This window comes from Amia ocellicauda, chromosome 8 (genome assembly GCF_036373705.1).
Source record: "Amia ocellicauda isolate fAmiCal2 chromosome 8, fAmiCal2.hap1, whole genome shotgun sequence".
Classification (NCBI taxonomy): domain Eukaryota; kingdom Metazoa; phylum Chordata; class Actinopteri; order Amiiformes; family Amiidae; genus Amia; species Amia ocellicauda.
Window position 1 is genome coordinate 45,302,074 of NC_089857.1, and position 144,179 is coordinate 45,446,252.

The 144,179-nt window shown below is 44.8% G+C and overlaps 3 protein-coding genes and 1 long non-coding RNA gene across 17 annotated transcripts; 3 read left to right on the top strand and 1 right to left on the bottom strand.

Annotated features, from left to right (window-relative positions):
- Nucleotides 1–2,503: 2,503 nt before the first annotated feature.
- On the top strand, nt 2,504–37,631 carry tnpo1 (transportin 1). Of its 3 annotated transcripts, XM_066711655.1 has the most exons (25): nt 2,504–2,607; nt 2,776–2,889; nt 5,124–5,199; nt 8,843–8,992; nt 10,480–10,586; nt 17,741–17,874; nt 18,203–18,284; nt 18,756–18,878; nt 20,197–20,315; nt 20,995–21,055; nt 21,438–21,606; nt 21,858–22,010; nt 22,301–22,526; nt 25,944–26,115; nt 26,422–26,508; nt 26,799–26,906; nt 27,008–27,166; nt 27,401–27,488; nt 27,625–27,723; nt 28,657–28,752; nt 30,924–30,999; nt 32,441–32,540; nt 32,646–32,720; nt 32,912–33,046; nt 33,994–37,631. In XM_066711655.1, the coding sequence occupies exons 2-24, from the start codon at nt 2,785–2,787 to the stop codon at nt 33,017–33,019; spliced, it is 2,673 nt and encodes an 890-aa protein (XP_066567752.1). In that variant the 5' UTR covers nt 2,504–2,607; nt 2,776–2,784; the 3' UTR covers nt 33,020–33,046; nt 33,994–37,631. The 3 variants fall into 3 exon arrangements, 2 of the variants coding, with proteins under 2 accessions (XP_066567752.1, XP_066567753.1); XR_010817632.1 differs by lacking the exons at nt 30,924–30,999; nt 33,994–37,631 and having other exon boundaries at nt 32,912–32,976; XM_066711656.1 differs by lacking the exons at nt 32,441–32,540; nt 32,646–32,720; nt 32,912–33,046; nt 33,994–37,631 and having other exon boundaries at nt 29,602–30,999.
- Nucleotides 37,632–43,968: 6,337 nt separating this feature from the next.
- On the top strand, nt 43,969–94,341 carry fcho2 (FCH and mu domain containing endocytic adaptor 2). Of its 12 annotated transcripts, none has more exons than XM_066711657.1 (29): nt 43,974–44,151; nt 57,232–57,323; nt 60,096–60,170; nt 60,280–60,421; nt 61,316–61,468; nt 61,851–61,955; nt 63,510–63,608; nt 67,000–67,096; nt 71,481–71,525; nt 72,296–72,365; nt 73,004–73,028; nt 73,383–73,439; nt 74,199–74,256; nt 74,499–74,674; nt 77,682–77,693; nt 78,322–78,346; nt 78,761–78,817; nt 81,153–81,195; nt 81,439–81,527; nt 83,287–83,334; nt 85,270–85,385; nt 85,539–85,665; nt 87,629–87,740; nt 88,383–88,538; nt 88,943–89,075; nt 89,369–89,568; nt 89,734–89,798; nt 90,701–90,865; nt 91,006–94,341. In XM_066711657.1, the coding sequence occupies exons 1-29, from the start codon at nt 44,119–44,121 to the stop codon at nt 91,026–91,028; spliced, it is 2,598 nt and encodes an 865-aa protein (XP_066567754.1). In that variant the 5' UTR covers nt 43,974–44,118; the 3' UTR covers nt 91,029–94,341. The 12 variants fall into 12 exon arrangements, with proteins under 12 accessions (XP_066567766.1, XP_066567754.1, XP_066567755.1 ...); XM_066711658.1 differs by having other exon boundaries at nt 81,442–81,527; XM_066711661.1 differs by lacking the exon at nt 83,287–83,334.
- A 12,951-nt stretch (nt 94,342–107,292) lies between these two features.
- Nucleotides 107,293–109,047, top strand: tmem174 (transmembrane protein 174). Its single transcript, XM_066711670.1, has 2 exons — nt 107,293–108,082; nt 108,657–109,047. The coding sequence occupies exons 1-2, from the start codon at nt 107,427–107,429 to the stop codon at nt 108,772–108,774; spliced, it is 774 nt and encodes a 257-aa protein (XP_066567767.1). The 5' UTR covers nt 107,293–107,426; the 3' UTR covers nt 108,775–109,047.
- A 3,943-nt stretch (nt 109,048–112,990) lies between these two features.
- On the bottom strand, nt 112,991–127,595 carry LOC136755268 (uncharacterized). The gene is made up of 4 exons (XR_010817659.1): nt 127,514–127,595; nt 120,601–120,785; nt 115,728–115,764; nt 112,991–113,770 (listed from the first exon to the last, which is right to left on the bottom strand). It is a non-coding gene; the product is annotated as an uncharacterized LOC136755268 (long non-coding RNA).
- Nucleotides 127,596–144,179: the final 16,584 nt, after the last annotated feature.

Genomic DNA, 144,179 nt, shown 5'->3' on the forward strand with positions numbered 1-144,179 from the left:
TCAGTTTGGAATTGGTTTGAATCTTGCATTATAGGGGCTGTTTACATTACTGTGACTTTATGGTGCAATCCCTTTTAAACCGAGTTTAACATGTCCCTGCCCTAGATGGTTAACTGAAAGGTCGTTGTGAAAGTGCTCCTGGAGCCGAAGTCTCCGTGTTCCTGACGAGACGCTGTCAACAAGTTACCACTTGTTCATGCCTGGAGCAAAGCTTTCCATGTGCTACACTTGAATTACACACAGTAATTCAGCTCAATATCCACTTGTACATGATGATTACCAGGCAGCTTCTCGGGATAATGCAATTATAGATCTGTGTATTATGAAATATTACATGAGCTTCTTCGCCCAACGTGACAGATATTGAATGCAAGAGTCTGAAAATAAGATTAAGGAAATGTAATTTAAATAAAGATAATGAGAAACAGTCCTCTGTTGTATTACATGCCTCTCCCTCTTCAGGCTGTGTGAATTGCTCCTCTATTAAAGTGTTGGTATTTAGAGAAACATACAGTTAGTGTTTAGATCCATTACAGTCATCTCCACGCTTTCTGCACAATGGCACTGTGCGGCTCAGCCACCTGCTACAGCCAAAGAGTTTCCTGGTCTCAGGTCTGGATCAGTGCTCACTGGGTTTCTCCTGTTCTCCTATTCTCACGTTCTCCAATTCTCCTATTCTCCTGGATGAACTAGGTATAACAGAACTGCTGAAATTAACATTTTCTTTCTTCTATCTCTACCAGGTATAGCTTCAGATCCCAACCAAGGCTAGAACATGCAACTCTTTAGTTTCCCCTCATAACTCCTGCCTTACAGCTCAATCAGCTGTCACTTCTGGAACCTGGTGCCGGTCGGGTTGGACTCACCGGGACTCTGCACTGGATGGGACGGTTACTGAAAATTAATTAATTATCATCATAATAATACTTGCATGTACTGACTTACTTCCATCATGTTACTGCTATCACTACACCTGCTGACCTACTTACTTTTACACAATATTACTGATGCGAACTAATCCTAACAAACACTCTTCTACAGCTGCTACTGCAAACTACAATGACAATAATACACAACCAGAAATGTGTCATGCAAGAAGAGCTGATACATGCACACAAATATGTTCAGATGCTTTACGTTCCTGCCTTCGCTCCGGTTCTGATGTCGTGTGTGAGGTTTGGTGTTCGACACCCTCAGACTGAAGGTTCCCTCAAGGGGAGACCAAGGGAAGCTGTATTGGTCCTGTATTATTGGTCCTGTATTATTGGTCCTGTATAATTGGTTCTGTTTAATTGGTTCTGTTTAATTGGTCACAGGCTTCGGTGTGAAACAGCAGCTGGTATTCTACCTCTCCTTTCTTTCACCCGCAGTTCTTTAGTGTTGCTTGTCTTTCATGTTTTTCAATAAATAAATGAATAAATAAGCACCACTTTTTCTGCCTTCTATGATTTATCTATTTATGTTTTAATTTGACCTAGTGGCAGGTGAATGTTCCCAGGCAGGAATTCACAGATGATACGTTACTAAAAACAATTCAAGCAAATTGTGTAAATTCTTTCAGCTTTACTTCCTTTACCTGTGATTGAACTGTGCAGGATTTAAGAGCAGCCCTGTGAACCAGTGTGTCTGTTTGCTGTGGGAGCAACTGGATCTTTCACTGAAGCACCTTGATTAGGTTCCTAATTCCCATAAGCTTCTTAAAACAGCCTGAGCCCTGATGGACGGATTGATTGAACGGCCACACGGCGTAGTGGGCCTAAGCGCCAGTTCCAACATTTCCACTGATTTTGCTTGCACTTGTACTGAGAAGGTGTTGAATATGTCAGACCTTGGGAGACTAAAGTGCCTCTCCCTGTCCTTTGACATACTGTGTGTCTGCTCAGAGTCTGAGCCCTCGTTTAATACCAGGGACGCAGCATACTTGGGGGAGGCTGAGAATAAACTGTAGTCCTTCTCCAGCAGAGCCATGTTTTATCGTCATATAATGTCCTTCTGTCGTGGCAATAAAACACCAGTTCATCTCTAAACACAGAACAGGTGTCAGTATTGTATCTTTATTTTAGACGATGTCTATAACTGGCACCTTATTATTCCTTCTATAAAGCCAACCTCAACTGTGACCTCGACTGCACTTGCACTGTATGTACATTTCTTCTGATGTTGTTTATATTGCTGTAAATTTATTCATGTTTGGTTTTCTGTAGAATGCCAAGGACAATCTCTTCTCGGGAATAGCTCGGTTTAACCATGAGATTGAGGAGAAGTAATATTTCAATTCAGCATCCGTCCAAATTAATGTGATCAAGTGATGACCAAGTGGCCTTACATCTTTCACAATGATGGTGGAAGTATACAGCTCTGTAGACCCATCACAACATGCACATCCACACATTGTGTCACTGAAACAAACCATTGCACCCTCAGCCGTGCTGACTGTGTCCAGACCCGTCTGAGGCGCGAAGCGACCGGACGCGCACTAGGACCCGGCCCCGGCCCCGGCTGGCTGCGGGCGTGTGACGCGGCGTGACGCGGGAGCAGATCTGCGTGTAGCGGCGCTGGAGGCCCGGAGCTGCAGGCCGGAATCTCAGCGGAGCAAACTCAGCCCAGGTCGGTGTCTCTCCCGCAGCCTCCCGCACCTCAGAGCCGCCCGTCCCGCCCGGCCCGGCGCGGTGAAGGTCAAGGCCGCTATAAACCCGCAGCCCCCTCTGTGCGGAGCTGCGTGTCTGTGTGCAGCGGGCGGTATTTATATTGCTTTCTGTGCGCCTCTCGTTGCAGAAAACCAAGATGGAGTACGAGTGGAAACCCGACGAGCAGGGGCTCCAGCAGATCCTGCAGCTGCTCAAGGAGTCGCAGTCCCCGGACACGACCACGCAGAGATCCGTCCAGCAAGTATCCTTGTGAGCGGGGCGGCCGGCGGCGTGCGCAGCCGGGCTGGAGATATCTCATCCGCCGTGTCGTTGTCGCGCAGCCCTGTGGACCCGGTTCTGTGTGGACCCGGACCGGCGGGTCGGGCCGCGCTCGTAGCCATGTTTAGAGCTGCAGAAGCCGAGCGGCCGGGAGGCGTTTTGTCCCCTTTCTTCCGACTTGGAGGGAACCGAGCCCGTGCCTTCATGGCCGATCCGGAGCCCGTGTGACTGAGCTCCGCAGCGCGCCGGGGAAATCAGTGCGGATAGCGGGGGTCTGGGCTGAGCTTCAGCGTTGTAACGCGGTTAATAATAGTCGGTGATGGGAATGAACCCGCGGCAGTGTGCCCGGATGCCACACAAAGGGGTGAAGCTCGGGATCATCCCGTTGCTGTAGGGACTGTCGCTAAACCGGAACACCGGTCTGGACCGCCTCATTGTGCCGGGAGCTGGCGCTCAGAACCGGCGGCAGGCACGCTGTTGTCCCGGGGCAGACCGGGCGAAACGCACAGATTGCAAACCGCCGTCTTTCCCGACCGATACAATGTGTCAGTGCGAACTGACGTCACTGACCGCTGTGCTGTTGCAACATTGTGATTGCGGATGACAGATCAATGTGGCGGAGATTATTATCATATCATATCATTTCACGTGTTTTGTCTCCGAGACAAGTAGGCAGGACCGGGCCTGCCTCGGCGTGTGGACTGTGAGACACCGCCGCTCCAGCGCAGGCCGGGCCGCTTGGGCTGTAATCAGCCTGGGAACCATTTCCCTCTCCTGCAAACCGTGAATCCCGCCTCTCATCTTGCACTGATCCCATCGCACGGCAGCGTCTGACACCAGCCTGCTCAATAAATCATCATTATCTGCTCCAGGCTGTGGGTTAGCGCTTTAATCGGTAATATTTATATGATTTAGACAGCGCAAGTGGCCGCTAGTGATTGGCTTATAGGCTATACATATATGTATATATACACTTAGGATGAATAATTGATTTAATTGATATAATTAAATAGTCTAGAAGTCAATACATGTGCTTTGCTTGCCTCCAGACTCAACAATATATTTTAATTATTCAGAATTTTAATTTGTACACTGCAGTCAAATCTGCTCTTTGTTAGATATATAAATCATGCACATCCATGTGAAATGTATGTTTATGACTGCAATATAATAATCCAACTCTTGTATGCTTCTGTTGAAATACATATTTTGTCCCCTTTTGACAGCACTCTTGTCTAATGGGAAACAAATTGCTGTTATTTACAGCAGGTTCATTCTCTGCGAGACCCAATTTAAACTGTCAGATTCGTCTCCACCCCCAAGATATGTCTCTGTGTTTTTAATCATAAATATTGCATTACTATGTATATTCATGTGCTCTATACTTTCATATCAATTGTATCATATTTTTAATTTTATATTTTCAAAAATCACCCTGACTTTGTTACCACAAGTCTTTTTGCTGTGAGCCCGAATGCGGTCTCGACCCCAGGGTTGACAACCACTGGTTTAGTCTGGCCTAGTGGGGAAAGTTCAGATGGTGTTTTTGAGTTCTTGTTCCTAGTTCAGATCATAATAGATATGATATACTTTTTACACAGGCCCTGCTCAATTAAACTTTCCGTCTTTAATGTGTTTGTCACAGAATGACATGTGAGCAAGTCTGTGGGTTAGACCTGATTGTATTTGTGTTTTTATGCAGAAATAGAAAAAACAGTTTATTGCTTTCTGAATATATTGGTAGAAATGACATTACTCTGAGGTAATCAAGGAGCTTTATTCTGGTTCTTTTGTATCTTGCAGGGTCTCAGGTAAACTCGTTAAGTTGTGACTCAGTTACTGGTACAGATTTATTCTTATTCAGGTTTTTGTTTAGTAGTATAGGTTATAAAACTGTTGCGCTCACTAGGTGAAAATGACTCTGAAGTGAAACCAGTGTTGCTTTGTGGTTCGTGGTGTTCGATGGCATCTCTGAAGATATAATTGTCTTCTCTGCAAACGCATCTCAACAGATGATCTGATAGTGAAGGTATCCAGCCGATGTCCTGGCGTTTCTCACGTCCAGCTGGAAGTTGAGTGCGTGGGAAACGAGGAGCTGGAGATCCTTTCATCTGCGGCGCCGCTCAGAGTAACGTGATCCCCTCTGGCTTTCCTTCGTGTTGTGTGCTGTGAATTTAAGGCGATCTGCTGGTTGGGTCTCCTTAACTTTTCTTTCAGAAACTTGAGCAACTGAATCATTATCCTGACTTCAACAACTACTTGATTTTCGTCCTCACCAAGTTGAAATCGGAAGGTAAGATCTTGCCACCTCCTCTCGTGTGCGTCTGGGTGTCTGTGATCATGCTGTAAAGTACGACCATAAATATCCTGAGTGTTTATTTTGAGTGATTTCTGTGTTCTTGACAGTTAGACACTAGTCTTGTCTCAACCATGGAAGCCCTTATTGTGTAGCCGTGACAAAACCCTACCCCCTGCAACAATTTAAGGGACGTGTGGCTGGGCCTCCGTGCACAGGCGTTTGCAGCTGCAGACGTGCTGTGGAGGCCGGGATCAGCTCTGGATTAATGCCTCTGATGCCTGAAAAGAGAGTTTTACCTCCGTCAACAAAACCCAGATGAAAGACTTGCACTTGGAAACAAAACCGAAAGCAGCGCTATTCACCAGCCAGGGCTGGACTAATGCGTGCAGCAGCGCTGTGTTTTACACCCCTGGTTTAGTAAACTGTTTTGTGTGCTCGTTCTGACAAAGGAGCGAGTGGGAATTGCTTTGTTGCAACAAAAATGACAGGTCAAAGTGTAACCAGTGCAGCCTTTATTGTGTATACTTACGGTTTTCATTTTCGAATACTCTTATTTTTTAATATTTAAAGGTAATTCAGTGGTAAGTATCACAAGTACCTTAGACCCGTCTGTCTGCTGGTGTCTTACTACTGTGCCGCTGAGATGTGACATGACTGTGAGGTTATTGTTAGACTGTATTAACCACTAATATAACAGGAAATCATAAAGCGGTTCTTAATACCTCCTTCTTAATCTAACTATACCTGTGCAATGTTAATTTAATCTGTACCTTGCTTCCTGGAAATAGAAATGGCAAAACCGCTTCTAACCGTCTCACCCCATCGTTTTAAAGTACTTATTTGTAGTGGTATTATTTGTTAACTGCTTTCTTTCTGTTTAAAAGCCTTGCGTGAAGAGAAGCCAAATTATTCCTCACAGTGCATTATTGCCTGGAACGATATAATTCTCTTAATACCTGTGAGAAACACTCCCGACTGTTTTAGTTTTTTCTTAAACGTTTTGAACCCGTTTTCTCTCCAGAGGTGGAGAAGTTTGCACTTCAAAGGAAACCATCCAGGGTCAGCGAGAAGCCAGAGAATGAGAAATGAGAAACAAAGCTGCTTTGGCTTTTTTTCCTCCGTTATTATAGTGGTGTTTGCCTGATCGCATCTTCAGATCAGACAGTCAGCTCTGTGTTCAGTGACCGTCTGTCAGCAGTGTGTACTTATAACTTCTGATCCGTTTCATGAAACCAGCAATCGCACTGGGTGTCTACATTGTGTCTTGAGTGCATTGAAGCGTCAGGGCAGGGCTTTTGAATCCCCCTCTCTCACGGCCGCTGGGCGTCGTGCTCTGACAGCCGTGATTATGCAGCGGCTGCCTGTTGGCACCCTGTGCCCGTGAGGTGCGTCGCTCCATGGAGACGGGTAGCGCTGTGGAAGAGGTGTGCAGAGTGAGTGGTCAGCCCTCCCGTCCCCTGGCACTGACCTGGGCCCCCCGTGCCTCCTGGCCAATGCAGCACGGGTCCTGTGTTTAGTTTCCATGTTCTCTTGCGGATGCTCCAATCTGCCCGACCATTTCATTGCCCAGTCAAAGGGCTGAACCACAGCTCATCTGTTCAGCCAGGTGGTCGACCCTGCGTGTCCTTGTGCGTAAAGTCCAGAATCTGAGACCGGAGAGACTTTCTGCTCTAGGGAGTGGACCTCTCCCTCTGCAGGCCAGGGTTAGACTGCTCTTGCCAAGCAGCTTCAAACCTCTGGATTCGACAGCCTGCCGTCGGGTGCCGAGTTTGTGTTTTTAGTTTTGTTCTTCTTGCAGCGAGTGAAATCTTTTGATGAGGCTGGAGAAACACTTAGACGCTGGATTGATTCTGTGTTTTAGAAGAGAGCAGTCAATTATTCTCAGAGGTTTCTTTCTGCCCTTCTCATACAGTTCTCAGTTTTTTCTCTTTTGATTAGGTTGTAGAAGCAGCCTCATTATCATTCAGACGGCACAGCAACAGATTTAGGCGCAATCCTGGCTCGGGTTTTCACAGCGATGTTTGATTTTTCGTGGTGGATCGGTTCCTGCTGGCAGAGATGGAGATCTGCTCCATCCCTCTGACTCTGATATGTCACATCAGTGTCAATAAATACAAGCTGCTCCTTGTAAGTGGCAGCTTCTTTCTGGACTGTTTACTTTTGCTGACCTGTTCAGCATTTCTTATATGAAAGAAAGAAAAGAAAATCAAATGACTGTATTAGGGGAACCCCCTTGCCTCAGAGATTTGATATGACGAAGCTATATGAGGGACCTGTAGCAGAGATGACTTGTGCTGCAGTGCTTTGTGATGTTTGAGTTGCATTGGTTGTCATATTATATCAGTTCCACTGCCCTCAAATGGTGAAATTGCATTTAGTCAACATAAACTAACATCTACCTGAATTGAGGGGTTTAGATCAGTCAGGTGTTTTTAATGCGTTGAGCATTGAACCCATCCCATAATAACTGAATTGAATTTTTTATTGATTTGTGTTCCTGCACTTTTGTAATGCTTGTGTAAACTGTAAGGTCCCCTGGATGAGGGCGTCTGCCAGTAAATAAATAATAACGAGCTCCTATAAAATATTGCAGGAATGTGCAAAACAAGGTAGTGCGATCGATTCCTTAAACTGGCAACACAGGCCGTTAAATCCAGCAGATGCAGAAGAGAAAGCTAGACTGTAGCGATGAGTGGGAATATCTGTGTCACTGGAAACATGCAGAATAAAGAGATTGATTCGGCACTGATACCATTACAGTATTTAGTCCATCGTGCTATTCCATCTGGAAGACTGGGCAGAATTTAATCTGTTTTTTAATTTAATTAATTATGTTCCAAAAGGACTGTGACCTGAGCTGCACTTCCAGGAAATGCACGTCTGCGTTTTTAATTTTGAATTGTGTTTGCAAAGCAAGTTGCCGGGGCCTGATGTCGCTACCTGTCTGACGCTCAGTAAACGACTTGATCATTATTGTGGATGTGATCAAGAATAGGTGGATTAGTAGATTAGTCTGTTTTTGAATGTTCCCAATTGTCTCTTCAGCCACATCGCTGGGGAGTTTGTTCAGATTGTGACGCCTCTCTGTGTGAAGAAGTGTCTCCTGTTTTCTGTCTTGAATGCCTTGAAGCCCAATTTCCATTTGTGTCCCCGGGTCCGTGTGTCCCTGCTGATCTGGAAAAGCTCCTCTGGTTTGATGTGGTCGATGCCCTTCATGATTTTGAAGACTTGGATCAAGTCCCCACGTAGTCTCCTCTGTTCCAGGGTGAAAAGGTTCAGGTCCTCAGTCTCTCAGTAGGACATTCCCTTCAGACCTGGAATAAGTCTGGTTGCTCTCCTCTGAACTGCCTCTAGAGCAGCGATATCTTTCTTGAAGTGTGGAGCCCAGAACTGTCCACAGTATCCAGATGAGCTCTAACTAGTGCATTGTACAGTCTGAACATCACTGCCCTTGTTCTCAATTCTACACTTTTGACAATATACCCTAACATCCTGTTTGCACACACACACTCTGACATAATCACACAACACTGATTGCAGCAGCCAGGCTCGTAATACAACGGCCGCCCTGCCGCCCCTCCTCCTGTCCCGTCCTGCCGTGTCCTGACACCGTGTCCTCCTGTCCTTGTGTTCACAGATGAGCCCACACGCTCCCTCAGCGGCCTGATACTCAAGAACAACGTCAAGGCCCACTTCCACAACTTCCCCAACGGCGTGTCGGACTTCATCAAGAATGAATGTCTGCAGAACATCGGTGACGCCTCCCCGCTGATCCGGGCCACTGTGGGTGAGTCTGGACGGGATTTCTGGTCATGAGCCGCTGTCAGAAACTGCATCTCTGGTTTTAAAGGGATTTTAGCCACGGGTCTAATATTGCTCAGCTGCTGCTCTGCTCAGGTTTCTGTAAAGCTCTGAGATCAGTATTCTGGCATCTCATTAACTGCCGGATTTGTGGTAACTGGTCATCAGCGCCGGTCCCTCAGTCTGACAATAAATCTACCGTGTAATTCTGGAACGGATTTCTAATGTCTAAAGTAATGCTTACTGTTCTGAGGCTAGTTTTACAGCTGCCTTTGATCCGCGCTTTAAAATAACCTCCATCGTCGGGGCTTCACGGCCTCTGTGAATTTAAGGCCGAGGCGCGCCGACATCTTGAAGATTTCTGCCACACCATAGCCAGGAATCTTCCCGAAGTCCATGTCTCTCAATGTGAATAAAAGAGCAGTGTCGTAGTCTGCGCCTCCCAGCCCTGAATTATTAAAGCGCAGCGGCAGCTGTGATTATAGCAGGTAGAGAGAGGCGGCTGCTTCGCTCCAGTGTTGTGAAATGTGAAAAGCGTGGAAACGGGGGCTTGTTTCTCGTGTGCAGATCCGTCCCAGGCTCGGTCTCTGTCAGGTCCGTTTCCTTTTTAATAGTTTACTGTACAATACGATGACAATAGCTTGATTGTTTCCAGCTTCAGCTCTGTGGGTTAAATAGGTTGACAGTCTTCACAGGAACAGCTCTGGCAGACTGTGACTAATGTGTCAACCCGCCCTTCTGCATTTTGTTTCACCACATGGTCAGACTTATAGATACAGAAGATAAGTACAGGCTACAGGCGTGCTCCAACAGTTACACATGATAAATACAGGCTACAGGCATGTTCCCACTTATTACGACAGACTTCTGGTCTATGACCTGTCGTAGTTCATGTCTATGTCAGGTCGGTTTTGAACGCAGGTCGGAGTTTTATTATTGTCGTCGTAAGTCATGCTACATGTTACAAGTTAAAACCATAAGTTGGCCTATATTTAAATGAATATACTGTACAGTACATAAAAAGAGCGTAAACACAGGGTAATGCACAGGAATGAATTTTAAACCCATAAAATTCAAACAAGGAATTATCAAGGCAAAATCTCACACCGGCATCTCTACCTGATGCACATACAGCGACAGTTGCCCATATTTATACGTCAGGCAGAGATAAGAGGTTAAATCCTGTATCTGATGCTGCTTGCACTCGTGACAGGGCATTGTTGGAGAAAAGCTTTGAAACTAAGTGGAGGAGTAACGACAGAAATGACAGAATCCGTGTCAGTCGAAATTGACGACTGAGCCCATAAGCCTCAGTATTTCTGTCGAGATTGTCGTGAGTTGGACGCCGCCTGCATTGCGCCTTTCGACTTCATCCGAGTGTTGACTTGAATTGCTGAGCTTTTCCTGAATTATAGGAAAACAAAGCCTTTATTGCTATTAAAAGCTATATTTGACTTGCTCTCCTCCTTAAAGGCATTTTGATCACGACCATCGCCTCCAAGGGGGAACTACAGAACTGGCCTGAGCTCCTGCCCAAACTGTGTGGCCTCCTGGACTCTGAGGACTACAACACCTGCGAGGTAAATAATAGTCAAGGAGATGTATTTGAACATAAGCATTGTGTATATATGATTAAACACCCCTGTTGGCTCCGTACCCTGGTTTTGATTCGGTTCCTGGAATTTCAGTATCGGGTCGACTGGCCGAAGCCTGAGATTGGGTTTCTGGTTTCTGTGAATCCTCTTCCCTGGGCCTGGGCGGCGCTGTCTGAGAGCAGACCGGTGTGGTTCTGGATCTTGGTCACCCTGAGTGTCTCGGATGCGGGCGAAGTGTCTGGATCTTTTCTCTAATGTCGTGATGAGAGAATCAGATTGGTGCGGTACTGACGGCTCCTCCAGTTTGGTGTGGACAGTGAGCCAGACAGCTCCTGATGTTTAAACCCAACTCGGCTTCTAGATTTCAGAATTGGCGACGAGACATTGATTTACACGGAGCTGCACTGTAAACAGCAGCAACAATCATAACGAACAGCTGCATAGACTCGGTTTGCTTCAGTCTTCAGCGCAATCATATCCCGCTATCCCATTAATCCCGATTTGTCACGAATGGCCGGTGGCCCGCAGGCTGGTGACTGCCCCAGGACTTGTACCGGATTTGCCCTTTGCATTGCACAAGAAATACGTCTGTCAAATGAATCATGATATGATCTGATATTCTGTGCTTCCTCTTTGGTTTAACATTATCATGTGGTTTTCTGCTTAATGCCATGCCATCTTTCACACCTGTGCAAACTGTCACACTTTGGGTCACCCAAAGCCTGTGAAAAAAATATTCTTCTTCAGCCAGAAGAGTCCTGTTGTTCTGGTCTGTGCTGACCTGCTGCGCCCTCTGCTGTTTTCAGTTTGTGGCCACTTGAGTCTCGCCTCGTTGCCTTCAGAAGCAGCTTGACCATTGAGCAGAGGTTTCTAATAGAGGAAGCATGTCGCCACCTGGGAGATGCACAAGAACCTTCGTGTGGATTGAGTTTAATAATCGCATTGTGCTGTGGTGTGGCCGGAGGTGAGCTAAGATGGACTTCTGCTAAAAACATAGCTTCTCGTTTTATTAACCGAAATATAACGTGTTTTTGTTTTTTTCCTCCTGAAGTTTTTGCTTTAGTGTTTATCTAATGCCCTGTGACTTATCTCTGATCTGCTTTAGCGGCTGATTTTTAAAACCTACCAGCTGGCTGGCTGTGACCGTTGCTCAGTGAACGTACAGCATGAGAACATAAGACAGTTGATAAGTGAGAGGAGCCCATCCACCCCATCGTGCTCGTTTGGTGTCCATTAATTAAGTGATCAAGGATCCTATCCAGTCTGTTTTTGAATGTTCCCAAATTGTCTCTTCAGCCACATCGCTGGGGAGTTTGTTCAGATTGAGACGCCTCTCTGTGTGAAGAAGTGTCTCCTGTTTTCTGTCTTGAATGCCTTGAAGCCCAATTTCCATTTGTGTCCCCGGGTGCGTGTGTCCCTGCTGATCTGGAAAAGCTCCTCTGGTTTGATGTGGTCGATGCCTTTCATGATTATGAAGACTTGGATCAAGTCCCCACGTAGTCTCCTCTGTTCCAGGGTGAAAAGGTTCAGGTCCTCAGTCTCTCAGTAGGACATTCCCTTCAGACCTGGAATAAGTTTGGTTGCTCTCCTCTGAACTGCCTCTAGAGCAGAAAGATATCGCTGCTCTAGAGGCAGTTCAGAGGAGAGCAACCAGACTTATTCCAGGTCTGAAGGGAATGTCAAGTGGGTTAGTTTCTCTCTCATCACGCAGAGCCACTTCCTCGTCCGTTGGCCTCCTCTCTGCCCTGTCTGAACACAGATATCGTTGTCCTCCTGCCTGCATCTCAGAAGGGTTTAATAGTCTGTACTTAATTGTCCTGGCAGTTAAAAGATAAGATGTTTGCTGTGGGAGTCTGACGATTTGTCATGTACTGGTCCTAAAGGCTGTGAGATTAAGGTCACTGTGTAGGAACAGTTGCAGCTGGGCGCTGGATTGGGATCTCCAGTGAGTGTCAACGGGCCACATTGGTCAGTCATCTCAGTGTTTGTGTGAAGGTCAGTAATGCCGGGTTCAGTGCTAATCTGGCCTGCAGGCTCACAGGCAGGTTCTGGGTGTTGAGTTCTTCAGTTAGGAGGCTGGGCTGTGAATGTTGGCGGGGTGGCGCTTTTATCATGTAGCGCTTTTCCACCGACAAAGAGCCGGTGCTGGAGCCGAAGCCGCTGCTCGGCCTGGGATCCAGATGATGTTTTTGGGAACCGGCCCGCTTTTCCACCGGTTTTGGAACCGAGCGCTGACGTCACTGGGGTGGGCGTTCCCAAGCGCGGAGTAAGAGAAACACAGAATAATAATCAGCACCGAGGACTGCGACTTCAAACCCTGTTATACATCCCAATCAAACTCAATATAGCGTCACACAGAATAATAATCAGCACCGAGGACTGCGACTTCAAACCCTGTTATACATCCCAATCAAACAAAAAAGTAAAACAAAAAACGCGAGATCACACATGTAGCAGAAACGGAAATACAACTATACGAATATGTTAAGATAACTCAGCCTTTTATTTGTATTGATTTGTATTGATGCATTAAGGGATTTACACCGATTCGCTTTCAGACACTTTTACTGTATTGAATAAAATACAAATTAGAGTTAACATGCATTCGTCACCGCGCACACAGTTCACATTTTCATTCATTTTGTGGCGTATTTTTACTTTTATTCTTATTTAAAACACAATGACTATAGGCTATCCTATTGATTATGGATGCGGCTGTTTTGGGGGTGTTTGGGGCGCAGTCCTGGGCAGATCAATGATCTCAGGTGATGTTAATGGTTTGATGGGAAATTGTGCTGATTGATGAAGTCTGGGATGATGGTCCAAATCACTGTTACATTGTCCCTGTTGCCAGACACGCAGCGATGCTCTTATGTGTTGAAAGTCGCACTGGATAAGAGCGTCCGCTAACAAATACATAATAATAATAATAATAATAATAATAATAATACATTTTCAGCCCTGCTGGCATGTGATCGCTCTCAAAGCGCATCACTAACAGCTCTCACTGTGTATTTGATCTTCTCTTACTGTACAATATGTATGGTTTGTGTAATTCGCCCTGTGCTAAGAAAATGAATTTATTCACATTATAAATCATGCGCAAACCAACCCGGGACACGTGACTCGTAGCGGCGCTTCATTACAAACAGCGCTTCTGTTCCATCTGTCTCGCATTAACTCTCATCGTCATAATCTCGCGGTAACACGGCTGTCCTGACACGGAAGTTGCGCTCAGTCGTCTCTCATCGCTGCCATTTGACAACAACTAACTAGTCATTGACCTGTGAGACACATAGTTACTGTAGTGTCTCTGACAGACCGCTGTTCGCTGCTGATTTAGCTGATTTTTTATCAAAACTCTCCTCACTGCTCGCGTCTCTGCCGGCATTTTAAACATGGCAGCTGAACTCCAGCCAATCACTTTTTGTGCAGACGTCTTTACCCCGCCCCCGGCCCTGACGTCACTGGTTCTTCGGTTCCAGAACAGCAAGTTTTTGGTGCCAGAAAAAGCGGCTCCGCGCCGGAACGGAACCAGTTCTTTTGCGGTGGAAAAGCAAAAAATGGTTCCAAATTAGGCACCGGCTCCTTGCCGTTGGTAAAGCGCTAATGTGGCCCCGTCAGAGCTGGACAAGGACCGGCTCTGAGCCACACAATGTGATCTCACATCTTCATGGGCTGGGCTGCTTCCTGCTCTGGGCTTTGTGCCGTGCCAGCGCTTCTGTAATTGAATGTTTACAGAGAGAAACTGTAGCCATTAACTCGCAGGATCACCTGTTGTGCTAATGCTTGATATTATTGTGTAGCTGTGTTGTTTTCCAGACGTCATTTGCCACGGCTGCTGGTACTTATTTCACAGAGTTGTGGTGCATTTGCATTATTGTCGGTGGGTGAAGAGATTGGACGATCTAAAAACAATGATCTGAGAGAGTGCTGTGAATCTGTACCAGAGTGATATCAACATATTTTCATGTGGTTTTGTTTTTCATCATAAGTTGTAATTGATGCTAAAAGTTATTGCAATGTACGAAGGAGGTTTGCAGTCTTCCTTCTCCATGTCCTGATGCCCTTGTTTGAGTTGAGTTGAGCTGAGTTTCATGTCCTGAAGTTCAGTCTGACCTGAGCGGACTTTGCTGTCCCCGATCCCCTCTGCAGAGACGGGATTGATTGATCGATATGCAGGCTAGCTTACGGACACTCCTTCCCCAAAACTTAAGGTTGACTGCCCTACTTATATTATCTTACTGAGGAAGATATTTAAAATAAAAAATAATAAGGAAATGCAACTGAATCTTTTGAGTTCCTTTTAATGTCAATATGAGGATGTTTTAATTGATTTTTGCTTTTGAAAGAAAGTCGTTCTGATATTCATCCATTCATTCATTCATTCATCCATCCATCCATTCGATGTTGAAATAATTCTTGGAAGCAGACACGTGTCGGAAGTTTTGTACCACAGATACTCTGCTGTTTGTGGAAAAGTGAAATAGTTATTATTGAGTTTATTTCATATATCCATTAAAACAAGCTTTGTCTAAGAAAAGGGTTCATTTCAAGTCTCATTACAGGGAAAATTGCCATAAAAACTCTTTAAAACCCTCTGCCTGATTCCTAGTACAGCTGAATTGGTAGAGACATGCAGTGTGGTTTTATTGGAAATGGACGTTTACACGGGAATGTTTCTTCTTTTCTCTGCGAGGGAAGAATGCAAGTCATTGTTTTGCTTTACTGAAATAAATAAATAATGTCCTGAACAACAGCTGAAACGTTTGTTGCTGAATGGAATCTGATGGCTTGCTTCGGGCTTTCTTCTGCTCTTCAGATATTCACTCGATGCGCTGTAGGCCTAATTGTTAATACCAGTAGAGATTGCGCTCCGTTCTGGCAGGAGAGCTCGTTTGCATTTCCTTTGTCGTGCCTTGTCTCTGTTGTCGCTCGGTGCCCGTCTCAGTACAAAAGGAAATGTGGTTCACAGGCCACTGTGGTAGGAGAGATCAGTGGAGCCCGCGCTGCGCAATTAGACCAGATCGCTTGTGTGGGTCGTTTGTTTGAACCTCCTTCTGTTGGAATCGCTGGTTTGGTAGGAAACTGTAAACCGAAATGTTTCCTTTAGCGAGAACACAAACCCTGGAATGAATAAACACAGTTCATTTGAAATAAAGTGGAACAAACCCCGATGACCGCCGTGAACCCACAGTGAAGCGTGACTGATAACGTGAAGGATGACCAGAGCACGGCGGTCAAGGTGTTGCCGTACAGCTGCCACCGGACGGAGAAAGCGCTTCTCCTCCTCCCCTCGTCTCCTGCTCTCCACTGCAGAGTTGATCACTGGGAGCGGCCCGTCCTGCTGTAAATGAGCCGCTTTTAGTTTATGCTGCTGCATCAATAATTAACGCAGGGATGATTGCACACATTTCCTGCAATAAAATGGGGGGTGGTCTGAACCTGTGGACTGTCTTCAATTCCTGTGCAGCGCTGTGATTACATCAGCTGTCGTTGTGGGGGGGTAGACTCTGTGCCAGACATAAAGGCCGTGGACCCGGAGGAGGAAGTGACTGTGGTGAAGCTGTGTGGGGGGGGACTGGCTGGCAGGAGGGAGTGTCGGGTCAGAACAGTTGTCGGTTGTTGCTGGTGCTGCAGTATTATTATTACTATAATCTATCAATCAATACACAATACTATATTTAAACATGATCTCTCTCCTCTACACCAGTGGGGTGAGGTACTGAGGAAGAGCAGCTCAGTTTCAGCCAAACCTGTCAGCTGATTCAAAATGGCCTCCATTGACGGCAGAGTCTCAAGCGCCGCAGTTGTGTGTTTCCTGCTCAGAGGTCTGCTTTCCTCTCGAGGGGCAGCTGTCTTTACACGATGAAATTCTCGCATTGATGCCCGATTCGTGTGGCCAAGATCTCGGGTCAGAGGAAAGGCTGAGCCCCACAGCAGGTTAACGGTTTGGTCCTATCGATCGTATAGCAGAACCGTAGCAGAAACACACGGTACGAAGCTCAAGGGTTATAGTATTTTGCTCTGAAGTCATGGTTGTCAGCAGTGATCTCTCTGTGTGTTTGCTGCGTTTGCTGTGTGCCTTGCTGGATCTGGAGGAGGATGGCTGTGCTGGCGCTTTGTACAGTACCGGCCCCCCACGGCTATTAAAAGACCGGAGCAGGTGGCGCTCAACATTTATAGCTGCTTCGCTATTGCTTTATTTAGGCTGAGGAGAGATGCAGATGTGTAATGCTGAGGATTTAAGGTAGTTTGAAACCCTTTGTGTTCTTCTGTCCATCACCACAAACTCCCTCTGAGCCGGAGTTCGTCTCCTATACGTGCTCTCACCCCCGACCCCCGAGCGGCAGGCGTGACGAGTCCAGACACGGCCCAGGTCGCGGCTCTGAGCTCCATTATTTAGTACTGCCTGTCTTGTCTGCTCACATTGAAACGCTGTACAGCTTTTAGAGGTTTCATATCTATATTTCATATATAGTTATTTCATTACTGATGGGGAGGGGGGGTGCATTTCAGATCCAGTAATTATTTAAACGAGCTACATGCATTCCCTGAGTTACAGGCGACTTTTAATTTAAAGATAACAAATAACACGCCTGTAAACCAGATGCACCACAGACTGAGCAGGCTGCCATCTATGTAGCTGATGTTGCACCGGAGCGATCTGCCTGTTAAAGGCCTCTCGGGGCCTGTGTGCTGGTGCGGGGGTGCTCCTGGGCAGTGTGCAATGTGGGGTTACTCTCCTGGTGCGTGGTTGCCCCCGGGGCGTCCCTTTGATTGTGGGGTTGTTCCCTGGCCATGCCTGGGAGTGTGGGGTTGCTCTTGGGGCGTAAAGAAAATTGTTGACTGGCAGAATTTATTTTATTAGTACAAGTTGTACAGTTTTCTGGTCATGAGTTAATGTCAGGTTACAGTTTGATGTGCTTCCTGCAATGTTCTCTCTTTTTGATTGTTTGAAATTAAGTGTTGGTGCAGTAATCCATGGTTATTGTTCATGCGGAGGTCCTGCTGGGCCGGATCTGTCCAGCTGGGTTCCCAGGCTGGGCTGGGCCTGGTGTGAGGCTCGGTCAGCTGTGCAGGGGGAGACGGGCCGAGGACAGTCCAGAGAGTCACCGCTGTCCCGTGTCTGTTTGCAGGGGGCGTTCGGAGCTCTGCAGAAGATCTGCGAGGATTCGGCCGAGATCCTGGACAGCGACATCCTCGACCGGCCGCTCAACATCATGATCCCCAAGTTCCTGCAGTTCTTTAAACACAGCAGTCCGAAAATAAGGTAACTCCTCACTGATCCGCTTAGAGTGTGCGTGTGTGCGTGTGTGTGGTGAATGTTAGTTCCATGTGCTGCTGAGTGTGCCGTGAATGGTAGCTCTGTGTGTGATTGCGAGTGCTGTGAATGGTAGCTCTATGCTACTACAGGAAAGCCATGCTTTGGTCTGAAAATGGGCTGAAAATCAACACATTTGTTTTGGAAGCTGGCAAAGCACAATATTAAATCTATTCAATGCAATGACAGTGATTGATGGCAACAACTTTTTAAACGCATCGTAGGTATTGTGTGTATTTTGTTTTGAAGTTTTAATCAAGTGTTTTTTGTGCTTCAGGTCCCATGCTGTTGCGTGTGTCAACCAGTTCATCATCAGCAGAACTCAAGCCCTCATGCTGCACATCGATTCCTTCATCGAGGTGAGTTATTGATCGATCCCGGCACAGTGATCGCCTTTGTGTGGGAAACGCACGTCTCTGTTTGCAGGAGCTCCATCGTTCAAACTGACACTGAGGAGTAAAGTAAGAAACTGAATGTGGAAGTGGAAGTGTCGACACACTAGAGCCGTGTAGCGTTGCAATGAGTCTAAATTAGGTTGACAGATGTTATCTGTCTAAGTGTGTGTGTGTATATTCTATAGTTATGTATGTATGAACATATATTGTGTGTGTGCATGTGTGTGTAAAATATATACACACACGTATGTGTATGTATACACATATGTACTGATAGAATGCTACACTCCGCACCGTCCGTAGATGTGTGCAGTGCGTGTGCTGGACAGATCGCTGCGTGTTTAGATGCATGTTCACACTGCTGTTATGGAGCTGCTACATGTTCACGCCTCGGGGGGCCGCGGGACGCTGAGCTGTGTTGTGTTGCTGCTGCAGAACCTGTTTGCGCTGGCCGGGGACGAGGAGCCGGAAGTCCGCAAGAACGTGTGCCGCGCGCTGGTCATGCTGCTGGAGGTGCGCATGGACCGGCTGCTGCCCCAGATGCACAACATCATCGAGGTACGTGTTCAATCCCCTCCCCCGGTGGTCCGGTCCTGCCCGGTCCGCTGAGCTCTGTGTCGCCCTGAGATCCACAGGGCGGGTTCAAGTTGTGTTTGTGTTCCAGAAAGGCAGACAAACCATACACAGGCTTATTTATTGTACGAGACAGCTGCCTGGGGGAAATGTGCCGTGAAGCGAGAGGGTTGCATGGTACACAATCCGGCCCCTGGGGTCGATTCATCCAGAGACTTGTTTACCCCCCTCTGGCCCTGTCTGGTTCAGTTGGCATGTGTGGGGGGGTGACTCATGCCAGAAGACAAGACCCTCTCACTGCATGTTTGTTTACAATGTGCTTTATAGAGGTGAAGCATCTTTGTTTCAGTTCCCCTCCATGTTTTTCCTCTGCCTAGTCGAGCCAGTGAAGATGAAATTAAATCAGAGATGTAGCTGTTCTTCTCCCCCTAGTGGAGGAAGTGTAGACTGCGTTCTTCACATAGTGGCCTCTGTTTCACCCCCGAGTGTGATATCACTGTGCTTCAGTGAGCTCAGTGGAGGACCTGCTAGGCCTGGAGAAGATAATTGTATGTACAGGTACAGGAAGTTCTAGGTTTTTCTGACCCTCAAGAGCAGATGGGTCCACAGAAATTACAATGTTCTGGCTTATTAGAAAGCCCCAGTCCGAGCAATGAGACGGATCTGTTTTGCAAGCAAACAACACTGTTGTTGAACTGAGTTAATACATACCCAGAGTGTGTGAGATGGAGATGCAGTCGTGGGATGGAGATGCAGTGCTGCGTTACCGAGAGGCTGCCTCGTGCTTCAGTATCGCTGTAAACTGTGTTAATAATTAATAACAATAATGAATGCACTTTCCATCTGGATGTCTTTGGAAATGAAGATAATGGAATTCTAATGAAATCACTTCCTCTTAAGAGCGTGTCTGCAATCCGCCAAGCAGCGATGGATATTGGGGCTGGGGGGGTGACAGGCTCTGTATGACCCCGAGGCCCTCATCAGTGGGGAGCTGTGAGCGTCTCTTGGGGGTCATGCTGAGGTCAGTGTGTGTTTGTTGTGACCCTCCGTCACTGAGGCACAGATTCCTTCTAAAGGCTGTAGCTGTCTTGTCCGGCCAGTTCAGCTCGACTCCATCCGTTGCTGCTGTGAAACTTCAACTAATGCATGTCAAGAGGACCCTTATATATATATATATATATATATATATATATATATATATATATATATATATATATATATATATATATATATATATATATATACACACTCACACACCACCCTCCTCTCTCCCTGTGCTCGTCTCATCCCGTGTGCCACGCAGTACATGCTGCAGCGGACCCAGGACCCTGACGAGAACGTGGCCCTGGAGGCCTGCGAGTTCTGGCTGACTCTGGCTGAGCAGCCGGTGTGTAAAGACGTGCTTTGTGGACACCTGTCCAAGTGAGTTCGCCGCCTTTCGCCTGGACACACGCCACACGGACACACGCCACACGGACACACGCCACACGCCACACGGACACACGCCACACACACACACACACACACACACACACACACACACACACACGGACACACACACGGACACGTGCCACACACGGACACACACACACACACACAAACACACGCGCGCATTCATATCTCTGTCGTGATCTCGGGGTGTATTTGAGACTTCTTCTCTCTTCCCTGAAGGGGCCACAACCCCATGTTCATTGCACCCCCAGCTCCTGCCAGAGGCGATAACCCAAGGGGCTGCTGGAGAGGCAGAGTTGGGAGAGAGGGAGGGATAGTGCTGCATGGAGGGAGGGTGCTCTGTGAGGATCACTCCGGGTGGCAGTTTATCTAATTTGACAACATGTCATTAGGTTAGACGATGAACCCTTAAAATCATCCCTTTAATTGCGATTCTGATTTTCTTTTTACCCCCCACGGCCGAACAACAGCGTTGTTTTATGAGCAGAACTGATATCCTGGGCACTCGCGTGCTCTGCCCGATCGATTGTCACACTGCTTGCGTTACATTTGTAATAAACTTCAGATTTGTCCCCAGGTGTTGTTTTTAATTGTCATTTTGGATCATGTGACAATCCCATCACCGGTGATTTTTCTCTTTGCCTTTCAGGCTGATTCCCGTCCTGGTGAATGGAATGAAATACTCGGAAATTGACATTATCCTCCTGAAGGTGAGCCCAACCAGTTGTTCTTTAATCAGTCGGTGTGGCTGTGTCTATCCTTTGTGATAAACGGTGTCTTATAGAGACAGTGTGGACAGTGAAGGACAGTCGCATCCTCTCTGCGGAGACAGCGGTGCAGGAGTCTGGGCTGTGAGGACAGTCTGGAGGAAAAGGAGGCCGAATCCCCAGGCGCTCCTGCTCTTCAGAAGATATTCTTTTCCACACAGGAACAGCTGTGCAGATTAAAGCTGTGGAGCAGAGCCGTGTCCTGTGTCCCTCTCACGCGGGGCCCAGTGGCCCTCTCCCTCCCCCCTCTCTCTCTCTCTCTCTCTCTCTCTCTCTCTCTCTCTCTCACTGCTGACTGGCACCGTTGTGCTCCCTCCGTCCACAGGGGGACGTGGAGGAGGACGAGGCCGTGCCGGACAGCGAGCAGGACATCCGACCGCGTTTCCACCGCTCTCGCACCGTGGCGCAGCAGCACGAGGCGGATGGCGCCGGGGAGGAGGAGGATGACGATGACCTGGACGACGACGATGACACCATCTCGGACTGGAACCTGCGTGAGTCCCTCCCCCCAGTCACTGTGGTGAAGCGCGGGGCTGCCATCCCCTGGAGACAGCGGGCGAATCTCTCCCCGTCTCTGAGCATCATCTGTGTGAGCCTGTAGACCCGAACATAGTCCCCAGTGACAGCCCAGCCATGGGAGATGAGCAGGAACCAGTCTGAAGCAGAACGGTTGATTAGTCTCCTCTCTCTGTCTCTGTCCCCTCTCTCCCTCTCACCCTGTCTCACTCCCTCTCACCCTCTCCAGGGAAGTGCTCAGCCGCGGCGCTGGACGTCCTGGCCAACGTGTTCAGGGACGACCTGCTCCTGCACATCCTGCCGCTGCTGAAAGAGCTGCTGTTCCACCCGGAGTGGGTCATCAAGGAGTCGGGCATCCTGGTGCTCGGGGCGATCGCTGAAGGCAGGTGGCGGGGCAGAGCGGGGGCGGCTCTAGTCAGGGGGAATCGGCCGATAGTGGGCGGCACCGTCCGCAGGGGCAACTGGGTTTTAGAGTGAGAGGCCATTGAGGGGCAGCGTCCTCTCGCTGGAGCGGGTGTGAGCAAAACCTAATAAACAGAACCTCATTCCTGCAGTCATCGTGGTTTTAGATGGTGCCGGTGTCCTGACACTGATCCCACGTGTGTAAGTGCAGGAGTGTCCGGCCACATTCCTCTCCTGCCCTCTGACTTCTGACCCTGGCTGCCGTTGCAGGCTGTATGCAGGGCATGATCCCCTACCTGCCCGAGCTCATCCCGCACCTGGTCCAGTGTCTGTCGGACAAGAAGGCCCTGGTGCGCTCCATCACCTGCTGGACGCTGAGCCGCTACGCCCACTGGGTGGTCAGCCAGCCGCCCGACACCTACCTGAAGCCCCTGATGACGGAGCTGCTGAAGCGCATCCTGGACGGCAACAAGCGCGTGCAAGAGGCCGCCTGCAGGTACGCTTCATCAGCGCACACGTGTCATCAAGTACCCGCAGCCGCCAGTGTCTCTTGTGTGTTGTGTGCGGCAGCAGGTCCGGTGCATCACACACTGAACAACACGCACTATTACAACCAGCTCTGCACAACTCTGTTTGTTTGGGGATTTTACTACATCTTGCTTATTAACAGCAAGTAGCCTATAATGTTTTTTTTTTACCTGAAATGTCATGCTGTGTGGTCATGTTCCGTCTGTAATCAGTGTGCCGTCTGCGTAAAACAATATTGAAGGAAAGAAAGCAATACAGGTGTTTTATCTCTCATACTATTGATTCAGGCAGTGACAACACGCGTCTCTATAAATGTGCTTTTACAAAAACTTGTTTTCAGAAGTAGTTATTCAATGCTTTTGTGTGTTGGGGCTGCACAGCATAAATTGCTCTCAATCTTCATTATTAAAGAGTTCACTTACAGTTCATACAGTGTGATCTGCTACTGCATGTAGATGTGACTAAACTTAATTATGGTTTGCTTTAAGAACATAAGACGGTGTCGAATCGAGAGGAGCCCATTCGCCCCATCGTGCTCGTTTGGTGTCCATTAATAACTAAGTGATCAAGGATCCTATCCAGTCTGCTTTTGAATGTTCCCAAATTGTCTCTTCAGCCACATCGCTGGGGAGTTTGTTCAGATTGTGACGCCTCTCTGTGTGAAGAAGTGTCTCCTGTTTTCTGTCTTGAATGCCTTGAAGCCCAATTTCCATTTGTGTCCCCGGGTGCGTGTGTCCCTGCTGATCTGGAAAAGCTCCTCTGGTTTGATGTGGTCGATGCCCTTCATGATTTTGAAGACTTGGATCAAGTCCCCACGTAGTCTCCTCTGTTCCAGGGTGAAAAGGTTCAGGTCCTCAGTCTCTCAGTAGGACATTCCCTTCAGACCTGGAATAAGTCTGGTTGCTCTCCTCTGAACTGCCTCTAGAGCAGCGATATCTTTCTTGAAGTGTGGAGCCCAGAACTGTCCACAGTATCCAGATGAGCTCTAACTAGCGCATTGTACAGTCTGAACATCACTGCCCTTGTTCTCAATTCTACACTTTTGACAATATACCCTAGCATTGTGTTTGCCTTTTTTATTGCTTCCCCACATTGTTTGGATGGAGAAAGTGAGGAGTCCACATAGACTCCTAAGTCTTTCTCATGTGTTACTTCATCTAGTTCTGTTCCTCCCATAGTGTAATTATAGTGGACATTTTTATTACCTGCATGTATTACCTTGCACTTTTCCACATTGATGCAAGTGGACCTCTTAAGATGCTCCTCTATTTTCTGTCTAATAATTTATTCCAACATTTTACAAGTAATCGGTCTGGTCCTCTTCAAAACCAAAAATAGTGTGTTGAGTGAGGATGCAGAGCAGAATATTCACAATATCAGATATTTGATTGAGACAGAAGATCGGCTGGCAGGAGAGGAGAGTAGAGAGGGCCCGTTCAGGGAAGACTAATGTCCAAAGAGAGACCGAGTCTCCCTGACGCAGCTGCAGTGTCGGCGGCAGCACCGGTGAGGCTCAGACCGGTAGGAGGTGGAGTTCAGAGTCATTACTGGTGAGGTGGGAATAAAAAGCTCAATTGCAATAATATTGATTACCTGATTGATCCCACAGCTTGTACAATATATTCTGCTCATTTTTAAGGATTTTTCAATTAGAAATAGACAAGTTTGATCATGCCGTAAGATTGACTCCAGAACAAAGCGACAGTAACTGGTATCAGAAACACAAAACACACAGCAGATCAATAATATCGAGTGTGTGTAGAGCAGTACATTAAAGTACACTTACATTTAGAAGTTTAGAATATGAAGTTAAAGGCATGAAATACTGCTAAGACTGTGCCCCCCAAAACATTCAGCCCCTGCTCAGTGTTTATTTGTGGTAGTTTTTGCATAATTTTTGTGGCCCCTCAGTAGCTGGGCAGCTCTGCTCCTCCTGGACTCTTCTGTGAGAAGGAGCTGGTGTCCCCTGCTGTCCACTGGGGGGCAGCATCTCTACACCAGGCTGCCCGTGCGTTTCATGTGCTGAGAGGAACACGCTCTGATCCCCCTGTGCGTTTAAACACACGACGGCAGCGCCCGGCTCCCCCATTCCTGTAGTGTGGGCCGGTCCCGTCGCAGAGCGGCCCCCTGTGTCAACCCTGCACAGCTGTGGTGCCCAGTCCGCTCTCGCTCGGGCCCCCCCCCCCCGCCCAGTCCGCTCTCGCTTGGGCCCCCCGTACCCAGTCCGCTCTCGCTGGCGCTGTGCTCTCGTGGGAAGCATTTGTGGCGACGCACGGGAGCATATTTCTCGGGTTCTGTTGCTCACGATGGTTGAAAGAGCTCTTAATGCCCATTATAGTTGCCAAGGTAAGCCAACAAGCATCAGTTTGTATGTGCAACAACATATGAAAGCACTTAGGAAGAGATGAAATCTGTGGAAGCTCGCCGAGCCGTGAGAGTTTAATGTACTCCTGATGTCTGGGCTGTGGGAGCTCCTGTCGGGACGATTCCCGTCTGGCCCGTCGCCCCCATCAGCGTTCAGACGCCGTGCTTGGTCAGGGCCGCGTGTTGTGGAGCCGCGTAGAACATAAATGTTACTTCTATCAATTTGAAATGGTGTCGTTTTATTTACATTTTGAATCGGTCTCTCCGTGTCATCACTGGCTGCGGTGTTGTGTTCCCGTCCCACTCCAGCTGGGTCGCACTGGTGCTGTCTCACTGCCAGCTGTGTCCTCTCCCAGCCCAGGAGAGACACTGCTGTGTTGTGTTGTGGAGGGGGTGTTGAGCTTCCCACGTAGGCATGATTCTGAGCTCACAATCCACATCCACACAGACATGCCAGGATGAGGGACTGTGTCCTTCCCTACGGGCCTCGCCTGTCCATGCAGTCGTAAAATGAACTGTAAAATGGCTCAGGCCTGGGACCAAACATTCACTGAGAGATGGGTCTGCGTGTGTGTGAGAGAGAGAGAGAGTGAGAGTGTGTCTGTGTCTGTGTCTGTGTGTGTGTGTGTGTGTGTGTGTGTGTGTGAGTGAGTGTGTCTGTGTGTGCACATGCAATGCCTTTTCACGGTCAGGCACGTGAGTGCAGTGAGTTGCTGCAGGGATAAATCAGAGCGCAGCTTTTCTCACACACAGGATTCAGTTTAAAACACCTTCAGTTTCTGGTACAGTTTGCCGGTTTTCAAGAAGCTAAACGTTAAGAGATCCTCCACACAGCAGACCAGCAGCTGGACTGCAGAGCCATGTGTCACACAGCTGAAGAGGTTCGATGTACCCAGAATCAGCAGCTCCTTGTGCTCATCCCCAGCACAGCGCTCTGTGCCGCCTCTGTGTCCCAGTGTGTCTTTGTCCAGCTGTGCCGTGTGCGTGTTGGTCACTGTATTAATGTCTCCCCCACCCACAGTGCGTTTGCCACGCTGGAGGAGGAAGCCTGCACCGAGCTGGTGCCCTACCTGGCCTACATCCTGGACACGCTGGTGTTCGCCTTCAGCAAGTACCAGCACAAGAACCTGCTGATCCTGTACGACGCCATCGGCACGCTGGCCGACTCGGTGGGACACCACCTCAACAAACCCGTGAGTCTCACTCTGTGCCGAGTGTGTCGTATATGCTGTAGTGAACACACTGAGTACAATGTACTGTCCACGAGTCTATCATACACACTGTGCTGAGTGTGTCGTATACGCTGTACTGTGCACACTGAAGAAACTACGCTATATCCTCTGTCCTGAATGCAGGACAGACGCTGGTCTGGACACATCGCACTGCACTGGACGGCTCTCTGTGAGCCGATGGGTTTCTGCTGGTGATCAAACGGAGACCCGTTCTTGCTCCAGATGTGCTGTGTGTATAAGAACTGTTGATGGTCTCTTCCTCTGCAGGAGTACATCCAGATGTTGATGCCCCCCCTCATTCAGAAGTGGAACCAGCTGAAGGATGAAGACAAGGACCTGTTCCCATTGCTGGAGGTACATTGCTGCTGGGGGGGTCCGGGTCCGGGTCGTGTCAGGATCGGGAGCAGACCGACTTTAGATCAGATGAGCGAGCAGAGACAGGATGGCCGCAAAAACCATCATCATCATCATCAATCGATTTGGTCTGAATTCTAGTGAGCCAAAGTATAGAGGCATCGATCTGACGTCTCATGTGACCCGTGCTGTGTTGTGTGTGTCCGGGGGGTTGTTAGTGCCCGGGGCGTGGTTGTGAGCATGCCCAGTCCGTGGGTTCTTGACTGGGGGTCCTGTCCTTGTTCCCGCAGTGCCTGTCCTCCGTGGCCACCGCCCTGCAGTCGGGCTTCCTGCCGTACTGTGAGCCGGTGTACCAGCGCTGTGTCAACCTGGTGCAGAAGACGCTGGCGCAGGCCATGGTGAGCGCCTGGTTCTCTCTCTCGCATCCATTGGGCACCACCTTGTGAACCTGTGTGAGAATGAAGTGTCTGTCCCTGAATGAACGCCTCTCTGTCTGCAGCTGCACAACGCCCAGCCGGACCAGTACGAGGCTCCGGACAAGGACTTCATGATCGTGGCGCTGGACCTGCTGAGCGGGTTGGCAGAGGGGCTGGGGGGCAACATCGAGCAGCTGGTGGCCCGCAGCAACATCCTCACGCTGATGTACCAGTGCATGCAGGTACGGCACGGTCTGCACCCCGTCCGCAGTCTGAAGCAGGGAGGCTGCGGTCTGGTCCGGCACAACTAGGTTAACCCTCTGAGTCACTGGGACTGAACACAGCGCTGGGAAACAGTGCTCAGTTGAGTGTTGAGCGGTGCCGCCGGTGTCCGCCCTCTGAGTGTGCCACCCCATCGCACGGCTCCACGGTACCGCTCATGTCACCTGACCGTCCTCCTGTCCGCTTTCTTTCAGGACAAGATGCCCGAGGTCCGGCAGAGTTCATTCGCCTTGCTGGGCGACTTAACCAAGGCTTGCTTCCAGCACGTGAAGCCTTGCATCGGTACGTACCGTCCTGCTCCCGGGGTCAGGCCGACACGCGTGTTTGGTCAAGCGTGTTCAATCGATCCCGAGACTTGGGCTGTCGACGCTGGTGAGATGCAGCCGTGCTCAGTTTCTGTGTCTCTTCTGCTCCACAGCGGATTTCATGCCAATTCTGGGCACAAACCTCAACCCTGAGTTGATTTCCGTGTGCAACAATGCGACATGGGCCATAGGAGAGATCTCTATTCAGATGGGTATGTACTCGTCGCAGGGAACCCACGGGCCCGGACAGAACCGCGCAGCCGAGCACAGAGATTCCTAATTTATTGTAAACCATTCCCTATTGTGTTTAATGTAGTCTATCCCTAGATATTTGCCTCTTTGTGCTTTGTGTATGTGTGTGTGTGTGTGTGTGTATTTCATTTTTTTCCTGATGCCCCAGTGTGTGTTTCTGCCGTGAGCAGAGCAGCTAGGTTTGGGATAATTGCTTCTGGATGCCATCGTCTTGACAGCTGCTAGTTCTAATTTGCGACAGTGAAAACTTGTTGGCACAATAGCCGTCTTGCGTAACGAGCCCGTGTGGAGATGAGGGGCGGGGGGGGAGGGGCTGTGCCACGTGCGTTTCCACCCACAGAAACACAGCTGAGACACTGGAGAGTCGAACCCTCACACTTTCTCAGAATTGTTCCGGTGGATCTTCCGGTGAAGTCGTGAATGATTTACAGCGTTGTTAGGAGATGCCCTTCCTGTAGCCCTCCCTGTGTGGGATGCCTCTGCCAATGCATTTGTCTCCTGTCCTGACAGAAATGAATTTCACACCCTGTTTCTCAGACAATATTCACTAAAACCCTGGCCCTGCGGTTTGAGGGCTGTGTGTCTTGAGGTCGTTGTAGATTGGGAGTCAGGAGTGTGTTCATATTGTCTAACTGTGTCCCAATTGAAGGAATCGCAATGATTTGATCTGAGACTCCCCTTTTCTGTTTCTCTGGAGATGTGTGACTCCCGAGTGTCCCCACGCAGCGCGTTTATTCTCCCCGTGTTTCTGTGGGCCGGTGCTGTTTGGTGAGGGCGGGCTGGGCGTGTTCACCCTCTGCTCGTCCTCACCGCACCGCCGGCGTTGCTGTGGGCCGGGGCTGTCCCCTGAGGGCCGACCGCTGCCGTTTCAGAGCTGTCTTCTCTCCCGCCAGGAGCTGAAATGCAGCCCTACATTCCCATGGTGCTGCACCAGCTGGTGGAGATCATTAACCGGCCCAACACCCCCAAGACGTTGTTGGAGAACACAGGTACCACAGCTGCGCGTGGCGAGCTGGGAGCGCTGAGGGATGTGTTTGTGTTAGCGCCACAGCGGGGGCTGAGCTCAACCTTGATTGCTTTCTAATTAATTTAAACCTCCCCAGCTACACTTACAAGCTTCAGGGCCTGATTGATTTGCTGGCCCAGTGCCGCTGCGTTGCAGTCGGCCGCCGTTCAGAGGGCCGGGCATGAACCACAAGCCCCTGCTTTAAGTCGAGGTCTTATTTTCTTCAAAAAGACAACAAACCCAAACGTGCATGCGTATATATTATGACTGAAGCTTGTAATTGTGCATCGCTGGTATTTACTAAACACTCTTCTGTAAATCAGGACTGTGTGCTGCTTGATTGACTTACTGATTGAATCTTTAATTGTGAAAGACAGCAGCCTCTCCCTGTCAATGTACATGTTGACTTCATATTCTAAACCTTAACATGTTAATTACACTTTCTATTGCCTTGTAATAAGTGCAGAACAAACGAGCTCAGTCTGAGGAGCAGATGAACCCTTTGAACAGATGCTTAACTGGCATCGATCTCCAGTCACTCTGCTGTAAAGAGCAGTGTTTATCCTCAACCTTTAACCTTTGGGTTCCCAAGAAATGGCAGTCAGTAACGGTCTGCCCTGATTTAAAACAAAGGAAATGCCAATACCTAGCCGGCTGTCTGCACGCTCAGTAAGGGCGGCTCTAGTCTGACTGTTAGGGTGATGGTAGGGCATCTAGGTGTGTTCTTGTTTGTTTCTTTCTTGTTTGTTTTATTTACTGTTTAAATGTGAATGCATATCTGCCAATAGATGTTGAATGTTATTTAGTTAAGGATGGCAAATGTTTAATGCAGGATATCTGATCCGGGGGCACCGTTCTCTGGCGTCTGCACCGTCGTGTGTTGGCGGGTCATCCCGAGAGCATAATCGACACCGACACAGAGACGGACGCTTCCCAGGAGGACTGGGGATCGGCCAGAATTGAGGCAGGAGGAGCGTTTAGCTTCACAGATGTATCTATTTAAAGGTCTAAATGCTCTCCTTTAGTTTAAAAAAAGTCTTAACAGACCAAAAAACACACCAATGCCATTACTGATCGTTCCTGTTCTGATTGGTACACAACGTGTTCTTCCACACTGTAGAGCTTGTCTGAAATGCGCAGATACGGCACTGCTGTGCCGAGTGGTGAGTCGAGCTCTGCAGTGTGAAATGGAAGGACACACATTGGGAAACCGAGATGAGTCATATTTTTGTTGGCAAGACTTTAAAACATGGTCGTCTTCCACGTCTTCCCGATCGTCTGGGATCAAATCGCCAGAACTGCACAATCTCCCGCTTTCCATCGTCAAATCTCTCGATTCCCGCCAGCCATTCACAGAGCGACACACTGACAGCGTTTCAGACCCGCAGTGTGAGACGAACGCAGCCCCGGGGATCAGCGTATCCTGCAATGAACCCGATTCTAATGAGCTTCATCTGCTTTCTGCATGTGTCATTGGACTGTTCATAAATGCCTGTTTTAATGAGAATGTTGCATAGTTTGTGTCTCTTAATTAGGTCTCCCTCTGCTTCATTTGAATCTGCTGGATTTTAGTGTCCTCCATGTAGTTGGCTTGGAGTAATCCTTAAACCATTTTTTTCTTATGAAAGATTAACCTTTTTGTGAGTTTAAGGGAGAAAACTGAGAGTGCAACGACATCTCTGTTCAGAGTCAATTCGGCCATCAGAATCGCGCTTAAAAATCCACAAATGAAGGAAGACATGTTCTGCTTCCAGACATAACCCAGAGAAACTGCTCCTGCAACACCAAATCATCCCAGTTAGCTTCAGTAGGGTGCAGGTAACATTGACTAAACTACAGAAACCACAATTCTATACTGAAGCTGGGCCTGTAAAATCTCTGAAGTAGCTAACGACCTGCCTTCCAATTAAAGCCTCCGTGTTGCATTTCAAGCATTCTCCCTCAAACGCCCTGTTTGTGTTAGAGTGCCATATCTATGCCCTTAGCCGGGGCAGTAATGATCAGCGCTAGTGAATTCTTATGTTTATTATCATACACAGATTCTGTTGATTTCTGTTTCTGAGTTATTTGTTGTTTTTTTCTTTATTTTTCCCCTCATTTGCTCATGTCTTGGTTGGCGTTTGGTGGTGTATAACCGTGATTGCGTTACCTTAGCAATAACAATTGGTCGTCTTGGTTACGTTTGTCCTCAAGAGGTGGCTCCCATGCTACAGCAGTTTATAAGACCCTGGTGTGTATTATTCAATCTTTTATTTAATTCATTCCTCTCCGCTCTCTCTCTCTCCTCTCTCTCCTCTCTCTCCTCTCTCTCCTCTCTCTCCTCTCTCTCTCCTCTCTCTCCTCTCTCTCTCCTCTCTCTCCTCTCTCTCCTCTCTCACTCTTACTCTTGAAAGCTACTTTAAGTTTATTGAGAGTAACAGTCCTTAATCATTGTCAACCATGTGACTAATCTTGTCCTCCCTAGGTCTGTGATTTTCCTCAGTTAGAACCTTCATCTATATATTGATTTTTGTTTATTTTGTTTTCAAAATTTATTTTCTGTCGTCTTTATTGTTGCTAACAACTAATTAATGCATGGGATAAGATTGTCACATGCTTGCTGGTTCGAAGACAGTCTTGTTACTCTGCCCAGAGAGCATTATCAGTCCTCCACAGTTCTGTCCCTGATGCATGTCTGTCTACGAATGTCCGGCCCGCACTTCTCTAGTCTCTGAAGTAAGTGGTGTACAGACGGTGCTGCAGTAATGTCTTGTTTCCAATGAAGACTTAACGAGCTAAGGCTACTTTTTGATCAGTAGAGACATGATTGGACACTATAAAAGCTCCACCTCAAGAGACATTACAGACTTAATGCCTTCTCTCTACTGTGCATGTCTACAACATGTTGTCTGGTGGGTTTTGCCTATGTTGTCCACCAGAGTTAATGCTTTCCCCCCCCAACATGCAAGTAGTTGTGATGCTGTGAAGCTTTTGAACGGTACGCAGCTACTCCAGTCCCAGTTAGTCTCCTTCCCAACCTGACGCATTCAGGACACACCTGTAATTGGCCTGGGTCACATTACCAGATTGCAAATCGACCAAGAATGAGCACGATGTGTGTGATAAAGAGGCAGCTTGTTAATCTGGGCTGTGTTAACGAGCACTAGGAGCTCCTGCTGTAAACCGACTTGAGCTCCAGTCCTCGTTCAGTGACGGTGGCTTTATGGACATCTGGCACCGATATGAGACGCAGCCGTCTCCACAGTGCGGCCACAGCCCGCGTCTAACTGAGCCTCACATGCTTGTGTCCCAGTTCTCAAGGTTTAGGTGTTGATTTGTTTACTGCAGAGACAAAAATAAAAAATCATTTCATATTAAGTTTAAATGTATTTTTTACATGTATTCAATCAACATTTGCACATCTAGTGTAATTTAGCCTCAGGGTCTTTAGATCTTTTATTCTGATATAAATGTAGACTTCAGCAGCTGCCGTAGGAACTATTTTTTTCACGAGAGAGAGAATCTTAAAATGCAGGAAGAGCCTCCACGATGTCTCGCCCTGTGACTCTTTTAAAAGCATCGATAGCCCCCTTTAGTGTCCGTCTCTGCCTGTTGTCTGTTCATGTGGTCAGTGAGGAGAGGCCGTCTGAGGCCCTTTCCCATCTTAAACGCCTTGGTTCTCCGACTCCCAGGTGCACCTCCCTGCGCAATATCAGGGACAACGAGGAGAAGGACTCGGCGTTTCGGGGAATCTGCACTATGATCAGCGTCAACCCCGGAGGCGTCGTGCAGGTGATGGCAAATATGAGTTCAAAGCACTTTAAAGACTGGCGTTGCAGGATACGGACGAGTGTATCCTCTCAGGAATCACGCAATCTGATCTTTTCTGTCTTTCAGGACTTTATATTCTTCTGTGACGCAGTCGCCTCCTGGGTCAGTCCCAAGGACGACCTCAGAGACATGTTCTGCAAGGTAAGGAGATTCTGTCATGGCGTCATTTGAGTTACATGTCCTCTGTACTTCACTGTCCCCCACTTCCTTATTTGGAAGTCTGTGCTCAGACAGGTGTGTTGTCCATGTCAGGGGTTAGTTGCCCCGAGTCTGTCTCTGCTCGGCGAGTCTCTGTGTTTGTGTAAATCCCCAACCTGTGTGTGACCTTTCAGATCCTCCACGGGTTTAAGAACCAGGTGGGCGACGAGAACTGGAGGCGCTTCTCGGACCAGTTCCCTCTGCCCCTCAAGGAGCGGCTTGCGGCCTATTACGGAGTGTAACTGTCTCCTCGTGGGCCTGTCATTGGGGTAAGTGTCCTCTCCATCCTCTCGCTCGTCCAGAGCTGTGTGAAGCATGTCTCTGTTCACACGCTTAGAGAGTTTTCCCATAACCCTTCCTGCCGTGTTTCGATTGGCTGTAAATCAGCTGTGACGCTGCTGTGGAAGTGTGAGTCCAGATGGCATCCCGTCTTGCGGTTTATGTTTGTGTTGGCAGTACAGCCCTGGCTCTGCTGCTGTACACACACCAGCCTGGACCTCCAGATCTTAAGCACAGTAGGCTTCAGTAGATGCTAAATCCAGTTCCTCTGTGCGTGTTTGTCGTGCCGGGCGAGGAGGGAACTGGAGCAGTGTCTGATATTAAGAACATAAGAAAGTGTCCAAGCGAAAGGAGCCCATTGGCCCCATCGTGCTCGTTTGGTTTCCATTAATAACTAAGTGATCAAGGATCCTATCCAGTCTGTTTTTGAAGTCTGGTTGCTCTTCTCTGAACTGCCTCTAGAGCAGCGATATCTTTCTTGAAGTGTGGAGCCCAGAACTGTCCACAGTATCCAGATGAGCTCTAACTAGTGCATTGTACAGTCTGAACATCACTGGCCTTGTTCTCAATTCTACACTTTTGACAATATACCCTAACATTGTGTTTGCCTTTTTTATTGCTTCCCCACATTGCTTGGATGGAGAAAGTGAGGAGTCCACATAGACTCCTAGGTCTTTCTCATGCGTTACTTCATCTAGTTCTATTCCTCCCATAGTGTAATTATAGTGGACATTTTTGTTACCCACATGTAATACCTTGCACTTGTCTGCCAGGTGTCGGCCCACAAACTGAATATTATCCAAGCCCCGAGTGTTTTCTGTACGCGTCTCTGGTCTCAGCAGCTCTGAGGGACCTGGTCGGCTGTGACGAGACGCTGCGCTGGGCTTGGGGGTGCCCTGCTCACTGCCCGCTGACCCCCATGTTTGTGCTTTTGCAGGTCTTTCACTGCGGGAGACATCGGGGAGCCTCTGTACCCAGGGACAATGTGACCCTTACTGGGGGGGAAGGGAAGGCCAGCGGGGGGAGCAGCACCACACGGGACCCCCCGGGGCGGGGTGGGAGGGGGGCGTCTGCCGGCGCTCTGTTCTGCGGGGCCACGGGGACACCCAGAGCATCCGAGGGAGGAAATCTTAATCTTTTCACAACTCAATCAGAAACGAAGACGTCAACTAAGAGATTTCACGTCCGACTCCAGAGCACATTAGTACCAACGGAAATAGACAAACAAACCTCGGGGAAATAAAATTCTAATGATGATGATCATGTTTTTGTAGTAAATAACTGGCTTTAAACCACAGGGTTGAGTGCGAGATTCAGACGATTTGGCACCAAGTGGGAGTGAGAGATGGATTTATTGAACCAGTATTGGCTGATCTTAACGAGTCTAAGGCGGGGGGGGGATTGTAGACTTTTGCATGAAATGAAGATGGCGCCGCGAAGCTGCCCCGGCGTCTCGGCTGTGCTTGTGATGCGTGTCGTCCGCGGACACGGCTAGTCAATCAGTAACGGTAGACGGAGACGATAACTGCTAGCGTTCATGTATTCCAGACCCACAGCCTTGTGGAAGTAGTCGATCTCTCTGCCGCTGCATATCATGGACACCCGTCCGCGCCGCTCGGCTCAGGACGCCCACGATCTCGGGGTTCGAGAGAACGAGGGCAACGCCTTCGGCTTCATTTGGCGAGCCTGTGTGTGTTTTTGTTTTTTAAAGACCAAGACTTCTTTCAACGTGTGCAGTTTTAAAGCTACAAACATGCATCTGATTTTTGTCGTCACTGGAAGTAGCTTTAAGGGGAAAGTCGCATGCTTCGGAGGGGGGGTGCTCGGCATTGACCGTCGCGTGTTGCCGGTTTTGTGTTTCAGTTGAATGAGGCATAGCCCTGTATAAGTATCTTTATTTTAATCTACAACTTTACTTTGCAATAGAAGTTTACTCTCTGCTAAGGATAGGTTTAAGTCCATTAGTTATGATAAGGCCTTGAAATATCTGTAGGACTCTTAGGATTAAGGTGATCGTCGTGTGTAACCTGCACATTTCGGGAGGCCGATGTTCCTGTGCAAACTTTGCTTCTGTGCTGTTGATGTGATGTGCTTTCTGCATGGACATATACTAGTGACTTGACCAGATCTTCTGAGACTCTACGAGCCGCGTGGTTAGGGACTCTGTCCAGGGCTGTCCTCGGTGTCTGACCGTCCGGGATCACGGGGCTGTCCGCCGTCCTCGGGGGGGGGGGAATCCCCGCCTGGCTCTGTTTGTCCTTCTGTTCTGAAAAGCATGATCTCGGTGGTCGGCAGTGGTCCGTCTCGTCCTGGATGTCGAGAGCAGGTCCTCTGACGCCGCTCTGCGCATGTTGGTGGCCCTTCGCAGCCCGTCTGAGGAACAGGTGGCGTGTGGAGGATGACAAACGGTGTGATCCTGAAACCTGCTTCATACGTGTTTTTAATTTGGCTCTGTGTTGGTCCTTCAGCTCTTTCGGTCCATGTTGTCAGAATAAACCCTTGTTTCTTTAACCCTTGCCCTCCCCTTAATGTGTATTTTGTTGCATTGTTTGATACTGTGAATCTGGGACTGGCAGTCTGGCCCTTCGTGATCTACTTTAGGTTTGACTGTATCCCATGATGGAGGTGGGGGGGGCTAGAGAATACAGACGCAGAATGCTCTGCTGGCCAGAGCTCGGCCTTCAATACTGCCCCCCCATCTTAACACCATTACACACACTTCCGTATATCTACACACACACACACGCACGTGTGCGTCTGAAGCCATAGCCGCTGTTTGTAACCGATGAGCCGGTCCTCTGTGCTCCCTGGACCCCCACCTCTCGGAAGACCCTTGCATGTTCCTGTAGTGTGTGTGTGTGTGTGTGTGTGTGGGGGGGGTGTTGATGTACTCGACTGCACTGATTTAACCCTGCGCATGGCAAAGCGTGATTTTAGATTGATTTGAGCTTTTAATGATTTTAAACCTTTGGATGCATGAGCGCCTGTAGGTTCTCCACAGACCTTGTTCCTTCACAGCTGACGAGGCTTTACACCTTCGCCTGCTGCCGCCGCTGCGACTCGGTGTTAAACCCATTAGAGACTAGCACTGGTGCGTCTCTCGCTGCTGCTGGCTGATTCATCGCCTTGGCTCGGAGGACGATTCTTAAAGGGTTCGGCTCCTCAGCTCACCTGCTCTGCTCTGCGCTGTGTGAGCCGGACCTCATTCTCAAGTGCTTATCTGACAGACGCTCGCATCCAGACGTGTGTCTGAATAGTCCGAGGTCTGGGTAGACTAGATTCAGCATCCTTCAAAGTCTGTCTTCTGTATTTGCAAAGCGGTTGTGACTCAGACAGCCGGACAGCGTATCAGGCTGTTCGTACTCTGGTAGTTCAATAATGAATGCTCTACTAATAGTTTTTCCCCAGATATATACATGTGTTCTTTAATTACCTCCCTACACTCATATGACATCATGGGATACACGAAGCGCCAGTGTCCGTGCTCCCCTCGTGTTTGTGTCTGACGTCGTGATGCTCGGTCTTGTCACATTCCAGCTTCGTTGGGCATGCTAAGGCACGGCTTGCTTTATCTGCGCTGTACATGCCGAATCAAACGCTGTCCGTGTGCCGTTGTACAGAAATGGCCGCTGCTACGTGATGTAGTTTTCTACTTGAATATTTTTATGTTGTAGAAACCTCAGGAGGTCAGTGTTTACTGTTTTATATGCCTTTTCCTTTTGAGCTTCCCTTTCGAAGGAGTCTAACTGTGGACACAAAAGCAGCTCCTTTTCAACCCTGCGTGCGACGTTCACAGGTGTCATTTCGGATCCCCTCCCAGACGTCTCACAAACCGATTCGTTTACGACCGCAATTGGGATTCGGGACCCATCGTATCCGACGCAGTGCTTTCACACCCTCCGCGTCAACCCGAACACAGTCCGCTGAGCACAGGGTGGCACTTGGCGTGGGCCTGGCAGACAGGGCGGTCTGTGTTCGCTGCCAGTTGTGAAATTGACCAGTTTGTCAGCTGGAGGGAAGATTACAGCGGAGACTCATTCTGCTGCTTCAATTAGAGCGCTAAGGATGAGATCTTGCATAATTGATCGGTGCGGGCAGGTAATTGCTGGTTTGGAGGAAATATTAAATAATAAAGCACCTTACACATTGAATTGAATGATTAACAAGAGCTGGGGTTGAAGAGGAGTTCGCCTTTAAAATAAAAAAGCTTTAGGAAACTTGGCCAAGTTTCTGAGAACGAGAAACCAACTACTGTAACGTTAGAACATCTCCTTCAGACCCATCGTCCAGCCAAGCTCTCTTAGCCGTGTATACTTGACTGATCTTTCTGGAAGTCTGCCTTCACACTTACGCTAACATGAGAGACCTTCATTTTGAATAGAAATATGGTTTTAATTTTTGATAAGCTGCTGAATTTTAAAGAATTTTTTGGGGCCACCAAATATTTTGGATCATGCAAAGAATATATATTGTACTGTAGTAATTTTGTAATGACATTTGTATGATGTAGTGATAGATGTGAGTGTTAATCACTGCTTGGATCTGTACATTGTTCAAAATAAATTGTTTACATAACCCCGTGTGAGCGTTCCCTCTGTTCCGCCCGGTGGGCCGTCGCCGGGGGTTTCTGGACTGGAGGGCCTTCTATGACTCACTGCTGGACACCGTGGTCCCTGGAAACAGTGAGAGCGTGAGGAGGTCCTGGCACCGACACGCACGCCACACACCGCCATGTCAAAAAACTACAGAATGGGAAGTTAAACATAGGCTTGGGTTTAGGGGGGATGTCAGTTCAGTGCAGCGACAGGGCAGTGAGTCAGGGCGGCCCCTGCTCTTTGAGAGGAATGCCCTGGGATTATTAAGGACCACAGGGAGTCCGGTCCTCTGAGTGTCCCCATCTCTGTACTGGGAGGGAGGGTGAGCTCCCCCTACTGGTCAAGACAACCTCTTCCAGCAGCAACATTAGCTTTTCCCCGGTCTCACATCCCATCCCAGTCCCGGCCTGGTCAAGATCTGCGGAGCTGCAGTGGAAACAGTGTTGAACTGCGGGATGCTGTGGCTGATATTGACTGATATATTAATTTCCAAATAGGTTTCTAGTTCTAGAACCGCTTGGTCACCAGTGTCCAGCCACGCCTCTGGACATAGTCGCACCCCGGGCAAGTGTCCTAATCTCCACTGTAATACCAGGAACTTCACAGTTACACTCATCACAGCGAGATGCACGTCTACTACTAGAAATCAGTTTTCAATGTTTTAATTGTAGTAATTACGTCTCTTCAGTGCGTCTCCAGATTCCCATGTCCCTTCAGTGTGTCTCCTGATTCCCACGTCTCTTCAGTGTGTCTCCAGATTCCCATGTCTCTTCAGTGCGTCTCCAGATTCTCACGTCGCTTCACTGCGTGTCCAGATTCCCACGTCTCTTCAGTGTGTCTCCAGATTCCCACGTCTCTTCAGTGCGTCTCCAGATTCCCATGTCGCTTCACTGCGTGTCCAGATTCCCATGTCTCTTCAGTGTGTCTCCAGATTCCCATGTCCCTTCAGTGTGTCTCCAGATTCCCATGTCTCTTCAGGGTCTCCAGATTCCCATGTCTCTTCAGTGTCTCCAGATTCTCACGTCGCTTCACTGCGTGTCCAGATTCCCACGTCTCTTCAGTGTGTCTCCAGATTCCCACGTCTCTTCAGTGCGTCTCCAGATTCCCATGTCGCTTCACTGCGTGTCCAGATTCCCATGTCCCCTCAGTGCGTCTCCAGATTCCCATGTCTCTTCAGTGTGTCTCCAGATTCCCATGTCTCTTCAGGGTCTCCAGATTCCCATGTCTCTTCAGTGTCTCCAGATTCCCACGTCTCTTCACTGCGTGTCCAGATTCCCACGTCTCTTCAGTGTGTCTCCAGATTCCCATGTCCCTTCAGTGTGTCTCCAGATTCCCACGTTGCTTCCCTGCTGTCCGTACAGTCAGGTGACTGAGGACCAACCCTGCCTTGATGAACCGCGGTGACCGGAAGACCACGTGCTTGTGCCGTGGCATGGGAGCAGGTGAGTGTCACTGTCAGGGTTGTATACCAGTGATGAGTGACTGACGCCCCGGACACACAACTGTGTGTGATCATACCTCGCAGAGCTGGGTTCGGGTCTCGCACAGCAATGCCAGTCTCTACTGTCGCTCACACTGGGTCTGCAGTTTACGAACCCCGGCAGGGTCTTACAGCGAGGCGTCAGTCAGTGAGGTTGGAGAAGAGCGATGGCTGGGCCGGTGGGGATGATCTGCTGGCCGATGTCCAGGACGCCCCTCTGGTCTCAGCCTGAAGTCCTACTTCTTCAGTCTTTTATTCCCTCCAGTCTTTACTCGCTGCTTGCTCCAATGTTGCACATAACCTGGGCTTTGTTCCTCACACCTGACACACAGCAATAACTCTTCTGTTTCCTGCGCATAGATGGCCACAGAGGCCCCCCAATGGGCAGTGAGGCACCGATGAGACGCCTCTCCCCTCAGGGCGCACGAGAACCCCACACATGGCAGACAGACCGTCCCAGAGGACGTCTACACACAGCAGCATCATAGAAGACCTCTCTGACCGCACTGCCTGGCGGGGGTCGACCATTAAGCCTCGGACCCCAAGATTTCTCCCAAAACCGCCTGTCACTCTGTGGGATTCATGTCATGGTTTATTATTTTACTAATGTATTAATTTTGTTTTAGTAAGTGTCTGTTCTTATTATGTGCAGCGCTCTGTGGGAACCTTGCTGAGGAAGGTATAAAAATAAAGATTGAGTGACGCGTCAGTGAGGACAGCGGTGAACGTGTGACAGCTTTCCATTCCTGTAAATACAAAGAAACAGCAGCAGCAGCTCCATCTTCCCATTGAGCTCCTGAGTGTCTGCTGCAGTGCTGATTTGTGTGTTTAAACCAGTGTTAGCGCTACAGGCTGAGGGGACACGGGTGGGGCTTCCTCCCCATTGTGTTTCTGACGCCAAGCAAGTCTGGCCGAGTCCGAGACCGCCTGACCCGCTGAGCTCGACTGGGCGACTCGTGTGGCTCTCTGGCTGCAGGGGGTGACAGAGAGACGAACACGTTCCCCGGCAGGGACGGAGAGCTCTGAGCTCAGACGTGCACTTTACTGTCTCTGCCCACTGTGTTCAGTAGCTGAAGACGTGCCCGAGCACTGGGGTGCATTGTGGAAGAACAGGCTTTGAGCTGGGGACTGACCGCATTGAGGCTGGCATGGACACATCTGCACAGGACTGGGGGCGTGAGATGCGGCTCTGTTAGGACGGATTTCACATTCCTGATGTGCCGTCTTTCCTGTTCTTCAGGCGAGACGGAGCTGCTGAATTCCATACCTGTCGCATCTCGAGAGCGTCTAATGAAGAGAATCTAGTGCTGTGTGAAGACGATTTGTTTGTGATGATTAATATATACTTTTTAAATTCCCATGCAGTGAGTCATTTGAGCTGACACTCCTGAAGCCTGGATTAGATGAAAACGTTGAGCCAGCCGCCAATCACAGAGTACAAACTCGTCAGGAGTTTCATAACGAACACACTACCTGTCAATACATCTCAGTTCTGAAAATGCATCACTTACACACATTTATCATTTAATGAACCCGGTGTATGATTTTTTCCCCAATGAAGGGTGTGAAGTGAAGGGTGTGAAGTTTGACGGATGATTCCATGGACAGTGAGACATCCATCCTAAAATTACAAACTGCGTCACAGCTGGCTATTTTGGTGTCATGATCCATTAAAATTTAAACCATACTTTGCATGTGACTTTACTTTTCTATATCATTATTCAATGTGTAATATTGATTATAGTAGGTCAGTATCAATAATATTGTGTAGGTTAGTCTAAGCAGTTGTAGTATTTAGGTTTGGAGTAATTTGCAGTATCAGTGATATAATGTGAAATAATGTAATAATGAAATAAAGTGATAAAAGCCCAGAAAGGTAATAATCTGAGACTGGGGCCCTACAGGCATCCCGTGACGTGTGTTTGTGTGTATCTATGTGTCTCTGCTCTCCGGCCTCGAGCTCGTTGTGTTATAGTGTTTATAGGACACTTTGCTGTCGCTCACTGATTACAGTTATGCCAGTGATATGATGAACTCGCTCCTGTGCTCTTACAACCCTGCGCTGCGCTGCCCAGGGTCTGTGTGCGGCTCAGACAGGCAGCCAGTGAGTCTGTGCGTCAGTCGGCCGCGGCTCTGCCAGTGGCATCATCTGACACGTGCAATGTGCTATGAATCAATCATTTTGGATGGTATCCTGCAAATAAAACGAAAACAGAAGCAATCAACCCACTGAGAATGATTCATAATAATAATGATGAATAATAGGAGTGTTTATTGATATTAGTAGTAGTCGTTGTCATCGTAGAAGTAGTACTGAACAATAATAAAATGAAAAAAGTATTTACAGAATAAATCATCAGGATAATTATAGAGAATGGACAAAGGTATGTAGTTTCATAATGCAAAATCTGTGACAGGAGGGAGAACAAAATACTACTACCACTACTACTACTACTACTACCACCATCACTCCTACTACCACCACTACTACTACTACCTAGACTATATCAGGGTCCTTTAGGGGGCAGCAGTCAGTCTCCCTCTGCGTCAGGTCGGTGCAGCTGGGAGTCTCTGATCCGCAGTCTGCGCAGTTAATGACTCAGCAGTATAAACTATAGGAGACTCTGCGCAGCTACTGACCCAGCAGTATAAACTATAGGAGACTCTGCACAGTTACTGACCCAGCAGTATAAACTATAGGAGACTCTGCGCAGTTACTCCACAGAGCAGTATAAACTATAGGAGACTCTGCGCAGTTACTCTACAGAGCAGTATAAACTATAGGAGACTCTGCGCAGTTACTCCACAGAGCAGTATAAACTATAGGAGACTCTGCGCAGTTACTTCACAGAGCAGTATAAACTATAGGAGACTCTGCGCAGTTACTGACCCAGCAGTATAAACTATAGGAGACTCTGCGCAGTTACTGACCCAGCAGTATAAACTCTAGGAGACTGCGCAGTTACTCCACAGAGCAGTATAAACTATAGGAGACTCTGTGCAGTTACTCCACAGAGCAGTATAAACTATAGGAGACTCTGCGCAGTTACTCCACAGAGCAGTATAAACTATAGGAGACTCTGTGCAGTTACTCCACAGAGCAGTATAAACTATAGGAGACTCTGCGCAGTTACTCCACAGAGCAGTATAAACTATAGGAGACTCTGCGCAGTTACTCCACAGAGCAGTATAAACTCTAGGAGACCCTGCGCAGTTACTGACCCAGCAGTATAAACTATAGGAGACTCTCCGCAGTTACTCCACAGAGCAGTATAAACTATAGGAGACTCTGCGCAGTTACTGACCCAGCAGTATAAACTATAGGAGACTCTGCGCAGTTACTGACCCAACAGTATAAACTATAGGAGACTCTGCGCAGTTACTCCACAGAGCAGTATAAACTATAGGAGACTCTGCGCAGTTACTGACCCAGCAGTATAAACTATAGGAGACTCTGTGCAGTTACTCCACAGAGCAGTATAAACTATAGGAGACTCTGCGCAGTTACTGACCCAGCAGTATAAACTATAGGAGACTCTGCGCAGTTACTCCACAGAGCAGTATAAACTATAGGAGACTCTGTGCAGTTACTCCACAGAGCAGTATAAACTATAGGAGACTCTGCGCAGTTACTGACCCAGCAGTATAAACTATAGGAGACTCTGCGCAGTTACTGACCCAGCAGTATAAACTATAGGAGACTCTGTGCAGTTACTCCACAGAGCAGTATAAACTATAGGAGACTCTGCGCAGTTACTCCACAGAGCAGTATAAACTCTAGGAGACTCTGCGCAGTTACTTCACAGAGCAGTATAAACTATAGGAGACTGCGCAGTTACTGACCCAGCAGTATAAACTATAGGAGACTCTGTGCAGTTACTCCACAGAGCAGTATAAACTATAGGAGACTCTGCGCAGTTACTCCACTGAGCAGTATAAACTATAGGAGACTCTGCGCAGTTACTTCACAGAGCAGTATAAACTATAGGAGACTGCGCAGTTACTGACCCAGCAGTATAAACTATAGGAGACTCTGCGCAGTTACTCCACAGAGCAGTATAAACTATAGGAGACTCTGCGCAGTTACTGACCCAGCAGTATAAACTATAGGAGACTCTGCGCAGTTACTGACCCAGCAGTATAAACTATAGGAGACTCTGCGCAGTTACTCCACAGAGCAGTATAAACTATAGGAGACTCTGCGCAGTTACTCCACAGAGCAGTATAAACTATAGGAGACTCTGCGCAATTACTCCACAGAGCAGTATAAACTATAGGAGACTCTGCGCAGTTACTCCACAGAGCAGTATAAACTATAGGAGACTCTGCGCAGTTACTCCACAGAGCAGTATAAACTATAGGAGACTCTGCGCAGTTACTCCACAGAGCAGTATAAACTATAGGAGACTCTGCGCAGTTACTGACCCAGCAGTATAAACTATAGGAGACTCTGCGCAGTTACTCCACAGAGCAGTATAAACTATAGGAGACTCTGCGCAGTTACTCCACAGAGCAGTATAAACTATAGGAGACTCTGCGCAGTTACTCCACAGGGCAGTATAAACTATAGGAGACTCTGCGCAGTTACTCCACAGAGCAGTATAAACTATAGGAGACTCTGCGCAGTTACTCCACAGGGCAGTATAAACTATAGGAGACTCTGCGCAGTTACTCCACAGAGCAGTATAAACTATAGGAGACTCTGCGCAGTTACTCCACAGGGCAGTATAAACGCTACAGGCGAGTCTGCGCAGTTACCGAACCGGCCCGCTGTGGCGCTGTTTCCCGGCTCCAGGGCCTCACAGCGGCGGGGCAGCCGGGCTCGTCTCCAGTGGAGCAGGAGGTGGAGTCAAGGTGGGGAGGGAGAGAGCGGCTGTGAAAGAGAGAGAGAGAGAGAGAGAAAGAAAGGAGACGCACAACAGAAACGGGAGCGACGGGCTGACACAGCACACACGCACAGACGCTCCCATCGTGCCGGAGGACGAGGATGACCATGGCCCTCTTCCAGGACAGTTTCTGGGTACGTGTCTGTCCGGTTCTTATTCGTGCAGGACGGCAAGTTTCGCTTTAACCCCCCCCCCCCCCCCCCAATCAGCTGCTCTGACAGTCGCTTCACGGACTCTGTTAATGCGCGTCTGATTGCGGAGGTGCGCTTTAAAACCTCGGTTGGCCAGTGAAGGGGGCACCCGGCAGCTCAGCGCAGCCCTCCGCGGCTCCTGCTACTTTTTTTCTCGGGAAAACCGCTACGCAACGCCGAGGATTGGGCCTCGGAAAGCGCCATGTAACGCTGTGTGCTAGAGACCCGCCCCTTCTGCCCGTTGATTGGCTGTCAGGCCATGTCTTGGAATGTTTATTTCGCATCCCTGACGCCCATTGGCCCGTTGCGCTGTCACTCGCTCTGTTGTGGACGTCAATTTCTTCCGTAATGAAGTTAGAATGAGAGCCCATGGATGTATAAAGTTTAGTGAAAGATTTGAGCACTTTGAGCCACACTGCGCTGCTGCATTCACAGTGTCCTCCTCACTGTGATTGTCTCGCCGTGTGCGGATTATGACTGAGTTTTCTGGAAAGTCCCGGTCGGTGACGGTCCAGACGTGGCTCGGTGCTGTAGGGCCACCCTGAGCAGGCGCTGCAGTGCTGGCAGTCACGGGCGTAACGGGGCGCCTGTGAAAACGCACCCGTGGATCTCAGGGGCTGTCAGTCCGCACTGTTGTGTTGTGAGCCCGGGGTGTCGTTGCTTTCTGCCACAGAGCACCTGCTGTTCATGGGGAAATCCCACTTTGGTTTGGGGTCTTCATTGAGAGCCAGGCAGGGCTGTGTTTACACAAGGGTGTCCTGTGAGTAATAAAAATGCAGCCCGACAGCTCTAGGTATGTGCTTGCAACACGTCACTTAGTTTTAATGAAACTATAAGTGTAGGGTGTGGAGCACAATACTGCCGGGATGGAGCACAATAGCTTTGTTATTCAGATACTGGTCTCGCTGTATCATTAATGACGCGCTGAACGTGTCAGAGTTGGTCAGCGGGTGACAGAGATTGTGAATTCAACACAGAGGGTCTGCAGGGGAGGGCAGCCCCCACAGCTACAGGCTGATACTGAAAACAGGTGCTGAGATTAAACTGTGTGCATCGCCACACTCTTCCGCTGTACATGACATTCTCCTAAAGATAAATCTGCTGTATGACCAGCGCCCAGAGACTGACTGCCGCAGCGCTGGAGAGACTGGTACGATGGAGGGCATTGATCATGGCTCGTGGCCCTGGTGTGATCCCAGAGGGCTGTGCAGCATATCCAGGAGAGAGAGCTTGTTTGCAAACTTGATTTGCATCCTCGCTGCACCTTCCACAGCTGAGTGCCGTCCCCAGGGAAGAGCGGCGGTGAATCCCATAGGCATCGGTCAGCTCCATGGTTGACAGCGTGCGTCTGTGCTGCTTGGCTAGTGCTGGGACTCCTGCTGATCCCCGTCTGTGTGAGCAGCTCTCTGTGCGTTGGGGGAGCTGGGCACCAGTTCTGTTGCGTGGCGGAGAGTGCTTGTGGTTGTGGACGCTTTCTTGTTTCATTGTCGAAGTGTTGAGATCAGGTCAATGCCTGCGGAGGCCTGTGCTCCACTCCTGTCTGGTTTTAGATTGCAGAAACCCACACTCATGTGTAAGGTGATCAGCAAAAAAGGAAGCAGCCAACAGTGAAAACTTCCCACTAATTTCACTCCATTGATACTGTCACTGCAAACAAACATGCTCTGTAACCAGCACAGCTGTAGTGATTCATGGTTTGTTTCTGGTGATCGGTCATCCCTCGCCAGGCAAGCTGGTCCTCTCGAGGTGTAATTGCTCACACTTTCACTACACTGAAATAAATCTGATTTGTTTCTCGGGTGTCTTTCTTCTGTTTAGTGACGCATAATCTGGGATTTACACATTTCACCTTTACATACAGTTTCAATTTAGTTTTTTGGCCAACTTTCTGCAGGGCCTTAATAAATACTGAATTAGGCTTCAGGCTACATTTGTTTACTTAATTTTCATTACTGACGACTTGTTCTGCTCTCTGTAGCTGTTTGTTTCTGTGATATTTCAATAACACCAAGCACTGATAATGATATTGCAGGTGACAGACGCTGTGGGATTGCTAATTAATATAATCAATTAAGTGAAGCATCTGTGATCAAACACCAGACTGTGTTTAACAGGCACGCTTTAGAAGTTATAAATAAAGCATCCTTTCTGGCGTGCTGTCCTGGCAGTTGTCCCTTCAGAGCTGTAATATGGCTGTCGTGATGCATCATGTCGAACTGATGCTCTTTCATGACGTTACTGAATTGCTGCACAGGCAGGTTGTATGTAATTTATTGTGAGTCAGCACTTATAGAATGAGCACTATTGTGTTACAGGTATTAGAAATGTGGTGGAAGCCCTACTGTCTAGCTTTTATCATTTGATAATCAGTACTTCAGCATAGTATTCCAGTGCTTGTGCTTATATGTGTATTTTGTATTAAAGAGGGCATTGCTGATATTTTGTTAACACAGAGAAACACCTGACAGAGTGGGTGTTGTGAGTCTCTGTGAATGGCTGGTGTCTGTGTGCCCAGGAGGGAGCGCCACTCCGACCCGTCAGTGCTGTCCGGTATGCAGGGTCCAGTGCCGGGATCTGTGGCACACGCACACGTCAAGCGCACAGCAGACACGTGCCAAGCAGTGTGCACGAGGCTCAGGACACACAGGAGACACTGACAGCTCTTCTCTTCTCAACCGACCAACGGCAACAAAAACAGAAGTAAAACAAGAAATAGGAGATAAAGAGTTATCACTATCTTGCATATTTACGGCCAACACTCTAGTTTTCTGCTCCAGGAGCTGAGGAGCACGCCTTGCTTCCTGCTTTGCTCACAAGTTTGTCTTGAAAAAACCTGCTGCTGTTCTTGAGTTTAATGTACAGTAACCCTGCAGTCATTTAAAGTCATTTTATTGCTGCTGACTTCAAAATAAAAATCGATTTCCAGTTTCCACCATTAGAGATTCATTTTATTAGCAGACCTGTTACCCAGTCTTCTACAGGGTGTGATCAATGAGCCCTCCCGTCTCTAATACTGCAACACTTCAGTAAACTTTACTGCAGTGCGAGAGCGCAGGCGGGGGTATTTCGCTGGTGACCAGGGGTGCAATAAAAAGCAGTTTGAATCATCTGGGGCCATCCAAGCAGTGGCGTTTCTGTGCTATTGACCGGATCTGCACAGACAGACACAAGTGGTCCTGATTGGCTCTTCTGCTTCTTCAGTACAGTTTTCACCAGGATGGCACCTGGGTCAGGCTGCTCAGCACGGCCTTGTGCTAGGCTGTGCAGGGCACTGTGCTTTGCTCTGGGCTGTGCGGGGCACCGTGCTTTGCTCTGGGCTGTGCGGGGCACCGTGTTGTGCTCTGGGCTGTGCGGCGCACTGGGTTGTTCAGTCCTGAAGCGCTCGCTCGGTTGTGCTGAGCTCAGCATGTTGTGCAGGAGGTTTCTGTGAGTCAGTCTTGTTCTTTCCTGTTCTAGTTTTTTAATTCAAGCATGTTATTAATAATATGCAGCGATTTGTGGTTTCATCTGCGGCGCTGAAAGTTTCCTTTACTTGCCCTGTTGTTTTAAACAACATATCAGACATGTTCAGTGTATTATTAACATGCCAGATATTATTATTGCACTTCACATAGTCTATGATTATACATCAGTTGTGTTGTGCAAATTGCAGTCCTCCTGTGTTGTGTGTTGTGTCTGAGAACTGAAGCGTCTGTGTGTTGCTCCGTTTACAGGGCCGGCATGTCGTTTCTGCAAGTGAACAGAACTCAATCTGAACCAAACGCCACAATGTCTCACTTGCGGTTTTATGACTTATTTGAACTGGAAATGTTGCTTTTGTTAACTTACTAAGTGCAGTTTTTGAATGTTAGATTATGGTCAGGGACCTAGTTAGGGGGACAGGGTGTTTCACTTCTCACGATCTCTTTGGTTATTTCCAGGATCTAAAAATAAATGTTTGCTGCAAGAAGCAGATAATGTCACTGAAAGATCTGTCACAGTTTTGTACTTTGGCTGCCATTGTCTTTTGCAGCTCCGTGTTGCGGCCCTTGGTTCAGGTGCCGTGTCTCTGCAGCCGGATCAGGGCAGCGCTGGGCAGCAACTCTGCTCCTCTGTTTGCACCCTAAACACTTAGAGACGAAGGCAGCATTAATTGAGAGGTCATGTTGTGCCAGAGAGTAGAGGCCAGTTTCCACTGTACTGCAGGCTAATTGTGTGTCACTGTCTTCACAGCCCAGCGTGATCAGTACTTCAGAGCAGTGATGATCTGAAGTTATTTTCTGCTGAAAGACACCTGTGGTTGTCTGGAGTCCATTTTTCCATGTGCTTTAGTAGACTGCAGACTGTTAGACCAGAACAGAAAAGGTCAAGGGACGTACGTCAGCTTGCTACACACTGCTGATATCGAAAACAGGAAATGTTGTGAAAGCAGTTTAACGCAGCTGTGAGGCAGAGTGTCACGATCGCATTTTCATATAACGCAAACTGAACACATTGAGCTTATGTGTTGCAGGGTTACTTTCAATCAATTAATTGGTATTTGATTTGGTGCTGAGCAGATCCCCACACCACTGTATTGAGGCAGAGAGCTTTAAACACGGGGGCTGAGGCCTGCGGGAGATGAACCCCCAGAGCCGGAGAGAAAGTCTTACCCAGCAGAGCTGTGTGGTAAAATCACACCAGCAGTGCCCGTACCTCCCCACACCCTCCTCATCGACGCCCGTGTGATCGGGTTGAGTCGGGTTCAATTCTGTATCAATCGTACAGATAAAACATCTATAGCAGGAAGTTGCTGCTCTTCATTCCTTGAATTGTTCGCATTCCCCCCCTAATAATAACGTTGCTGTTTCCCTTTCATAACATGCTTGTCTTTGAAGTGACCGATGGAGGTTGCAGGTCCTTTTCATGTTTGAAGCTCAAGGGGGGGGGTACAATTCTTAAACAAATGAATTTGCAGAAAACGTTTTTAGAAATCACTGTAGCGCAGAGCTGTGTTTTTGTCTTGCTGGCAATGGGAAACCGCAGTTCCTATCATGTGATCATAATCGCAATTCCTTTGTGTGAGAAATGCTTCCTGATTTGAAATATTTATAAAATGTAGATAAAAAACCAAAACATGTTTAGTGTACGAACAGGCTACACATATGCGCAGTTGAATATACTCCTGTGATCCTTTCCCCTTCTACCAGTGAGACACTTTGGGATTCATGTGTTCATAAATGAGTTTTTTCATTGTTCCCTCTATATTTGTTCCCCTCTGAGATGGATATTTTCTTAAGCTTTCACCTTAACACAGACCCTGGAAAATCATCATGGCCTTGATTAAATTAGTGTGCCCGTGCTAGTGTACCCTGCTGGGCCAGTGAGCGCTGAGTAAACAGACACTGAGTATAATTAGGTGGAAAGTGTCAGTAAACAATGAAAGCCGCGCTCAAGCCAGCCAGCTGGGAGGACATGCGAGTCAACTCATCCCAGTCCAGTGTATTTGTGTGTTGTGCTAGTGCTGGATCATGCTCTGGGAAGCAATGCAAGTTAGTCATCTTGTAATTTAGTCTTTCATTCTCCTGTAAGATTGCACTTATATAAGGTTTTGTCATACTACTTGCCTTGCGTTACTAGCACTTGTATTGTTTATTTTGATTGCCCCGATGCTCCTCTCCCTCAGCTCTTGACTGTGACCTAACATCTTGTCTGCACTCATCAGCTTTTACAATCTAGGATGTAAGATCCAATATATTGTTTACTGTGTCATACACTTGTGTAAATTTAAATTTGTAAAATATATTATGCCTGAACTGCACTGTAGTATTGCACTCTGTATTGCGCTTATATAGTCGCCCTGGACAAGGACATCTGCTAAGAAATAATAATATTATTATTATTATTATTATTATTATTATTATTAATAATAATAATGTAAAGACAACAAAGACATTGCAGTTACTTTGTTTAGCTTTTCTCCCTTGCCGTTTTCTTCCTCCCCAATTTGTATTCCTCAGCCCTGCCTTCTCTGGCTTCCTGCTGTATCAGCTCTTTACTGGAGAAGCCCTCACACAGATATCCCTCTATTCTCACTTGACCTCCTCAGGGCTGAGCTGAGAGTCTTGTTTTAATTATGCATTTGTTTGATTGATTTGTGTAAAAACTGAAATGCATTTGGTAGAAAATCAGACCTCAGTTGCATCCCCTTGAAACACATCTGCTTCAAACTACAATAACCGGTGTAGTTATGAGCCGTGAGACTCCTGTATGAGCTCATCATGCAGAGAAACCGTAAATAAACAAACACACTGCTGTTGTTTCATCCCTGAACTTGTGTCCCTTAAAATAACATCTAACCTAAAAATGCTGAAATAACCTACCAGTGGAGTGTGGGGGTTCGTTAAAGTGTAGCCTTGAGACACAGAAACTGGAGATTGATCTGAGATGCATTTCAGGGACTCGAGTCGGGCTTGTGTTGGGGCAGGACAGTGATGTCTATGGAGTGGAGTGATCTCAGCGAGGGACTGATCTTCACATGCTGCTCCGGGGCCTGTGCCTCTCACAGGAAACATGGCTGCCCTGCCACAGGGAAAGCACGGGGCAGATCTCGTCTTCATGTGTGTTTAAAGGGCAGGATGTGAAACCCAAGCCCACAACTTAAAGCAAGCCAATGCTAGAGAGAGCAGCTCCAGGATTCAGATTCCCACAGTCCTGATCTCTGCACTGGTGTGCTGTTGCAGGTGTCAGATGCCATCTGTTTTGACTGGTCTTCAGACTGGTGCTCTTATTTTCATTAGCTCTGTCTTGCCCAGACACATCCTTATTCAGAGCAGTCTCTGTTTGGGTTTTGTGTACAAGAGGGATCACACACATTTTCCCAAAACAACAGTTCCTGAGAGAGCCGACAGCGAGGCGGTGAAACTCGCAGGGCGGCGTTACTGTGAGGAGAAGAGCCGCACGATGCCTTTTTGTGTTTAAAAAGCCTGAAGGGGCGACGCAGGCAAGAGACGTGGCTGTGTTTGCCAATGCATGTTTGCAGCCGGATTGTCCTGCTAGGGAAGCTCTTTGGTCACCGGCGCTGTGACATCTGACCTAGTTTGGTGCCTGCGACGGGCCACGTGACTTTCTGATTCACTTTCGATAATGATTAAACCTTTCAGACAGCGGTGAAACCCAGATTCCTGTTATATTCGTAACTAGCATGGGAAAGCAGCAATTCTACACTCAGATCACTTCTCTGAGCCACTGCGTTTGTGAACATGCTTTCGCTGTGCTGACAGAATCCATTCCTTGTCTTTGTCGCTGTGCCGTCTTTGTTCTGTCAGAGGGATTGTTTTAGACTGACTCTCACTGCTGTTTCAGTAAATCTGTTTACAATGAGCTCAGATATTATAAAACAGAAAAGCAGCACTAACGTGTCATTAGAGCTCTTTTCTTTTTAAACCGGAGATATTCGTCATTTCTATGATGGCATATTTTCTTTTAAATAGCGCCAAACAAATTGCGCTGCTTCTTCAGATTAGCACACATTGCTATCAGCCTAAAATTTAAAGAAACGCTTGTTTTAAATTCTCCCATCTGTGCTTTACTTTACTTTCAGTAATCTGCTTGAGTGCTTCTAACATGAAGCTTGATTTGGTGTGCATGCCTGTAAAAAGACCCTGTCCTGGACATGGCAGACCCCCATCGGCACGTCTGTGGGAGAGCTGGATGCAATCCTGTTATTCTTGGTGTGAAAGAGAAACTGCCTAAATATGCAGTTGGGTTAAGTGTGTTGGAAAGGTCAGTTTGATTTCCTGATCACACTTCCCGTCACAGCCTTATCTGTAGAAACAGCTCGGACATCCCCGGCAGCGCTTGGCACCCACAGTGTGTATATTAATGACAGCATGTGTGTCAGCAGCAGAGGACATCAGAACGCTGTCCTATCGATGCTGTCCTCGGACGCTCGGTGCGCAGGTGCCGCTGCTCTCCACGTTTAGTGATGTGGGCAGCAGGTGGTGACCATGTTGGGTATCCCGGAGCCTTCAGCGCGTTTTCCTTCACAATTGAAAGGCTTTCCTTACAATTGTGTTGTGTATTCCTGGTTTAAGCCATCTTTAATCATGACTTTCAGCCGTGTGCTGGATCTACAGTCACATTGTGTCTGGAAAGGGATTCTAGATTCCCGTCTGGACTTGCCTGAAAATCAGAGGTTTATGTTTCGGGTCTAGAAGATGATGATTACAACCTTTCACGTACAAAATTAATGTATTTAATTGTCCTTTCCTTGTGGTTTCATTTCTTCCTGCTTTTGTATGATGTGTATTCTGTGTGTCGGCCCTGTTGTTGAATGAACTATTCCACTAAAAGTGACGTGGAACGTGTTTTCAGGTCAGTGATTTTGTGCAGGTTAGTGTCTCGTGTGTAAGAGCAGAACTCTGTGCTATTCGGTCCCCTAACCCTTATTAGAGTCTCTCATCCTGGTAGTGGGTATTTTGCTGTGAACTAACGGGCTCTCTCAAATCCTGTCAGGTTTCTTCTGTGATTGTGCGTCACAATGAGTTGACAGGACTGGCAGAGCTCCCCTACGCTTGGATGCCTAGGTCATATTCATCTTCCAGAAAATAATCACTGGAGGCTGATTGTGCCCAAGCAGTACATTTTTTAAAATTGGCTGCAGAGATGGACAAGCTGAGCCTCCAGCTGGGCAAGAGTGGCCCGTCCGGCCCAGTTCTGACAGGTTTAACATCTTGCCCCTTGAGTTAAGATGTGAAATGCCTTGGGATACACACAAATGCAGGACTCTGGGACGAGGGGACAGGGCTGTGATGTAACTGGGCAGAGGTTTTGCGTTGTTCTGGTTTCATGCTGCTGTGCTGTCCGCTGATGACCGGTCAGGTTGTGCAGTTGTCAGATTGCCCGTTTGTGTGTTGGGTCTGCTGGCGATGTGGTTTACACCTTGATCCAGTGCTCTCCTGCTAGCCTTAGGTTCGGTCTCTTGGTAGAATACGCATGGGAGAATCGGGCTTGGCAGGAAGGTGCCTCTTTAGCGGGACTGCTGGCGAGTCTCGAACTCTGGAGAGCGAGTGCCTCGGGCCGTTTCTAATTGTGAATCCCAGTGACGGGCAGATTATAATTCCTTGATGAAGGAGGGCTAGCGTGACTGTGTGTGGAAGCAGGAAAACTCGCACAGTAATTAAGCTGGTCTCAATTATATTGCACTTGCATGTTACATTGTATTACTGTAAGTTGTTTTACTAAGTGGGTCAGGAATATATACAGCCGTGTGCAGCTGTACTAGAAAACCCCACTGCTTTCATATTCTGTGTTTTTATATGTATAGGTAATCAAACCACCCTAACTGAAAATGTATAGGCAACATATTGATTATCTGATTTTAATGATGTACCTAACACGCGATTAATGTTAAATTATTGGTGAAAATGAACGCATTACTAACATTATCTCTCTGGACTGGTGTTGGTCTTAATCCTCCTACCGGTAAAAACTGTTTATTATTATCCATTTGAGAAGAAGCAGATTGGAAAGAATGTAACATTTGAAAAGGATTAAGACTCTCCCCATGATTATTACTATGTAAGGATAGATATCGTGTACATTTTATATTTTTAATTTGTTTTATTAAGATAAACTTGTAAGAGAACCTATTAAAATATAAGCAGTTTTTTTTATTAATAGTTTTCTGAAGTCCGCACACTATGCAGGTGTTTTGGGCTGAAATTAAATTGTATTCAGTGTATATCCTGCAGTGCTGACTCTGTCCTTGTAGCGCTCGGGCTGAAACACTACACCGAACTCTGACTGCGTGCTGTGACGTCACTCAGCCACGCAATGTTTCTAGTTTGACAGGTTTTCGTTACTTCCGAGGCCCTAGGCACGGGGGACGTGATTGGTCGTGTGTGTGAAGGCCAGAATAATCTCCTGCTCAGTGGGAAGTATTCATCCCTACGATCACAGTAACAAATCCGATCTCCTTGCATCAAACAAGCCCATTCTGTGCCAGTTAGAGAGAGCAGAATTCAGAACCGGTTTGTTCGGATCGTGTTCTCCAGTCGAATAACAAGTCTTGTCATCTGAATTTGATGGGAAAATCTGCACAGTGGGCGGGTCGTAGGCTGTGCATTTCTGACCATGAGGCATTGCAGTCGTTTGAGGGGTTTGTGCTAAACTGAAGGCAGCAGGTCTGACGTTGATCCGAGGAGTGAATGAGGGATGGGAAGTTTGAAACTATCATCAGTGTCGGTCTGGATGCGGTCCTGATTGGCAGCATATTGGCACTTCCACGGGGACAGTGTTTACTTTCTATTGTTCGTTAGACCTACAGGGGTCTATATATCATACTGAGCATCGTCATTATTATTATTGGTTCAATAGCAATGCCTTTACTCCTGGTGATTTACAGGGGTCACCGAAAAACACATTTCCCACAGTTACACATCTTGATTACACTGGTATTGTTTGTAACACTGCTGCCAGTATTGTAGTCTATAATTAGAATCAAAGACAATGACAGTTCAGAGTCAAGGTGCGAAGCCCAGAGTGGTTAACCAGACCACAACAAATGACTTGGGCACCACAGTCAGAGGAACGTGGCGGTTTCCTGACAGAGGCAGCTTCTCGCAGTCGGTGTTCTCAGCCAGAAGAGCCAGGGGTCGTCTCTGCAGCTCCTGCTGCTCTTACTGTAGAGCTGCGGAAAGGCAACCTTGATGGGTCTCAGCAATCAGGATGGGAAATGTTTGCTAGATAGTTGGGTAGTGCTGCTGCAAGTTGACATGGTTTGGCACAAGATGGAGAACATGGATAAGAAACCTCAACGAACTGTAGAAGCACAGGCATCGCGTGATAGGCATTCTCTTCACGGCCACTGTGAGCTCGGCTGTGATAAGCTGCACATGGTGTTGAGGGCTTCATACAGTCCCTTTCACCAAGACATTAAATTCCCTGGGATAGTGCTGACGTCATTGTCTGTGGAGTATTGCTTTTCCTACTGATCACATTGTTTTCAGTGTGGGATTGTAGTTCATTCACAGCTCTGTGGAGTTTGCACTGTAAATAGCAGCTCTCCGTCTGTGTTTAAGTGCAGTTCTTATCTTTCTTTTCTAATGAGGTAAACAAGTCTTCCTGGTTAGTCACAGAGCCCCAGGACCTGCTGTCTCCTCGGTGCCGCTGGCTGCAGTGAAGTACAGTGACCGTCTGTAGGCTGAGCAGGTGGATTTGTGCACTTCCTGGCCAGCGCATTATATCATTTTCCTGTCATCCCAAAGAGAGTGCCTCCTCTTCCTCGCCTCCCCTCGCTGTGGAGCTACCAGCACCCTGTGCACCCAGGACAGTGAGGGCCAGGTCGGGAAGTGCTCTGCTCTGAATGTTGATTTCTAGGATGATTTGGGTGGAAAAAGGATGCATTGATTGAGCAAACATTGGAACATTATGTGGGGCTTCATTCAGGCCTGCCCATCTGTGTTGTCTTTGTTTAATTGCACACTGTCCCCCAGTGGCACACAGCGCCGATTGACAAGACTGTCTCAGAGCTCAGCCTAGGCACTGTAAGAAGTGCTTAGATTTCAGTCAAATACATCTGTCTCAGGAGAGATGTTTACAGCAAAAACTAAACAAATCCAGATTTATTTTGAAGGTGAAGATTGTGTTACAATCATAATCTTGTTGGATAGATCAGCGATCCATTCTCACTGTGTTTATCCGTCCCAAAGCCTTTTAGAGGAAAGGAGATCTAGGTACGAAGCACCGTTCTCAAGTTGATCGAATCTGTAAAATGACAATCTGTGCAGAGTGTGTTTTTAGGTATCATGTGGCTTATAATAATTGTAGGGCAGCTTGGGAATCTGTCTTCACAGCACAAGTTTCTAAAAAAACACCTCCGACAAGACACAAAACCACAATGACAACAACCCATACTCTTGATCTATATTTTAACTCAATGTTAAGCATCTAAAGGATCTCTTACATGTGGAGATGAATACTATTGATGCCTCAATGAATGTTTCCTGCTTTCTCTAGTTTCCTGACCTTGACCTCATGTCAGAGCTGTGTATATATATATATATATAAATATATATATAAATATATATATATATATATATATAAATACTTGAGTATATAACAAACAACGGACAACATTGTGTTGAACCCATTTCTTATTAAAGGAAATAGTTTATCCCAATTAGTGCTGTTCCTGTGCTCTGGACCAGATCACTTGAGTGGGAAAGCATAGTGTAGGACTGTGACGATGGTTCCTGTAATGAAATCCTGCTCTGTTCTAACTTGCATAAAAAAAAACTCGCTCCTCTGTCCCTCACAGAGAGGACACACGCGTGGACCGTCCATTCCACACAGTTAGTTTCGCTGAGAAATACACCTTCCATGTGTGTTAAGGTTTCTTATTTGTACTTGAGCAGATTTCCCATATCCCTCCCAGGCTTCAATACAGTAACACGGCCTGAATCTCCCGAGTGTCAGGTGTGTGAGTTCGAGCTCCAGCGCTGAGCTCAGAGAGGAGGTGAAGGTGGCTTTCACTAATTTACTCCGCAGCCCTCCAGGATGTTGTGCTAAAGGAGGAGCAAAGACGACTCTGAGAGATTACTGTGGGTGTAACAGGCCTTGTGCCTCGGAGGTGTTCATTTAGAAACGTTCAAAAGCACTTTTTTGAACACCAGTTTAACTTGGCCACAGGCCTATTGCTTATATGGTCACCTGTCAGGTCCTCCCTGATAAATAATTGAATTGGTATTTACATAATTGATAAGTCGGGAACTGGAGCCCTCGGTCAGAGCCGGGCTTGGTTTCTGCTGCCCTGGGATGTTTGCTCAGTCTGGTGCATCGCTTCGCGGCAGTGGAGTGGACTGAGACCCTGGAGCCCGAACATGGCTGCGATGAAGACGGTCGATCAGAGGATATTGAAGATGCAGTTGACTGCTATGCATACGATGCGGATGCTTATTGTCAACAGGACTCCCCTGGTACCTGCTGATTGCAATCTGCTATGATTACAACTGTTTCCATAAGACTCGTCACTGAGTTTCTTCTTTTTTTGATTGATTCCAGGGTGAAAAGAACAATGGATTTGATGTGTTGTACCACAACATGAAACATGGACAGATTTCAACGAAGGAGCTGTCGGACTTCATTAGAGAAAGGTACGTGTTTCTGTTTGGTCTGCAAAGTGTGTTTCCAGGAATGTTTGGCTCAGATCCACGTTTAAAAAGGTTCTTGAAATATTAAGTACTTCATCTTCAGCTATTTCAAGAGCTTTGTAACTCTTGTGGTTGATGTTTTAATTTTAATTTTAGCCGCATCCGTTCACAGCGAGCTCCAGAGCGAGTGTCACAATGGAAGAGGTGCCCTTGACTGCAGTCTTATGACAGGAATGAGAGATCTCTCTGTGGAGACATCTGATCAGTGGGGTTTGATCTCACACAGGCGCTCGTACCGTATTTTGACATTTTATTTTTTCACTCGAGACGTATAGTTGAGAAGGTGAGAATCGTGCCTCTAGCGTTCCACAGAAATGGCGTATTACCTGTTATTAAACTTCGTATTTAAAGGTGAAAGAGGATCAGTAGGCTCTGCTTATAGTTCAGTGTGTTTTATATTATATTGGACTAGGCTTGTTCTTATTCTCGGAGCAGTTTCTAATGTGTTCTGCTGCCATTTTCATATGGAGATGTTTGTTGCGTGGGTCAGTCCATCCCTAATGGTTTTCTGTTTGTTTTCACTGTGAGAGTCTCTGTGGCGACGTGTTGTGAATGGCATGGTACCAAATACAGTGGAATTGAATTGAGTTGGTTGGTGTGTGTGAGCGTTTGCGTGTTCCTGAGCGTGCATGCGTGTACCAGGGTATGCATACATTTCACAGAAAAGACGCAACAGTTCTGGGTGTGGTATTTGTGAGTGTGGGAGTAAGAGGAGGGTCTATTTTATCGTGTACTTCAGTCGCACAAATCTTCACTCGCTTAGATTTGCTGGTGTTATTTTTGAGGGATCAGGCACCTATTTTCTGCTTCTCTTGTGTGTTCAGTGCTGATGTCAGATGCTTCATTGATTTAATCAAGTGTTGACTTTTATAAACTGTAGAAGAGGGTCAGTGGCCGGGGTGCTGTGTAGTTGACACAATGTATCCAGTGTATTAACGCTTCCTGCCACAAGGGGGAGCTCAGGGGTGAGGTTGTAAGGCTGGCAGGCAGCGCTGCGGCGTGGTCTCGGCTCTGGCAGCCCGTGAAGGGGAGACAGCGCGCTGTAAGATGTACAAACTGAGCGTCAGCTGTACAGAGACCTTGACCTGAGAGCCTGAGGCGAGAGACATGCTGCCGGCTGCTGCTGAGGCCGACCCTCCCTGGGATGAAGAGTATTTCTCCTCCTGGAATCAATATTGATTTAAATGCATGTAGTAGGAGGAGAAGTGCGTCGGGTCCGTGAAACTGGTCAAGTGACAGAAGGGATGACATCAGACCCTGAGCACTGAACTGTGTGCCCCTGATCTAACAAACGCACTCATTCACAGCAGCTGCGCAGGGGCTGTGTGTCGGGCCCAGCTGCGCAGACGTTGTGTGTCATTTTTATTGTCACTTGTGGAATTGGAATTGGAAATGTGTGACTGAATGCCACAGGTGTGTCAATAATTGAAATGTTTGTAGGCACAGGAATTTAAAACAGGCCTCCTTATTAATCATTGATGTCTTGGGCTCGTGCCACCGAAAGTGCAGTTTAGCACCACCTGGTGTTCGCACAACTGGCTGGAGTCACAGGCCATGCAGTGTAAACTCTCGCTAGGTGTCAGGCTGTGTTTATGACATCACTGTTCACAGCTGCATGGCTACAGACAGTTCTCGTACTGTACCTTGATTTAACAGCAGGTAGGTCACATGACAACAGTTATAGAGACTTCACATCCTTACAGAAAACAAATCCTAACAACACACGAGATGAAAAGGAGGAGAGAGCATTACACTGTGAGTAACAGAGGAAATGAGATCACAGCGCGGCTCAGCGCTCCGGCTCCATGTTTGAACACCTGGCGTTCATCTTGTCGATGCAGTCCGAGGCCTTTAATCCCGGTTCCCGCTGCAACAGGATGGGGCTGGGAGCTGCGATTGGGAAAGACTTGTTTTCACAGGATGGTGATCTCAGCGCCGCAGACTGAGCTCTGCTCCTGGTCCGCAGTCAAGAGAAACGGTCAGCTCTTGTAGCGCTGGCGTCGATCTTGAACAGTCTGGGGAGAGGTGTTTTGTATATGACACACGAAACCCAGAACCCAGTTGGAGGAGAGGAATAGCAGATGCCTTTTTCATAAGTGCTGCATGTTGTGCCTTATGTAATCTCTGAGGCGAGCCATGAATATTGCAGCTGCTCTTGATGCAATTTGAGCAAAGAAATGCAATGCTGACTCGTTCCCTGTAATCTGGATGCTTCTTGACAATATTTAGCTGGTTATATAAGTGCCTAATGATGCTTTTCTCCCAGAGGTTTGTGAATTTAGGTAATAGCCGCCCTGCCCGCCTTTACTGGATCCAGATGTGTTTCTGAGGCAGTTATTATTAAATGCGTCTGTTGAGTGAAACTGCCTGCTTTCACTTGACATAATTCACCACAGACACTCCTCCTAAAGTGGATAATCATAAGCGCAGCTCCTGCCACATATTTTGAGGTGTTTTTTTTTTTTGTTTTTTTTTTTTTTTGTTCTTTGCTCGAGGCAGGAGTAATTGAGGAGGTGAATGAGATCTTGCTCCTCAGATCAAGATGGGGATTAAGCAGACCCGCAGTGAAGAACTGCAATAGGACTTGTGTGGCAATTCCTCTGTGGAAGAGCGAGTTCAATGGAGCGAAACTTCTGAGCAAACAGTTATGAATTATTTATAGTGTTTGCATTTCATTTCTGTTTCCTCTGAACTCTGCCTCTCCCTCCCCAACAGGGCTACGATCGAGGAAGCGTACGCCAGGTCGATGACCAAACTGGCCAAATCGGCCAGCAACTTCTCCCAGTTAGGGTAAGACCCCACGCTTCCTCATTACATCACTTCCTGTTCCTGTTTCTGTGCTGCCTGTGTGTAAATCTTGCGCTGCATTCCTTGGTTGGTTGGTTTGTTTCTTTTGCAGGACGTTTGCGCCCGTGTGGGACGTGTTCAAAACCTCCACTGAGAAGCTGGCGATCTGTCATTTGGAGCTGGTGCGGAAACTTCAGGAGTTAATCAAAGAGGTGCAGAAATATGGGGAAGACCAGGTCAAGGCTCATAAAAAGGTACAACTCTGGTTCTGGACAGCTTCACTGCGATGCCCGACAGGGATCCGGCCGCGGTCCGACCCGTCCGTTTAGAAAGGAAACCAGAGGAGTGCAGCAGTGAGAGACTTGGAAAGTGCTGTGCCACGAGTCTGCTGCATTCAGAGGCATGTGAACGGCTGTTAAACACAACTGCTCGCTAAACCACTGTGCTGTAAAGGTTAGACACCCCGATTTCAACAGCTCAGTATCTCGCACTCATCCGTACTAACTAAGCGCCAGGATGCGCACGAACAAACGTACATTATTCTCTTCTTGACAGAAACGGGAATAATGAGAGATGTGTTCAGTTCATCTCACACAGCGCCTAGAGCAAGTCTACACACCCTGGAATTTCTCTCGCATCTTGTTGTCAGGGTTTAAAGCATTTCAATTAGGATTTTTCCACTTATCTAATCCCCAAACAGCACACTGTTAAGGGAAATCATTTTGAATGTGATTATACATATTAATATTACAAAACCGAAATATCCTTATTGGATCCAGATCCAGGTGGAGACCCCCTCCCCCCGAGTCAGTACTTGGCAGAAGCCCCTTTGGCAGCAGTTACAGCTGTGAGTCTGCTGGGTTGGGTCTCCACCTGGATCCTGGCCACAGTCGACTCGTTACAAACCGGTTAAGCTGTGTCAAGGTCCTGGGTCAACGCAGATGGCCAGCGTCCTTCGTCTGCCACGTGTGAGCGGTGGGTGTGTGCCCTCGGCCCAGCCTGGCAGCTGCGTGACACGGTGTCTTCTCCTCTCTGCCCCGAGTGGCCGGGACAGTGGGCAAACCGCGTGGTCCTAAAGTACCCACGCGCTGTCACGATGTACACAGTTTTTATTATTCCTTGATAATTACATTGTAAACTTGTCTCAGACCAAGGAAGAGGTTGCGACGACGCTGGAAGCCGTGCAGAACATCCAGAGCCTCTCTCAAGCCCTGCAGAAGTCCAAGGAGAACTACAACAACAAGAGTGTGGACCAGGAGCGGCTGAGGAAGGAGGGAGCCACGCAGAGGGAGGTGGACAAGGTCAGGAAGGGTCCAATCAATGGGCACTTATCATTCTATATAAAATATTATAAAATCTGCACCTTCGAGCCTTCTGCATGTGTGGCCTTTGTGTTGAGAAGAGGCTCCTGTTGAAAAGGGTTTATCTGATCCAGAAACGAGTGAACATTTATTTTGTACACACCGTGCAAGTAGTATTAGAGTTCAGAAAGTAACGGAAGCGGTTTCTCTCGGCCTGCGGTGCTGCTGACGGAGATCCTTCCCTACAGAGCGGACAGGAGTGTGTGGTTTCTGCAGGAGAGTATCTGTATTGAGTGTCGGCCATCCTGTGTATGCTTGCTGACCCTTGCCTGACCGTCCCCTGCTATTTCACTCTCTAATGGGTCTTATTTTCCATCCCCAGGCGGGAGTGAAGACCAAGAAAGCCACCGAGTCGTACAAGCTGTATGTGGAGAAATATGCCACCGCAAAATCTGAGTTTGAGCAGAAGATGTCTGAGACAGCACAGGTAGAGTTCATTTCATTGCTCGATGACAGCTGTTACTCCCAGGCGGGAGAGGCAGGAGATGGGTTTCTCAATGATCGTGATGATGAAAGTTTGTAAACACACAACGCCCCTGTCTTATTTAAAGGTGTAAGAGGGTCCGTTCTGTCGAATTCTCTGTGCAGATTTGAGTCCCTCTCCTTCTGAAGCCGCATCGAGGCCAGAGACCAGAACAATATGATGGCAAACGAGATCGCTTACATAACCGCCAAAGTGCCCTGCGCTCGTATTCGCCTCATTAAAATCCATCTGTGCCTCCAAAGCTCAGCAAGAGAAGCCCATCCTCCTCCGCGCGGCCGTCCCTCTGGCTGTGTGCGTTGGATAGTCGAGCTGAAAAAGAGCTTGAATGGAAAACAAACAAACGCTGGAGTACGTCAAAAGAATGAAACGAGACAAAAGACCTGCATTCATCTAAATACCAGGAGGCTTTTTTTAACTGCTGTTTCTCCGCAAATGTCTTTTTCTGAGCGGAAAAAGGAAGCATTAAATCGTAATGGCTTTCACTACTGAAGGGGATTTGTTCAATTGTTTGTTGTTTTTAATGAGAAATGTACTTAAACAATTTACTAAACTGTAACTGTACTAAACTAAACTTATTGTAATATCTGCTTATGACATTATCAGCCCTTTAACTGCAATCTCTATTTGAGGAGCAGAAGTAATTCCTGTTTGTGCTCTGTGACTTCAGGAAACGGACATGCATGTTCCCTGAAATCAGACCCATCAGTTTTCTGTGCTTGTGGTTGAATTATACACACGTGTGCTTGTGTATGTGTACATGTGTTCGCATACAGAGCCCTATATGTTAACTTGAGCCCCCAGAGGTGCTGGAACTGTATGGTTTGCCCAGAATTCATAATCAGCAGCGCAAGTGTCCGTGTCGAGGGCTGCGTAACGCCATGGTGTGTCTCTCATACATTTTCTCTGTCAGGGCTAATCCTCTCAGTTTGACACACACACACACACACACACACAGACACACTTACTCTCTCACACACACACACACACAGACTCTCACACACACTGATGCAGTTATTCCCCGGTGTATCAAGAGAACCAGAGACTTCAGTGAGAAATGCTCTCGCCCACAAGAAGCGGCAGAAGACGCACCCCCCATAAAGTTGTTTTCCTCTGTAACCCGTGTCTCTGAAGTCAGAGATAATAGGTCTTGAAGCATCTCGAGGACGGCCCAACCCAAATAATTGATATCTGCTGTTGCGTTGCACGACGGCAGCATCTGCAGCCAGACCACCCAGCTCTGAGGACACGGCGCGGTAAACCCGACTCCTGCTGTCTGAGGAGCATCCGAGACACGCTTCACTGGCACAGCGCACGGCCCTGAACAGGCGCTTCTCACGTGCTGATAAACTTACTTTCAGCACTGAAGCCAGAACAGGAGTTAGTGTGTGCGATCGGAGCCGGTTTATCAAACAACAGACCCCCAGAAACTCCCGCCCAGACCCTCCAGCTGTCTCTGATTGCTTTTTATTAATAACTGACACCCTTGTTTGTCCATAGAAATTTCAGGACATCGAGGAAGCTCACATCCAGAACATGAAGGAGATGATTCACTCGTATTCCCGGTCCATAGAAGAGACGCACTTACAGATCGGGGAGGTGAGTTCGATGTCCAACTGCTACACAACTCAAGACAATATAAATCTTGACTTGGTGTGACTGGAGAGATTTGTACCAAAACTTAGCAAATTGAGGACCAAAAAATACTCGCCCAAATGGTTTAATAATATCAAGAGAAAGAAAATGCTGTATAGTGCATACAAAAGGGATGGAAAGAAATGGAAAGAAACATTTCTCTTGAAGCTAAAGCTAATGCAAAGACCTTTTTTCAATACTACAACAGCAAGAGGTCAATAAAGGAGGAAGTGAAACAGATAAAGGGCATAAATTTAAGTATCCTTGAAAACGAACAAGATGTGGCAAATGTTCTCAATGAGTATTTCACTTAGGTTTTTACAAAAGGAAAGACAGATAACATGCCACAGGTTAACAATCGTCCAGGCAAACCCTAAGAGAGATCAGGATAAATGAGGAGGAGGTACTAAAGGGACTAGCAGAATTAAAAACAAACAAATCACCTGGGCCAGATGGGATATTTCCAACAGTACTTAAAGAAATGAGGGAAATTATTTATAGGCCGCTAACTCAATTATTCCAAATGACACTTAGAACAGGGGATGTGCCAACTGACTGGAAGACAGCAAATGTCATACCAATCCACAAGAAAGGGGACAAAACTTAGCCAGGAAATTACAGACCAATCAGTCTCACCTGCATCACCTGTAAAATGTTGGAAAAAATGATTAGACAGAAAATAGAGGAGCATCTTAATGAAAACCATATTCTTGGAGATAGTCAACATGGGTTTAGACGAGGCGGATCGTGTCTTACTAATTTATTGGAGTTTTTTGAACATGCAACTGCAGCTGTAGATCATGTGAAAGCATATGATATACTTAGATTTAAAAAAAAAGGCTTTTGATAAGGTTCCACACCAAAGACTGATCCTCAAATTGGAAGCTGTAGCCATTCAGGGTAATGTAAATAGATGGATTATGAACTGGTTGATGTATAGGAAACAGAGGGTGTCGATTAGAGGAGTCACTTCTAACTGGAGTGAGGTTATTAGTGGAGTTCCAAAGGGATCAGTACTAGGGTCTGTGCTTTTTCTAATCTATATTAATGATCTGGACTCTGGGATAGTTAGCAAACTTGTCAAATTTGCAGATGATACTAAAATAGGTGGCTCAGCAGATACAATCTCGGCATCACAGGCTATTCAAAAGGACTTGGATAATATTCAGTTGTGGGCGACACCTGGCAGATGAAATTCAATGTGGACAAGTGCAAGGTAATACATGCAGGTAACAAAAATGTCCACTATAATTACACTATGGGAGGAATAGAACTAGATGAAGTAACGCATGAGAAAGACCTAGGAGTCTATGTGGACTCCTCACTTTCTCCATCCAAACAATGTGGGGAAGCAATAAAAAAGGCAAACAGGATGTTAGGGTATATTGTCAAAAGTGTAGAATTGAGACAAGGGCAGTGATGTTCAGACTGTACAATGCACTAGTTTAGGATGCACAATCTAGGATGTAAAACCTTTTATATTGCTTACTGTATCTCCTATACATTTGTGTAAATTCTAAATTTGTAAAATGTATTATGCCTGAACTGCACTGTATTATTGCACTTTGTATTGCTCTTATATTTTGTAAGTCGCCCTGGACAAGGGTGTCTGCTAAGAAATAAATAATAATGATAATAATAATAATTAGACCTCATCTGGAATACTTTGCTGTGGTTCGCACAGCTGCTTGTCTGAGAGACTGTCATCGAGGGCCAGTATACACGGCAAACAGGCACAGCTCACACACGCACAGTACGGCAATCTGCAGACAAACTATGTGACTCACACCCAGGGCCGTCAGAGAGACAATGGCTTCAGAAGTCACTGTTCACTGACGTCAAAAGTGTTAAAAATGTTTTGAAGTCTGTTGATTCATTTCAGTTTGTTTTCAACTCTAAGTCAATCCCTGCCTGTTCCGTGTGAGTGTCATGCCAAGCCTTGCCGTGGGGGGGCGCCACATGCACACCAGCAGGGTCTGTGTGGCGCCACTTAAAGGCAGTTGGAGGAGGAATGCATTTTTAAACGGACGGAAAATCAAGTGTGATAAAGTAATCCTGTCTTCGTGAGGAGCGAGAACCGAGGCTGTCTCTGCCGATGAGCGGAGAGACTGCGCTGACTCGAGTGCCAGCCTGGATCTCAGCAGCTTGTCTTGTGAACGGTCTTGTGGTTGAGTGCATTAAGAAGCAGCCCGGGCTTTATTTGGGGCAGAGGAAGGAGAGCCAATTCTTTCTACCTTAACCCTGTAGACTGCGTCAGTGTTTGAAAGACTCTGCAAACAAGTACTTGATCAATACATATAGTTTAATCATCAATTTATCAGAAACTAAATGATTCACTAAATAGCGTAGTTTCAAATGAGACTCTCTGCTACAGCTGTGTGGTTTTCTATAGATCAGCTTGTTTTTTATATCCACTAAGGCTTTACAGAGCAGTTTAGCCCCAGAGTCACTACTTGGTGCTTCACAGATGCACTCGGACCTTGTGGAGGTGAATATTCCTGCCCTCCTGCTCTGTCACAGAGTCTCTTACTGCCATGACGTCCGTAGGGACACCAGCTGGGATGTGGGACAGCCTCCTCTCGGCCGCAGTCACAGTCGGTCCCTCACAGTAACGTGTGAACACGCCTGAACACAAACTCACACATTTCCTGTCCAGCATGAAGCACGCCTGCTATGGCAGACATCTGTCGTGTCTCCACTGTTTCTCACAGCTCCTGTGCTGGTTTTTCTGCACGCGTGGTAAAGGATGCTGTGGAACAATGTTCTATATATAATATATTGAACCAAGCTGTTTGCCTTGACAAATGCAGAAGACACAACCATGAGTTGTTGGTCTGTAATCTTCTTTACCGATAGGACATTTATTTTTGCAACACAGCGGGTGAAAAGGGATTAGTGTAGGAATGCTTCACTGTACGAGGCCAGGTACCATTTGCAAATAAGGTCGATTGGTGTTCGTAGAATTCCAGCACTGTCCTGAACACTCCCATTCATGGCCTGTTTTATATAAATAAACGTGTAGATTACACTGCTTTTTGGAAGAAGAGGCAAACTATCATATTGCCAGACCAAAAACACGTCAGCGCGGCCAGTTGGCAGTCGGTCGGAGAAGACGTATTTCTTCTGTCACCTCATCCGAGTGTCCGTCAGCGCTGGGGTCCCGGCTGTGGCCCCCCAGGGTGCCCTGTCCCGGTCAGAGCCCCCCTCCTCGGGGGTCTTTGTAACACAGCGGCACCTTCATGGTTCTCCGTATAACAGACTCAAATACAACAAATTCAAACCAGTTTAGGAACAGTGGTGTATTATATATATATAATATTGATGTGATCGTTCTGACCCCCTGTTTGTTTTCAAGGTGCACAATGAGTTTGTCAACAACATGGAAAACACTACAGTGGAAAACTTGATACAGAAGTTAGCGGAGACCAAAGGAACTGGAAAAGAGCGACCTGGTGAGTGTTTGTGCATATAGATCTATCCGTCTATCTATCTATCTATCTGTCTATCATATCATCTTTCATTGTCGGCATCTCTAGTTGAATTGCTGGTTCATGGTTTGGTATGAACCAGCAATGTATGTTGAACACATGTGTTTAACATGATGTGTTAAAAGTTTTTGGATCTGTTAAATAAAGTTTAATTTAAAATCTCTACATATAAAGCATATACAGTTTAAAAACATGTTTATACATGTTTTCTTAAGCAGGAAATCGTACCATATGCGCTTATTGTTGAACATGTTTGCATGCTCACATAATCACTGGCACTCCGCTGATGAAAGGTTTCCAACAATAATACTTTCATCAGATGTCTGCTAACTGGCTGCTGGTTTTCAAAAGATCTTATAAAGTTAAACACTGGAAAGGCCAAGGGTCCCTTGATTACTGTAGCATAGCATAGTTTACACAAGAGTAATTGTTGAGCCGTGACCCCACAAAGCCAGTTTTGACCGCTTAGTCTAGAAGTTAAGCAAAGCCGCACTACTTGTCACATGCTAACTGGAATGTCAAGGCCGCCTACCTTTTCAAGAGATTAAATCTATTGACTCTGATAGGTTTTCCATGCCTTAATTGCCTCTCTCTCTCTCTCTCTCTCCCTGAGTCCCCAGCTCGCTCACTCTGTCTCTCCAGCTCTGACTTGTGTTACTGTTGTTGCAGAGAACTGTGTATCCTCACCACTGTTTATTTCTCAGTCCAGTATATCCTTCCTTTTAAAGAGGTGGAATCTGTCCCTTTTTGCAGTGCTGTTGTCCCTTGAATTATTGATGGGTAAAGCAGGCCTGTCGAAAGTGCCCGACCGGGGGTTCCACTGGGAGCGATATCGCATCACGGCAATGAAAACAAATTCGACAGTGAGCCCTTGCTTAGCGTTCAGCTCCCTGCCTTTGACCTCCGCGTTACAGAGTGGTGAAGCGTTGCTCTCGATCGTTGTTTACCCCTCTGTCTCAGAGAAAAGGCAGAAGGGATGAAAGAAGACGCCGAATATAGAAGCACAATCACGTGCTGGAAGTCTTTAGTAGACGTGGTAGTTCTGACGACCCCACCCTGTCTCGGGTCTCTGTCTGCCTCTCCCACCTGCTCCGGGGGCGCTATACTGCAGCCCGTATGGCCGCCGGACACATCCGCCCCCCGCGCTTCAAAAGACGCACGGCTCCTGCTCAGCCTTTATTTTCCTTTTCTCTGTTAAGCAGAGTTGATTTTTTGCACTGGATTACGACTCATAAAAGTTAATGTTATTTGCTTGTGTAGCGTTACATTGCATCAGGTACCGCAGACAAAGGGCCTCTTAAGTGTGTTTGTGTATACACAGAGGTTGACCTTTGTGTCGAGGCTCAGCGTCCGCGCACCAGGAGTGATCATTTGTTGTGACAGCAGAATTAATTGAGGCTAAAACAGTCGAAATTCCACTTGTATCAAGCTGTTCATTAGAAACTGCACTCCGGCTTCAGCGCTGTCAGAAAAATAACCTGTCCTCCTGTGATTAAATAGCAGAATGATGGTCGGTCCAGTGCTTTCGAGAGAGAGGTTGAATAAACTTTCTACTGCGGAAACAATCCCGAAGTGACACGCTGCGAGGGGGGTCAGAGTGGGCATTGATATCCAGCTGAGCTGTCGACTGGCTCCGAGCCAGGCACGCAAGCCCAGCACCATGTGAAGCATATGCGATTTCAGAAACTGTCCTTCTCTCATGCGTGAGCTGCTGCCTCACCGAGATCTGCCTTTATATAAGCCACGTCTTCTGTCTGTTTACAAAATGTTTAAACAACGCGTAACGTCTCCCTGTCGTGGTTTAGGTGAGGTTGGCGTGTTTGTCGTGGGGCAGCTCAGTAAATATTGTGTAGCGGATTGTGTATCTGGCTGGTGTGCTTTCTTAAGAACATAAGACAGTGTCCAGTCGAGAGGAGGCCATTCGCCCCATCGTGCTCGTTTGGTGTCCATTAATAACTAAGTGATCAAGGATCCTATCCAGTCTGTTTTTGAATGTTCCCAAATTGTCTCTTCAGCCACATCGCTGGGGAGTTTGTTCAGATTGTGACGCCTCTCTGTGTGAAGAAGTGTCTCCTGTTTTCTGTCTTGAATGCCTTGAAGCCCAATTTCCATTTGTGTCCCCGGGTGCGTGTGTCCCTGCTGATCTGGAAAAGCTCCAGTCGAGTCTGAGGATGTTTCCTGGGCTTTTGTTTTTTTTAATGGCGCAGTGTGTGCCAGTTGTGCAAACCCAGGGAACATCCACAGTATCTCAAGGAAACCTTTAAAGTCGCTCACTTAGCCAACAACATACCAGATAAGGGTCCACTCAGAGGCTTTTGGGGTTTTCCACAAAGAATGACAGCTCCACTCGCACATGTCTCCTTTCCAAACACCAGATTCTCAGGTAGCTCTAAAGCAAGGTCCTGGGGTGCATAAATATAATGAAAACACAGGAATATGTCTCCTGACTCGATGCACTTATTCTGTTTCTTGCGAAGGACGTTTGCAGGCAGAGATTAAAGGGCGGTTGTGACTGAGTTACGGGAGAGCGGCCCTCTTTTGGTCGGGACTAAGCGGACACAGTCATCTCGTCACTAGAGAGTGAACAGGGGCTGATATTGCACAGTAGAGTAGCTCGGTTATCGCTGTGCTTTATCCACTTCACTAGATGATGCGTGCCTTTCGTGACACTTGTCCCAGTGCAGCGCCGAGAACAATGCATTAATTCTACATTTGACTGCGGTTCTCGAGGGAAACCATATTGAACCGCCGCTGTATTTCTTTGACTTAAATATCATTAGGTTTGTTTTTTCAGGTCAAGGAATGCAGTGTTATAAAACACCGCTGCGGGCTCCTGTGTGTCCTGCGAGTAAACACTGTTTCCATTTCCTCGATGTGCGCTGGCTTTTAGTCCGATCCGTACAAAGAAAGGGGTTTAAAAGGCACTTAGGACTGTCGTGTTCCTGAGGTTTATTTTTCTTTTTAAAAGGCTGTAATTAGAGACGCAAGAAAACGGAACCTAACCTGAATCTCTGTGCCTTTAAAATGAAGACTAGCAGACTTCACACTATATTAGAAAATTATTACAATTCTCTGTCTTATAGGTTTATTACTTTGATAATCACTCAGTTCAGATATTTATTATGCCTAAGAAAGGTATAGAAAAACACTGATAGAAAAATATAACGTTCTAAAAATATGTTTTGCTTTTCTGATTGAGAGATCAGGACAGTATGAGAGAAGATTGATTAAAATGCTCCAGTTGTTTATCAGTTTTCCACTGATGTGCTGTATAACGAGGTCCTTGTGTTTTGTTTGGCTCAAGTACAGTTTCAAAACACAAAACGCCGGCCATATTTCTAATATATGGTGCTGTGAATTAATCCGTGCCTTACAAGTCAACACAGTATTTCACTGAAATGTACTGACTTTTGTTACGATCCTATAGGGTTCAAGGCTGCACAGCAAAGTGTTTAGTGTCTGAGATCCGAGAGGTTTGTGTTTCTAAATGTCTCCGTTCTCCAGGTTGGACTGTTTGCATATTTAAACGATTCCCAGCTCCTGGATTATGCGTGCTGCATTATTTAAGCCCTGTTGTTAGCACTGATTGGTTGAAGTATGCATTAGTAGCCGTCAACAAACCTAAATGGATTCTCATCGGCGCCGAGACCCCAGGCCTCCTCCGGCCCCCGGGGGTCTGCTGAGGTTCCAATTCGTCAGTATCTGAAAAGCCCCCTCTCTGTGCATTGAATACGTTTGATACGTTGTGTTTGACGTGCAAGACTGGGAGGTAAAGATGTAAAATTGATGAGCAGTAAATGAAGCGTGCTGTTTGTTATCCTTTCCAAGGCCTGGCAAAGTTAAAACCGAACCATCTGTTTTCCTTTTACGTAAGATCATAAGATCCCGTTGCCTTCGAAAAACAAATAACAACGAGACTGCCATGATAGCGCCTCGTCCCCGAGTGACCGGGGGTCCTGTCCCCACGCTGTGTACTTCTGTGTGTGATGTGTTTAACGCTGCCCCGTGTCTGTGTTTGTAAATACGATTTTCTGGGAATGGCAGTGCTTGGCTCACACGCCGAGTGTGGACTCAGACAAGTGTTGACTTTGATTTGGGGGAAGATCAGACCTCGGTGATGCTCACCAGACACCGTGCTGTGGAACCGGCCCTGTGGGGCTGTGCCGTTTCTAGTGTGCTGTTTTGTACTGCTCTGGGTCTGTCCGTCTCCTGTGTGCCGTACTGCTCCCTCACCACTGTTCCAGTCAGTAATGAAGGAAACTAGTGCGAGAGTTAGCACCGAGTTGGTGAAATGGCACTGAGCGCACGAGCCCCAGGTGAAGTGTCTGTGTGTTTGTGTTTTGTGTAGGTCCCATTGAGTTTGAGGAGTGCAACACTGCCATTGTCACAGAAGGTCAGTATCCTCCTCTGACACGCACTTGTGTGTTTGTAATATAACAACATGTTTCCAATTCCTTTAAAATAAATACATAATAATAATATTGCTTATTTATTGATTTAATTTCTTAGTCAAACATTCTTAAAAAATTTAATTTAACTTTATTTTATTATCTGTTCACTTTATTTATTGATTTATGTATCTATTTGTAATTGTGCATGTTGACAGTACAGCACCATCATGGAGGTTCAGGATGTTTATATTTTAAGTTAATTCCTGTGTCTCTGGTAAACTGTTCACCAAATAATGAAACTCTTTGTGTTTTCTGAAATGGAGCACATAGTAACAGAGTTTTGTACATATAGATATAGATGTATATATGTGTTTGTGTTTCGTCTGTGTATAACATATGAATATACAGCTCTGGAAAAAATTAAGAGACCACTTCAAGTTCAGAAATCAATGTTAAGTGGTCTCTTAATTTTTCCAGAACTGTGTGTGTGTGAAGCAGTGTAATGTCTTATTGTTGTAGATCAGTGTGGGGGACAGTCCCCCGTTTTGCACTTTCACTGCACTTCAGTGGCAACAGGGTTCGAGGATTAATTCTTAAGTGTAAAATATAATGACTTGTTTGTTTGTGTCCATGTTAGCGTACATGTGTCTCAGACGCTTTTGTTTGTATGCATTTCACTCGATCTGCATAGTATTAAAACGTTGGGGTTTTGGAGACTGGAAATGTGCTTTTTATTTTGTAATTAAATTAACTCCAATCCAATCGAAACTAGGAGCGAAGCCACGGAAGAGAAAAGCATTCGCGATACCGGGCCGAAGGAAAGACAAGGACACGGACTCCACGTGAGTGACACGGGTTCACACGTTACATCTCGCCCTTCATACACGGATTACAATCATATATCGACACGAATAACAATCACTTTCGCTGGAATGAAGGACATAATTAACATAAAGTCCATTAATAGGATTAACACTTAAAATAGGACGTGCCTTTTAATCCATTTCAGAACCCAAAATACATATATATTAAACACACGGATAGAGCAGTGAATTCTGTGCGTTTTCACTGGTTTTATAGATTATAATTGATTCCCTTTTATTGTTTAGTATTTGCTGCACCAGATGGACAGACATTAGTGTTCAATTATTTAAAAAGAGACGGGGGTGGGGTGGGGCTGAAAATTAAGAATACATTTTCCATGTCTTTCCATGACTCGGGTTCATCAAAGTGGAGTTCATTAAGATGCGTCTCCTTTTATATAATATTTTATATAATTGTCTATATATGTATTTTATATTTGCATTAAAATCTACAGCATTGTAACATTTGTAACATTGATACGACAGTCCGGCATTTATAAATTCACGCCTGTCAGCAGCACTTTTATTTCCCACATAACTGGCAGCAGCAAACGAACCACAAACCCTCCAGTACGAAGTCATTGTTTCTGAGAGTGAAATGAATCTTTATTTTACAGAGAGTCCACAGAAGCCGAATCAGTAGTAAGTAAATGCTTTTCATTATTCTCGTCACTATTTTATCTCCTGTTGGACTTTTTGAAAAAGTAATCGCTGTGTGATTTGTATTGTCGGTTGATTGACGTGAGTGAACCCTGCATGTTGTTTCCAATAAAGGATCACAGTAGATGCACTGAGACCCCCGTTACTTCTCAGAGGACTGTGCCCTGTGTCTGCTGTCTTTTCTCGTTGTGTTGTTTTGAAACGCTGGACGGCCGCGTCTTTGACCTGTTCCCTCTCTAGCTGTGCTGACGACCCCTCTGTGTGTTAAACCTCCTGCTCCTTCCCTTTGCCTCTTGACTTCCTGTTTAAACTCTCTCTTTGTCTGTGTTATTGAAGAAGACTTCCAATGGAGCTCCCTCTGGCTACTATGGGAGAATAGATTTACAGAACGCTGTAAGTAAACCCCTTTAGGCCAAATCCATTTCCACACATGAACGCTGTGCTGCTTATTGTTGTTTTAGTGGAACGACTGATAAAATAGGCCATGAACCACAAGGTATCAGACTTAACATCTCTTACATTGGTGCATCTGCTCCTGGCTTGCTTTACTAACGCTGGCTTAGTCTGAAGCCTAACCCGTGTCGGCAGGCGTGCGCTTGGAGTGGCAGCCGGCTGCGTGTCCCGTGTGTGGCGTGGCAGCGCTGTGGACACGTGTGTGCAGCTCTGCAGGGAGATGCTCTGTGGCGCCTTTTCTCTGTCCCTGTTCTGGTCTTTAATACGGTGGTTTTTAGCAGGTGCTCTTGATGCTTTAAAATATCTTCCTAGCTCTGCAATTATTAGTGTCTTGTGTGTCTCGATATACACACACACGTATCTATAGATAGAAGATCACACATTTGATGACTGTAAAGTTCTTTACTCAGTAGTATTGGAACCCTTGCTGTGAACTGCTGTATGACCCTGCTGTGATGGGACGCACTGTGTAGTTTCCTCACTGCAGTGCCTGTGTGTGCGATAACACACTCCGCTTTGTCATTACTTTGCCATTCGCTGCTGCTTTTGTTTTTTAGTTTTTCTCCAGTCTCTTGACCCGTCTCTGCTGAAGCACTTCGGCTAAAGCCAGCATTGTTGTCTGTGATTGTGTTTTATGCTCGCCAGACTGCGTGAAATATATACTTTTAAAGTGACTTATGTGTTTCTGATTTCTTCTAGAATGTTCCACAAGTTGATGAGGAAGGTTTCTGCATCAAGCCAGAGATCAACGAGAACGATATCCTGCATCATTGTGCCCTAGTGCCACCCATAGTGCAGCGCAATCACTACCCATAGTGCACCAGTCTGAGCCCCTGGGCCGCAATGCGATCATTACCCATAGTGCACCAGTCTGAGCCCCTGGGCTGTACTGGTTTGAGCCCCATGTTTAACTGTTTTGCATACTTCATTATTGATGTCAAACCTTCAGAATGATGTTTGGTGTTTCTGTGAAGACCAGCTCCTTAACTCTTTACAAACATGCCAAAGACAGCACTTTCTACTCCTCGAGCGACTCGGACGACGAGGACGAGCCCAGGCGCTTCCACGTGGAGATCAAACCGGTCCAGCCCAACAACGGGAACCACCAGGCGCTGTCCTCCATCGATGAGCTGAAGGCCACGATCAGCAACATCACGCTGTCGCCCTCGACCTCGGTAGGTATATGCAGTCCCGATGCAGCGCAGGGAAGGAGAACAGTCTTTGTGTTGTAGTTGTTTGTACTGCAGTCTTGAGATCGCTGAGAACAGATCCCAAAATATAAAGGAAGAAACTAAAAGGCTCTGCTCTGGTTCTCCAGCGCTCTCCCTGCCTCTGGAAATGCATGTTTTAGGCCTAAGCCCGAGATCCGTGCCGGTCCTGTCGGATTCACAGAGGAAACACTAGATGGCGACAGTCGATGTAGATGTGTGTAGGAAAGTACACCGAAGTCCAATTACATGGACATAGCGTGGTGATAAAGGAGAAGTTTGTGTTTGGATTATACCGAGAACAGGCATGTAATCCGTAGGAAGTGTTTTTATATGTTCTCCAGTTGAATGTCGTTGTCGAAGTCCTGCGCTGACAGAGGGATGTGAATCGGAGCCCCAGGTCTGCCCTTCACTAGATGATTGATATTTAAGGAGTGAGTTTCAGGACAAAAACACAGTCTGAACCCTTGCTGTTATTCTCGGTGGTGTTTTCCATTAGCGTGGCGATGGTTTTGCTTCTGTTATTGTTGTGTCACTGATGGTTACAGTGAAACCTATGCTCTGAGGAGCGCAGAGTCACAGCTGACAGCCCCCTCTCTGTGCGGCTGCGGGGGGCTCGTACTCTGACGCCATGCTGCGGTGCTCGGTGTAACTCAGTCGATTCAGTTTAAGCACACGTGTAATATGACTGTAACACAGTCTGTGACTATTTTGCTTTTCCTCGTCTCTTATATCATCCTTCCTGCACTCGGGATTTAATCATTTATAGCGTAAGAGGTAGAATCATAAGACTATGGTAAGGAGAACTATTTCTGCAGGCTGATGCTCGACACGGCTGAGTAGGTCTGTGTTGTGTGGAAACCAGTTAAACTGTAGACTGACTGGATGTGCTTGCTGAGGGACATTTCTGTGCATCTTATTATCAGTTCTACCACAGTCTAGTGTTTAAGTTATTTTCTTCAGTGAGAAGTCAAATGAAACAATGAATCAAATAGTTTCAGAGCTGGGAAACCCTTTCAAATGAGTTGTTGTTGTGGATGAGACCTGAAGCTTTTAATTATTGTAATTGGTGCGTGAACTGTGAGGGCAGTAGAATGGGGGTTCACTGATTGCCTCGCTGTGGGAGAGCGCATGTGAGACAGCCCAGACGACAGCGTGAGAGGTTGGCGTTTCTGTCCTCAGTGGTGGAGATTGTACCGTCCGCCGAGCCGGTTCACAGCTGGCGGTCGAGAGGGTCGGGCGCAGGGAGCCTTGGAGCAGAGCAAGCTGCCCGAGTGTAATCACCCTTTCCCATGAACCCGTGCCCACTGTCTGTGCGCTGCTAATAAAAACAATCGCAGCATATTACCAGCCCCACAATGCACACTCAGCTCGCTGATATCTCCGTTATATCTGATCTTCCTGAGTGGCTGTTTTCACACCACCGTGTCCTCGTGATGCCATTGTGCTGTAGGTTTCCGAGTCTCTATCCCAATTCCAGCACCTTCCATGTGTTTAGGTGTTAATTCAATGATATGCCCAAACAATTATGTATTTAGAACATAAGAACATAACACAGTATCCAATTGAGAGGAGCCCATTCGCCCCATCGTGCTCGTTTGGTGTCCATTAATAACTAAGTGATCAAGGATCCTATCCAGTCTGTTTTTGAATGTTCCCAAATTGTCTCTTCAGCCACATCGCTGGGGAGTTTGTTCAGATTGTGACGCCTCTCTGTGTGAAGAAGTGTCTCCTGTTTTCTGTCTTGAATGCCTTGAAGCCCAATTATTGTAGAGCTGCATTGTGTTCATGTATAGACTCTATTAATGCTCCCGTGTTATCAGAAGAGATTGTTCTTCAATCCCTTCGTTCCCTCAGAGGAAACACACTGGGGACAACAGCGCAGGGAGGTCATAACATAGCTTTATATGATGTGGAAATGCTTGCATCTCCAGGTTCCTAGATGTAATATTTGACATTATTTTATTGTACTAATTAGATTCTTCAAAATGTAAATAAATGCTTCAGTCGTAATAGATCCCAAATCAGAAAGTTGCTACATTCATACATTTTCAGCATGATTAGGCACTTATTTTATTTTAAACTGTATCTTTGTCTGAATATAATATCTGTATTGTTTTTGCTCAATGTTTCCATTTGATCTTTCTTTTTAAATACGGAGGATTATCTTTCATAGTTTCACTTCCCACCAGAAGCTCAGGGTATTTCTGCGGGACACTATACATTTTAATAAGTTATTTTTCTTTCTCCCACAAAGGAAATCAGACTTTCTTGTGTTTGACTACTTTTTTCCCTGTGTTTCGTTACAAATACATACATATATGGAAATGTTCGAAAAGTTATTTTTTGCTTTTCAGATGTGTTTTGTGTTAAACCTTCTTGACTTAAAAAAATAATAATTTGAGAAAATGTCGCTGGTGACTAACGCGGCGTCATCTGGTGTGAATTACCGCAGGGCTTTTTTCAGACCTGTTCCTCGGCTCCCTTATGTGGAATTCGTTATTAAAACAGCAGTGGAAGTGAAGTGTGTGGCCAGAAAGCGGTAATTGAACCCATTTGCTCTCCGATGCCTGTGGGATCGGCTGTAGCTTTATAGGTCTCTGGTGGTTTAACGGTTTAACTGTATTTCCTTGGCTTTTTCTGAGAAGCGTTATTAGAACTGATGCACAGAGTTTCCATTGAGCCTCTTTGTGCTGCCATGTCAGGAACACGTTAGAGGGCCGTCCTTCTGACTCATGAAAGTGTTTTTTGTGACAGAGATTGAGTGTCGAACAAGGTTACATATTGCGCCGCGTCTGTCGGCATTTCTCTCTCCGGCTTTAATGTCTGGTCTGTGTTAAGGTCGTGTATAAAGAGTCCAGTAATTTATTGTCATTTTTGTGCAGAGAAGGAAAATTGCTCACAACAGGGAGTGCTCAGTCATAGTGACACGTTTATAACTCAAACCATTCTCTCTCTCTCATGCTTCCCCCAGAGGAACAGTCCGGTGAGTATCTTCAGACCTCAGAGCTGCAGCTCCCAGGGTGTTCTGTTGCGCTGAATTGTCCTTGTCCTCATTTTGTGTGTTTGTGTTTTTTTGTGTATTAATTGATGCTAGTGACTTATGTGCACTACGTGTCTGAGGCCCATTCACAGCACTAACATGAGACTAAACCATTAATACCGCGCACACAATCAGAGCTCTTTAAAAGCAGACCAGGAGCTCTGAACACAGTGAACTTCCTGCGTCTTTCTCAACCCCCCCGCCATTACTGTACCCCCACAACGACACAGACCAGCTCCATTCATTGTGCAGCTCGATTGTGGATGTGCGTTGTGGCTTGAGTCTTTGTGTCTGTGAATCTGCTCTTCAGACCAGACTCTTGGCACTGAAAGCCCTGCCGTCCGTCTCCTGTAGCCGCTTCTCCACCAGCCTGGCCTCCGGACGCCTTCACACTGGAATCTGCATCTTCTGCAAACTGCTGGAGCCGTAGATTGTCGCCTCTCTGTCAGCGCTGTGCGACTGTGTCCTTCGCTGTGGCTGGTCCTGTGAAAGGCTTTGTGACGCTCATTGTGTGCTTTTCTGGTCTCTCGTAATGATTGTTGATTTGCTTGTTTGTTGTTTTTCTTCTCAGGGTCAGCTGAAGAGGAACTCATCCAGTGAGTATTCATCAACGTCCCTCTGATATCTCATGTGTCACACTGGCTACACCACACAATTCAGAACAGAGTCTGAGTTTGTCCTAGACTGTGCAAGTGGGTTTATTGTGTGTTTTTAAAAACAACATACGAGTTTATTGACAGCACAAGCGTTATAGTTTGTCTAGTATGTTTAGAGTATGGATGGAGCTTTTATGTAGTATGGGTAGCTCTGAGCGAGGCTGTGTGTCTCGTGTGTGTTGGTCTGAGTGAGGCTCCATGTTTCATCTGTGGAGCTCTGAGTGGCGCCGTGTGTCATATGTGTTGGTCTGAGCAAGGCTATGTCTCGTGTGTGTTGGTCTGAGGGAGGCTGTGTGTCTCGTGTGTGGAGCTCTGAGGGAAGCTGTGTGTTTCATGCCTGTTTCACGTGACTAGGGCTGTCGGGACTCTATGCTCAGTCTCCCGGAGACTTGCAGGGCCCACAAGCGTTTGGTAAGTAACTCGGACTGGGCTGCATGTTCTGGGGCTCGGTGACCAAGGCCTCCAAGCGCCGCCTTTGATTACTGGCTAATTAACCCGATTTACATCTTATTTTATTTGCAAGAATGAACAATAATCTTAACATGAGGGGTGTGAAATGATTAATATAAAATATTGATGCATCATGACGTTTTAAAACAATATGATTTGCAATTCCTTTTGCATCAATATACAACGAGGAACAAGAGTTTCAAAGGGCTGTTAAAGCAAACCTCGATAAATATGACCCACAGAAATTAATAGGAACTGAGAAGATAAAACTGGTGCATTTATATTTTATTTTAATGATTTTCATCTGTTATACATACACGCATATATATTATATAAATATTTATATATGTATGTATATATATTTGTGTATATATATATATGTGTGTGTGTGTGTGTGTGTGTGTGTGTGTATATATATATATATATATATATATATATATATATATATATATATATATATATATATAAACATAAATATAAAATGTCTGTGTATTTAAATAATGTAAATATATTTGTGTATATTTATATATGTATCTATAAATGTTTGCATATGTGTGTGTATATGTATGTATATATACATGTTTTTATACAAACATGCATTTACAAATACATATATATGTATACTGTGTATATCTAATACACAGAATTAAATATCAGATCTATTTTAATATTAGTAAAAGGCAAACTTAGTAAATCAGTTGGTGCTGATAATTGTTCATGTGTATAAAAATGTGAGAAGTAAGTTTAGACTTCCTCTCAGCCCTGCTCTCCTCTCGGAGCGGGTCCGGTGTTTTGGTGAAGCCGACGGCACATAGATGGGGAACAATGCAGCGGTTTCAGATAAAACCCCTCTGTGTTTCAGTACGAGCTTTATCGGCTCCAGTGAACAGTCTTGCGTGCGTCAGAACCGAACCGTATCGGCAGTGTCAAACCTGCTGTGAGGTTTGAGTCATAGTCGGAATAAATGGCGTTCATCTCCTCACAAAACGGCAGCTCCAGTATGTGTAAATGGACGTGCACGTCTCACAATACTTGTTGTGACATTAATTCTGTGCTTATTATGCAGATATGCAATTAAACAGAGGAAGGTGGTGTATTTCACTGGTACATAAGGAGTCCATACACATTTATGTTCAGAGTTTGCTTTATTTGCATCCAGTGTTAAAGCGTTTGAACAGGATTGCCGTCAAAGTGGGCATGAGCTGAACTTGCTCGAGGCTCAGCGGACATGTGACTCGTTGCTCTTCTCGTCTTCCGCTGCTCTCCCTGTTAAAACGTGTGCCATGGATTCAGCTCTGTGTTGTGCTTGGCAGTCCACCTGAGCACAGTGTTCACCCTCACATCGTCACACATGCTCCTCAGTGCTGCGTCTCCTGGGATCGTCAGTCAGGGACAAATGCACAGTCTTATTTTAGATCACTTATATTTTCTTGCAGAAAACCCCCACACAACACATTACTGTACGCCTCTGTGAGCACACAAAGATCACACACAAGGTGCAGCCACAGAGTGCTCAGGTTCTCTGGGCATAAACTAGTAGCGAGAGCACTGTTGTCGTCTTTGTGTTTGTGTTTGTCTTGGGTGTTTTTTCCAGTCACCAGCTGGTCTCTCTTTGACGTTACGTTCCTGAATCCCAAATGGCCCGACAGCTTAAATCTGTTACACGAAAGCAGACAGTCGCACTAATGGGTTTTTGTATTATTTGTGAAACCTTGACTCCGATGTGAAAATACCAGAAGGTAGCATGCTGTTCCCGGCCTGGCAGCCACACTCGCCGTGGGAGAAGTGGCAACCTCTGGAAGCCTTTTTGCAATTTTTGAGCACGTGACGGTTCATGCCGGCCGACCCCGACCCGCTGCAGAGAGGCTGACCGTGTCATCAGTTTAACGACAGAGTGAATGTTTCGCTACACGCATGCAGTGTTGTCCGCGCTAACAATGGATTTGCGCTCGTCTGTGCCCTGATATCGCTAGCAGACATTAAGGAATCCGTGCCAGCGAGGGTTCACAGATAACACACCCTAAAGATCATCTGAAGATGTATTGCATTAAAATGGATAATTTTACTTTTCTTCCGTTATAATCACAGATTCTGAAATGATTTTGTGTGATTTTCTAATCTGTGTAAAGATATTTTAATAACCTAAATGAAATCCACACATCTCACGAATGGCTGGAGATCCTCTCTCTGGACTGCAGTCGTGTGCAGCGGACACTTCCTCGTGTGCATGTGCGTGTCTCTGCAGACGGAGAGCGGTGTCTGTGTGTCTGTACTAACCGTGTTCTCCGTGTGGCAGGCGACGAGCTGGCGAGGTCCCGGCTGCAGGCCTCCTATAACGAGTGAGTTTCTCATTGACTGGGTTTCGTGAAGTGCAAAACAAGACCATCTTCATTTGTAAACATGAAATCCTACAGTCTAAGATTCTTCACACAGGCTGTTCGTATCGGTTAATAAATATCACTGATCAATAAAGCATGGGAGTGTAATGTTAATAACCAAAAATAAGAAGTGCATTATCTAATGTTATGTTATGCATGTGTTGTAGGTTGTGTTGGTGTTGATTGTGTTTCTGTGCTCTGCAGCAGGCGGGTCAACAGCGACCTGCTCTCTCTGGACCCTCTGTTCGGCCCCCCCCTCGATGCCTCATCCTCCGCCGTGTCTTCATCCGCAGGTAAAGGTCTGCGCCGGCTCCTCAGATGCCCACACGGCTCCCACGCTGGCCCACAGTGCCACAGGGCCAGCGATGTATTGACAGGGGCTTCAGACAGTGACCACAGGCAGCTCAGTGGGATTGTGTATTTAGAGTCGTGACAGTGTTATTGGAGCTGGGTCGTCTGCGTGTCTCTGTGTGTCCAGCGGATAGTGTTGCTTTTCTTTCCTTTCTTTGTGTTGCATTCAGTTTTATTTGTGATGTGAAATGGAGACCCAGAAGACAAGGAGGTCCTGCACTAGTGGTTGGTTTCGGGCGGAAAACTTCCCGATGTTTCTTACAGCAGCTGTAACCCCGTAAAGCTTCAGCTCCAGTAAATAAAAAGCATCATACTCCCCTGGTGTCTCTGGCCACGTCCTGCCATCCCCGTCTCCCCCGATCGGCCAGCGCTCAGTCTGGATAATGGTTCTGGGGTCGGCACAGCCAGAGCTGGTGAACCTGATCGCGGTTCTCGTCCTCAATAGCGAACTGCACTCGCTGCTCCAGGGAATAATGGCTAAAATAAGTCCTTCGTTGTCTTTATTTCACTTGCTTTTGTCATTTTATTTTTTAATTTTTTTATTTTGTTTCTAAAATAGTTTATTTCATTTAGACTTTTGAGAGTGAAAATAACTGATTTTGTAACGAACATGTTTTGTTGTGAAGTATAACTTGAATATTTGTGCATTTTGTATTGTTTTTATTGTTAAAAGTAACACGAATCCTTTCACAGTTCTGTTCAGTATGCATGTGGCCGTCATCAGATGTGAGTACCTCTGCAGACGTGTGGGTTTGTGTTCGAGTGTCTTTAAATGCTTTAGACAGAAGCACAGAGCAGACAGACAGGGGCTGTGATGCCCAGGGGTTGAGACTAGTGTGTGACTGAATACGCACTGTGCCTCAACCCATACAAGAGCAGTGTTCATGAAATTTGATTCTTATTATTAAATAACCATAAGCAAAAAAAGAGTAATAAAATACATTGTAATACAGCGTTGTGTAGCAGCTGAACTCCAGTGTTTTGTGTCCTGGAACCTCGTCGGCAAAGAGCTGCCCAAAGCTGCAGCGGGTCTGTTGTGCGGTCGTTCACAGCACAACGCAAGGTCACGCTGTGTGTCCGCTGCCTTGAGAACACACTGTAATTGCAAGGACTGTGGCAACCAAATTTTCATTTAGAGAGATCTCGAAATACAATTTAGGATATCTTAAACTAACTCCATTTCAAGATATTTCAAATACAGTTCGAGATTTCTCTAACTGACTTCCTGATCAATTCTAGATATCTTGAATTCTTTCAGATGAGTCAAATAGCTCGAATACTGTTTGAGATATCTTGAATTGACTTCCTGTACTATTTGAGATATTTCAAACTGACTTCAAGATAACCCAAACTGAACAGGTTGTCAATTCAAAACAGCATTTTCACAGGAAGTCAGTTACTGATATCTCGAACTGAATAAGATATCTGCAGTTCAATTTAAGATCTCTCTAAATGACAGTTTGACTTGCCATAGAGGAAACTATTTCATTTTGACTTAAAACCCCAATTGGAATACAAATAGGTTTAAATGCAGATACACATCCTTATCAAAATGTATTTCGACAGATCGTTTTTATATTGTTTGTGGTGAAAAGACTGTCTTTGTGGATTTGTTTTGTGTTGATGTGTTTATACAGAGTCGCCAAACTTTTACCTTGTTCTGTTCTTCTCCCCACTCCTCTCTCTGGTCGTGGTCTTTAGAAATCCCTTCTCTGTTGCAACCAAATGTCCCAATCTCAGTTGCCACAGGTAAAATCACCGAAGTGTCTGCTGCTTCAAACTAACACATGTAATGCAATCATAAGCCAGTCTGATGAGCACTGGAGCTAACCTCCGCTCCACATGTGTGTAAATACGTTTAATCATAAGAGCATCTTCACTGATGAACAGAAGGGTTGAAATCCTTATTTCCCTTGTATTTCCTCGCTGCCCTTTGGCATCTTTACCATTCTTCCATGCAATGTGTCCTTAACTCATTTAGCTTTAGGAAGGCTGTTGATTTTGTATTTTGTACTCACATGGCATGAATAGATTCCTAATTACAATGAGACCGACTACAGCCACAGAATGTGCAACTGTTCATTTTAATTAACTCTGTGATGCTGTTTTATCATCATCAATCCATCTTTATCATCGCCTTTGTCTTTCCATTTCCATGGGTTCCTCAGCTGTTAATGTTGTTACTGTTGTTGAAATTGGCATCAAACCTGCAGCCTGTCTTGCCAGCGTCATCTGTAAAGTGAAAGCTGTCGTGCAGCTGTTTTTGGGGCGTCACTCTGCTGCAGCTCTTTTTCGGGGGTCGCTCTGTGCTGCAGCTCTTTTTCGGGGCGTCGCTCTGTGCTGCAGCTCTTTTTCGGGTGTTGCTCTGTGCTGCAGCTCTTTAATCGGGGCGTCGCTCTGTGCTGCAGCTCTTTTTCGGGGCGTCGCTCTGTGCTGCAGCTCTTTAATCGGGGCGTCGCTCTGTGCTGCAGCTCTTTTTCGGGGCGTCGCTCTGTGCTGCTTCCCTCTCTGCGCGTGGATTTCACACTGTGCTGCTTTCCGCTCTCCCCTCTCCCCCCAGCGGACGTGCTGTTGCACAAGGAGGGCTCCTCTCTGCCCAGTTCTCCCAGTGCCTCGCCCTGGAGTTTAGTGGATGAACCCTTCCTCGGACTGCAGCCACTTTCATGCCCCAAGAGCCCTTCCCCCGACTGCCCCCTCGTCCACATCCCTGCGGAGCCTTCTCCCAACAGCCTGGACATCCTGTCCTCCATCTCGTGGTCTCCGAGTCAGTGGATCTCGTTCAGCGAGGAGCTTGTCCCATGCCGACGGCTCAGCGCCAGTGCGGAGGAGCCCCCGAGACCGCCGGCGCCGGCCCACCGCAGCTCCCCGGCCACTCCGGCTTTCGCGTCTTCTGGGAAGTTCTTTTCCGATGACCCTGGCGACCCGTTTAACATGGTTGCGCGCCAAGCGAGGGCCAAGCTGCTCGTGGAAAGGGCAAAGCTGTTGGTGGAAGAGAGCGCCGGTCACGCTCGCGTTTCTCCTGCTCTGCTGGATGATGCGCTCGCACCCGATCTCAATCCTGTAGACAACGGTAACCCAGAGCATGCCGTGTGACTCGGTTTGTGTCTGGATTAATTGAGTTCGTTGTTTTGTTTGTTCCCGGAGTCTGGAAAAGCGTTTTGTGAGCCTGGTCTGTGTTCGAGTGCTTGTTACCCTGATCCCATCGTGGTCTTGTTTGCGACCTATACCTGTGTGGTTATTGGGATGGTTCTGGCTGCTGCCCCCCCCGAGGTCCTGCATGGAGTGTCGATTGGGTTTGAGAATCCTGTTGTGATGCATCAAAATGTTCCTTTTATTTATGTATTTTTATTTATGTATTTTTATGTATTTGTTGTTATTGTTTACACTTATGGGCACATTGCACAGGGCCGATTTTGTCAATTACTGTGCCATCCTTTTTCTGTGTCTTTTTGCCCAATCACTGCAGTAGTAAACTCCCTGTAAACATTCACACCCTTGTTGTTAAATATTTTGTTTGGACAGGATGGTCAGCTCAGAGTTGGGTTTTTTCCTATAATAATTGTAGGTCAGCCAGGTGTTCTGGTTCTGGCATGAGTGTGGCTGGGCCCTGGGCAGTGCTGGGGCCACAGTGTCGGTAAGTCCCAGCACTGTGTGTCCTCACGTCAACCTGCTTTCTCCTGCCAGTGCCTCTGACCGCCAGACCCACCACACCTCTGGCCTCCGGGACCATCGTGCCCCCCCCGCGGCCCTCCTCCAGACCAAAACTCTCCGCAACCAAACTGGCCGGCATCACCGAAATCGTGAGTATCGCCCCGGAGGGCCACTGTGGTCAGTGGGCTGCTCTTGTCATTGGTGTTACTTGTGTGATTTTCTTCTTGCCCAGAAACGTGTGTGTTCTGATGTGAACGGGCTCTGAGATGCGTGTCTGTGCCGGTGTTGTGTGTTGTGTCCAGGCCAGGCCATTCAGTCCACCAAAAAACTGCAATGCCAGTCCTCCCCCTGCACCCCTGGCCCGTGCCGAGAGCTCCTCCTCGCTGTCCTCGACTGCCTCCCTCAGCGCCGCCAACACGCCCACTGTCGGTGAGTGTCTGCTTCTCCCGGTCTCTCTCTGAGCTCCTGTCCCCCCTCTGTCCCGGTGTTAGAACTACTTTGTTTGTTAGTTTATAATTGGTCTTTCGAGGTAGAATGCTTATTTTCACATTTTTTAATATGGCTTAATCCGAATGTGTGCTGATCACTGCAGGTCGCTGATCTCACTTTTACGGGGCTCTCTGGTAAAGATCTAACACATGAGCTGAGAGAAGAATCTTGCATGAAGGGTTGTTTTATTTCCATTGTATTTTGTTTTAATGTCGGAGAGGAGGATTTGTTCATTGGGAAACAACCAGCAAGTGAGGATGTCACTCTAAGAACCGGCGGTCTCTGGAAGGGGTTCGGTTTCCCTTCTGACAGATTAAAACTCTTCTCCAGTTAGCTTAAAACAACGAAATCTCAAAGACCTCTTTTATAAACCAGTGAGAAATACACTGTGAATATCTTCCTCCAGTTCCTGCATCAGTCCGTTATCTCCTTGTTCCTGCAGTTTCAACAGCACCACCTTCGCCTCCTTATCCGTGTCCGGCAGTCAGGGCTTGGACAGGGTTTTTACGGCCGCACAGGGGCGTCCCTCTGGTCATCCCTGCGAACGCTGTACTGGAACTACAGTCAGTCGTTTCCAGTGTCCCGGCCCTGACCCCCTTCACACTGTTTCTGTGGAAAGCAGTCTGGGGATTAAGCAGAAAGTACAATAAAGCTGGATTTAGTGTGTTTCATGTAAGAGGAGCACAGTAGCAGGTTGAGGAGCGGGGCAGGAATGAAGGGACATCGAACTGCAGCTGCTGTGACCTGCTTTCCCCATGGCTGGAGCCCACCGAGCCCCTATCGTCGGCCTCCTGTCCGTGTGCATGAGGTCAGCGCTCTCCTCGGCCGGCCGCCCCACCTCATGTGTGTCGCTCTGTGTATATAATCCCGTCTGCAGGTTGCTAGTCACTCAGCAGACCGAGCGCATGCATGACAGGCTTTAAAGGGCCTCTCGTGGGGATTTGTTCCAGAGAATAGAGACAATGGCCTCAATACACAGCTCAGTGTAAATATTTATCTTCACTGCAAGTGAGTCCATATTTGCATATTTATAAAAGTGAGTTTTATAATGTCCATATGTGAGACGGGACAGAAGAATAGCAGAGGAAGGGAGGATTGTGTTTGTTTGTTTGTTTGTATAGGTGGCGTGTGATTCTTACGAGAGTGGATTGTGTTGTGATTGTGTGACATGTTCTGTAAATATTGCCGTTTTCCTGTTTCCTGTTACCAATTCCACGTCTTCCTTTTGAGGAGAATTCGTCCAGGGAGGCTGTTTCAGACACGATCCCCCACCCCCCACTGCCTGTTTGTTACACTTGAATGTTTGAGTCCTCCTTGAAGCTCTGCAGTACCTGAGAGTGCTATACGTTGAGTCCACACATTGCATTGTATCAGGGCTGTCCTGTGTTATACTTACTGGTGTGTGTTTGTGCTTTATCAGGTCTGTTCCTCAGCTATTAAAGCATGCCCTATGACTCGCATCACTGTTTATCTTCATCTCCAGTGAGCAACATATCACTGTTGTCTCCGTTTTAAATGATACCACATGATCTCTTGTTCAGCCGCATTGCGGGTCATTTTCTAGGTACGGGGCTGCTAGTAATTTCCTTTCCCACCAGAATGTATTGGTTTCCCAAGGTTTTTTTCTTTTTTCTTTTTTGGATCTTAGTTGTTGTTATAAAACATTTTTTCCAGAAGAACAAACAGCTGTGCTGTGTAGCCACGAGGGTCTCGGTAAACGGCTCTCCACTAGAGATCGTCCCTCACTGGCTGGTGTGCTTCATAGGACGATGTGCGGAGGATCCCGTTGGCTGTATAAACGCTGACCACATGAACCCTGCAGCAGCACAGAGAGACAGCGCACTGCGCCTGTGCTGCATGTGCTGTCCGTGTCTAAGTGTGACGCTCTCTCCCCTGTGTGCAGGAACCTCGCGTGGCCCCAGCCCCGTCAGCCTGGGCTCCCAGGACTCCCTGCCCATCGCCGTGGCCTTCACCGAGTCCGTTAATGCCTATTTCAAAGGCGCGGACCCTTCAAAGTGAGTGTCACATGACTTACGGATGAGAGAAGTCTAAACACTCCAGTCCAGGCCGGGTCTCAGGCTCCAGGAACGTCTCTGTGCTGTTGATACACATTACACCCCTACAATGGAGTCAAATGTGCTTTAAACGGGACTCAGACACTGTATTGATTATTGGAAATGATTCACTTGACTGATTCCTTTAAGCCAAGGCAACCTGGTCCCCATCAGTAGACTGAGTGTGAATTGTGTGCAGATGCAAATGAACACACAGCTGAGTGCAGGGATTAAATACTCGACATCGTGTACATTCATTAACAATGCACAATGCAGGAAACACTGGAGAGCCGTAGTGAACGCAGCGCAGGGATACCCTGGTCTTGCTCAGCTTTTCTGTTCGCTTTTCCGGTGATCAAAGGGCCGTTGCCGATATTTTAAATCTCTCCATTATCAACACACTGGAAACGGAGACCATCTGAGTAGCACACAGAACAGACACAGTCCTGTTTGTAACATATAGGTCTTATAGATAAGTTAATTTTACTCTCAGATGAGTTTCGAACATTGACCGTAGTGCATCTGTGAAGAGAAATCTGGTCAATCTGTGCGTTCAGGAGTGGGACTCCTGTGACCCAGCTTTGTGTTGCTTTGTGTTTCCAGGTGCATTGTCAAAATCACAGGCGACATGACGGTGTCCTTCCCCAGCGGCATCATCAAGATCTTCACCAACAACCCGTCCCCCGCGGTGCTGAGCTTCCGGCTGAAGAACACCAGCAAACTGGAGCAGGTCCTGCCCAACCAACAGCTGCTGTTCAGGTAAGGGAATGGAGCAAACGGGATTAGCGCTGTGTCCCTGAAGGAGACGGGACGGCGTTGTGTGGGGGATTGATAATAGATGGATGTTTTAGGTTCATGGAAGTCCTGGACGTGAATGTTTCAGAATCTCTGCAGCTTCATTGTAGAAGATTTAATTGAAATGTTGTTTTAATGACTGAAATCTTCAGGAGTTAGACTTGTGTGTTTGAAGTTACACACCTAATGTGCTTTTCCGAGCTTCTACTGCGCTCGGTTGAGCTCCTCCAGGCTGATTCAGTCACCAGGTCGCTTATGGTTGAACAGGTGGGTGGCAGCGAGGGGTCGTCCTCTCGTGCAGCCTTTGCAGCCGCGACACGAATACATAATCTCCCAGAGTCACGCGTTTGTGTTGTTGTTGTATTTAGTGATCCCTCTCAGAGCGACTCCAACTCCAAGGACTTCTGGCTGAACATGCAGGCCCTCACTGCCTACCTCAGGAAGATGTCTGAGCAGAACCCGGCCGTCTCCTACTACAACGTTGACATCCTGAAGTACCAGGTAATCGGACCCTGACGAGACCTGCAGAACCCCCCCCTCAGATAACAACACCACAGATGTTGTGCATTTCCTACATTTATGTCTGACTGTAGCCTTTTAGCATTTTAGCACTCAGTGTCTCAAGAACACATGCGTGTCTGTCCCTTAATTAAACCTTCTTTCAAAATATGAAATGTAATTACTATTTATGCTTGAGGAGGAGCGTTAGAGCCGATTCTCAGAGGACTGTCTCTGAGGCGTGGCAGCAGCCATTTCTGTGTCATCCGGTCATCTGGACTGTCTCGTGTCTCCAGGTCTCCTCCAGCGGTATCCAGTCCACTCCGCTGAACCTGGCTGTGTACTGGAAGTGCTCCCCCAGCACCACAGACGTCCGGGTGGACTACAGATACAACCCGGAGGCCCTGCCGAGCCGCGCCTCGCTGTCCAGCATCCAGGTCCTGGTGCCAGTGGACGGCGGCGTCACCAGCATGCAGTCGCTGCCGGCGGCCCTCTGGTAAATCGGAACGAGAAGAAGTGTTGTGAGCCCCGATAATGTTGTGTGTGATGTGTGCGTGCACAGTGTCATGCACAGGACATGTGTGAATTCACAGGGTGTGTCATGTGATCACGTCAGCGATTTAAATGACGACTCGAGTCTTTTCCCGTCGGTCTGATGCAGGAACGCGGAGCAGAACAAGGCCTTGTGGAAGATGAGCGACGTCTCGGAGAAGTCAGAGAATGAAGGTATGTTGAATGCAGTCATGTCCCTGAATGTTTCTTCGGGAATAGCCGGAGCAAACGAGCGGGTGGAACGTGTGCGCTTGTGCTACATTTTCTTTTTGTAATTTTTTTCTCGCACAGCCTGAATAGCGCTGCAGGAAACCCTGTATAGATAAAAAAGTATTCGCTTCTGTTTTTATTGTGTAATTCAAACATTTAATTAACACCAGGTAACTTCGTTACTTCGTTCATTTGCTTCCATTGCTTTTAAAAAAGGTTAAAATAGCGAGTGTGGTATTCAAGATTGTAATCCGACGAATCCATGATTTTAAAACAAACATTCAACTTTATAAGCAATTTCCTGATTAAAGACCTCAAAACTACTCATTTACTAACATCAACACAAATTATTGGATAGCAACACAACGAGACACATTTGCTCCCTCCTCTTCCGAGGTGATCGGCTGCATGAAAACATTGACACTTACTCCTCCCACATTTCAAACACTCGATACTCGCGATACAAGTGTTTTGTATTTCGCCCAAAGTAATATATTTAATATATCGCAAAAACTCGATATATCACCCAGCCCTAGTCCATGCCTTGGCGCCCTGGCGCCCTGGCGCTCTGTTGCCCCAGCAGCTCTTTTCTGTGCGTTATATATTTATTATGCAGCTTGAAATATTAAAAGTATAAAAGCAGCATAAAGGCTTAATCAGCGCAGGATGCGTGAAGAAGCGCTTCTGCCTGGAGGATCGGTGTGAGGAACCGGGCGACTGTGTCAGTGCTGCTGAAGAGACTCTATTTCATCGGCTGCGGTCTGACCGCCGGGCCGCACTGAGGCCAGTCTGCGGTCATGTGACCCGGGCTGTGCGCTGGTGTGGGACGGCAGCATGAGGGCGCTGTTGTGTTTCTGCCCCGTCAGGTTCCGGGTCCCTCAGGGCGAAGTTCGAGCTGTCGGAAGGACCCAGTAACCCGGCCACGCTGGCTGTGCAGTTCTTCAGCGAAGGACACACCCTGTCGGGGGTGGAGATGGAGCTGGTCGGGACCGGATACCGGCTGTCCTTGACGAAGAAGAGATTTACAACAGGTGAGCCTTCGTCTTCAAACTAAACAAGCTGCTCTTTAAAGCAGAAGAGCTGTGTAAGCGAGTTTGACGCTCTTTTAGACGTCCTTTCGAGAAGCTGGAGGGGAGGGGCGTGCTGATGTCTGTCTGTCTCTCGTTCGCAGGGCGCTATATGGCGGACTGCTGACGGCAGAGCGGTTCCATCACAGAAGCACAATTTCTCTAGTCAAGCGCCGCTCCGTTTTATTTCGTTTCTCCTCTCGGTTCGGCTTCAATTACACGTCTGAAGGGTTAGGCAATAATTATGTTTTTTCTGTACATTTTTGAAACAACTTTACATATTTAAATGCACCTTTTTGGAAGAACCAATATTTTTACTACATAAATTAGCACTGATATGATTTTGAACACTGTTAAAAGAGAACTTAACTCGGGCTGTCAGGACATTTATAAACTTCAGAATCTTTCGTAAACTTCGATTTGCTCAGACTTTTATAAAGTCAACAGTAGGGTTTGTTTCATGTGTACAATTAACAGTTTGTGTATTCCTGGTATATTGGACTGTATGCGCCTGTAAACCTGCACTAACCGCCTGTGCTGCCGCGGGGAGAGGCCTCCGCTCTGTGCCCTTCGTCCTGCAGAGGAGAAACAGAGCGACGATGACCAGCGAGGACCACGGATGTCGCCGCGTCTCCGCCGCGCTACGAGAGCCCGGCGCTTTGGGACGGCTCAGTGTCGTATCGGTGCCAATCTGGCAAACCAGGTGAGAGGCGGCGCTGGTCGCAGTGAAACCTTCGTCGGCGCAATTCGCTCTTGTGTGCACACCGATGGCGTTCAGTAGCAGCTGCGAGGGAACCCGCCGTCATGCCTCCTCTCCTCTCTCAGTCCGGTCCTCTTCTCTGTGCCTGACCTTCTGTCCTTCCGGAGGCCGATAGAGCTCTTGACTTCTAGTGCGCTATGAGAGCACAGCGTGACTTCTGTGTATAGTGTCCTTTTATACTCTGCTTATTGACTTGGATGTTGAAGGGAAATGCAGGACACTGACGTGGAGTTTGAATTTGATCCTGGTGGTCACGTGCCGCCCTGCGTTTCTCCGCAGCCGAGGCAGAGCGGCGTTTCTCTTCTCGTGACGCTGTCGACAGCTGGGCCTGTCGTCCGGTTTCTCCTGACTGCCTTCGTTACTCATAAACGACCCAGAGACAAACCCAGCCGCCTTATTGACCAAAAAGGGCCTCTTTGTGCCCAGGTGTGTCTCATTAAGTGTAGATACAGTCTTAGATCACAGAGGAACACCTTGCCTGTCAGATTTATTTAAGATCCATATTCTACATGCAGGTGTAATTGTTTATGAGTTTTACAGTGAAATGGAGAAATGTCACTCTGAGTAAAGAGAGTCCAGGTCACCTCGAGCAAAATTCAAACTCCATAGACTGTATTTACTATAACATGTATTGCTGTAAAAAGGGTAATGCTTACTAACAATATTTGTAATTTATTGTATGATAATTAATCTTCCTAATTGATGTATAATTTTGCTTACTTTAATACACTTTATATAAATAATAATAATGTAGCATAATCCCCACTAAATGAAACATTCAAACTCAAAAAGAAAAGGAAAACGGGAAAAGAAACACATTTCAGAGGAGGGTGGGTTAATGAAACCATCAGGGCAAGCTGTATGTGCGTGTATCTGTGCGTGTATGCATCTGTGCATGTCTGTGCGCATGTGAGAGTGCATGTGTGTATCTGTGTGTGCGTGTGTGTATGTGCATGCATGTGTATGTATGTCTGCGTGCGCGTGCGCGCGTGTGTGTGTGTGTGTGCATGCATGCGAGTGAGGCAGTCTGTTTAGTCTGTGTGTGTGTATCTGTTTAGTCTGTGTGTGTGTGTGTGTGTGTGTGTGTGTGTGTGTGTATGCATGCGTATGAGTGAGCCAGTCCGTTTAGTGTGTGTGAGAGTGGGTGTGTCTTGGCACCACATTTTAAACACACAGCTCTGGTTGGGTGTTGTTGTGTAAACTGGTGAAGATGGAAAAAAATTGTCACAGTTTTTACACGACCGCCTGCAGAAGAAAACCCCGTCCTCCACCCATCAGTGCCGTCGGCACCCACACTACACTTGTTCAGTTCAATAATGTCAATGCACAGAAGACGGCTATCGTCATAAATTGTATCCCTGCCTTAATGCTATTGTTGTTGTTGTTGTTGTTGTTGTTTTGTTTTTTGTATTTTATGGGGGTTAAAAGCAAAGGCAATAATCATCTTTTTCATGTTTTGTTTTTCAAGCCACTACAGGAAAATGCTACTATTGTGTGATTTTTGCTGGTTGGCCACATGCATGAGACGTGGGGGGCTTCACGGGGGTCTTGTGTCTGTGTTGTAAACTGGAATGGTTGTATCTGTGTTAGTGAGGTCCTCTCCGAGTCCTTCCCCTGTACAGCGAGGTCCCTGTCTCTTATCCCAGGAGTTCATTGTTGTTTACCAATCCAAATATGAGGCTGTCTCTCTCAAGGGCTTCTTTTCTAACCAGGTTTTAAACCGTTTCCTCCAGGTATCTGTCTTTCTAATGTGATTACTTTATCAGATAACTCATTTTGAAAAACAAACACACAAATTAAACCGGATTATAACGTCCGAGCACAAACAGGAGATTTGTGAGGCAGACGCAGAGCCGCTGCTCATATCCTCTGCCCCTGTGGCCTCAGAAGGGAGTCGAAGTTTCAGGTCTATAAAGGCTGACCGAGAGCTGTGGCCTTTCCTGCCATACAAGGCGCCTCCGTTACTAAACCTGGGTCCCCAGCTGCGATCAGGCATTATGGGATACCGGCCCGTCGGCTGAGCTATGTGTCAGGCCTCTGCACCGGTTCATGCGTTCATGTGCCTCTCTGCACACCGCAATGCTTCTGTTTCTTTTGGAATAGAGGGTCTGTCACTGAGGTCATGTTTTATGATTTTTTATGAGGTGGAAGTGTGTGCTGGCAAACACAGGCCTGGAAAGAGAAAGTCCTCTTCGTGTTTTATCAGCTGGCCAGTGGGGAGAAGTAGTTACAGATCCTCCCGTTGTTGTGGTGGTGAAGCTGCCGTGTGTCGGGGTCGCGCAGTGCGCTGCCGTCTGGATGTGCTGGGAGGCCCGGCTCTTCTGTGCACAGAGCGGAGATGCATGCCCACAGGAACTCCATATGTGTGTGTGACGTATACCTAGCGAGCTGGTTCTTGCTTCCATACACCAAGTTATCCTTTCAAGATGCCTCTGAAACATCAGTCAATTGTCCGTGGGAATTGGAGCTTTTATGAAGATGTATTGGTTGTTTGTTAAAAATGTAGTCAGAAGGTTTTTGTAGCCGACAAAATCTGTATATTTAAATGATTTTTCATGAAATGTAAATTTTACAATCTCTTTGCCACTTGTCCTCACTTTATAATTCAATGTGCCTGTAATAAATGTGTAATATATATATACATATATATATCTACATATATATAAAATTCTAAACTTGTCATGTCATGGTGTCATGTTTTTAATGAGTCTTTGTTCCTTTGTCTGTTCCTCTTCTTTTCCTCCTTTTTTGTTAATGTGGGTCTATTTGTGCCGCTTCTTGAAAGACCTGTAAATTCAAAACAGTTTCAACACTTGTTCTTGGCTGCGATTCTCTTGTGAAATATGTTGATTTCTCTGAATAGGACCAGATAAACATTTCCAATGAACTGTCCTCCTAATGGACACCAAGCATTTCTACAAAACCAGTCACCCGTCAAACCAGGCCATAAACGCTAATGTTTGCTATTCCAGGGCTTCCACTATTTTTTGACAGGGACCATTTTGGGATTTTGTGTTAATTAACATGTTTTTGGGGAATGTAAAATTGCCCAGTGCGTCCATAATGAGTTGCGTTCAAGAGGTAAGCACTCAGCCCTGTAAGATACAACCGCACAACCCTGCTCTACACTGTCATCTTGGGCAATAAAACTGGCAACCAATACCAACCGATTTCAAGTAGAAAATGGGTTTCCTGATAATAACCATGTTGATATTTAGAGGAGAATTGGAGAGACTTTTCTGATCTGTTTTTTTTTTTTTTTTTTTTTTTTTTTCCCCCACAATGTTGAGGAGTGCATTGCAGCTTTAACAACTCTCTGACTTGTGAATGGCCCTTGAATAATGATTAATTTACCAGTGAAGTATGCGAGTGCAATGAGTAACATGTACCACCTCTGGCAGCGGCACAGTCGTGCGTTTCAGCAGGAAGAGGTGAGTCGGGCGAGAAAGCAGTTTAAATAAACGGAACAAACCAGCCTCATCACTTTCCTGAGCGCTGAGCAAACCCGGCTCATGTGAGACTCTTAATTAGTCTGAGCTGCATTTTTACAGCTCTACTTTTACAACTTGTCCACGTCACTGTGAAGGAATGATTACATTTCACTGTTTATAACTATAGCATCACCTGTATTTATGCATTGAATTTGGTTATGATAGTATTCTGATTATTTTATGATGTTATGGTTTTTGTTGGTTTAATGGCAACCAGTGTGAAGGCACTGCGTGGGGTAATAACGTTTTCCTTGTTGCTGAACAGTTGGTATTCTGTGTGATCGATTGAGGTTTGTGCATTAGTGCACCACGAGACGACTGCGTTTCCACTAGAGGACTGTTTCCAGGAGACGACTGCGTGTTTTCACGAACTCGACTACGTGTTTCCGTGAGAGGACTTGGTGTTTCTGCTTGACAACTGTATGTGTTTCTGCGAAGAGGACTGTTTCCATGAGACAACTGTACATTTTTCCACAAGACAACTGTACGTATTTCCATGAGCTTCCATGAGAGAGCTGTACACGTTTCCACGAGAGGACTGTATGTGTTTCCGCTTGACAACTGTACCTGTCCATTAGATTCCATGAGAGGAGTGTACGTGTTGGCACGGGATGAATGTACATGTTTACACAACACTGTACGTGTTTCCATGAGATGACTGTACATATTTGCAAGAGATGACATGAGCACAGATGAAAGGAGGAATAATTTTGTTTCTATTTAGAGAAAGTAATATGTGCAGTGTGGGAAGACCTCTGAATATTTTCTGGATGTTGTCATGATGGTGTTTGTTTAGAGTCCCGTTTGGGCAATAAAATTGAGCTATTTAGGACATGTAAAAGTGTAGAGCATCAGTCACGTTTATGGTTAATTTATAAAAACAAATGTTCCTTTTGATCTTTGCTTTATGTCAGCAAAAACATCTGAAGAAATATTTTAAAGTTGAAATGATGTAAGTTTAAAAGTTTAATATAAATCCATTGTGGATTTTCCATCAACCCAAAAATATACATCTATATTTTTATATAAAGAGATTAATGCCCCTTTGGTTAGGGGGAGGGTGCAGCGCCTCGTCGTTTGGTTTTGTGTTTTTGCTGGACAAGATCATTCCTCCTAAATTATGATTATAATTACACAATGGAACAGTCAAACGCTTTGCAAAACAAGGCCATTACTGTTCAAAATCTGTTACAGTTCACATTTAAATATGTATCCCCCATTGCATTCAGACTGCTTCTGTATGAAACTGTGAACTGCATTTAGACGTCTAATTCCTCCTTTTCTAACACCTGGGGATTTGATCATAAAACTGAATTATTTTTGTGAATTACTTACAGTTTGTGTTTGGTGTCTATTTTATTTTTGTCTTCTGTATAGCATTAGTGATACAACATACTCACATCCTGTTGTTCGATTGATGGTTCCAGGGCATTCTTGCAAATGGTCTCTCATAACGTCAAACACACCTGTAATCGCACCGAAACCACAGTGGAAAAACGTTGCATGTCATCAGGACCACACAGCTGTGTGACTATGCAGGGGATTTTTATAACCTGCTTCACATGCTGAGCAGAACTGACCCGGTTTGCCATGACTATGTGGACAGTACAGCTGGAATCAGGCTTCTATGAATACAGAGGAACAACATGTAACAATAATCGGCAAATAATGACAACAGAGACAAAGGACAATAGATAAATGTTAATAGGTATCAGATTCGTTTCTATTCATGGTTTGCACAGATGTGGATATTGTGCATGAATGTGGATTGAAGGCCTTTTATGTTCAGTGTCTCTGGAAATGGTCTGATTTCACTATTAAAACCTTCCCAGTGTGCCAACAGGACGTGATGAAACCTGGTGGCCCTAGTGAAGGCCTCAATGAAATGGTTAATTAATCCAGGTGCGGCAAAATTGTATAATTTACCATAGCTCAGTGAATGTGGATGTTTGTCAGAGGCTCTAGTGAAGCGAAGGGTTTTTCAGCAATAATATAGAGCACCTTGGGATTCGTCCTTTACACGTCTGAGTCAGGAGCTGAGCAGCTGGCTGCGGATCCCTGTCAGGAGGAGAAACGGCTTCATAAATACATCTGCCTTGTGTCTGAAGACTACAGACATGATGGCAACTATTGGGATGTTTTGTGATTTTTCCCAGTGTGACTCGCTATATCGCCACCCTCATGATATCGTGTCTTTTTATTGGATCCTGACTCCCATGATACACCACCCCCTCATTACATAGTATCAGATTGTTGACATAGTCTGAGTGTGATTCTGTACAAGGAGGCTGGGTGCTGTGCCACCAACTCACAAGAGTCACCACTACGGAAACATCGCTGTCCTGAAATGGGTTCGAGACGCAGGGGAGAGTTTTATCGTTGCCTCCCTGAGGTTTAGAGTGAAATCCTGTTCAACGGGAAGGTGAGCCCGTCTCCCTGCTGGGATCACAGTTCTGCATCAAGTGTTGCTGCTGCTGTTTAGACTTCAGTCTGTTCTGGCTTGAATATCCAGGAGGCCTACATAGTGCCACACCCTGCAGTATGAGCTTTAAGAGCTGCACTGTGGTGGGTGACAGTATTTATTCAGTTGACTGATGACTTTATCAAATGATTGGGTCTGAGTGTAAGAAAGACGAGTGCAGGCGGTGTTGAATAGCTGATGGAAACTGGCCAGAGTCCAAAGGCAAGCCCTGCCGGATCAGCGCAGAGACGGGACTGCTCTTTGCTTGTTTATTTTCACCATGGTCAATAACACATCCAGGCTCGTTTTCCAGGGTGGCAGGGTTTGAAATGTGTCGAACTCCAGTGTTTGTGTGTGATGTTGCAATAACCAGAACAAAACGAGGGGCCATGGTTCCTTCCTTCCTGTGTTACTCTGACTTGTTTTATTGGTGGGGATCCCTTTCAAATCAGGAGAAAAAAAAAATCCTCCTGACCTTCTCTTTGAATGTTTTGGCTGGCAGGAGCACAAGAAAGGACCAATATAAAACACATGTTACACCAGCAAAGTCATTTTAATATCAGTTGACAGTTTAAAGGAAGGGAAAACATCAGGGCTGGTATTGTCTTCTGTAAGAGGAAATCTGTCTTGATCTGCTGTGTACATTCGCACACTGGATGAATTGTTTGAGCTGCATGATGCCAATTATTGCAGGATTTGGAGAAGGGGAGCGTGGGGCTGCAAAAACATGTCCACAGCAGCGCCGCTTCTGCAACTGCCGGTGAATCCCCCGTCCTGCCCGCGGCAGCTTCCTGTTGCTTTCTGGTTTTGAAGTCAGAGCTGTGGAGATGACTGCGGCCCGAGAGTCGCTCTGCCCACCGTCCAGCTGTTATCGTAGGTGTGTTTGGACTGGAGCGCAGAGGCCAGCTCTCCCGCTAAGTTTGACTTAGCAGGGACAGACTTCAAAACCCAGAGTTATGGCAGGAAAGTGGGCCAGCTATGGACAGGATGGAGGACTCGTACTGGGTTAGAGGGATCCTGCCACGGGCGCTGCTCAGCGCTTTGTCCTCTGTGGCTGCAGGAGGGCTGTGTGGGCAGCAGCCTCTCGTGGAAAGCTAGCGTGCAGCCGGAGAGCCTCCGTGCTGCCAGCGCCTTCATTTGGCTCTTGTTAAGTTGGAAGAGGGGGGAGGTGGTTTTCGCTGCTGTGAAATAAAGGAAAGCGCAGCGTCTACAAATCCCCCGAGTGCTGAAAGTCATTCAACATTTATTGTTTAAATAAGGCCGGTTTTCAGTTCTTATTTATTTATTTATTTTATCATCAGCTGTAGCACTTGATTCTGAGCAGGCAGAGCTTATATAACGCATTCGAGACTCTCATTGTAATGCTCCGCACACAGAGGATGACACTGAATTAAAATAATAAATTATTGCCAGACATAAGCAATGTCAATTACAGCTCCAGTCTTGTTTAATGTACTTGGCTGCATGCGAGTTTCAGGGCAGCGTTGGAGAGGCTTTTCTGGACCGCGTCACTGGAAGTAGCGCAGCAGATGTGAGAATAGGAGCTGAAAAATACCCAGAACCCTTAAGTCCCGGATGACAGCGATTTAGGATTTAGAGATGATGACTAACAGAGCGACGTTTTGGGGGAAAAGTCTGATTCTGTGTTTTGTAAAGTTTATATAATTTCAAGGACTCTGAAGAATCTCATATGAAAGACACACACATACACGAATCAGGATAAAACAAAAGAGCATAGTGCTTTTTACCAAACTGACAACACTGCTTTGCAGTTGAAGCCCCATGTCCTATTTATTCTACAATTTCCAGACTAAATAAACGGCAGGCTGACAGGTAGGAGAGAGGGAGTGGGATGGAAACTGTGGAGGCGAGCTGCAGCTCACAGGAAGTCCCCACAGGGCTCCCCGCTCACGGGTGGCTTGCAGCCATTACTGCCCATTATTCATAATTTCAGCTTTAGCCAATTGATTGATCAGTGTGAACAGCTGCACAGATGCACCTCTGGGGTTCCTGTCCGCAGCGTCGCCTCGTTGCCTTTCTGCCACAAACTCCCTGCCCAGCTGGTAAACAAGCGAAAGGGACCTCAAACTGTATCCCACCATAGGGAACCGTACTTAACTACTTACAAATGTGGCTTCTGGGATGTGACTCGATGGCAGGACGAGGCGCAGGGAGCCCCTTCTCCTCGACTCCCAGACAGGCTTCCCCTGCAGCTGTAATTTCACCCCAGGCCTGTGAACTCTCACTGTGAAGCGCTGTCCTACAGGCAGTAAACCAACACCGATCGAGTCCCGAAACCTCCTCACATGCCCCCCAGTGGCTGCTCTGACAGCGGGGCGGTGCGCCGAGTCCTGCTCTGTGTCACTCGGCTGCACAACATGACCTCCCAGCGCTATGTGCCTCGGGGGGCTTCCCTTCGGTAGGGTCCTGAAACCTGGAGCCACTTAAGCCGTTGGCCCAAATCGATATATTGGCGGGTGTGACGTTGCCTCGTAGCAGTTACTTTTCTGTCAGAGTGGTGTTTGCACAGATACAATTAACATTTAGCTGCTATGTGGAATTGACTGTTTTGTTTTTGTCAAGTCCTAGTTGATGGATTTCTCTTGTCCACTCTTCACATGGCTACGATGGCTTCTTTGACCCTTTAAATTATTCAATACATGTCTTAATTTACGTACCTTCCAGAGATTTATTTTAGACTCTCCACTGCCCTGGGAACAGCAATCAAAAATAGTGTAAAACATGTATTTCTCGTGGAAGGGGGGATCGAGCAGGGTGTGGTTTTATTTAGAGGATGTGAATCATGTCTGTGTTTATGTTTGTCAATTAAAGTGTGAGAGATTGAGATGCAGTTCTACACAATGCTGCACCCGGCTTCATGCCACCTGGGATCAGGAGACATCCACGATCCTATAGACTTCAGACCTGACTACAGGGTACAGCCAGCCCCGCTCTGTGACGCTGCTGAGCCCATCTTGCTGGGTCTGATGAGAGAGCTCACGATTCCAAGGAAACTGGTAAAATATGCAAGTGGAAGGCATGTTTCCTGAGCTTTGTTTGCCTTTGAAATGCATTATTCATTGTGATAGGTGTTTTCACTGCGGTCAAAGAAAGTGAATTGCATCTTTTCTTTCCTTGGTACTGATGTAAAAAGACTCGGGCTCAATCGGGTTGAGCATTAGATTATGTTCTGTATATCTGCAAAATTCCCAGTACAGCATAAACAAGGAAGCCATCAACTTTACTTTAGCTGCTTATGTGCACATTGAAGGGGAAAGTATTCAGCAGAAAACGTAAGCAAGAAGAATTGGCTGCACTGGCATGAGAAACAGAGGAACAGTGGTCTTCGAAGGCCAGTACTGATCTGAATGCAGGAAGACGGTTCCTACGATTTTGTAGGCTCCTCCTGCTGTTACTGTCTGTATTACCTATGATCACACTCAGAGTAAACATGTGAGAGGTATTATAGTTGAGTATGCGGTTTGGTGTATGACAGCCGCTATTTCAGAACGAGTTTGATTCCCCCAAACTGACAGCGAGGCATAACAACCTGTAAAGGAGCAATTGTAGAGAAACGGGTGCACTTGGATCAGTACACACTCGGGTGGGTCCGTACTTTTTATTATTATTTTTTTTATTTCTTGGCAGACGCCCTTACTTCTACGTCTCTCACGTTGAAAGAGGGCATTGCCTGCCACAGATTTGGGATTTCCCTACAGCCTTCACCCGCAAGCTTTTCCCAGTTTGATTAACTGTTTTATTAACTGGGAGACTGTTTGGTGACCCAGGGACAGATAGGATGAGACTCAGTCAGAGGTATGGTCCGTGCCCGACACCAGGGCTGGGTTTCCTTTCTGTTTGACTGTCTGTTTCAAGGCTACATTTCCTCAGGACAAATTCAGGTTAAATTAAATATTTATTTTCAAAAGCTCAAATACATCACATTTTTAGAAGTCTATCAAAAGGTACAATTAACTTTTCTGTTGTTCTTAGCAGATTATTGTGGCGATCAAAGAATGTTAAACAGTGGTTTTCTTTGTAGGAAACCTTTGACTAAAATCTGGATATTATTTCAATGATTTCAGTAAGTGCAAGCATTTTGACAATGACATTGCACTGCATGTTTTTTGCAGAGATTATGTTATTATGTTATGTTAGATTATGCAGAGTTTGATTCTCCAGTTCAGTTTGGTATCTTTATTATTGGGATATAGGGGGAAGGCTTTATCTTGGACTCAAGACTGTGGACCCTACTTGCACCTGAACATGTGACCTTGCTAGAGAGAAATGAACTGAACTCTTCAGCTTTGAGGACACCTGGTCTATCAAAATGCACAAAGACTTTTCAGTTCTGTGCATCTGGGCCCTAAACCAATAACACATTTTAAATTGTAAGTATGAACTTCATTTGGTGGATAGTGGAAAAAAATATGTTGTCTTGTTTTATCATCAGTAATGAAATTAAAACCCTGAACTTGCTAATGAAGTGACACATTAGGCGCATTTACACTGCGCATTGGTAGCATTTGATCAGGATCAGAAATGGCATTGTAAGCGTCAATCATATCAAATGTACCTCTGAGGGAGATGGTACAGATCCAGATCAAACGCATCGGTATCATTTGATCCTGGCAGTGTAAACACTCGACCGGCTCAAGTCCCAGGATGCACTGCGACGGCGTGTGTTTTATAGGCAGGGACAGACAAACAGCCTTCACAACAGTGGAGCAGATAGGAGAACACATCTCTACTGCCCATATTATAAAAAATATATTGTTAAAATTAACAATAAATGGCTTGTTACTCAATCTTAGCAAAAAAGATGGAATTGTAGTTTAATTTTAAATGCTTTGTCTGTGAAAATATGCAAGTGTGTTGGTTTTACTTGTTAGAATAATTCGCAACAAGATAAAATGACAGTTTTTGATATAGCCATGTTCTAAAGGACTTGTTTCATAAATGCATAATGAACTTTGGACCCCTGTGAATGCTGAAAATTGATCCTGATCAAATGGCAGTGTAAACGCAACACCACTGATCCCGATCAAATGTTCCAATGCATTTGATCTGGATCAGAAAAGGCCGTGTAAATGTGCCTATTAGAACGAGGCTGTGATGTTGTATATAGACAGCAATAAGATACTCTTTAATTACACAATCTTCCTAGGGCCTCTCAGCTCGTTGATGAAGATGTGCGATGGCCTGTGAAGTCAGATCCTCACGGAGGCATGTTGCGTGTTTGCTGTAAGCTATATGCAAGCTGTATTTTTAAACACTAGAGATACTTCCATTTTACATGCTTGGCTGATGGTTTAACTATTGCAGTGTGGTTTCACAGAGATTAGTTATGTATAGTATGTCCCCGGTACACTGTAGTGTGAAATAGTATTTGACAAGGTGGATTGCTGCTCCATCGACGCACATATTTGATAGGCCTCGTCCTGCAGCTGAGCTGTTTTTGCACTCGTTTCATCAGAGGTTTGGGAAGCTATTGAACCAAACACCTGTTATAATTTCATCACTCTTTTACCAACCCCTCGCTGATGCCAATCAAAGAGTCGCTTCAGCCCCGATTGAGGCTCTAATTTTATCCCCATTTAAAATGCGCCAGGCAATCTAGACCATAATTGTGCAAACCGGGTTCCGCATTTAATTCCAAATACGCTTATTTTTTTATACCAGTAAGATACTAAGCCTCTTGAGAAACTGAATAAATGAAGGTTTAAATTAATCCATTTTTATTTTATTTCACTTAGAGCCTTTATGAAGTTGAAGTTTCAAACCACTTAACAGTGAGTCGTAATGATGGGTGCCGAAACAGCGCGGCGGCAACAGCGAGGATCAGCCAGTTTAAAAATACATGAATCTAACACACCATAGATAGACTCAACACTGCTGTTTATAGACTCCTGAAACAGATTTCACAGGATTGCCACAGCAGGTGAGAGGTATTTTTGCACTTATGTTGTAAGTCGCCCTGGATAAGGGCATCTGCAAAGAAATAATAATAATAATAATAATAATAATAATAATAATAATAATAATAATAATAATAATAATAATAACAAAAAGAGAATAATTACTGGCAGAGAGTCGCAGATACACTACATGGCCAAAAGTATGTGGACACCTGCTTGTCAAACATCTCATTCCAAACTCATGGGCATTAATATGGAGTTGGTTGCCCCTTTACTGCTATAACAGCCTCCACTCTTCTGGGAAGGCTTTCCACTAGATGTTGTAACAATGCTGTGGGGATTTGCTTCCGTTCAGCCACAAGAGCATTAGTGAGGTCGGGCACTGATGTCGGGCGATCAGGCCTGGCTCGAGTTCATGCCAAAGGGGTTCAATGGGGTTGAGGTCAGGCAAGTTCTTCCACACCGTGACAGACCATTTCTGTATGGACCTGGCTTTGTGCAGGGGGGCATTGTCATCCTGAAACAGGAAAGGGTCTCCCCAAACTGCTGCCACAAAGTTGGAAGTGCAAAATCATCTAGAATGTCATTGTATGCAGTAGTGCTAAGATTTCCCCTAAGGGCCCAAACAATGAAAAACAGACCCAGACCATTATTCTAGACCCAGACCAGTGTTCTCCTGGCATTCGCCAAACCCAGATTCATCCATCACACTACCAGGTGGTGAAGCGTGATTCATCACTACAGAGAATGGTTTCCACTGCTCCAGAGTCCAACGGCAGTAAGCTTTACACCACTCCAGCCCATGCTTGGCATTGCGCATGTTGATCTTAGTGTGCGCTTGTGTGTGGCTGCTGGGCCATGGAAACCCATTTCATGAAGCTCCCGATGAACAGTTCTTGTGCTGACGTTGCTTCCAGATGCAGTTTGGGACTCAGTAGTGATTGTTGCAACCGAGAACAGACTATTTTTATGTGAGCTGTTGTTGCTCCTAGACATTTCCACTTCCCAATAACAGCATTTACAGTTGACCGGGGCAGCTCTAGCAGGGCAGAAATTTGACAAACTGACTTGGAAAGGTGGCATCCTATGGTGGTGCCACGTTGAAAGTCACTGAGCTCTTCAGTACGGTTCATTATACTGCCAGTGTTTGTCTGGGGAGATTGCATGGCTGTGTGCTTGATATTATACACCTGTCAGCAATGGGTGTGGCTGAAAGAGGCAAATCCACTAATTAGAAGGGGTGTCCATATACTTTTGGCCATGTAACTGCATCCCTGCCTGAAGATGGCTCCAAGATCCTGGGTTGACATTGTGGGCAAAATGAACGGATCTAACCCCAAGCGTAGGGACACAGGGAGCTTGCAGGGCAGAGAGGTCATCGGGACTCATGTCACGGGGCTGGGCAGTCTTGAATGAGCTTTAAAGCTGGACATGAAAAGCTGCATTGACCCAGGTGTGCAGTTATGTGATCACGTATGATCGCATTATGTCTGAGGCAGCTAAAGGAGGACAGCAGGATGGATGAGAGGCATTTAAAAGATAAAGTCTCTGATAAGATAGTGAGATCATTATTTTCATGAAGGTAGGATTGTCCAAAGCACTGTGTCCCGAACCCAGGTAAGAGTGTACAAGAGATGGAGTGACATTTAACCAGAACAGGTTCGTTTTGTAGAGCCGGCGTCACGGCATGCGGAGGCCAGATGAGAGAGCAGGCAAGGTTGTCAAGAAAGGTCAAGGAAGTTGATCACTAGAGAGGAGCATTTTAGCAGGAACTCCGGTAGAAAAGAGGTAGCATTTAAATCAAGATGATAGATAAGATCTAGGGACAGAGGTGAGGTAAACTGGCTAACGAGGTGTGAAAGATGGAGAAATAAGTCCCCTACACTCAAGAGCAGAACAAGTAGAGCTGGATACAGGTCTGCTTAAAAGATCATTAATCTTTTCAGAGAAACTAAAATATGGCTTGCAAATAGTGAAGCGTGATTTATAAGACATATAGCCTCACCAGTCGGAGAGCTTTCCCAGAAAAGGGAGGACAGGTTCAGCTGCTGTGAAACATTAAGTACTGCCTCTCCATTCGGGCCTGTAATTTCTAAAGATGAAAATGTTGTCAATTCAGGATATTAAATAATTGTCACATAGAACCAAGACAACAAATGAGTAATACCATTCCCGGCCCTGGGCCATATCTGCATCATTTGTTCCATTCAAACTTCTCACTTGTGCCTGGAAATAGAAGAGCCAGAAGAATGTACAGCTTTAGTTATTTCATAAGATCATAGTTAAATCCCCTGTAAGGCTATGAAGTGTGTCATGTGTGGAATCCACACAGACAGTACAGTGAGTGTCATTGCTTCACTTCAGTGAGACGGACATGAAAGATGACCCACAACACAAGGCCAAGTGATTCATGCATCTTATCCACAATGTTCAACTTCGATATACCACGAAATACCAAGTGATTGTGCAGAGTTCTCAGTTTGGAATACACCACCTTGATCCATGAATGCAGCCTTGTGTTATAGTAAATTCAACCAGAAAATAAGTGTGCAATCAGATTACACAGATATCAGCTTATGTTATATTAGTTCTCCAATAAATAGTTCTGCGAGTCCTGAACTTTCTGAAGAATGAATTCCAAGACTGGAAAATCCAAGTAGATGAAGTTGCAGACCTTCATGTTCAATGGAATAATTTAATAAAGACACATTTTATCAAATATTTGACTTCAGTACTGGCCTGCTTTTTAGCACATGACTTTTGTTTGTCTCCACACACTAGACTGGGCTGCTTGAGTTATCAACCATCTCTTGTCACCGTCTCATGGAAAGAAGAGGGCTTTCGATTAATTCCAATCTTCTAAACACTAAAACAACAACACAGGCAGAACAGCAGAGCCACCCCGAGACATGTAGTTTAATACAATTGGGTCTGATGTTTTAGCTTCCCATCTCTGTTGAGCAGTCAAAACCTTTTACAAAGACATAGTCTACAACATCTGAATACACAGTAAAATAAAACACTTAATCTACCGTGAAGGCTGTAAAGATTACACATTGATATCGGACACAAATCAACAGGAGGGACGGGAGACGTTTAGTGCTTTAGCCTCCCAGTTACATGGAAGCAGGTTTCCCAATGCATCGCTCTCAACACACACCTGTCTCCAGGTCAGGACGGGTTGGTCCCATGGCAGCTGCAGCACCTTGTTGCCCTGGTAGGTCAGAGTTGATTTGCAGTGTTTACAACAATTACAAAATACAACAGTGTTCTAGACAAACCGCTTCAAATGTTGTTCTCTTCAAGGGAAGAAAATGGGGAAGATATATCAGACACTTTTCCAAGTGGACGGAGCGCCTTGTCTCACAGCCAGAAACTCCAAAGCATGGAGAGATGATCCTCAATCATGGTTAGGGCCACTGACACCTTGATCCATAAAACCTGGCATCCTCTGTAACAAGTGAACTGAAGAACAAAATAATAGTTTAATTTCAGGGCAAACATGCACAGCCATTGTAACACAAACTATATACTACCTCTCATAACAAGCAAGTTTATACAAGTATAACATCTCAAAATGGTTTCAGTAAAAAAGTTTCATATCATTCTACTAGTCTATAATCTTTCTTCCTGTGGATTTAACACTTGAATAGTCTGCACAGCTAATGAATATGTGAAAGCAAAACAAGTCCTTGTAGTTGAGTGCAGTTTTTCAGACTGTTGCCATTTCGATTAGCGTATAACCGAGACCAGCTAGGAATTCCATTAAATATTTACAGTGTGTGGTATTTCTCTGGGAAGATGAATGTTATGCGTTACAGAGTGAAGTAGCCTACATATAAGTTGGACGGGCTATTCTTTTAAAGTAGTCAAAGACAGTCCCAAGGGCCTTGAGATGGATCAACTTCGTAACAATGTTTATAGCAATGCCAATGCCTATAATAGAAGCAGCAACAATGAGGACTTCTCCGTCAGCGTTTTCTCTGTCACCCCGTATCCACCCAACCGGTCCGACATCGAGGTGTCAGATGGGGACAAGGCTGGGGCCACGCTTCTGTTTTCTGGCATCTTTCTGGGCTTGGTGGGATTAGCTTTCACAGTGATGGGCTGGATCAGCTATGACAGCAGCAAGGATTTCGAGTGGACTCAGTTACTCGGCCCCATCCTCCTCTCGGTGGGGGTGACATTCGTGTTGATTGGGGTTTGCAAGTTTAAGATGCTGACCTGCACGGTCTGTAAGCAACTTGAAGACCCGACACCGGAGGCCGACGCGGCACAGTGCGGACAGTCCTTTGTCTTCTCTGGCATCAACCAGCCCATCACCTTCCATGGGGCCACGGTGGTGCAGTACATCCCGCCTGGCTGCGCCGCTCCGAAGCCAGATGGACCGCTGCGGAATAATTCCCGCGCTGCTCACCCACTCAATGGAGTCTCAGCCACCACTGCATGTCCCCCGCAGTACTACACGATATACCCACGGGACAACTCATCTTTCGTTGCGGACAACCTCTGCCCTGCTAGCCGAGGGTCTGACAGCACTGACAACAGCAGGTAAAGCGTTAAATAAGAACATATAAAAAAAGTCATAAAACATACTAACAGCCAAGGCAATGTTTTCTATATGTACGGCAAGAATGCTCTCTGGAGTCAGACAGACATGAAGAAAGTGCTGACCCAGATTTGAGTCTCTCTGCATTGCCAGTCAGAACCACAGAACCTCAGGACTGAGCCGGGCGGCACACAAGGGTGCAACATATAATCACTTTTATTTTATAGTATGTATTTATGTTTCTTTTATTGTATTTAACACAGACAACCTGTAGGATGTATTTTCTAACACATATTAAGGTATAGCCTATTAAGAAAGAAACAAAGACAATAATGGATCGGTAGGTAGATTGCAGTATTTTAACTGTTAGTCTCCCCAATAGACTGTCAATAATTCAAGTAGACAGCAGTGCATTCGCTACCTGGCCTAGTTGTCAACCAGAGGAAATGCACGGCTTAAGTACCACTTGTTTTATTTTTAATTAAAACTGTATGTATTCATATATCTGTAATGTAATTAACAGTCCATAAACTTAACTTTCAAATCGGTTTAATGCTGTAATTGCCCCCCCACCAGGTGCGAGCGGAGCGGGGAGGAGGCGGAGAGAAAAGCAGCGTCCGAGGCCGGCAGCTCCGCCCCCCCGCCTTATGACGACATCTTCCGCGAGTCCCTCTCCGCAGACAGCCCCACCTGAGTCGCTGACGTCATCTCGGTGGCTCTGACGTGTTAAACGGGACACTGTTTCTACTTTAAAATGCAATTTCTTGCTGTTTGCTACCTTTTGTTAATGTATGCATCTGGATTCAAAATAAAATAAAGTGGGTAAAATCAAACGAACACAAGCAACCAAATAATAATAATAATAATAATAATAATAATAATAATAATAATAATTTAACTAAACCGTTAGTATTTTCCAGAGATCTAATCTGTAATTTACATAATGAAATAAAATGCTGTAACAGTGTCTGTCTTGTCTCTATCTCTGTTAAAACAGTTGAAGGCGCGCTGTCTGATCCTGTATAAGAAACTGCGATTCAATCTGCACCTCGACAGCACCACGCATGTCTGGTACATATTCCTCCAGAACTGGATTCATCGCAGCGCTGTCCAGGGTCCTGCAGCGATACCGTTCACTGGGACTGGGCCAGAACTCACTCCACAGACCCGGATCTGTGTGCGGCATGGACACGCCGTGGAGTATAGCCTTACAAGCGCCCTAGTCCGAACTACGGTGTTTGCTTTCATTATCTGTCTCTGTCTGTAAGACCAGCCCAGGCGAGGTCGGTTATTGACACCAGCACAGAGACCGTGTTTGTCTGTCTCAGGATGATCTGCCTTGTGTATATGGAAGAGCGCCAAGACAGGGCACAGCAGATTAAAAATGCAGGGCACTATAACTGAACCAGTATCAGCAAAAACACACAGGTAACTTTTAAACAGGCCTAATTTTGACTGCGGACAGAAACTACGCAAGAAAATCTTAGGGATTTCACTCGAGTTAATTAAACATTCCCGTAACACTGTGTGGGCCTTGTTCTGCTTGAACTGTATAATTAACCCCTTCGGATAATTGCCCATGCCATTAGAACATACTCAGAAAGGATCAAACGATTAAGACACGATAGCAATGAAGAAAAAGTAAAAACCTCGCTACATTAATTTTAATTTAATTAATTGATTATTGCAGTGATTAATTCATTAATGAATTAGTTAATTAATTAAAGGGGACCTATTTTGTGAAGACTGTGTTATTAACACCAGCCCAGTACAGAAGGTCCTCAGAGATCAGCTCTCTGCCCCACTTACACTCCAGTCCGGCACCGGGACCCTGTGGGCTGAGCGCAGGGCTGTGGGGCCGCATGGGGGCAGCAGAGAGTCCGTGTGAACGTCTGAAAGAGAAATTAGAACAGTTGTGTGTGTGTGTGTGTGTGTATATATATATATACAACTGTTCTAATTTCTCTTTCAGATATTTTAAATTAATGAATTACGAAATTAATTAATTAATTTAAAAGAAGACGATGAAATAGTTTCCATATCGCCTAGATTAGAACTGAAATGAAACAGTGGGCTATTCTCAGTGATAACAATTCAACATGTATCGTGTATTTTATTTATATTCATATATATATATATATATATATATATATATATATATATATATATATATATATTCATATTCATATATATATTCATGCTAGTAAATGTATTTTGATATTTTTCCTGTCGCACTATTTAATCTTTTGGAAGTAAGATACTCTTTTGAAATAAGATACTCAAACACTTGTATGAAACATAGTTCTAAAACTAATTCAGTTTCTTTTTTTTTTTCATCAATATAAAACAAAAATGTCTTACCCTGTGACAGAACTCTGTTTTAATTTAAAGTATACCATAGGTATACATATATATAGGTATATTCTATTATTATTATTATTATTATTATTATTATTATTATTATTATTATTATTATTATTATGTATTTATTTATGTAGTGTAATAAGTATAATCATAGATTAAATAATATAATAAAATATTATAAACACGTGTAATAATAATAATAATAATAATAATAATACCAAAGTGTAATTGTTAGGTATAGTATAATGGTGAAACAGAAGACAGAAGAGGTAGAGGGGACACATCGAGCTCAGAAAGTCCATTTCTCAGATCGATAAGAGTCGGATCTCGGTCGCCCGGCCGCAGATCTGGAAAGTGAAGCGTTTCCAAATAGTTTCCCACAGATCGTAATACAGGAAAATGTCGAATTATAAGAAACCATCGGACACAGAAGAAAAACTCTGCAAACTATGAAAACAGAAGGTCAATATGCAAACCTCTCCTTATTGGCACAACTATTTTACAAGATCGCAATTCGCTTATTTTCTATTTCTATTTCTATTCTATTCTATTCTATTCCAGCGCCTTAAAAGACCCACAGACTGCAGTTCAGTTCAGTTCAGTTCGGACAACAACAACAGCCCTTGTCTCGGAAAAATCTGCTGGACAATCTCTAAAGACCCGGGAGACGAAAACTGTACTGTCCACCTCCTGTCCGCCAGAACATGTCGATTTGATTGATTAGATTGATTGATTGATTGATTGATTGATTGATTGATTGATTGATTGGGTGGTTGATTGATTGATTGATTGGATTTGGACAACACACGTACGGCACTTGATAACATTTTCGACCAATATCGTATTCTAAGCACCATGTTCCTTTGTAATGTATTCGTTAAATAAAGAAGAACTAAATAGAAATTCAACAATTGAATGCGGACGAGGACCACACACCAGCACAGTTATAAAGAAGTCTGTATTAAAAAGCTGATGATCTCCGTTCCCACATTAAAACATGTGCGCCTTAATCGATTCCTACTTGATATGCTGCATTATATTGCTCATTCTCTATACTATTCTGAAGTAATTATATAGGACAGAACATCCTGTAATTGCTTTGTGTTTTTATTGCATAACTTTATGGGCGAGGTGGTTTTGACATATAGGCTATAAATAGGCCATCCCTCCTCTATAAAAGTATACCTAAATATTAAAATATGGCTTCACTGAGAAAACCGGAGTTGACAAGTGTAAGTTCCCATTTAACAGAGGTTTGGAAAACAGTTTTAAAATCGGTGCCTTTGTCTTTGGATTTTAACCACAACACAATGTGATATCCATTAATTTTACTGCACAATAAAATGCGGGTGGCCGTCAAACTCATTATTATCGTTTGTTCCCTTTGCGTCCCTTTCTTACGGGACACGGTGAACAAGTGAAATGAAAGAGAGAAACGATTTCTCACGGGAAAGTTCATATCGACAGTCCAATAAATACGAGATCTGTGTGAAACGAAGAGGATCGCAAGTGTGCCGAAATAACAGCGCACTGCCTGCGCCGCAAACCACGCAGAAATAAAGTATTTTATAGTCCATCTGCATTTTTCTATAAAACAGTAAAAGTTTCTAAACTATAAAATTACGTCTTCATCTCTGAACAAAAACAAGAATGCAATCCAACAAAAACACAAACAAACAAACAAACAAACAAACAAAAAGTCCTGCTTATTTGGGGTTTTGAATCTGCTCGTTACTCTTCAACCCCAGCCCGGGTTAGAGGCACTGCAGGCGGGTTCAGTACTGTGTGATCAAGTACAACTAACTGCAAATGGTCATTTAAACACAGTGTTGAAATATTATCAGCAAACCTGGAATTGTGTTGCATCCAACACACAATCCGAATAATAACATAAAAAAGCACAAATGTTGTGTCCTCAGTCTCACTCAGTCAAAAGACAACACATCCATTACCTGAACTTCCCATACACAGTGTTTCCTCTTGAAGCTCATGTTTAATGCAGTAGTGCCATGCCTGTGTGTGTGTTGTTGAAACACCTGTTTGTGTGACAGTTTCCTCAGTCGAGTTTGATCTTACAGGTACCAGCCAGTCCTGCTAGGACAACCCAGCATGCTGTGTTAATAGGGTTGTAGTAAGAGCTTCTCATTGAAAAGCAACATTTCAGCTGTGTGTGTCTGTGTGTGTTTGTTGTACATATGCATGACATTCCACTAAAATCAAATTGTATAAAGTATAAAGTAGCCATCATATTATTTTCTGTAATCATGTGCCTTTGATTGATCAGGGAAGAGAGCAGGCCTGACAGCTGATGTATATATTCCTGTCTGTACAGCAGTCCTATTTATTTGTAGCACAGCTGCTGAAAGTCGGTCTTGCTAAATAAGTTCCTGACACCGAATCAAAGATTAGCGCCGCAGATGCCAGGGCTGTGCCGTCAGCCCATCTCTGACTTCAACGCGGCCTGTAACTCAGATTGAACGCGGGGGGGGGGGGGGGGGGTGATAAATAGATTCCATGCTTTCAAGAAAAGATGCTGGAGGCACATGAAAACTTTGTTGTTTATGAAAAACATATGAAAACAATCAAAACTGAATTATCTTTCGGTTGTTTCAGCTTAGTCTTCTGCGGGCTTAGTCTTTGCCAGGACCATCACCACCCAATAAGAGAGTTCATATCAACACAGAGAGGCTGCCGCTATAAACACGGGACAAGCGGATCAATATGGCTGCAGCTCCGACCCTCCACAGGAAATTGCTCACATGTCTGCTGAGCATTAACACAGCTCTGTCCTGTCACACGTATGAGACACAGACGATGCTTGCAGGGAGAGATATGGCACTGGGGTGATTGTCCTTCATTAAGTGACTCATGGGCAGATTTACAGTTAGATCTTCCTTTTTTATTCTAATTATTTGTTGCCTTATTTCTGTAAATGTAACTAATTGACTAAGCAGGTTATTGGAGAATGTATGATAAATATATCGATCACAATATGATAGAATGATCTGGAATCTCACCACAGACGCAACTGAAAAATATTGTCTTTATAATCATGTACATTCCATTTCAAAAGAGCAGAGGAGCCATAACAGGATTAGAAGGAGATTATAAAAAAAGATTAACAGCATTGCAGTGTAAAAAAAGTTTTCTCAGATGACGAAACTGCTCCAGATCCCCAGAATAGGCCCTAAACAGGCCGGACTGCTGTAGTTCGCCCTCACGGCTCCAAGGGAAACAGGAGAACAAAAGAAAGCCAAGCAAGAACTTTCCAGCATGATGTGCGTTGCCTGCAGTGATGCATGAGGAGCCGACTGGGGGGGGGCTGCCTGTGGTGCACAAACAGGAGATTAAGAATTAGATTCAATTAGAGTAAAAACCTGCACCAGTACAGAACCAGTGTGATCACACTTTCCCCAGGAACACGTCTTATTGATGATCAATAAGTATAGTCTGATTAACAATATTTATTAAACTACATGAATTACTGAACCAAACCGCTCAACGAATTCCCTCCCAAAGGGCGGTTTATCACAGAGAGATTTTCCTGTCTCTCACCAGCCCAGATCGTCCCCCCGGCCACCCCCACTCGCACGCCCTCCTCTCTGGGAATCTGCGCTGAACTGCGAGGTCCAGCTCTGTCTCGCTGTTACTGCCAAGGAATGCATCCTCTTTACCAGCAGCTAACTCATACCTGGCTGACTAAAATAAATAACAATTACTCAAAGAACTTGAACTTGGAAATGAAACAAACTCTGTGTGAATAGATTCTTCTCAGGCGTCACTTCAAAGCAGGTTCCCTGAATTATAAAATCTCCCAGCATTCACTGCTCTATAGCATCAAAGAGACCCCCCCCCCGAGATGAGAGAGAGAGAGAGAGAGAGAGAGAGAGAGAGAGAGATTACACTTCTCTGAGAAAAAAAAATTCTCTAGATTATTGTGACTTGGTTGCTTGAGTTCTGTAAAATAAATAATAATAATAATAATATATAATTAAATGCATACATGTGATGAGGGATAAGTAATGTAATATGCACTATAGCAGCTTATGTTCTTCATTTACTGACTGGATATTTTGGAGGACAGTTATGACACTTATTTTAACACATATAGGCGTTTAATACAGAAACTCTTATCATTGAGATTCAATGTGCTTTTGTCCTGACATTGTTTTCAAAGTGCTGAGATCAGTTGCAGTCTAATAATAATAATAATAATAATAATAATAATAATAATAATAATAGTAAAATATATTTTCTGAGTCAAGGAGATAAAATAAAAAATCTGCTTAATTCAAAAGTATATCTTTCGACATATGGTCCTTGTTTGGCCTCAAAACTTCATCTCATGCTCGACCTCTGCCCCCTGTAAGGCTGACATGATTCTGGTTACCATGTTGAGAGCGGGTTCGAGCCGGAGACCCGGGGGTGAAAGGCCGTGCAACGGAGCAGCAAATTAATCCAATGCGTCAAAGCTGACATCTCCGTGTTTAACCCAGTTCTGCGAGCAATATTCCTTCGCAGCCCATTCTGCAGCGCAGCGGCCCCCGCTCGGGCCCGTCTGATGTGTTTCCATTTCGGTCCGGAATCGTGTTTTCGACCCACTTGGGTGCAATTCTCCCATTATTTTATGTAGCAGAGACCCGTCCCAGCCCCCACCCCCACCTCTCTGCTCCATCTCTTTGCATTCGCGTTTAAAGACGTTTCAGTTCAGCTGTCACGAATTATGTTTGCCTGCCCAGCTGTCAAAACAGGGGGTGTCTCTTTCATTCCAGCTCACATACTACCAAAGGGAAGGGGCTTTAATGCTTATGTTTGGACACAAGCAATTATCTCTAATTATTGTTTTTCTTTTCAGTTTCCCTGTCCTGATGGAGGTCCAACAGACGAACATGCCATAATCCGCCCCAGTCGGCTGATCTCAGTGTGCTGCGCTGGAGAAGCTTGGCGAGAGGCTCCGTGGCTTTCATCTCAATGTGAGTTTAGAGTTGATTCAAACTCATTGCGATGGGAGAATTAACCCCAGAGCCCCAGCTTTCAATGGGCTCAGCTAAGAGATTATACGTGTTGATGGCAGGCTTTTATTTGCAAAGTGCTTTCAAAGAAACTTCAGCTGTTAATTCAAGGCACTGTAGCTGTGACCCCCTTAGCTTAAATTTGTTCTTCTTTCTCTGCAGAAAACATTAAAGATGACACCTCTTTATGCCATTCATCACAGTCTAAAGCTCTGGTCTCCTCACAGCGTAATGCTCTAATTACACAAGAAAGACACCAGAGGTCACTCACCTTTGTCCATCTCAGATATGCTTGACTCTCCCAGAACCTAAAAACACAAGAAAATAGATATCACTAGATAAAAGCACTCGTAAGAAAGCCTGTCCCTCAGATTACCACATACACTTACTGTTTAGGTATCATCTGCTGAAGTTTAATGTTACAGATTAAAAAAGAAAAAAAGTCACTGATAAGTGTGTATGTATATTGAACCCACCCTCTAGTTCATCTTTATTGATTTTAATAATGTTGGAATACATCTTTGGTGGTCTAGTGAAAAAAAAAAAAAGTCTAAATCAGGAAAAATCCTGCTTTTCCACAGACTAGTTCAAGATGTTGCCGGGAAACTGAAAAACATTCTGGCTTTGAAGATCTGGACAGAAATGCAGATATTAGCGCTTTTACTGTGGAAATGCTCTAAAACCTGAACATCATCAGCTTGTATTAGTGATAATAATAATCTAAATTAATGTTGCGTAAATCTGGACATATTTGTTAGAAACATATTTTAGGATTAATTGACCTCTTCTAACATCTGCTTAAGCCCTGCAGCAGCCTGTGCCAGACTAGATAGTCACCCTTCCTGGAAGAAGAAAAGCTAATAGTTGTTCTGTCCAGCCGTGGTGTTTTAATACCCAGCACAGCCCGACTAAACTGCCGGCCTCTCCCGCTGTGACCGTGGCACATATTTAAGTCTGTGCTATCTAAACAATCACAGAGATCTGTTATGCCTTAGATTTCATGGTTGAGCCACTCACTCAGTCAGCCAAACGTGCTCCAATGATGGCGCTTTTCTAATCATGTGATCGCAAGCATGGCGTTGGTGTCGGCTCCCCGGCACAGTGCAGAAGTTTAGACTTTATTTAAGTTTCGCTGCCACAGAATCCCCTCGTCTGAGCTCAGACAGGACATTGCCCCGGGAGGAGGGGAGGAACGTGATTTAATTTCACATTTACACTGCGGCCCAGATGGCAAAAGAATGTAAGCAAGTAAGAAAGTTCTTCCAGCATAATATTTGCAAATTGAAACCAACACAATCATACTTAAACCCCCAGTGCTTCTGCAGGAAGAGAAAAGAAGGGATTGTGAGAGGAATACATCACTAATCATCAGCCATGGGTGTCACACACACTGTCCAGGCACAGAGGCCCTGTTCTCCTCATTTAGGTATTTTATACAGTAAACCTATTATTGGTCTTCATCACTTAGATTTTTTTAATGAGACAGTGACTTACATTTGCTCTCCATGGTGTAACTTTGCATGCAAACAGCTTCAAAATGCCAACAACTTAAAAACACTGACTCATTCTTAATCTCTATGAAGAGATATGTCTCCTAACGTAACAGGCTCACCTCGGATTTAAAACCTTGCTAAGAAAGCAATGCAGGCAGATTCAGTTTACTGTTTAACTTAGTATTTTTCTGAAAACTATTTTTATGTTTGGAAAAAAACTAAAATCACCTACAAGTTAGTTCACTGCATCGTTTAATCTTAAATATACACAGAGGGACTCTATAAATCATTGTCACAACAGAGATATCTGTTTTACTACATTACTGTACATTTGATCTGAAAGCTCGTTTGTCCTTTATGAATAAATAACTGTCTAGTTGTGTAGCAGCGCCCACCCTGTGCTCATTCTGCCCCACCCCCCAACCCAGGAGACCATTAGAAGCTCCTTCAGCTTCACACCAGGACCCCGACCTCGTCCCCGCCGGCCGTGCAGAGGTGAGAGCTCTGTCTCGGGGCCGCTGACCCCGCTGTACAGATACCCCCTTTTTGTCTGACTCAGTCGGACGACATTAGATTGTGTATCTCTTTTGTTTGGCACCATCTCAGTGTGTAATCCCTCGGTCCGCATTATCTTGAAGAGATTAATTTGGATGAAATTGTGGTTAGTTTGTGTGTCTGTCCAACTAATGTCCCCACCTCCCCCACATTTAACTACCCAGAAGTGGGCTTCCACATTTTCATGAGCGCACACCGCTGACTGTCGCATTTAGCCCATGGATCTATCACACATATTTCTATGACACGTTTCAGATCGTATGAGGAATGATCTTTTTAGGTTTCCTGTGTTTTAACTGCAGTCATTAAAGACTCATGTGTGTGAAACTGTGTGTTTTCCCGGGTTCTCTGATGACATTGGTTTTCAGTATAATGATTCAAACAGAAGGAGGTAATAACAGGCCCACCCGGAAATATGTAATCCCAACATGTATACAGTCGCACAATGTGAATGTTAATTTGAAGAGACGCAGTTACAGACAACATAACTTTATCTTCTGCAGCTCTTGTCAATAAATCAATTGCTTTGTGCGCTTGCCAACTGCTGAACATTTTGATCCCCAGAGAAACATTTACATCAAACATGATACACGTGGATTTGAAAAAGCAAGGTTTTAATTAAACATGTAAATATTATTGATTTATTTATTTAACTTATACATTTGGGAGGTAAAAAACAACAAAAAGGGTGATAAAATATTTAAGATATAAAAATAAAACATAATACAGAAAAAAAAAAAAAATATATATATATATATATATATATATGCTTCCATGTTTTCATGCTTGCATGTCACTAACTGCTGCATTTATTTATTGAAGTTATACATTTGTGAGCTGAATAAATAATATTTACGTGTTTAATTAAAACATTGCTTTTTAAAATCCATGTGTATCCTGTTTGATGTGGAAGATTTGTATACCGTAGACAACAAATCAGATGATACAGGGTTATTATGGAAGAAATCAAAAGAAGAGTAAAAATAGGGTGCATGTGGAAGAAACAGCTGCTGAAGGGAAATCTACCCACTTGCCTATTTGTGAAAACAATACTCTATGGCTGTGAAACCTGGTCACTTAATGCAAACATGATACAGAAACTGCCGACGATGTTTGCTTGGAATAACAAGAGACAAAAAAATAAGTATTGATGGATCCAAGAACAAACGAAAATGTGACATCATTGAAAGAGTGAAAGTGTGGCAATTGTAAACACACTGCAGAAGAACAGATCAGAGATGGACAAGATAAGTGATTGAATGGATCCCAAAAGATGAAGAAAGGCCTAGAAGATGGACAAATAAAAGATGGGAAGATGAAATAATAGATGTTGCAGATGTGCTGTGGAAAAGAGAAGCTGTAGATCGAAGCAAGTGGAAACATCTTGGGGAGACATATGTATGTATATACTGTACGTATATGTATGTGTGTATACCTATATTAGCATAATTTAAAAAATGTTTTAATAATATGAAGGAAGACTCTTGGTGGTCTAGGGTGACCACACAGGGCTGGCAGTGGTCCAGAGTTGTCTCCACCAGGACTGTCTCAGTCATAGATCCTGGAACTAGGAAGACACATTTATTGTGTGCTATTATAATTATCATCATCATCTTAAATTCAAATGTAAGTATAAACTTCAGTATAAGTGAAGTTCTGACCATCTACAATCATGCTGTGTGAAAGTAAGGAGTGTGAAAGTGAAGGGGATCTGCCAACAGTGATTGATCATGAATCTTCCTCTGGAGTCCTGGGCACTTTGGGAGGAGACCGTACCTCAACACCTGTCTTTCTTACACAGCCTAATTTAATCAGCATTTAAATGAGAACGCCATTACAGCGCTGTTGGGGTTTCTGTGTGTTATTACCTAGTGTCATGTGAAACAGGATTATTTATTTATTTTTGCATTCATTTGGCCCTTGATAGACAGTAAGTTACATCATCTATCCACCAGATGGTGCCAAGTGCTAATTAAAACCTACATTATAATCAAAGGTATATAACTGCCCCTCCAAGGGTATGTAAAAGATCAACAGGGAATTTATTTCTAATTAGATACTTCATTCACACTGCACGTTTGACATATTCTCTTTTACCTTATCTAAATAACATCCCCCAAAAATGTATAAGATATTAATAAATATAACTGAGGCTCATTACATAAATTACCAGTGATGGAGTCCCTGTGGTCACAGAAATACATTTGTTTACACATTATTATTCCATATGGAATGAAGAACTGAATAGAGGACTTGGCTATGGCATCATCGTGGCTCTGATATGTGCTCGTGGTATTAAGCTGTTTGTTCTGCTATCGACAGACCACCCATCTATGATATTGGCTGGACAAACAGAACATCTTGTGGCCATAATGTTTAGCACATGGCAGCACTCACCAGTCCACATCAAATGCAGCGCTGTATTGTGCTGGTCACTGGTCATTTGACTGGGGCCATTAACCACCTGGCCTTGGTATGTCTTGGCAATCTTACATGAGTATTATGTTACATTTACCTTTCTTTGAAATCCTGCACACCCTAATGCATGCCTTCACACTTGCACTGACGTACTGGCAAGAATGAAGCGACTGTCAGCGGAGAAGTGGGAAAGAAATAACAAACAAACCAGGATTATTATATTTCCCTGAGTTGAAAATGCAGCCCATGCTGAAAGAGTGTTAAGTAAGTAGTGTCATTTTGAAGGATGTTCACTATAATGTGCTTCATCTTCTACCCCCAGAATTGTAGAAAGGACATACAACGTCTTACATATTAGAGGTTTCTTGGCCACCCAAGAGAATCTAATTTAAAACAGATAATTACAGAAACGTCTTCATTACAATTAAAAAAAGCAGCTAACGACATAACTATTATAAACAAAAAACACACACACACAGCAAAGCAAAGGAAACACTCTCTCTGTTATTATATTATTATGGCTCAGCCCAACAGCAGGAGCTTCAGACGAGGGAAAGAAAACTGAAAAAATGTTTGTGTAATCATCTTAAAAAAGAAGCGTGCAAATTATTTTTAGTGATCTTTTTCCCTGTCTCAGTCTTTTCGTGAGGGTAAATCAGTGAAAATAAACACAATTACCTGATAGCACCACGGGAGGTATAGTGCACAGCAATGTAGTGGGCCTGCAGTGGGGTGCCCTTAGGTCTTCCAGAGATCCAGGGTGCAGATGGCATTTCCCACAGGGGGGGCAGGAAGCTGGCACCTGCACCCCCACACACAGACCCTTGCTTGTGTCTCAGAAATCCCACCCAGAGAACCACATCCTGTAAAGTATAAACTGTTGTTTAACATTGCTCTATCATTGCTCATCTGAGGAATCTTTCGGGAAAGCGCTCCAGTAGGCATGCTTTCAATGTCATTTCATAACACAGTGCGAAATAATCCATCAAAGTTGGTGACAATGAGTGGATGTCAAAGCTGATATTTCTTGACAGACACCTACTCTGAGATTCTTAGATGGTGGTCTAATCTATCACGTTAAAAATACACATATACATATAGTCACTTATTCAGTTTCTTTAGAAAAATACAATCATTAAGACTCATTGCCTAATAAAGCCATTGCTCAGTCACTCTGTCTGAGTAAGTCATTCTGTATATCTGTGTCACTCTGTCTGTCTGTCAGTCACTCTGTCTTAAATTCATCTCTCAGTGCTGCTGGTACTCTCTTCAGCAGTCACTGGAAACTTGCAGGAGGCAGAGCAATATGTCCGATGATTCAGGATTCTTACTGTATGGAAACAAGAACAGTATTTCCTTTTTTGGAGGAACTGGCACTTCTTTAACTCAATAACAAAAAAAAGGCTGTAAGTGTATGTACACACAATGACCCAATCCTATATTTTCACTACTAAAATGTGCACATTCAGATAATTATATGATTGCGCCAGCATGTAATATGATTAATTTAAAAATAATGTTTTGGTTTTCATCAATTTGAAATGTGGTCACAGAATGTAAAGACTGATGTGGCAGCACAGATCCTATAGGAGCCCTGAGTCCCAGAGGTCTATAGGAGCCCTGAGTCCCAGAGGTCTATAGGAGCCCTGAGTGCCAGACACTCGTGCATACAAAGGACACCGACAGAACGGCAGCACTGGGGAGCTCGGCCAATCTGCTCCCTCAGGTTAGAAGCTGATGTGTTACAACCCTATGAATGGAAGAGTCAGGAGGTGTGAGTGTGCAGGGCAGGCATTCATTTAGACACTAATTTGACTTGTCTCTTAGCACAAATTAAATACAGCACTGATTTCTACAAAAACACCCCCTGTGTTTTGGGGGTAAACTCAGATACACTGTTGATCAACTTGTCATTCATTTCTAAATAGAGTTCAAAGTAAGCAATTACAATCCTGTATCCCATATGGGTAAAGGTTCAGCATTGTTGAATACATGTGGTGCATTAATAAAGCAGGCCAGCATATATTATTATTCAACCTCAAACCTTGTCCAGTATCTAAATAATGTTTAATTTCTATGCAGCTTATTATCCAAAGCACTCAACATGTTTTCCTGTCTGGACCAAATATCTCTCTGTATAAATTTTAAAGACAAATAAAAAAATACAGTGTGGTGATCGCTAAAGATCTGGGCTTGTTACTGTGGTATGAACCAACAGTCAAGGACAAAGAGCTTCCCATAAACAGTATCTTAAAACTTGCAAACAAGAAGCTGCAGACTTATTGGTGGCATCATTACTTTAACAGGAAAACATGTCAGCACCCTTCATGTGGTTCAACATGGTTTGCTTCCCAAGCTGAGTGACACTGGTAAGGATAAAGTACCTAGCCAGGATGGCAAGCAATGAGCTGAACCGATGAAATGGTAATCGTCAGCTAGTAAAAAGATCTTAATCTGAACAATATGGACACATGCGCCTTACGAACGTACCCTCAGCATCCTTTTCATCATGTCAACACATAAACATAAAGTGCATAACTCACATTTTCCTTAAAAAAAAAAATCCTGTCTTGTGACAAACAAAACAAAACAAAACAGCAGTTTATAGCAGTGTAGTCTGATTATTTCATGCATTCATGACCTCTGGAATACCAAAAGACCCCAAGCAGGAATAGATGAGGAACAGAAGTTATCTAGTATTCAGCAATTTTTTTCACTTTCTTATATTATTATTATGATTATTATTATTAATTAATAATAATAATAATAATAATAATAATAATAATAATAATAATAATAATAATAATAATAATAATACAAAAATAACAATTTTAAAATTTAATTTAATTTAATTTACAATTAAAAATTAATAGGCCTACTTGATTTATTGAGTGAGTACTTCAAACGTTTCTCTTAAAACTGCGCTTGAACATTTCCTCTGGGACAGGTTTGCAGCATCATTAGCGCCATTAGGACATTTAGAGGCAGGTGTGACTAACGGTGCGTAGCCGGGCCACTATGAACACACAGATCCCCGTGTCTTCACACCTCCTGTGACTTTGATTAAATAATAATAATAATAATAATAACAACGAAGAAGAAGAAGAAGAAGAAGAAGAAGAAGAAGAAGAAGAAGAAGAAGAAGAAGAAGAAGAAGAAGAAGAAGAAGAAACTTTGGATTGATAAAATATATATTTTTCAAATTAACGAGGTAAAAATCCTTTATGGGAATAAGTAAATAAATGATTTACAACAGTGAACAGTGCTGTAGATTTGGTCCGTGTTCTACTATATATCATTTAATATTCAAATTCAAGAATTTTTGTTAAGGAATTGAATGTGTATTTCCTTACCAAGCGCCTGTTCTTTAAGAAAGACCCTTTTATTTGGTAAATGGAGGGAAATTCTAGCTGACATTGCGACTGACCCCAGCTTTGTACATATGCGTAGGGGTAAATGGGATAATTGCTCTCCAGTCTTCACTAAAGAGGACTTTGTTGGGATAAAAGGCGAAGCCCCTTTCCTTACACCAGACCACACCCGAAGGCCCACCATAATTTCATCGTCTACTCTGCTCTCTAGAAACTTCCCACCAAATACAAAGTAATACTTTACTAGTGCAACAGCAGATGCAGTTCACAGCGATATCCTGAACTTGGTGTGTTGTGGTCTAGTTAATCTAAGACACATCTTTATGAAACATCGGCAAACAGTTGAAAGTATAAAAAATATGATAATAAATCTCTACCCACTTATTGCAATTGACCACATGTTTACCTTTAGTAGGTTAATGTTGAAACCTTAATATAATTATGCTGGGTTTTGCAGAGTAGTTTGCATTCTTTGCATGTCTGGCAGCGGAGTTTTTCTTTCCTTCTTGGCTGTTCATGTATGTATATGATAGGGGTGGGGGAGTTACAACAGTTATTACTAGTATTACATTTGTAGTAGGCTACATCAAATCGACTTTTCACCCTAACGAGGAAATGTATCGGACTAAAGCTTAAAGTATATTATTATTATTATTATTATTATTATTATTATTATTATTATTATTATTATTATTATGTGTAATAGTAGGCCCTATAGTATATTTACACACACACAATTTGTACCATAAACATGACCCTGATGGTGCCATAATTGTGTTTGTTTTAAGGAGTTTAACATGCTATGGAAGTATAACTTTTAAACTATCAGTACATTTAACAGAATATCGAAATCCGAGTAAAATCCGTTTACAGATTACCGGTAAACACTACTAATATATTCAAAACGATATAAAGAAAGGGTCTGTGGTGTTACAAGACGTTGCAACAATCCCTGCAAGCGAACACAACGCCGTGCAGTCAGTTTTGCAGCTGCAGTTTAACCCCTTCATGTGCGCTGCGCAGTGCAGACCCGCGAGAGCACCGGACCACCCGCGCGCCGTTTATGACGTCAACGCCCGGGAATCCACGCACAGAACCACATAGGAAAAGAAATCCACACACAGAAACACATAGCAAAAATAAATCCACACACAGAAACACATAGGAAAAATAAATCCACACACAGAAACACATAGGAAAAATAAATCCACGCACAGAAACACATAGGAAAAGAAATCCACGCACAGAAACACATAGGAAAAGAAATCCACACACAGAAACACATAGGAAAAGAAATCCACACACAGAAACACATAGGAAAAATAAATCCACAGACTGAAACACATAGGAAAAATAAATCCACAGACTGAAACACATACTCCAGGTGTGATTCTAACAGGCTGCCGTTGTCAAGACTAACAACACATTCAACACGTGATGAATACAAGTTTTCTTCTATAGCTTACAGGCGCATGTAATGGAGATTGGGATTTAAATAAAGATTGTCTCCATTAGTTCAGGAATACTTGATTATGTCTAACTTGTATTAGAAAAGTCTGTTGATAAGGGTATGAACTGAAACATATAACATGCGTGTGAATTCATAGGTGATATAACGAGAAGAAAGACTGTTACATATATAGTTTACACACATACATATATTCGCGTATTGCGTGCTAGTTTTAGCAACGCAGTTAATAAATTAACAGGCTATAATATAAAAAGTTGTTATGATTTCATTGAATTATAATACAATATGTTTCTGTTTCTGCTTTGACTGGCCGTGATTTGTATTGTCTCGGACACAATGAACACTTTATCACACTTTATCACAGAAGCTTACAGACGGATACTGTATTGACTGCAGGGTTGTAGTATCTTCTGTCCAACATTAAACCCCATCATTTCTGATTGTCAGGTGGGTCCACGTTTTGATTTGGTCTAGGACTACGTGTCCATCCACATAAATCAGTTAAATAAAACTAGGATACTGTCTTGTTGAACAATTGGCTATCTTTTACTAACTCCTCTTTAATTAACATGTCACTTCATCCATTTGTTATTTCCCTTTGACAACCGTAACGGTTTGTAAATCTACTCCATAAACCCCGACACCCTTCACCCACTGCAGTTTCTGCTACATCTCAATAATGCTGTTAAAACCCTGAAACCCAAAGCCGGAGTATTCGGCAGGGATGTTTGGTTTGAGTAACCCCGTGGGTTAATAAACTAAACAAAGGTAAACCGTGCAAAACTGCTGCAATGAAAACCAGGCTAAGTAAACGAAGCAAAGTTTACAAGAATCATTTAAGGGGGGAAAAGAAAAAGGAAAAATGCGTGAAACTTTAATGCGAAGCATGTGATGAATGTGGCTTCGTTTTTCTATTGAAGCGAGCGTGGTGAGCTCAATTTTTACAGATCAACATGTTATTGATTATTAAATAAAATATATTTACTTTTTACTTTAACGGTTCTACGTGTAAACGATTGGAGTGTACAATACAGATACAGATACAGATAACTGACTGACTAGTATGGAACTGGAATTACATTGAACTAATTAAAATAGTCCTACATTTAATTCTCTCTGTACATGTAACCTACTGTAACAGTGTAAACTAGCCTATACCCTGGGATAAGATACTTAATCTACACAGTACTCCTAAGGGAATTCCTAAGGGAATTCATGATTATCTATAGTATATGACTTTCAATGAAAACAAACCCTTGGGAAAAACAAAACCTATATTAGCAACAGCAACAAACATGCACAGCCTATCGAGAAGAAGAAGAAGAGAGAAGAGAGCTGAGTCCCAGGTGAGGGGGCTGAGTTTCTGTCCTGCAGCTGATAGCAATGGGACTGAGTTTCTCTTCTGTGGGTCTTAGCAATGGGACTGAGTTTCTCTTCTGCGGGTCTTAGCAATGGGACTGAGTTTCTCTTCTGCGGGTCTTAGCAATGGGACTGAGTTTCTCTTCTGCGGGTCTTAGCAATGGGACTGAGTTTCTCTTCTGCGGGTCTTAGCAATGGGACTGAGTTTCTCTTCTGCGGGTCTTAGCAATGGGACTGAGTTTCTCTTTTGCAGGTCTTAGCAATAGGACTGAGTTTCTCTTCTGAGTTTCTGTTTTGCAGTTCAGATTCCAGCACGTGGATGAACTCCAGTGAAAACATGAAGCCCAAGAACAACAAGGGGCTTCTTTTAACTTCTCCAAACCACGTCTTCTAATAAAAGCTGAATAAACAAACCCAACCACTTGTAAGAGGCTGCTGTCCAGTAAGCGTCACAAAAATGTCTGCTTTAAAAAAGGGTCGATATAATGAAAACTTCACCTTGACTTAAAAAAAAGAACGAAAACAAAATCTCACCGGTTACAGCTTTCAATTCTCTGTATTATATGAATCCGCTCGTTGTGTTTTTTCTCTGCAGTAGAAATGTCACCTAAAACAACCCGGTGCTGGGGCAGCTTCTCTTTGGGCTGTGGGGCTGCGGACTGTTTGTTAGAATAGTTACAGGGGGGTCTATTTATGGAACATATGTCTGCTCCGAAAATCCGGAGAAAGAGAAAACGTTATGAATTGTGTGAAGTTAAGACGGACGGGCTTTGAAAACGAGTCAGTAAAATACGGAACATTTATCTTTAGCCCCCCTGGACAAGACAAAGAGGGCTTAACAGCAGTATGAAAAGAGTGGCCTGTGAATGGTTACTATTCAATTTGTATTTCATTCCCCGCTGGTCATGGAATTGAGATCAGAAGAAAAAGTGAAAACACATGGCCGGGGTCAGCGGGATCAGAGAACCACCGCACACAGCAAAGGGAAGGAAAAAGCAATGGGAACTTGTGTGAAGAAATGGATTGTATAAACAGAGCCCACCATCGCCTGCACCCCATTATCCTATAATTTACACTGCATGGGAGCTTGGGAATGTATTAAACTAGTGATAGGTTTCATCACTGCATTACGGCGTCGGCTCATGCCAATCAAATATCTGTGTATACTTTGAGACAAGTTTACAATTCTTCGGCTAATGTGTTTATTTTAAATATCCAAGGGAAATTATTACATCAGCAGTAAATAATGTTTGAGGAAACGGCCCTTCCTTTGAAGTTTGCAGCAGTGAAACATGATTTTAATTACATAATAACTTTGAAATTGTATTTATACAATAAACGTTCTGGATTAGATGGAGAAGCATAGGAGTAGATTAAAGTTTGGCCATACCTTGGCAAAACAAACTGCGGAGAGACTGCACAAATGTCCGCCATGAGGCATTGCCGACCCTTTGGTGGGATCGTTAGCGTCAGCTCGCCTGCTCTGCTGATGAATGACAGGTCCTCATAAATTCCACCTTACTTTAATTAACATTTTGCCAACTCGCTTCCTTTCAACAAAAACAAAGCCAATGAGCTCAATAATAGCGACAACGTTTCTCTTGGCTGGCGCTCGACACTCTTGGCAGATTCCATTCATATAAACTCAAGTTATGTTTTAGTTTCAACTACTGACCGAGGAAGCAGAGTTATTTCTCAAAAATAAATCTTACAACGAAATTTTTGAATTACTATAAAACGACTGCACCTGCCAGCTTGTTATTTTGGTGATGAAACAATAAAATATGTACACCGTTCTTTATATTATTATTTTTATTTATTTATTTATTTATTTATTTATTTATTGGCAGACGCCCTTATCCAGGCTATATATATATAATTTACAGTATACAGTATGTATACAGTACACATATTTAATAGTTGTAAGAAATCGTAATTGTAACGAATCCACAGGACCACGGTGAATCAATTAGATGTTTATTACATAATGGAAATAATATAATAATATAGAGAAACAGTTGACAGAGATACGGAGGATACTAGACTCAGTGAGTGAAACAGGTGCGGCCTTTTATAGGTCGAGACCTCGAAAAAGTCCATAAATGGGAAAAATTGAAATAATCAATACATTTTCATTACATGCTGATTAATATCTAAATCTAACAGATTATACTGTCTACTGCATTATCAGCAACTAGATCAAGGGTCCCCCAGCCCTGTTCCTACAGGAGCCCCTACCCTGCTGGTTTTTGATCCAACCAATCTCTCAATTACTTAATTGAACCCTTAATTGAAGTAACAATTTGCTTAGATTTGACTTTTTAAATTGTGTAATAAAATAGTTGGTTCTTTAATAAGTTATTCATACAATTCTATACTTAACTTTAAACCCACACTGTTCAAAATAATTAAAAGGCTCTGATTTAGGAAATGAATAGTTCAAATAAGGGTTCAATTAAGTAATTAAGAGCATGGTTGGAACAAAACACAGCAGGGTAGGGGGACCTCCAGGACCAAGGCTGGGGACCCTTGGTCTAGATAATGAGTAAATATGATGCCCTTCTGTCCGCACATTTGGCACAATTCCACCTCAGCACTTCTGTGGCCTTGTGGGCCTCTCTCAGAAACAAGAGGAAGGCTTGTTATCAATGTCACCATGTTTACCTCGTCCCCCAAAAGTGTCAAGACAAGGACCATTAAATGTTATGGGTTCGAGCGTCTGTCTGCTACACGTCTCAAGACACAGGCAGACAGACAGAGACACAGGCCCTGTACGAGCCAATTGAAATATTTGGACAAGATCAATACAGCTGTGGGCCCCTTTGATGGTATAAGAGATGTCAACTTCACTGCAAGGGTCCCTGCTTTGGCTTGCCACCACTCTTATCAGGTTTGCCTAGCCTTCACTGAGATAAAACATGTTTTCCCTCTGCTTTCTGAACATTAATATATTAGGGAATCAAATCCACAAAGGGCTAGTTGGTCCTCGTAAGAACTTGGTAAGGGGGCCTGCCTTCATCACCTATAACACATAAATACAGATGGTGGAAACATGTCGGCCCACCAACACATCAATTCATGTACATGACCATGATAATCATGACGCTGAAACATGGACTGGAATGGGTTAAGACCCAGTAAGACTGTGAGGTGTGAGTCTTGGGCTCTCAGTGTGAGGATGAAGCTCATGCCTGGACCCTCACTCATACGCAGACTCGACCACATCCTTCTGCAGGTCATTGGCCAAGCATTTACAGACCATGTCCACCTCTGTACTCAATGTGAAGGTGAGCAATTATTCCTGCATGCAGCTGGTTGGTTAGAACTGGACAATGGGATGAACTCCAGGTGTTTATTCTGAATACCAGTTACGGAATGTAAATAGATATTGAAAAGAAAGACTGATTTTCATTTGTCAATACTTTCCAGCCGTATCTACTCAGTCTGTGTACAGAGGTTTCATAAGGAGAGAATTCCTCCCCTTCCTGGCCGGAGCCCAGTGGCTTCCTGCCAGACCACTATCTTAACGAGGCTAAGAGGCGGCCATTTCAATCTCACTCATTCGCTCTCAGATAATGGGCTCATGATAAGAGCTGGTTCTGCTCCAACTACACGCTAATGACTCGAGTTACCATCTAGAGCGACAATGAGGGTTTCTGAAATATTTAAATTAAACTTACAGAATACAGACCGTCTCATATTGCAATCTGTGGAAACACTAAGAAAACTGTACACACTGTACACAAAGAACACACTACACACTCTACACACACTGCACACTGTTCACAAAGAGCACACTGCACACACTATAAACTGCACACACTGCACACACACACAGATGACTGCAGTGGTACCTAGCAGTCTATATCTCCAAGGAGGGACACAGCTACGCATTTCAACTCAGACTCAGATACATGCATCAAAGAACGTGAATGAGGTCTCATTTAATACAGGCCAACATCTCATCCCAAAGAACAGGGCTGTCCAGGCTTGATATATGTTTATGCAGGAGTAGCTGCTAGACAAACATATAAAAATGTATTACTAATTGAATTGCTCTATGATTCATTCAGTTTATCATAACACCACATTATTTGTGCAGGACGGAAAATATTTGTACTTCTACCTATACTACTTTTTTTCCACTAAGAAATATAATAAATAAGGAAAAGTTGCCTAAGTGTTTATTATCACAATTGACGTTCCCTCTGGGACAAGGTCAAAAGGACAGGAAAGCATGCTGCAGGTCAGGGAGTACAAGTTGACATTGACAGTGGCTGCTGAGTAACACGCCATAACATGCCAGCCTGCAAACGACTCCTGAGAACATGGGCACTGTAAAAAATAAACCACACATGTGCAAGGAAAATAATTAACTAAAACTAGCCTGCTTTTTTCTGTGACATGAACACATTTTTGATTTCTTTTTAAACCTTTATATTATTATTATTATTATTATTATTATATATAAACTAATGAAACTGAAAAGCATGATCAGAGTGATTTGTTATTGGGAAGTATATTTGTCACTGAAGGCAGTTGCCCTGCTTGGCTGTGTCCTGCAATCCCTGCACTGTATGACAGGGGTATTCAAGCTGCTCAGGGAGTAATACAGACTCCATGTCCTCCACTGACGTTACTGTACAGCTCATATACATGTCCGCAGCGCCGGGGCACTTGGGACCGCAGTGAACCAGCAGCCGGGTTAATGAGAGGCGCAGAACTGTATATAAAATCTTATGGACTCACCAAGTGGGGGAGCACTCAAACCCAGCCACCCAGCCCGACTGGGGAGGCACAGATACATGTTATCTATCCATAAGAATCGTATTTACCAAGCAGCTGGGTAAATATTATCAGGCCTTTTGTATTAAGACATTTAAACATTTAGGAATAATTGGAGCCAGTGTTTATGCGCTGATCTCTCTGACATCTGCTGTTAATATTTGTCATAGACATCACACAGCAAAAGGCACATGCACTGTTATGACAGGAGGATATTTTGAACCTTTGAGGATTAATGTGTTTGCTTTCCTGTGTGCTCTTTTCATAACAATCAAGGGACATGGGTTGTAAGTCACAAAATCTGTGCTTAATTGACCAATTCTAGTGGATTAGACAATGTTTATGATACAGCTGTCTTATACATTAAACTCATAGCATATTTCCCCTCTATGGTCTTAATACATTTTCCAGAATTGTTTCTTAACAGCTTGTTTCTTCCCCAGTTCAAAGAATACCAGAAACTTTTGCAGCTCTTATTCTGACCAAACTTTCTTAGGAATGTGAGGGACGACTTCATTTTTTACATAAATACATACCATGCAGGCTCTTAACAATAATGTACCACTAAATGCATTTTTTTTTCAAAAAGTTAAGAATTAACAAAATAATAAAAAATAACGTTTGTAGAAACAATCTTTACAGTGAATCCCATGGTACGTTACTACACTGCAGAAGAATAACAAAATTTCAGCAATTCAGTTTGACCTGACAAATGAGGAAAGAAAAATCTCCTTTGAATTTGAAATAAGATTTACCGAATCTCCCTAAGAACTGCTTTAAGATCTGCTTATCCTATTCCATGAACCTGTAAAACAATGCAATGGCATTTGAAGACACTTCATCTTCTGTAAGTGCAGTGTGTAGGTCAGAGCCCCACTCAGATCCACCTCCGATCACTGTGGAAAGCACACCACTCACCCCCCATGGAGCGACAAACTCACCATGCCAAACGACCTGTTTACCATTGAGGGCTTCAACACACTCTGCCAGATTCAGAGGGATTGCGACACTCTAATGTGCTCATATACACAACGAACCCCATTAATCTTTCCACAACAAACCCAGCAACCAGTGGCATTGGTCTCATTGGTCCGGGTAAAGGCACCATTGTGTGTGGGCACTGAGCCCCAGCTGGGATTCTAACCGTGACGTCTCTGGCACCTCCGAGCCCACGGCACCACAGTGCATAGACAAACCCGCCACGACAACAGACCGCTCTCCGGAAGGGGCATTTTATACCCTCCAGTGAGGTCATCACCGTGACCAGCTGTAGTACACGTTGAGCGCCGTTACATAAGCAAACCCGCATCATTACCTGGTGAAGCTAATGATTGCTTCAGACAGGCAATGGATTTCAGGCTGAAGAAATTGTGCATACTTATGGATGTATACTGTCACTCAGTTTATGATCCTTATTAGAAATTGTAGTTTTTAATGATTTAGGAGAAAATAAAATATCAATCGCTTTCCTTCTTTCTTTCTTTCTTTCTTTCTTTCTTTCTTTCTTTCTATTTCTCTATCTTATCAGCGAGGCATTTGAAACCCCTTGTGTAGGCATATACTTGGAACAAACTATTGTATTTTAACACCTCATTCTTGTAGGTCACATGTTTTCATATATGTTCCTGCCATAAACCTTTCATTACATTACAGGGTTTTGTTTCTATACAGTTACATTCACATACCTGTGATTTGCTCTTTGTCTCTTCATAGACATGTCTATATTGAACATATTTTCATGAAGTTCAGCTTTGATATGAGCTGTTTACAGAATTGTGGTTGAATCAACAAAACTTGAATTTGAAATCTTTAAAACAAACAGAGCCACCTTGGAAACTCAATTTGTCTGTTTTGTTTCTCTAAATTGCAGGCCATGGGCTTTTGTGTGTTTATTTGAAGTTAAAAAAGGAATCATTTGAGCCATTCTCCATGCTTCACCATGCGTCTCTGGCCTTTAGTCGCATTTTTGTACTTGGGGATTAAAAATCACTGAGTTTATACACTCACCTAAAGGATTATTAGGAACACCTATTCAATTTCTCATTAATGCAATTATCTAACCAACCAATCACATGGCAGTTGCTTCAATGAATTTAGGGGTGTGGTCCTGGTCAAGACAATCTCCTGAACTCTAAACTGAATGTCTGAATGGGAAAGAAAGGTGATTTAAGCAATTTTGAGCGTGGCATGGTTGTTGGTGCCAGACGGGCCGGTCTGAGTATTTCACAATCTGCTCAGTTACTGGGATTTTCACGCACAACCATTTCTAGGGTTTACAAAGAATGGTGTGAAAAGGAAAAAACATCCAGTATGCGGCAGTCCTGTGGGCGAAAATGCCTTGTTGATGCTAGAGGTCAGAGGAGAATGGGCCGACTGATTCAAGCTGATAGAAGAGCAACTTTGACTGAAATAACCACTCGTTAAAACCGAGGTATGCAGCAAAGCATTTGTGAAGCCACAACACGTACAACCTTGAGGCGGATGGGCTACAACAGCAGAAGACCCCACCGGGTACCACTCATCTCCACTACAAATAGGAAAAAGAGGCTACAATTTGCACAAGCTCACCAAAATTGGACAGTTGAAGACTGGAAAAATGTTGCCTGGTCTGATGAGTCTCGATTTCTGTTGAGACATTCAGATGGTAGAGTCAGAATTTGGCATAAACAGAATGAGAACATGGATCCATCATGCCTTGTTACCACTGTGCAGGCTGGTGGTGGTGGTGTAATGGTGTGGGGGATGTTTTCTTGGCACACTTTAGGCCCCTTAGTGCCAATTGGGCATCGTTTAAATGCCACGGCCTACCTGAGCATTGTTTCTGACCATGTCCATCCCTTTATGACCACCATGTACCCATCCTCTGATGGCTACTTCCAGCAGGATAATGCACCATGTCACAAAGGTCGAATCATTTCAAATTGGTTTCTTGAACATGACAATGAGTTCACTGTACTAAACTGGCCCCCACAGTCACCAGATCTCAACCCAATAGAGCATCTTTGGGATGTGGTGGAACGGGAGCTTCGTGCCCTGGATGTGCATCCCACAAGTCTCCATCAACTGCAAGATGCTATCCTATCAATATGGGCCAACATTTCTAAAGAATGCTTTCAGCACCTTGTTGAATCAATGCCACGTAGAATTAAGGCAGTTCTGAAGGCGAAAGGGGGTCAAACACAGTATTAGTATGGTGTTCCTAATAATCCTTTAGGTGAGTGTATGTTGTATATCTTAACTTTATGGTGAACTCCAAGTTTACTTAACATCATACACCTTTACCAGATTCCAAATTAATTATTATTATTATTACATTTCTTACATGTACTATTTTATGGTTAAACATAGAGCAATATTGTTGTATTGTGTATGTTATGTATTAAACTTGCTATATACTCCTCCTTCTGAAGCAGCACCAAACAACTTAATGAAGAGAAAACTCCCAGTCTTTAGAAGTTCACCTCTAATTTACTCGTTCTTGTGCAAAAATACTTTTGGTTAGTGTTGCTGAATGACCTGAACAATGCATAATTTAAAATCTAATGTGAAATAGTTGCACAGATCTACAGCTTGTATGCTGTTTCCACTTTTAGTTTATTTACAACTCAGAAATTCAATTTTAACTCAATGAACACCAGGTGTTTTGCACCTTCACCCAATAAAGTAAAGTGTTTAACACTCAACATTTTTCAATGGAAAGGGTCCACTAGGATCTCTGTTTATGGGGAACCTTAAAAATGGGTTTTGCTTTTCTTAATTTGTTTTATATTACTGTGTTATTGTTTTCCGTCAGTCTTTGCTCAACTAATAATCAATTTTAAATAAATTCAAACCCATTTTTTGTGTGTATCTAGTGCATGTTAAATACAAATGGTACAGACTGGGCATATCATTTAAACACAGAAATAAATATTTGATTAAGAGTTTTCTGACTAGTTCTATATGTATTTTTTTAAACTGGTCTGATGGCATGGCGTAAATTGCACAAAAATTGTGAATCTCAGAGAAAAAGATCTTTCTTTCTTTCATTCTTCATTTATTTCTTCAAAATTAGATTGAAGTGGCTGTGTGTTTTGGGTCATTATCAGGCAGAAAAAAAAAACTTCCCAAGGGTCCATGTTTTTTCAGTAATTTGTTTGTTGACTACATCTCCTGTTCATTCAACAGCAAAACATTTCCATCCACGCGTCATGTTTTAGTGCAGCCCCACAAACAAGCTGACATCTCGTCTGGTTATATTCTCACATACGATTTCCTCTCAGCGGTAAAAAAACTCTACTGTTGGCTTGAGTTCAGATCCACCCGTCAGTCGCAAATGACATCCCATAATTTGATGGCAGGCTTCCATTATGCCAAAACAAGAAAACTCTGGAAAGAAGACAGACACCATCGAGTACAGGGCTTGTAGTTTGTATGCACAGGGGCTGAAGATTTGATTTAATCTGGGATGTTGTTTAATTTGTTCATAATGTTTGTATCCAGCTCTCCTCTGGGCATTATTTATAGCTGAGTGCCAATTCCAGCTGATACTGGGATGTTCCCACAGACATGAGCTGAGGACGGCCACAGAGACCTGTCAGGGCCCGACTCTCTCTCCTGCCTTGTGTTGCTCATGAACTCAGTTATCATCTTCCATCTTTGGACAGAAGACCATTTGCAGAGAAAGGTCAATCTTGAGATTTGTTTTAAATATAAAATCTGGATGAGAAATGGACAAATGAAAAGGGTTGAAAGCTTGATGTTTATGTTTCCTCGTAGCATAATAACCCAATTGTACCCAATAATGAAAGTGATAACATAGCTGTAATTTTAGATTTAAATTGAGTACAATATAAAATGTTTACTCTAAATCGATTGAACAACATAAACTGCATATCATAATAAATACAATAAATACAAATCAGAAGCTAAACTTTGGAACATTAATATATTCACCGTCTTCCTCTGGGTGCAATTAACGCTCCACGCTTCTGTCACATGTTCACTGTGATTCTTCAGAAGAGGGAAATACGCTGCCCATCCTCTTTTTAAACTAAATGAAGACCCTTTGGTGCTGTATAGTATTTGATACATTCGGACTGCAGGAAAATTGGGACCAGTTCCTGGGGATTCTTGCTTTCGTAATTTTCACCTTTTCCCCTTCTTATTTAATGTAGAGAAATTGAGTTTCTAGTGTGAAGCTAGAATCAGGGCCGGGCATTGAATTATGTCTCTGTTTTTACTAACAAGGAAGTTTGCCAGCACAAGCTAAACGGTGACCCCCTCCGAAGGTGCTGCGAGTGAGTTCAGCCGAAGCCCGTTACAGGTCCACTCTGAGACAGTGCCGTCCCACGCTGCCTTCTCTGCACACCATTACAAAACCAGTTGTTGTTCAGTTACTCTGGATTCATGTGCTGCACATTCGTGGCTAGATCTTGGTACATAAAGCTTCCTCATGTATTTCCTTTTTTCGAACCTTTCCAATAATATTTTAGTCTAAAGCTATATTTATTTTGACAGCTTGTACTCCCCCCTTCTCCCAGGTTATCTGAGCATAGACATTTTACAAGCAATCTGAGGAATTAATTAATTTGATTTACTCTGCTTCCCAAACCAGATTGTCCTGATTTCCCCGAGTTAGGGCCATAAACAGCAACAGACTGCCCTCAAACAACTCTTACGTTTTCAATTACAGGAAACCCAAAAAATTGGATTGAATTCTGAATTGAATTCTGCGTCTTTTTGGACATTTTGAAGGATTAAATTAATTGTAAGGGGATGAAAACAGCAGATTAAATTTATATTGAGCGGTGAGGCATTCCTGGGGTCCCTGGGTCTGGCTTCTTGTATCCAAAGAATGGATCGATTCATGCGGTGCCCAGAACCGAGTCTTGCACAGTCTGCTGCGTGACTGTGTGGCATGGCCTCACTGTTTCTCCTGTCATCTGCAGGTCTGTCATTTCCTCCCAGTTTAAAGCATTGTAGAGAGATACTATTTTAAAGTGATTTGATAAGTGTGATTTATTGTCCTTTCAGTTACTTTACTGTATGGTGATTTTGAAAGGCGCTATATACATTTTATTTTATTTTATTTTACTTGGTTATGATTTGCCAAGTTTATCCATTGTTGTCTTCTATTGATGCTACTCACAATGTTCTTAATATCCTGTTCAACTTCTAACAGTATTAAATGAATATTAAAATATAAACCAGATATACCTATACTTTCAGGTAATAAGAGAAATGCCATAGACCCCCTTTCTCATAAAAAAGGACATGGGCACAAAGCAATGTTAATGACAGACTGAGACATGTACCTTTTTACCGGTGCAATGAATGAACCGGCTGCCGTACGGTTTGTGGTCGACCTTTAGAGAGGCTCATTGTGAGGATTTGTCAGAGAGGAGAATGTGAATATATTGACTTGGGTACCTGCTGTTTCAGACTCACCTACAAACAAAGAGGCATCAGGACGCTGTGCTCTCAGAGAGCCACTGACTTTCACCTGCGCACCCGTCCAGCCCCAGCAATAGTGCCTCTACTTCACAGCCCTGTCACAACTGCACCTGCTGACGCAAGATGACACTTCAGAGAGCACAGCCCAGGAAGTCTGTATATGGGATGCTTTTTAAACAACTGAAAATATCATTACAGGACAAATTATGAGTTCTGTAAATAATTCAAGAGAGTGACTTGACTCCTTTAAAATAAAGACGATCTGTATAAAATTAACTGTTTGAGTCACATTAAAAACATTACCATGATTCCATTACCAGTTTGTATTATATATCATAATGAAGTTTGTTTAAAGACAATTTAAAGGCAATATTTATTTTAGTTGCTGCACTTTTTAAACATTTGAAACATTTGTTACACCTCACTAGTAATGTCTGATTCCCCACAAGCCAGAGAGCTAGAGCTTTTCTAATTGGTTCTGGGGAAGCTGTTGTTTTGAACAGGGGAATGCCACAAAAATTTGCACACAACTTAAAAACACATTTTTGGGTTCTATAAATCTTCAGAAAGCTAATTACACAGCGCCTGGTTGAGTGACTGTCAGACCTCTGCAATCGGTAAAAACATCTCTGTCACAGGAGCCTCGTTTGCTTAATGAAGGGCATGGCTGGCTAATGGGAATATTACTGGAACTGCGCAGTAATTAGTGGGTTAGGTGCATTTAGTTTTCTTACTGATGCATGTAGAAGGTTTTGACTGATCCCTGGAGTCAACGCAGGACAAGGAGGCAAAACAGATTTCCCAAAGAAAGAAAAACATCTAATTAAAATTCAGCAGAATATGGAGACATTTTATACTTAAAATTTAAACCAAAGCAAAACAAATGTCTTTGATGATTGTTCTCTGAATTAGTGATCATATACCAAACCAAGATGTATCTTTAGTGTAAGAGTTGAGGACAACACATACCTGCACTTTGGAAGCACAGCTCAACTGTGTTGTACTGGTTTGTTTAAATTATAGTAAGTGTTTTCCTCTCTTTTTATCCGTTCATCACGATGAGAAATTGAAGGAGATTTAGTGTTTTCCCTGTGCCAGCTACTGGGGCAGAATAAACAGCAGAAGCAGTCTGTCTTGCATCGAACGCAAGGAGAGTCTGCACACACACTGGCACTGTTTTCATGCAGTGAATTTACTGAGATTTACTTGTCTTTGTGCTGTTTATATTTCAGTGGCACAATTTTTTTTCAAAATGGATGGGGTTCCATGCTTGTAAACAAGTTACTGAACTGGACACATTGAAATCAATGTCGGTCCCCCCGGGCCTGAATGAATTTGCTCTATGTGTTTAACCTTTGTAACTAAAAAGTGTGAGTTATTTTAAGGTGGTTCAAAATTGCTAAACTTATGAATTATGGGTCAACAGGTTAAAAAGTGAAGGGCATAGACCACAGTGTATATGGGGAAATTTTCAAGGTTGACAAAATAGTGGACGATTACAGAGTAATTCCCATAAGTGTTCCTGGTATTTCTTTGATAATGTCTGCAGGCTACTATGGTCTTGGACCAAAAAACTCCACAAAAATGTGTCTTTCTGTTCTCTGCCTGCACATCATGAGGGCTTTGTAAATGTAAAAAGCAACAGAACAATCTTTATTTTACATTCTGCAGAACCCAGAGATCTCTATTGTAGTTTCTTGTAGAAATGGTATTCAAAATGACTGAGGTTCATAGTGATTGAGCTGTAAGGGACAGGATCACTGGCACAGTTTTTGTATTTAAGAAATATTCCATATACATGCTATATCCTTGAGTCAGAGATTAGTTTAATTAGATTTGTTTTCTGTATTTTCTATAGTAAAGTTTTTTTTTTCATTCAGCTGCAGCCAATTTATAAACATTTTAGAATTACATAATCTTTTATCAGTGAACGATTATTTACAGGCGGTTAATATTGGATGATCAGGTGACCTGGCAGCCATCCGCTATATGAATCTGTGAAGGTGAAGCCACATAAATGGTCTATTGGCAGGTTTTGCACAAAGCCTACAAGCTCTTTGAGCTAGAGAATGAGTCAGATTTTTTGTGAATGAAAACCTTTTTTAAGTGTGGTTTTCATTTTACTTTTATTGGTTTAAACTGGAATTCATTAGACTACAAATGTAAATTAAACTCCATCTTAATTAATATTTCTTCATAGTGTCTGTTTTAGAACTGGAGTGTTTATTTTTCACAACAGAGTTTATTTTGCAGCTAGGTATTAATGCACTTTAAATCATGATTTGATCAACAAAACATTCACACATATCTTTGTAAAATCTTTCCACTGTAGTACTATATTATTAGTCTTAACTGATCATTTTATTGAGACACAGCGCACATTACTTTCTGTAGAAAATACAACATGTGTTGCAGAACCAGCACCAACCATATTAAACTACATTAAGACAATTAAGATGATATTAGATCCTTAAGGTACTAATGATTTCATGATCGAGCCTTTGAAGGTACAGATGGGAAACCAGCAGCAACACAAGAGTCACTCAGGAAGAGAAGAAAGAGATACTATCCCATCTGACAGTCCCTGGAATCCACTTACGAACCGACAATCGCCAGCCCACCTGCCAAGACACCTGCATGGTCGAAGGGTCTCAGGGTTTATTGGTTTTACTCTGACCAAGACAATAACATCCAGATATAAAATATACAATAACAGCCAGAATACACCAGTACCAGGAAAATGGAAACTCCACTAAACAGACAAATTGATATTATTTAGTGTTTCATCAAGCAATTATAGAACAGCATTTTAATAATATTATGTGTATCAGTGTGACGACAGGAATAAGTATATCTATATATACATCCAATTTCAATAACCACTATATCCAATACAAGGTCACAATGTGCATTTATTTTATTATATATATATATACATACATATGTTGTATGTATATATATATATATAGATACACACGCACATAGTTATTCTGAAAGACAGTCTTCATATGTTTTTCCTTCTCTGTTAGAAAAGTTTTGGTTGCTCAGTTGCCCTGTCCAGTATTAGCATCTGTGTCAGAGTCAGACCATTGTGTTTTTGTGTATCTCTCTGACACGGCAGAGGTCTCCAGAGTGCAATCAGTTAATGACCCATTTAAGACAGGTATCTGATTGCTGGCTTTCTAATGCCCGGGCACTTGCAGGGCATTAATCACCGCAGCCAGGGAGTCCTGCCAGTGAACACATTGACACTCACAGCTGAGCAGACGAATGCAGGAAAGGAAAATGGATCCCCTTGGGCACATTGAGTTTCATGCATATCAAAATAAAGCTGACACTCTTCTTATATTGGGGGGCCCTGTCTGAGCTTGCTGGGAGCAGCCACCTCCCTCTCACCTCACCTCCAAATGACACCCGTGTCTTCAGCTGCAGTGCAGTGGAAGGCTGTGAAGAAAATCCCAGGGACTTGGACACGGCTGTTTTAAAGCACAATCTGGTTCTTCTTGAATAATTCATTCCAAAACCAATGGTAACGAGAGCTGGATGGCAGTGAACAGCCACGGCACCCTGCACAACACACACACAAGTGCAAACTGTGCATAAAACATCTTTCATATGGTTTTAATATTGTGAAGCGATTTTTTTTCTAGTATTGTTTCTTGCATCTCCTGAGAAAGTAACCAGCTACCATTCTCTTGTCGAGTTGACGTTTCAATCTGACATTGCATGAGAAGCTTCAATTTTACCTTGACCCAGCAAAGTGACCCTGTAAAACTGTGTTAAAGATTACTATCACTTTTTCTCAGGCGCTGTGGGGGAGCAGGAGGGTGTGGAGGAGCTTCAGACTGCTCTGCCCTCCATCTTCATCCATGTTATGGTGCTGTTGCCATGCGTCTCACCGACTGCCAGAACAAGGTCGCACCGCTATCGCGTGCAGAGCCGGCATTTCCATTGCGCCTCTCGCTTGAGTGTCCCGCGTGATTGTGATGGAAGTGGACACACATGGAGTTAATGTGCAAAGGACTCAGGGAATCTCCTCGTTCATTACTCAGGCATATGAAGGGGATTCGGGGGCGATGACTATTGGTCTGCACTCAGCCAGCAGTGAAATTGTCACAGGCATTCCCCAGAAGACAATAAGGAAAAGGTTGCATTTATTGGCACCTCAGCTTCATACATTTCTGTCCCACAATCACAAGCCTGTGCCATGCCTAAATATGAAGTTTAGAACAAATACCTTGAAATGTGGTCTTTTGGAAAAAAAATATGTAATGTTTTCTAAATGGTTAAAGAAATGGACAATTGGGGTTGCTTAAAATAAAAAGCCCAAAGACTTCTCACTAAATGTAAGACAAAGAAAAATACAAAGAATTACTGAAACGCTTCAATTTCAGAGGAAATGTCCAGAAACATCACTAATTAATAAGGGATTTGGGGTAATGTGGACAGAAAATGTGGTTTGTAATGGTGTCTTGTTTTTTTGCTTAAACATTTTTCATTTACACCACTTCCCCCCTCCTGGAAAAACATTATTATCACCAGCGTGAAGACCAGCGCAATCATTCACAGCCTTGCTTTTCTCAAGTTAGGAAATTGCCTTGAAAATTGTTGAGGCCTGCAAAGTGTTCTGTACTTAAGTTCATTTTCTTTCTTTTGATATGTGTATAGAGTTTCTCAATTCATACTAAACACAACATTAGGTCTAAAACCGTAACATAAACCAATTTTTTCAAGAATTTTCCTCTTCATGGGGAAACAAGAAAGAATAACAAACATTTAAAATGGTGTGTTTATCAATTCTAAATTAAATTAGTAAATATAATACATCAGAAAACATTTTTGGAAAGTGGAGAGCATAATTCTGAACAAACACCAGACTTTTGAGATAATGGGTTATAGCACATATTGAAGGCAGAAAACAATTAACTAAATTAAAGTAAAATAAAATAAATCAATCTGTATGGTGTCTTCAATCAGTATTTTGTTTGGCAGAGAAACATACATTTAAATGAATAAACATATGTTATTATTTCAAAAGAATAAATAAAAGAATTAGGATGATACCGGTGTTAATTAAGCTAGATGGTCAATTATGCTGTATATTTCTGTTTAAAAGCACTGGAAAACACTAACAGCCCGGGACCAGAGAACTGCGCCCTATGTGACGTCTGCCTCCGTCAAGATATAACCTGCCAATACAGCGAGATGAGCTTCAAATGCACAGCCATGCTCAGTCACTTACTACAATAATGCCATCATAAGGGCACAGGGATACAGTGTGCACAGAGACACACCATGCACAGATGCAGTGTTCACAGGGATACAGCATGCACATGGATACAGCATGCACAGGGATATAGCATGCACAGGGATATAGCATGCACAGGGATATAGCATGCACATGGATACAGCATGCACATGGATACAGCATGCACAGGGATATAGCATGCACAGGGATATAGCACAGGGATACAGCATGCACAGGGATATAGCACAGGGATACAGCATTGCACAGGGATACAGCATGCACAGGGATATAGCATGCACAGGGTAATAGCATGCACAGGGATATAGCACAGGGATACAGCATTGCACATGGATACAGCATGCACAGGGATATAGCATGCACAGGGTTATAGCATGCACAGGGATATAGCACAGGGATACAGCATTGCACAGGGATACAGCACAGGGATACAGTACAGGGATACAGTGTGCACAGAGATACAGATTGCACATGGATACAGCATGCACAGTGATATAGCATGCACAGGGATATAGCACAGGGATACAGCATTGCACAGGGATACAGCGTGCACAGGGATATAGCACAGGGATACAGTGTTGCACAGGGATACAGCATGCGCAGAGATATAGCATGCACAGGGATACAGCATGCACAGAGATAGAGTGTGAACAGGGATATAGTGTTGAACAGGGATACAGCATGCACAGTAAATTAACAAAGACATACATAGAGTTACAAATAAAATTGTAGTGAAATGTAGATGGAACTGTGAAGACAATGAAGATATAGTTGCCATTATTATTATTATGTTAAAACGCACATGCATGGCTTGCACGAGATGGAAGGCATTAAATATGTATTTTCAAGTGCCCAGCAGAGACTTGCACGCACTCATAAACGTCTTCCTAACCCCAATACACAAAGAGCCCTGCTTTATTGATCTAAATACCTCTGCTGCTTATATAAACTCAATAGACCCCCATGAGTGGTAGACAAAAGCCATACAAAAGACAGCCCTTAAACTCCTTGGACATCAGCGACAACACCTGACATCAGAACCAGGGATTTACACCTCACCGTTTCAAAGAGATCTGCTGTTTACCGTGGGATTAGGCCTTGACAGAGAAAGCATAACAAAGAGTGGGACTCTTGAGTCCCACAATAACAAATTCCAGCACAGCTTCTGAAGGGCCCTGGAACGAGGGGCACCCAGGCCAGCTGGACACCACCCCGGGGACAAAAGCCCTAAACCCAAATAATGATCACTTACCCCCTTAGGCTGACTGATGGCTGTGCTCCCATCAACATACATGTGGAGGTCCAGCTACCAAAACACTGAGCATCAGCGGTGCGAACGCACTTCAGACAAACTGGTGCTCACTTTCATTTCATGCACCCTTTCTTTCTCTGGTCCCTGATTTCAGTGTTTCAGAGCGGTTGTGAAAGAAGAAAGCCTGAAAAAACCCTCTCCATTTGTAAAAGTGCAGGATATTTGTCTTCTCGTTTATTTAACAGCAAGTGGGGAATCGCAAGCTGTTTATCAAAGTCAAAAGCTTTGACACATGATTTACATAGGCTTTTACAAAGT

Bases quoted from the DNA above. Each gene is read 5' to 3' on its own strand.
- tnpo1 (XM_066711655.1), top strand. From the start codon at position 2,785: ATGGAGTACGAGTGGAAACCCGACGAGCAGGGGCTCCAGCAGATCCTG. The intron at 8,993-10,479 runs GTGAGTCTGGAC...TCCTCCTTAAAG, and splicing joins GCTGATCCGGGCCACTGTGG to GCATTTTGATCACGACCATC. The intron at 17,875-18,202 runs GTAACTCCTCAC...TTTGTGCTTCAG, and splicing joins CACAGCAGTCCGAAAATAAG to GTCCCATGCTGTTGCGTGTG.
- fcho2 (XM_066711657.1), top strand. From the start codon at position 44,119: ATGACCATGGCCCTCTTCCAGGACAGTTTCTGG. The intron at 60,171-60,279 runs GTAAGACCCCAC...TTTCTTTTGCAG, and splicing joins AGCAACTTCTCCCAGTTAGG to GACGTTTGCGCCCGTGTGGG. The intron at 85,386-85,538 runs GTGAGTATCGCC...TGTTGTGTCCAG, and splicing joins TGGCCGGCATCACCGAAATC to GCCAGGCCATTCAGTCCACC.
- tmem174 (XM_066711670.1), top strand. From the start codon at position 107,427: ATGGATCAACTTCGTAACAATGTTTATAGCAATGCCAATGCCTATAAT. The intron at 108,083-108,656 runs GTAAAGCGTTAA...CCCCCCCACCAG, and splicing joins GACAGCACTGACAACAGCAG to GTGCGAGCGGAGCGGGGAGG.